This window comes from Sturnus vulgaris, chromosome 2 (genome assembly GCF_052056855.1).
Source record: "Sturnus vulgaris isolate bStuVul1 chromosome 2, bStuVul1.hap1, whole genome shotgun sequence".
NCBI classification, from domain to species: Eukaryota; Metazoa; Chordata; class Aves; order Passeriformes; family Sturnidae; genus Sturnus; species Sturnus vulgaris.
The window spans coordinates 54,212,710-54,317,499 of NC_142244.1; the positions used below are offsets into that span (position 1 = coordinate 54,212,710).

A 104,790-nucleotide genomic window follows, 5' to 3' on the forward strand; every position below is an offset into this window, starting at 1 on the left:
TGGAGGTGGATCTTAAACACCTATATTTCACCTAACATTGAAAACATGTTCTCCAGGGTTGGATTCAGAAATTACACTCTGTTTTGCTTGGTAGTGCCTGTACGTGGCTCTGGGTTCAAACTGGATACATGGAGTTTGTTATTTTCTTTGTTACCTTCCTGCAAAACATATGCTCCCAATCAATGCTATATTGCCTCCTCCATTCTTACAGATCTGTCTGCCATTAGGAGTTCTGGTTCTGGCTGATCCAATCCAACAAAGTCCTGCTCCAAAGAGCATAAAAAGGCAGCATAAAAAGGAATCTGTTCAATAATGTCAGACACCCCAAGTGAGCCTTTTTGTAGACTTCTGTTTGCACTTCTTACAGCAGCATCTTTAATAGAGGGCTAGATACAGCCTTTCATGTTGTCATTCAAAGAACATTTCCAGGAAAAGCAGAGATGAGCTAAACAAATAATGTCAGGGAAACAGCTCTCCACCCTCTAATGAGTCTTCTCCTCAACTCTGCTCTCATGAGACCCCCTATGGAGAACTGCATCCAGCTCTAGAAACCTCAGCATAGGAAAGACACGGACATGTCGGAAGGGATGCAGAGGAGGGACACAAAAATGCACATCTGTAAAGCCAGGCTGAGAGAGTTGGGGCTGCACAGCCTGGGGAACAGACAGCTCTGGGGTGAGTTTATTGCAGCCTTCCAGTAGCTAAAGAGGCTATGAAAAAGATGGGGATGGATATTTTAGTAGGGCCTGTTGTAACATGACAAGGAGTAAAGGTTTTAAACTAAAATAGATTAGATTTAGACTAGATATAAGTAATAAATTTTTCACAAGAAAGATGGTAGAATACTTGAACAAGTTGCACACGAAGTTGGGGAATGCTCCATCCCTGGAAACACTGACGGCCAGGATGGATGGAGTTCTGGTCAACCTGATCTAGCTGAAGATGTCCCTACTCATTGCAGGGGGTTTGGAATTATATGACCTTTTAAGTTCCCTTACAACCCAAACTGTTCTGATTTTACAACTGGCTCTGGCTACACCAACCTCAGCTGTGGTTGTCACCTTTCTCGTGGACCCAAGGGAAGGACCCAGACCAGAGACCAAATCAGGAGAAGTGGTCACATGCTTAATGTGGTTAATGAGACATGGCTATTTTATAAGGTATTTAAATACCTAATACTGCTGAAGCATTGAAAACATTTTTAAGGGTTCACAGGACTCTGCCTTGGGCATTGCATTATTTGCAGGTGTGCAGCCATGCTATGGCAATTTGGTGGATTATGATCACAAAATATGAAGGCATACTCAAGCCAAGGCAAATGTCTGGCTATAGGCTCCTAGGGACCCTGGGAATCCCATCAATGCCCACTTGAAGTGTATTAGCATTTTGTACAAACTATCAGATGGTCAATGCCTCATAGAAGAACCTTGAACCCTTTCTATTTGGGATGAATTTCAACTTGCCATCTCCAGACTGTCTCACAGATTTCACTCTCTTTTCTGGCCATTTGCTTTCTTCTCCTCTTCTCTACTGTTAAGACATAGAATGAAATTCATGTTTTCTGGCAGTATATTGAACCAGAGGGAACATTTTCATTAAACCCAGAATTGAAAATTGTATTATAAGCACTGAGATGCTGAAAAGTCAGGTTTTCAAATCCAGGAGATTTATATGGTTTTAAGAGTCTTTCACTGACTCTTCATGCTCTTGGAGAAAAGCTTTTAAAATCAACCAGAGATATAATTTCTGTGTATATTTATGCACATATATATGTGTGGTTTTGAGTTTGGCCCACGTCTCCAGTTACTGTCAGAAATGCTGGGTATAATCCAGCTTGGTTTTCTTTTTCAGCACTTCCAATCAAACAGAATAGCTGTGGCCTTAAGCTATTATCTATTAGAACACTTGCCAAACTAGTGGAGGACTTAAGTAAAATCTGTATCTGTATCAGATTTCTCACTGTGCTCTGAAGTGTTTCTGTATCTCTTCTTCCCCTCTTTCTAGGAGTTACAGACTCACAGTCCTTCTCTAATTGCTAAAAATTCACCTTCCTTCTCCCCACTTCTCTTGGTTCTGTGAGCTATCAATCAGCAAAGAGGAAATACAGTGATACACATTAGAGCTGACAAAAGCCAGGGGATTCTTGCTTTTCAGAAACAAAAATTTGTTTTTCTAATAAGACATATTTTGGATACTGCTTAATTGCTTCTGAAAAATAGATTGCTGTTGACACTGAATGCTTTGATAAAGACAAAATTACTCTGCTGAGTGCTCTGTTAGTCTGGTTCACTGACTCTATTGAAATGTTGTTCTTCACTTCTCCTGACACTCTGCTTTCTAGTTTTCTGTATTAATAATCCTCTGAACATTCTGATATACAGCCCTAAGTACTTCACAGAGAAACAGTCACTCACTGGGAACTGTTTTTTCTTTTTTCTTTGGCATCTGGGGGACACTAAACCTCAAATGAATCAATACATGCTACCAAAAAGCAAAAGACTTCATACTTGCAAAAGAAAATATTGTTTTATCCTTTACTTTGTCCATGAAGCGAGCATCTGGGCATCTTTGTGAGTCACATGCAGCTGTCTGTGGGAGGCCTAAAAAGACAACATAAAATACCTCACTCCAAAAAGCTTCTTCAGTTATACTTTCTTGGTGTCTCATTCACTTTCATTTCAGAAAAAAAAAATATAACGTCTTTGAACTGAAAACTTAGTTTCTCATCTCTGTATTCCATAAAAGTTGAATATCTTATGTGGAATGACAGAAAGAACCAGGGCACTAAATTATTCAGAGGCTTGCTGAGAAGATACGGGACTTATCATAATGCAGGTTAAATCCCTGTCCAGGTTGGTATTTGCTGAAAATTGTTTCTATGTTTCAGCAGCTGAGGTGAGTTGTGCTGGCATTCTCAGTGCAGAGCCCTTGTCTCCAGCTCTCTATCATATATATCTGCTTTGTGCAACATACACAGCGTTTTGTGGTACTCGCTGCAGTCTGAAATGAAGTTGTTTGAACATCAGCAATGTTGGGCATGGGTTCTTCCCAGGGCTTGCTGGCATAGCAAGACTTCCCAGCACCCCAGCTACCCTCAAAGGAGGAGGCTGCTCAGCACAGAAGTATTTCAGTGTGATGTCCATGCGTGTGGCTGGAAGAACAGAGGTGAGTGCTGAGCTGGAGTTTGCACAGGGAGCTTGCACATGTGCCCAGAGGTAATTCCAGCAGTCAAAGCTGTTTGAATAGCGAGGCAGGTCTGTATTGCAGCTCCCCACCTTGTGCCTGTCCTCCATGCAGTGGGTGTCTTTCCCATGAAGCTGGTAAAACATGTTTAAAAATTCTTGAGAAACAAAGAAGAAATTCTACCTTCCATTTTTTTGCTTTACTTTTCTGGAGAAGTATGGATAAAAAGTACATAGACTGCTTTCTAGGAATAATGTTCAGTGATCTCTGGAGGAAAGAGACTGCAAATGGAGGGGTTGTGAGGAATGTGCTGTCTTCTCCACAGGAACACTATTCCCTCACCATAACTGAACCTTTAAAAAGAAGTAGTGAACCTCAGTGTAATATTTGCTCTGCAATTTCTGCATGTAATTCCATTGTATTCTAACCCTGCTGACATAATGTCAGTGAGGTTTTACCCATTTTAATTTTGTTAAGGATATGTGAGAACTTCTTGCACAACAGAATTCTGCACTTATTTACTACAGGTATTTACTACAGGATGCCATTTTGGTGTCATAGGAAAGAGAGTCTGGAAATCTGGACTCTGGATCACAAAGCTTCTTGGTTTCACATGGGAAGAAAATGGCTGGTGTCACTTGCTGCCTCTTCCAGCTTGTGAATTTAGGGAAAGCTTTTATTTGTTTCAGGTAGGCCCACAAATAGGAAAGTAGGATAATCCCTGCTATTTTGGAGTGCAGTCTTGTGGAAACAGTGGCCAGTGGGTGGAGCTCACATGATGGCTCCTTTGTGGCAGTTCTAGGTTTCACAATCTGTGTCTACACTACCAAGTGGAAGGCAGCCAGAGAGGAAACATATGGTCTTGAGGCCAAGGAGCACCAGCTGGATCTTGCCTACATGGCTTAGGGCTCACTGCAGTGCACAGCAGAACAGAGCTGGCTCTATCTACAAGCCTTAGGCTTGAAGCATTTCCTAGGTCCTATGCAACGTCTCGTGGCTTTAATACCTGACTACACTCTTTTTTACATGTTTTTTCTGTTCATAGTACCTTGTATTGTTGTAGGTCACCAGAATACTGTTTCTATAAGCTGGATCTGAGGATGTGTTGCATAGATTTGCATGGGGCAGAAGGACAAATAAGAGTGCTTGAGGGAGTATAGGCAGCTGGGATGGCATCAGAGGACTGTGTGGGGCACAAGGAGCCCAACCTGCTGGAGTCTCATCTATAATGTTTTCAGGCTCTTCCTGGAGTAAACTACCCCCCTATTTTGCCCAGGAGAAAACTGGGTGAAGTGATGCAAAGCCCAGCAGGAAATGAACTATTACTTAAGCACTGTGGCCAGCCAAGGTGTGCTGCTCAAGCTTCATTCCTGGTTTGTTCTCATTAGCAGTGTTAATGTAATTATTGTCTCTTAGGTATTCAGGTCTCCTATGAGCTCCTGGTGATCTACAGAGTTTATGGAATTATCTGTTCCTCATCCTGCAAGGCAGCAACTACCATCACACAGAGAACCACAGCAGGAGATTTTCTTTTGCCTTCTTCCTTCTGTGAGATTTACGTCAGGAGATGCAAGACCAAGTGACCATGCAGGAGCCTTTTGGCTCCCAAGTGTCTTTTCTTCTTGGTGTTTAAGGTTGTGGTATGTGATGTCTCACAACACAACAGCTTCTTCCACTTCTAGTGACAGCCTTCCATCGTGGAGGATTGGCCTCCATACATTTGATGAGAAAAGGAAGTCAGCATTTGTTTTTGTTCTGCCCTATTTGGCTTTAGGAGAATTGAAGCCTTAAGCATGAAGCAGATTGTTAAACCCAGTCTGAGACATCAAAATCAGCAGCAGTCCTGAAAATAAGGCCATGTTAATGCAGTAACCAAACTCTTTTTCTAGGCTTGCTGTGTTTGAAAAATCAAGCTGTAGAGTTGAACTTCCTTCTGCATTTCGTTTTGCAGTAATACAGAGTAAGACTGAATTGGACTTCAGAATCTCAATGAAAAGTGCCTGAGAGAGCTCTGTACACTAATGGCTTCTTACACATCTACATGGAAAGGCCTTTAGGCTTCCTTAGAACCACTTTTCAAGTGCTTGCATCTTAAAATCCACAACAATCTTCTATAAATGCAACTTTATTGAACTATAGATGCTCTAAGGTGACAGATACTTTTCTTCTGTGAGAGAAGAAAAGACTCCTTCCCTGTCACGGCAGACTCCTGCCTTCAGTGATCACTGCACAGCCAAAAGCATTTCAAAGAACCTCAGGTGCTTTTGTTACTTTTCTTTTAGCACCTTAGTCCAATTAATGAACTTATTTTCTTATTTAACTGTCACAGTTTATTTTAAAATGAAACACTGTGAAGGGGAGAAAAGGAGGACGTGACCAAAATTTCAACTCTACTTGTGCTGGGTGAGGTTGTCAGTCTTCCAGTAAGTGCTGCCATTATGAGTAAAGGTAACAGAACTGGGATGAAATTTGGAGGCATTTTAATCAAATGACTCCCTGCTGGCACAAACTTTGAAGAAAAAAAATCCAGTCTATTATCACAGCTCTTGTCAAAGTTTCTGACCAAGCTCCTGCTCTTAGTTCTCTACTATTATACCAGCATTCACCTTCTATTGGGTTCCCAGAGTAAGGTTCAAGTAGTTGTTACAGCACATACTTTTAAAGAGGCTTTTTCTTAGCACCTCTCAAGGGAGAGAAAATTCGCTTTAAGGAAACAAACTGTGAGATGAGAATGTCAGTTTTAACCTTTGGTATTTTGCATTCAGACAACTGCAGCAATAGTCATTGCAGTTAGTGGTAGAAACAAAAACTGAGAACTTGAAGACCTCAACTCTTCAGGATGAAAGGCAGTGTAGTACCAGTGGGTTACTTTCCCTCAGCAGGAATTCAGTGAGGATGCAAACACCTAAACACCATTTCTAAACAATGGATTTAAGATGGAATAGAATTCTGATGAAAATACATCTTCCTTAATTGTTGCTGATGAGTATGATAAGAGAACTTGTAACAGAATTTAATAAAGGAAAGACAAAAAGTTGAGATACAAGCCAGCACTAATAGAGGTGCTACTGGAATAAGAAAGAATTTCTTGTACTCTGTGTGCAATCTTAATATACTGGGTGCAATTCTACTGTAGTAAATATAACGCTATTATAAAAAGATATACTTAAAAATGAAAAGTGCTATCTGATTGCTGAAAATGTAAATTAATTTTGTTAGTAGTAATTTGCTGAATATCGGTTGGAAAACAACCCAAGTTTCTAAACTAAAGTACCTATTGTAACTTTACTGGGTCAGCAGTAAACATCTCACTGAATAATTCAAGTTTGAAAGGATTTGAGTGCTCCTGAAGGCAAGAGAAACAGTAGGAGCTCAGATGTTTGCAATGCAGACTGCCTATTCAGGGGTCTAACTTGTGGCATCCATTTTTAAAGAACATTGGCTTATACAATGAACTCTGCAAAGTTGCCTCTCCTATGGGAAAGTCACAGAGGGTGAATGTGAAAATATTACAATATTGGAAGAACAACTTCTTAAATCTCTGGGTTTGTTTGCAGAGGAAGGGAGAGGAAGTAGAGTAGTCTCCTTTCACATCATTGTGGCATAAATCTGCCTAACCCTCACCTTTGCTAACAACCAAGAAGTAAGGAGAAGCTACAGGTATCTCACGTGTACTTGCAAGGGAATTTCAACTGGACTTAGTCTTGTAAATGTAACATTTGCCCAAGTGGTCCATTTAACCCTGTAGCTGCTCTCTCACACAGCTGTGTACCAAGTGCTTCAGAGATTGGTGCCACAGCTGGGATTTCTTCTTCCCCATGGGAGCTTCTCCCTGATATCTGTCAGTCAGTATCTAAATTATAGAAAATATCATTGAGGGTCATTTTGGGGAGGACAGTTTATGTATAACTACAGATGTTCTTACAGTCCACATAGGTGAGACCTTGGCCTCTCTTATCTTCTGTTTCAATGAATTCCACATGCTAATCATACTGTATGCTGAAGTTGGAAATACAAAAATTATGTTGTATTTTCCTGGAAAAAGTTCTTCAAAGGCCTTTACTCAGCTCTTCAGGCATACTCTGAGAAATGCATTCCAATGGGAAATGTCATGTCTTTTGAACTATCTGTTGGAAGTGAAAGCAAACAAACAACAAAAAAACCCCTGACAAAACAAAAACAACAAAAAAGCCCCAACAAAATGCACAACCCAAACAAACCCACTGCAACAAAAATATAGCTCCCATTGCATCTGGATTTGAATCCAAACTGCAAAGCTGAATTGTGCAAACTCTGTGAGACAGGCTGGAATCCAGCTGAATCTCAGAATCTAGCTCTGTTCCACAATTTCTGGGTCCTTGAAAACAAGCTTGCAAGTGTTCAGTATTTTTGAGAACCAAACTTGGAATCTCTTAATATGGTGATTCATTCTACAAAATTCTGCTCCTGGAGTATTGATACCACTGCTTTCATTTCTGGAGTACAGGATTTCACATAGTGAAACCAGGGATTTCTTGTCATTTTCTTCAGCTAATCTTAGCAAAAAAGGGATTTGACAAACTTGTACAGAGAAATATTAAGAAACAGATTCTTTTCTTTCCTCCTACTCTTATGCTTCTGTTTTCCCCCACAGTTTTATACTGCTAAATCTTTTGTTATCACAATTTTGGATCTAGTAAAAATCCCTAAAACCAGAAGTGAAAAAACAAACAAAAAAAACCCCAGTCATCAGGTAAAGCAAAGGAAAAAATTTGATTTACAATCTGGTTCTACAGAAGGCCTCACTCCTCCTATATGTGAAATCAGTTATTCAAATAACTTCTTGACAATTGATATAATTACTGCTAATTATTCTTGATTAGAGTCCTGGAATTATGTGATTACATCTAAACATATGCGTCATAAATGTAGGAGGTACAGCCTAGAGAAGGAGGAAATGTAATTTTATTTTTCAATTTATTCATTTTTACTATCTAAAAGGACTCAGAAAGTTTAATTTTCATGATGCTGAACAGAGGTTCACTGAACTCATCTTTATTACATGTCTTCTTGGTAAGTTAAGTAGTAGAACCTCTTCAGTCATGGAGGCAAAACTCACTGTGTTTTTTTAAGGTTTAGGAAGGCTAAAAAACACCTTAGAGTTGTGTGATTGACATGCAAGTAAGTGTGTGTGTGTGTGTGTGTGTATTCTTTCAACAAAATCAAGTCTGTAGTGCTAAGATAAGTAGGTTATTCCTAGGAGACTACAACCATTGAGGAAGCAGTAGTTAACTCAAAGTTAACTTCTTAATTCCTCCCATGAAAGAAATTTAAACTTAATGTTTCCTTCTAGTGTAAATTAATCTGTGTTCTTGAGATTTTTTTCGCATTTTACAATTACAATGGTGCTTTGAAGGTTTTAATATGTATCACATAAGCATCTGAATTTTATTTGAATTTTTTTAACATCTTTATTAAAAGCTGTGGCAAAGCTACTGGGTTGTATCCTGCTACATCAGAGAGTGGTGTAGGCTAGGATTAATTGCTGAAGTCAAATCATTCTGCAAGCAAAGGACAAAATTGACTGCAAAATCTTTGCTTAAGACCATTTTTATTAAAACTATGCATTGATTTTATGGGTGTTGTGTCTAAGATTGTGTTCTCTAATGTGAGAGAATGCTAGAGCAAAACAAAATAAATAGATCCAGCAGCTTGCACCATTGGATAAATTTCCATGGAGAAAGCAGAAACTCACTGCCAATTTAAGTCAAGATTGGAAGTATCTCACAACAAATTACTGTTGCAGAAAATTTCTACTGGCTAGATGAGCTTTAGTTAATACTTAAATGACTAATATATTTCTGTTTATTAATTTATTTTGAGCTAATGAAGAAAATCACTCTGTGCATTTACGAACCGGTAGTCACATTTTAATTTACATCCACTTTCTTTGTACACATCAGGCTGCACAAATCAAGCCCTTCAGGAAAGAGGTAAGAATGGATAAGACCTACTGAAACTCCTCTTGCATCCTCTTTCCTCCAGAAGCCTTTCCAATGTATACACCTGGCCCATCACAAAAGCTCATCTGTCTGAGCAGAATCTATTAAGTCAAACCATAACACTTGTCTGAACATGGATACCAGCACCACATGTCCTCTGGTGCTAGACGATCAGAAAATGAACAGCAAAGATTTCAACATGCTAGGAAACAGTGGCATGACCTCTGGTGGCAGAGGAAAGTTCTCAATAGATTTTAAGGCTCTGAGTAATGAAACCTCAGCTGGAAAGCACCCTCTGCAAAGAGGCTTCTCACTAACTTATGATAACCAAGAAGAAAAGCATCTGTTTCTAAAATCTCTGATCCTCTAAAGGTTACTGAAGAACCTCAGGTACAGAATTTAAAACCTGATCTGGAGATACCACAGCAGGCTTTCCTGTGAGCCATTGGACAGAGAGTTGATAACACCTGGCCAGCTAACACCTCCTTCCTCAGTGGAGGAAGCCTGAAGGTTGGCTTTGCTATTAGGTTAGGATCTGCAAGGCCGAGCCTTTCTGCTACAAGAGGGACAGTCTGGTTGATGCCATGCCAAAGGCATCACCTAAGGCCCATGCTCTTCTTCTGTGTCTCTGAAATGACTTGTCTGCCAGGATGGATTGCAGGGACTGCAGTTGTACCTGGACACTTTCAGCAGACCTGAAAACAAGACCTTGTTCTCATCCCCCTCCTTGACAGCTGCACCCTGCACCTCATGGTCAACAGCCAGAGAAGCACATTCATCTGCATGAAGGGCAGGAAGATACTGAAAGGTACAGAAAGACTTGTGCACATCCTTCCCACACACATTTCCAAGCTCTAGGGATTCACTAACCCTGCCACACAGCCTGCAAAGAGGCCCTGTCTGTATCTATCTACGCAGACAAGCTAGCACTGTCTGTGACCTTGCTCCTGATACATTAAACAAGCACTTCCATCACAGTCATTCTGCTGCTTCCAATTCAATTCACTGCTTGAGCATAAATTTTTCAGGACTAATTACATCTAATTACATCATCATGTGTGACTTCAGACACGTGAGCAAACTACAGGTTCAGCAGCAAGGCATGAGATGAATGAGAATTTGGTTGGTAAGGTGTCATGGCTTCACCCTGGCAGGCAGCTAAATATCACACAGCCACTCACTCACTCCCATCTCCAGTGGGATGGGGGAGTGAATTAGAAGGGTAGGAGTGTGAAAAACCTTACTTCAAGATAAAGATGGTATAATAGTTAAAAATCAAACAAACCAGCAAACCAACCAACCAGCCATAGCACACAACTTCCCTGCCTTCTCCCTCCAAAGAAATACCAACAACCCAACAAAAAAATAAAAGAGAGAAAACAAAACTAAACTAAGAAAAGCAAGTGATGAAAAAAACCCTCCCAATTGCTCACCACCAACCAACTGCTGCTCAGCTAGAACCCAGGAAATAGAGAAATAGCAGCTCTGAACAACTTCCCTCATGCCTCGTTTTACTGCTGAACATGACACTTTATGGTTTGGAATATCTCTTTGGTCAGCTGGGGTAATCTCTTCCAGCTGTTTCTTCTCTCAACCTTTTGTGCACCCCCAACCAACTCACTGGCAGGGCAGTGAGGGAAGCAGAAAAGACCTTTACACTGTGTAAGCACTGCTCAGCAATAACTAAAGCATCAGTGTGTCTGTTTTCATCACAAATTCAAAGCGTGGAATCCAGGAATAAAAACAACTCTATCCCAGCTAAAACCAGTATACAAGAACAAAAAATCATGAGCTGTGAGCTAAGAAAAAAAAGAATGTAACCAATCCCAAAGAGACTGAGTAAAGCACAGACTTTTTCCACGGAAGTAATAGAATATGCAGCACTTAGTTTTAATACAAAAGGTAGTCGTGGGAAGGGAGATTGACTTTGTTTTCAGCCAAGGAAAGGACGGGGGATGCAAAGGACAATAGCAGGATGGAATTGCCTCACTTCATGAGGGAGAGCAGCAAGATAAGATGGTCTTTGAAGAAGCAGATTTTGATAGACTCAGGCAACTGGTAGTAAGATCTCATGGGAGGCAATTAAACTGAAAATGGAGTAGATGGCTGTTTTCTTGAAGGAAATGCTCTTAAAAACAAAACTGCCAACTGTCCCAGAGAGTAAGAGGTATGCAAAATCTAGAAAGAGGTGATTGTTTCTGGTTACTGAGCTCTTCATTGACCCAAGATCAAGGGACACATAGACAAGAGAGAAAAGATTGCTGAGTGCAACTCTAAAACAGGGAAATTGGGAAGAGAAAGACATAATATGAGATGCCTCTGTCTCTGGTCATAGAATTTCTTGTTAGTTTCTGTAGGAACACCAATAATAAGGAGATAAACAGAAAATGTGTAATCCCTTATCAATAGAGGTGGAAAGCTAGGACTGTATTTAATGCCTTTTGCTTGCAACTGTTAAATTACTTTTTTGCATCCCTTAGTAAAAAGGTTAACTGCAGTCAATTGACTGATCATTTCATACCCATGACAAAGGGACAAGATGCACTTCAGGGTGTATCACAGCTGCTGCAAGGGCAGAGCTCTGTGAAGCCATGGAATAGATGAGCTCCTGAGGGGCTGGGAAAGGCAGGAACACTGCTGAGCCTGTGTGAGATGTCAGGGAAGAGACAGGTAAATCACAGCCTTTGGGTCTCAGAAAGATCCAGCAACAAAAATGCTTTCTGGAAGCACTTAGAAGAAAGCCAGATGTATCAAATGTTATGGGTTTACTGAGTTTACTTGGGAATAAATGTCCCAAGACAGTTAGGTAGAAGACAGGTTGAGCTACAACTACTCCTGAATATGAGGCAGGAATTGCATGGTTTTGAAAAGTAAAGCAGACAAACATCAGGCCTCAACAGGAAAATAGCCTACCAACAAGGAAAGGAGTTGTCTGCTTCTCTCAGCTATAGGATGATCAGTTTTGGACTTCTGAGACTGAGTTTTGGTGCTGGAAAGACCACATAAAATTATTGCAGAAGTGGAAAAGATATGGCTTGTGAGGAAAGAACAAATTAATTGGGGCTCTTTAGTCTGCAGAGAGGAGGCTAGTGTGCAAGAATGAGACCAAAGAGAGGTGACTGCCAAAAGGAAAAGAAGCTGATCTCTGCCTTGTGTGAGCTGATGTGAAGTCATGGGCTTGCAGTACCCCTAGGAAGCTGAGAGCCGTGAGGACCCTTACAGTCTGGGAAGATCCTGTCCAACTTTCAGCTCTGTATCCTACAGTTCTCTGCAAGAACTGCAGTCCAAAAGACCTTGCAGATAAACAGCCCCATGGACACAACATGAGTGGGTTGGGGTGGGCTGGATGAGAAAAAAATAGCATTTCACCTTCGAGGCTCCCTGATGGCATTGCAACCACTTGAGGATGAGCTGTATTTAATAACTTCAGTGACAAGCTGAAAAGTCTTGCAGGGGTTTTTTGGTACAGCTTCTTGGAAGCATTAGCAGACACCAATGTCATTGAGGCAATGCAACACAAGCAAGCAGCCCTGCATCTCTAGGTAAGGACCCTGTACCTCACAGCTCCTCTGCCTGGCAGAGGGGCTTGGAGCTGAGATGTTACTGAACTCCCCAGAGCTTTGCAGCTTTTTTTCCAATAGCAGCAGTGACTCTGAGCAGCTTCCAAATAAAAAACACACTTGCATAAATCTCTCTAAAGACCTTGCCACTGCTTTTCTCATTTGTCATGAATATGTGCTGATGCTAGACAGGAGATGGGAGAAGCAAATGGACGTTTAAAATTTGTCAGAAATATCTATGCAGCTGAACCAACTGCTTCACAAGGGTCCCCATGGAAATAGGCCCTTGTTGTGATGTGCTAGTGCCAAATTTTAACTATGATTATAATTGAATTTCAGCCTTGTCAAATCATCTCAGCCAGTGAAGCTGCATATCTAGCAGACAGCAAGATCAGTTCCCTGCATGAAAGGCTGGATCTCTGCACTGCAGATGGATGGAGCAGCCACAGAATGAGACCCTTCTGCAGCAGAGACATCAGTGCACAGAAACTGACATCCAGCTGTCATCCACGTGGATAAAGCCTCTGAAATGTTGAGATAAATAAAATGGGAAAGTTTTTTTTGGGCCAGCCAAAGGTAGCTCTGAGGAGTTTGTGACTCAATAAAAGTCTGCAGCAGCAGCCATACAGGATGAGTCCAGCTCAGGATATAGGTATGAAATAGATCTAAATTGAAAAGAAAGCTCAGGTCCTGGTGAAAAGCCAAGTGTACCATCCTGGCTCCAGGGTGGCTGGTTTCCAAAAATCCCATGTGCATTTTAGAGAAGTCATTGTCTTCTGTACTGTCCCCACAGAAGCTCTGAAAGGATTTTACTTATATAAAACGTAGTTTCTACATAGGTATGCTGTGCAGATAAGACCAGAATGCAGAGCAGGGTAATTGCAAATCAGGCATCATCTTTCCATGGGCCTTTGACACATGGAAGTACCTTTCCATTTCAGTATGCAAAGTTTGCTTTGGTCAAACTGCTGAGCTGAATAAAACACATATGCCACCCTCAAAGCCAAGAAGAAACATTGCCAATTTTAGAAGTGGTTAAACTAAGCCTGGAGGACTCTTGCTTTCAGAGACAGGGACTAACCATCTTTAATAGGTCCTCTCCAGCTCTGGCTTTTCTGAAGCTGTGAGTCTTTGAAGACTGTGACTGACAGGCTCATTAACACTGAACAGCCTCAAATGCACACTGAATAACTCAGAGAGCTAATTAGAGGAACACTGGGATAAAGAGAGCATGACAATAAAATATTTCTGACGTTAATTAGTGGAAGGAAAAATGAGAGGCTGAGCTTCCCAAAAGAAATGTGAATTGAGAATGAGTAATCCTGCAGGATGCCAAGTACTTGGGGCAGCTTCAATGCACACTCCCAGGGAGCCATTGCAGCAGGGCACCAAATGGGGATGTTGGGGCGTGCACATGGCAGAGGGATGTGTCCCAAGAAGATATCTGGTGCAAGAATGGGAGAATAGCTTGTGGAAAAGAATGTCTGAAAGGAGGAGTGATTCCTTTCTCCTGTCTCCAACCTGATATACAGGCTTTAACTCATGCAGACTCATGAGAAATCCAAAACAATGGGGAAGGAAGTGAATTTAGCCCCAAAATAAGCAAAACTTAGGCTAGGAGTAAGGAAGTACTGCTGAAAGAGAGCAGCTGTGGGGCTGAAGTGGTGTTGCTGTGCATCTAAAGTGTTTCCCACGTTGTCTAAAATGCACTAATGTTTTTTCCCTGTCTCTCTCTCATTGCTTCCAGTTTGCATATCTCCAGGACACACTTTTTTCCCAGGTGTGCTCCTACAGCTTCACATGCTCATCTTCCTTTCTGTGAATCTTGACAGCAGTGGCTCTGGCCCCTGCAAGGTTCAGGGTCAAGTGCAGCCCCCCAGGGGGAAAGCATCAGTGTCTGGCTCCTCCCCGGCCCTCATGCACTCCAGATTGTCTGTGCTGATCCTACCACTCTGTCCACACATAGAGAACCATTTCAAATAGGAAAAATGTTATCCAAAACTCCTAGCATCAGTTTGGGAGAAAGCAGCATGGGGTGATTGCTACTGCAAGGGTGTCCAAGAATCTCAATGTGGTGGGAGCACAACCCCAACACCCCAGAGCGTGCAGATTCTCCAAAGAGAAATGTAAACCTATGTCTTTCCTTTTTAATATAAAAGAGAAGGAAAGGTACTAGTAAGATTCAGAGACTAATCCTATGGATGGAAACAGGTGTTCAGTGGCAGATGTAATTGCCATAGAAAGGTGGTACAATTTCACCTCCCACATGTAACACAAAAGGGAAATTATGTGTTTTCCCAACTACTGCTTTCTTCCTCATATCCATTATCTCATTTGACCTCAGCATGATGTGTGTTTTCTTATATTGGGCTTACACTCAGGAAGTTTTAATCTTTATATAAAATTAATGTATGTATTTTTACTTCTGGTGGTATTAATATCTTCTTTGTGGTGTCCTCATATTTGCTCAAAGGACAAAGAACTGAATGTTACTCTAGTGTGTAAAACACCCAATTATTCTAAAATTCACAAAATTGCTATTCCCTATAACAACCGACTGCAGCATTTGTCATAATTTTTTAATACTTACTTCTAATTAAATAGCTTGGAAGAAGCCAGATAGAATGATTTGGATAGGGATTAGAACAGTATAAGTAACAGAAGAGTCATCCCAAAATGTCACCAGGGGATTGTGCTGGTTTTTTCTAAAGGCTTTTATCACCATCACATCCGAGCAGTGTTTTTATATTTAATGACCAAAGAAAAAGAGTCTTCTCCTTCAAGGTGCAGTATCTGTGTTGCATAAGACTTTCTGAAAGCACAGGAGATGGTCAGCCAGCTGTCAAGGTCTTATCAGGGAACCCTGTCCAAAGAAATATGGTCTGCATAAAGCTTAAAAGCTGGGGATGTGCCAGCCTTCTGATGAGAGTGGATTTCTGCAGGAAAAAACCTATCACCTCCCAGCAGCTGCAACGTGGTTCTTCCTGGCTGGGGTAGCCAGACCCCTCTTGGCAGCTCCAGTCACTGCCATGGAACATGACAGTTCTTCCTTTCAGAGATATAAGAAGTGAATAAAACTTTGCATTTTTGCTTCTGAAAACCAGAAAAAGTCGAGAGTTCAGATGGTAACAAAAAACTTGACTTGGGGAACCAGAAGAAGAGATTATAGTATTTTCATTCTTTTTCCTATATTACTTACCTGTTTTGCTTGCAAAGAAATGGGCTCTTGCTTTTAATCAGAATTAGGAGTGTGAAAGTTTTGGCACACTCTCTCCTGGGGTAGTCACTGCTTTGAAATGATAATAGAGATTGTTGATTTTAACAGCGGGCAGGAGATAAAATTCAAGAAAGAATTGTCTGTAAGTGTAATTAGTGCCTGTGAAATATCCTTTTGCTTCTTTGTTTTCATAGTTCCCCTGTGGGCAGTGCGTGTGGATGAAGAGCTGCATGAGGGTGGGGTCATGCTTGGAGCAGGAAGGAGAATGAGAGCCCCAGGCACCACTAAAGGCTCCTAGGGCAAATCGTGCCAGGAAACAAAAATAAGAACCACGTAGCATCCAACACTGAGTGCTGCAGAAGCCAAGCAGTTTTGCTTCTCTTAGCACTGGAAAACAGCACCTGTAGGTCAGCACAGCTGGCAAATTGCAAACCAGTTTGGTGCTCGACTGAGGAGGAGTCAAAAGGGAAAAGTGATAAAAAATCACTTGTTAATAGAGAACTTCGTGAAAGAATACACTCCAGGATTTTCAAGCACAAACATCTCCTGACTCCTGCCCAACTCCAGAAGGGACAAGAAGACAAACATTCTCAAGGAAGGCAAGCACAGCAATACTCATTTCTCAGGTACAGGAGGGCAGCAGCCTGACCACTGTGCACTGAGCAGTCAAAGACATTCCTGGACCTTCCCCCAGCAAAACACTAGCAGCCCAATTATTTACCTGCCTTGGCTTCTTCAGCTCCTATTATTCCTTTTCTCAAGGAGTGGTATTTCTGTTATTTTCCTTCATTTTTTAGGAAGTTTCCTATCTGATTTTTGACTACACTGCAATTTTTAAACATGTAAGGAGCCACAAATACCTGCTCTATTGCAAAATCACGTGGAAAAAAACAGATATCTTCAAATAGTCCTAGAACCAAATACTGAAGCATGAAATGCAGAAACATAAACGCAGGTTACCATGTCTCCCTCCAAATATGAAAACATGGTGTAAAAAAGGGAGACTAAAAGCTTTGATGTGGGAACTTTGAAACTCTTACCAGTCATTCTGGAATTTAATCTATCTAGGGAGAACAAACAATTTAACTAACAAACAAACAAAAAAGGAAACAGCCTAAGTGTTTAAGCACATAATTATTGGCTCAAATTATTTGGGGTCACTAACAGTTTCTCTGAAAGTCTCTACAAATAATGACTTTCTTTTTGCCATAGAAGACTACTCCTCTGTTTCTGGAAACCAGAAGAGCAGGACAGTAAAACAAAGGAAACTATTTCAAGGGACTTGACAACTGAACTGGAGAAATTTTGTTATACATGTGTTTCCAGAGACTTTCTGGTAACAAGAGGCAAAATGCTTTCAGGATAAAATACACACAGAAAAATGTCTGAGAAAATGTATTGGAAAATTACAGTCCTTCTACATCTTTTTAAGTATCTTATAAATACTTGTATGAGTCCTGTCCTGTTCAAGCCTGTAAGTTCTGCTAGAGCATGAAATGAATACTGGGGGAAGAAGATAAATCCCCTGTGCATGTTACTTAAAAACATCGATGCATAGATACAAAATATTGATTTAACAGCATAATAATCTAACGTTATAATAACCTAAGTCAATATCTACTGACTTCACCAGGCTTTTAGGATGTTTTCCATAGTCTTTCTAAAATGTGTCAAAAGTTTGACCTCGTGTGTTTCACTGAGACCTTTCCATGTAAGAAGCAGTCTAGATAGGTGTACATTTAAGATTTTCATTTTTTTCCCTGTTGTTCTTCCCAGTTATGGTAAGGACATTGGAGTTCATCCATACTAGAAAGGAAGCTCTAAGGCCTCTTGGCTGTGGTAATTCAGCTGTCAGCAGGCTCAATATTGACTGAGTAATGCTTAATGGCTTTCTAGCTATGTACGTGTAGGAGCAAAATTCTAGTTTTCAGCATATGTCAGATATACATAGATAAGGATAAGAGAAGCAAATAGTTACACAACCCTAAAGAAAAGAAAGCAAGCAATAGACATATGTATAAAATGGGATTTCTTTCAGCCACCTTAAGTTGTCAAAAGGTATCAGCAGGCTTCTTTCTCATTTAACTGAGCTTTTTAAGAGGTTGTTCCTGATTAAAGAAAAATGTCTGGGCTTTCTCAAGTTACAGGAGACAATCAAGTGCCTCCAAAACCTGGTTTGTCTGTTTAGCCAAGGGTGGAAGGACCTGAAGAGCCTTTCTCCAGCAGCACCACTGAAGCAGCTCCATGGTCTTTGGATGACTAAAGGTAAGAGAGATCCTCACTCACGGTGCTGCACCAGCTCCTTTCTGTCCACATCTGCTCTCTCCTCTGAAACGCATAATTTAATCTGAGAGTGCAAAAGGACACTTACTGTGGAAAGAAACAGGAGCATCTTGACCTTCTTCCACAAATAAATGCTGGTAGGTGAGTGGCAACCGCCTCTACATCCTCTAAATCTCTCCACCCATTTTTACATTTGCTAATTAGATAATTGGCAGCTGATTAAGTGCATTTATTGCACCACACTCTTCCCCGCTCTTCCCACACAGCATCCTTTGTCTTGTGCTAGACATTAAGAACTGTGTGATTCGTACAAAAATAAACATGATCTCCATGCTCAGGGACTTCTACAAGTATTTTATCTAAGAAAAAAACCTTGCGAAACAGATAGTAAAAAAACCCAAAAACGTGTTAGGATTTTAAATAAAGCCCAGACCACTTTGTCTGTCTGCCTCAGACTGGACTGAGATTATGGAAGTCAGTTATCCATTTGTTTTGCAAGGCTTCAAGTTTTGGCTATTAACTCTGAATTTACCACAAAATCCCAGGAGGTAAAAGTAGCACTCTTGATCACTGACATTTGAAACGATACTTTCATAAAGCAATCCTTAGGCGGCAGCTTGTCATCCCTTCCCAAATTGCAACTTTCTTGACCTAGCAGGGCAATATAGCTGTCATATTTTAAAGGTATTGTATTTGGGAAAATGCCAAATAATCGCTTCAGGCACTTATTCTTTTACAACATAGATGATGTAACTTAAATATATATTTCTCTGCTGTCATGTATTCCACAGTGCATTTGGGGAACCTCATTTCTCTGATTAAACATAGACTTATTTCTATTTTGGCATTTCTACGATGAAAAATTATTTGAGTCCTGGTGAACTCACAAATATGTAATGCACCACCCCAGCTCCCAAAGGACCATATTGCTCAGGCTAAGCACATCCTGTCCTAACAGTTATGATTTTATCACCCTCTCACCTGATTAGCAGAGACAAGTCAAGCAGAGGGAACAGAATTCTTCTCTGTTAAAAAAGCCTTTCTCCCATTCTGTTATGCAGTGTATTCCTAACCTACCCAGTGTCAGGGATCTGGGTCCTTTCTTCACACACTTTTACAGCTACCATTCATCTGCCCAGGGACAGGAGGGCCAGAGCTGACTCTCCTTGCTCTTAGACCTGTTACTACTCAGGGCTGATTTCTTCTTTGCTCTTCAGTTACAGATGTTGCCTTCCGGCATTCTAGAAATACCCGAGCATTTGTGATCTCTCACTTGCTTTGATAAAAGACATATTTAACTGTAGATATGGATAGTTAAAAGAGAAACAAGTTTAACCCAGTGCAGTGGCCATGAAATTACCTATTTGTGTGGTGAGCTCTTCCAATTACATTTTCCCTGTGTATCTATTATACATATTCTATAGTCAAAGTTGTGTTGAACCTAAACAGCCTCGTTGCCTCTCCTTTAATCTCAAATCCAGACATAAGTCTGGATGCATATGTATATCCTAGAAATAGAAAGGAGAATGACAATTTACTTATCTTCACCATGGTCTTGTGGACTTTGTGTTGGGATACAAGAATTGTTCTCTGGCTGAACAGCATCACCTGAGCCACAGTTCAGGAAATCATTCAAAATTACTTAATTTTCATAAGAGACACATAGATTGGTTTGGGTTGGAAGGCACCTTAAGGATCAACTTGTTCCAGCCCCCCTGACACGGGCAGGGATGACACCCACTATACCAAGTTGCTCAAAGCCCCATCCAACCTGGCCCTGAGCACACAGTTCTCATAGTTCATCATAATTTGGCTACTACCTGCCAGTTAGCTGTGTGTCTCCATAAAGCATAACATCCAGTGAATTTGTTCTGAATTCTCATTCACCAGCTCATCTCTTTGCCTTCCAATAACTGTATGGTGAAGAAAGATAGGTTTCTACCCTACTTTTCATTTCTCTACATTGATTGACATAAAAATGCTACAGGTAAACTTAGGACAATGCTCATCCTCTGATAACAACACCTGCCTTTGTCAGAGTAACTGGTCTGTCATGGCCTGTTTATAAACTAATTTCAAAAAAATACTCTAACAATCTACACAGAAGCTTGTATTATATATTGGTATTTGAAAACACCTTATTGGCTAGAAACTTCGTTTGGGAAAAAAAAAGATGATGGTTCCTGATTATGAGGTGGTAGGTGAAATTTGACACCTGGAAAAACAGCTTTTGTTGACAATTTCTTTTCTCAGTACAGCTCACATAAAGACCGTGCCCCAATGGATAAAAATCTAAAGCAGACATAAAGTAGTTGTGATTTTATAATTATATCTTGAGGAAGGAGCTGCTTCTTTGTTAGCACGATAACTTTTATCCCTGAATCAGAAACCAAATAACGTATACCACAATCTTCTTAGGCTGCAATGTATCACACATCAATCCATGAGTTATTTAATTAGTGTAGCAGTTAACACCTCGTGTGAGTCCTGTAGTGCACATCAGGATACCCTATTGTGTTAGCTAACCACTGTTTGGTTTACATTTACATCACATAGCTGTTGTCTCACCTCTGCTGCCTTTCAGGGAATGTCAGGAGAAATAACCAAACTCTTCTAACTCTCTTACCAGTTGTCACCAATTAAGTTGTTCTGGCATTAAACACATCAGCACATCAGAGGGTTTGTTACTGTATTCTCTAGCAAACAGAAAGAAGCTCCTTTTTATTTTTTTATCCTGAAGGTAAAATTACTCACGTTCCAATCTCTTCTATTACAACTATTAAAATCCCATTTCAGAAATTAAGTCCTTGTTAACTTACAGTACTAAAATCACTGGAATCTAAATGGAGAGGAAATAGACCGTGTATCTTAATGGATAATAGGGAAAGACAAGGCAATTCATTCGGCTTATATGTTTTTCTCCTCTTGTTAAAAATGGCAATAATACATAGAAACATTGCTTTTGGGAAGCGAGTGATGACATTCATTTAAATGCAAGTTTTGGTGTCTATTTCAGGACTTAGGATTTTAGTAGAATTATAGAAATGTCAAGCAGAAGGGCTATCATCCCACCAAATTGAGAATCAGGCATCCTTGGACTATACTAGAGAAACGTTTGTTTAAATTTCTTTAAAGTGTGCCAAATAAGAAAGATTTTCATCCATTCCTAAGCCATAGAAAGGATGCCAAGAGCAAAATTTGTTTAAATATTACTAGGTGGAGTCCATCTGACTTTAGGGATAGGTTTTCGTATTGGGCTGGATGATCTTACAGGTCTTTTCCAACCCGAGTGATTCTAAGCATGGGCCAAATGTCATTCTTCAGTCATCTCATACAAAACATGTACAGACTGTACAGTACACGGGGTAAGTTACCTAACCATGAACCTCCTCTCAGGATCATTTGTATTCATCCTAGGCTGTGGTGGGGAAAGCAGCTAGCAGCTGACTACTGTCATTTCTGGGTTTGCATGTGATCAGGTAGGAGACACATGTTCTGCTCTGGCTGATGAAGCACAGCAGAGCTGCACCTATGCAAGGTACAGTCAGTACAATGGTCTTTGAAAGCTTGTCAGCAACTGACTTCAAAACATCAAGTCAAGGCAGGCGTGGGAGACATCTGCAGCAGTGAAATTAAATGTTTCAAGTGCCATAAACAAACGGCATATAAATAGGAGCAATTCTTTTGGAAAAAGTGAGGATGTGAGTGCTGCAAGCACAATTCCCTTTAGGTAATGTATGGAGATTTAATGTTGATATTGAATATTAATGAGTAATAATTGATTTGACTTAGTTATTCAAGAGATAAACCCACTCATTTTTAGCTACGGGAGTTGGTAAACCAGCTAATATGATTATCACCTTTGAGAGCTCCTGTCTACCAAACTGCATAACAGGGATTGCAGCCTAATCCTAAAAGGTAGCAAGAGGACTCCTGCTGCGAGCCAACCTACACCACATACCTAACATAATCTGGCTGCCATGGACACTGGACAGCTAGGGAAAAATATTAACTGGAACAAAATGCTTTGATAACTAATTGCCTTAATATAGTTCTGTGTTAATGTATGGGTAAAATGCCACCCAACCTACGAAGAGCCAAGGAAGACAGAAGAGGGATAAGTGCTGGCTCTTCATTTTCTAATGTGGCCACAGGATACCAGCAGTCAGAACTGGGCACAGTTAGCAAAAATAACCTTGAAACCCATTTGGTCTTCCCAAACACTTCATTAAGCACAGTAAAATCAGAAACAAAAGAGAAAGTGGTGATTGGCTCAGGGATGTCTTTTGTGACTCTCTATACACAGAACACAGATAAAGAACAAGGACATGGAAGTGGCATGGAAGCTTGAATGAAGAGAAGAGGCAAACAATGAATAATAGAAATGAGCAATAAATGTAGCTCAAGTCCATACAAATCTTTGCACAACCATTGGGAAAATGAAAGAAAGAAAGAGGAATTTTCTCGAGTTATATGAGCTAGGATGAATGCAAAAGCCACAAAAACAGGACAAGGCAAAAAATGAGCACTTTGCTTATGTCCGTGTGTAGGTAAAACTGAGCGTGCAGTGTGAATACTCTCTTAGACTAATCAAAGCAGGACAGGGCAAGAGAGCTTCTTGCAAACAGAAGGCTTTTATTGAAATTTGGATGGGAAAAAAACTGTGAAAATAATAGAATGTATGCTCTAATTAATCCTACAAGCAGGAAAGTGGTGCTTTTTTGCATTTCATCAAACAACAGAACACAGTCTGCTCTGCCAGTTGGCTTAAGAGGACTTCAAATCACTTGCAACCAAGCTTAGTTCTGGTTAAAGAAAATCCTTCATATGAGAAAGCATACTCATAATTATTTGGATAAGTTGAAGCAGTGTTTAATTTAGGCAAATGGACAGAATTTCAACACACTTATAATCCAAACCAAAGTTTTAGAATGAATTTTAGGAGGTTTATAGGATTCATCTGCACCTCATGGTTCACCACTGCAACTGACAGAGCTAACTTGGGTGATAATAAGCTAAAATATGCCACATGTGATCCTTCCTTGCTGAAGTGTGAGAAAAGTCTGGACAGAGGAAACCTTACCCTCTGCAGATGGGCTTGCTTTTTCACAGAAATCTTAAGACAGTGTTGCAAGTGTTGGTTGAAGTATACTCTTTTTTCTATATAAAAACAAGTTGCCTCACATTTTTCATGTGGCAAAATAGGTCCAGGGGAGTTGATCTGTTGAAATGAAATTGAACCAGAGAACACATTTTTACAGGAAAACTGAAAATAGGTAATTCATGAAATAGAATGTTTCATATCTTTTTCTGTCCTCAATCATCACAGCAAGTAGAAAGGCTGATCTGCACCATCAGGTTTTTGTTGAAAGGATTGCTTATTATGAATGTGAAGGACTGGAAATGCGCAAGTCCCTGAAGCCTTCTGAGAATCAGAGCCATTCACTGTGACAAATAACACTTCCATCAAAGTGATAAGAGGCTGAAGAAACAAAAATTCTCCATCACCTGGGGGGAGGAAACCACCTGCTAAAGAGACATACGTGGAGGTTTTTATTAAAAAAAAAAAAAAAAAAAGTGTGTGTTTGCATTTTGTGCAGAACAATTTGAAATAGGAGACCAGCTCTTCACTAGTGCTCTGCATTGCAAACATAACTTCTGTAATAGAAAGGCTGAGTCCCCATTTTCTATTTTAGGCAAATTGCACTCTTTTTTTTTTTTTAGAAATGAGGGAATCAAAAGTAATAGTGACATTTAAGGAACTGGAGAAATATTTTTGTGAGACTGGAACAGATTTTTCAGAGAAGTTATGGATGCCCTGTCTCTGGAAATGTTCCAGGCCAGGCTGGATGGGGCTTTGAGTAACCTGGTCTAGTGGAAGGTGTCCCTGCCTGTGGCAGGAGAGTTGGAATTAGATGATCTTTACATTCCCTTCCAACCCAAGCCATGCTGTGATTCTGTGACTGAAGTCATGGGCTGTTTGATACCAAATGGAACCATCAGCAAACACCCGATCAGGATATCTCTTCATGCAATTAGTTATCTGGGAACAGGATTTTTGATAATGGAAAGATGGATGCAACTTTCACTGAGCAGGAGTAGATATTGGGATATGCATCTATAAAATTGGTTAAATTAGCTCTAGATGATACAGAGAATTGCAACACAAAAATATGCTTGGTGTTAGAGATAAAAAGAAAACTGTGATATTTACAAATAAATAACACATAAGCCACAGGGAACTCTAATTATTTAGAATTTATTCTTCATCCCTGCCGGTATTAGTGTTTTACTAAAGGGAAAGTAGCTTAGTAGCTGTTATTTTAGAAAATATGGGTCTTCTTTGTTATATTATCTTTACTCCAGATTTCATTTTCACTCTCTATATATGAGTCAGTGTGGGATGAACTATAATTATGCCTTTTCCATTTCTGAAGTGCAGCCATTATCCAAAGAGAATCCCACTGAGAATGAAGTTGACATGGTATATAAATAAGTAAGCTTTTGACATAATTTATGAACCTACTAGCTTTAAAATTTATAGTATTATTTGATTACAATGATGGTAAAATAGGCAATGCACAAAGAAGAAAAAAAAATCTATCTATTGTCTAATATCTATTTATTTGTATTTCTGCAATTTAATCCCAGGTAAGATTCTACATAAACCATGGTGCAAAACCACAGCTATACTTCATTGATTCCTGTCTTTTATGCTAAGCATTACACTACTGAAACTAATTAATAGTTTAATGTTGTGATCTCAATTCTTTGCACATGGAGGTCCAGTAGACCTCTAAAAGATGCAGCTTCCTGTGAAGCTTTGGCAGGCAGAGTTAACACAAGGGCCTTTGAAAGTTTGCTAAAATTTGAGGTGCTAGGAACAAAAAAAAAGATGACAAAAAGGTGGGTGAGATTTGTGAGACTGTGAAGGAATATCTGATGAAAACGAATGAACAAAACTGAGAGTTTAAGAAGTGAATTAATTCATAACAATGTGTAAATTATCTCTCCTGTTGGTAATATAGGGACCATTTTGCAGCTACTGAAAACCATTAAATGACAGTGATATCAATTTTCTGAATTATCAAACCCTTTTTGTTGCTGAACTGGAAATTCTTTGCATCAGACAATTCCTACCTGTATGTAGTTATAATCCTACTAGAAGTCTGCCCCATTATTTGACAAGGAATATAGTCCTGTTCCAGCCAAAAAATGGTTCTTTAATATTTACATTGGGAGTTATAGCAGCAATGTTTCTTGCATTACAAGAAGGCAAATTTTACAGAGTACATGCCTGATTTCCTGTGGAAGAAGAGCTGACACAATCTCATCTGTCTCATCTGTGTATCATTTCCTGCCTCTTTATACCTTTTCAATACTGGCAATTCACAATTTCAGTGGAAAAAAATCATCTTGAGATTAAAAAGTAACTAGAAAATTCTGATAGTCAGCAGAAGATATGAAAGAATACAATTTTTTACACATTAATAAAGGTAAACATTAATCTGTTTAACATAATTCAATATTAAGAATACTTTAGCCCTTCACAAATTTTCACTTGCTTTGTGTATGCGTGTACATACAAATGGAGCCATGCAAAAAATTCTCAGCTTGCAACCTCTTTTCCTGGTTGCAAATAATTAATTTCTGGATTCAAACAAACAAACAAAACCCCACTACAATATGTTAGTACAGGCTGGAATGGTATATTCACATGTGGAAAAATATTCATAATTCTCTCTATATAATGCTCTTTAAGCACAACACATGCACAAACATGAATGCACCTGTGATGTATGTACACTGGAACCCAGGAACTCATGCATTCATAAATCAGATGTTATTATACTAGCGTGGATAGCATGAAAAGTTCCCCTTTGCTAATTCCTTTCTCAGATCTATCAGATTTTTCAGATTCTTTTTGACTCTGAAGTTTTCCTTAACTACATCCAGAGAATGGCACAAACCATCCTAAGAAAACCCACAAAACAGAAGGGTGAGGAAAATGGCCCATGCAGAAAACTATTGCTTTTGCCACAATTGTTCAAATGGAACTGGAAACAGTGAAAACAGAGGATCTTTAACCTCAGTGGTACCCTATGGCACCACATAAAAACCTCAGCCTGATTCCCTGAGCTGAATCTAAAAGGGAAAAAGATGAAGTGTGGATCAGTCAGTCTGCTATATAGCAGCAAGAACAGGAGCCAATGTATATCTCAGTGTGTTAATTAGTGGAACATTGATTGCAAGCCCTGGGAAACGACAGAAGAAATAGTTCCTCTTTGAATTTATAAGCATTATAAACTTGTGCCTGAGGATTGTTTAACAACACTATTCTATCAGATAAGTAATAATTAAACACTTTTAAAAGCAGGAAAAATTCAAAATTTTAAGCATTAATATGTGATTTAACTGGGTTACTCTAAGGGTCTGTACATACCTTCAAATGAAAATACCTTGTTTTTAACGGCAGAAAAAAAGAACATCACTGGGAAGAAAGGGAAAGGTTCACTTTGGAATAGAAGGATCACCCTCTAGAAGGATTTAAAATTCAGGTCCCAAACAGTTGGAAGAAACATTTTCATATTTGTTCTCAATAGATTTTAGCTTGACTTTTAGTTACCTGCAATCTGAGGTTGCCAGCAATTCTGACTGACCCCCAAATGTGAAGCACAATGTTAAATGCCTGAGAGATGCCCTCTGGTTTCTCTGGGCATTTCCTCGTGTCTCGACACCACTCCAAGAATAATTTACCCAGAATGGCAACCCTCTGACCGTGCTCCCTCTGCTCCAGAGGTGAAAGCTACTCTCCCTCCTCGTGGCAAGGATGTATTTTTTCCTGGATGCCAAATATACCTGTACAGCTGATCTAACGGGGAAGGCTTGGTTCCTTCATGAAAATCAATGCCTGAAGAACTCTGCAGAAAAAAAAAAATTACGGTTTCCACTCAGGTTTGAGTGTATTCTAAACAGGAAGCTCGGACTCCTAAATCATGTCAGCCCCACCCCTTCCTATCAATACATCCTGAAAGGATTTATGGAAAATTCCACCTGCCCGCACTTGGCACCTTACCCACTCTTTTCTTTCCTTCTGAAACAACTCCACCTATCCCGCTGCATCAATGTTTTTTGTTTCCTTCCCCATGGCCCGAACTGCACAAGGAAAAACCCTAAAAATGAAGGTAAAGAGCTGACACCTTTACCTTTAACTACTCAAATATTCATAGTGGTGCTGATGCTCTTCAGCCTCTTTTTCCAGCTCTTCCCTTCTCCCTTCCCCTTGCTCTAATCTACCTCGCTCAGGCTTACAAAGAGCCACATATGTCTTGGGATAAAGAAGTAATAAATTAAGGAACAAATAGCACTACTCAAAGAAGCAGAAGCTCCCAGGAATGGATATCTAATAATTATTTCATACCATCAAACTAATAAGTGCTACTAGTCTTTCCAGTAGCACTAGAACTGTCTGCTACATGACTTTTATGAAAAAATTAAGACATCCATTACACTAACAACCCTTAGTATTTTCATATTCTGTTTTCAAAATACTTTGTAAGCATTATATCATATTAATTTTATTGTATACATTAAAGTCCTTGCAACAAAAAGATAAAACTATTGTTTTCTTTCAGCTGGAATATGGCATATAGAATAGGGATAATATGAAGATGAGCATCCACAGAGAAATGGCTTCAAAGAAGGCCACAAAGATGATCAGAGGGCTGGAGCACCTCTTCTGTGAAGACAGGCTGAGACAGCTGGGGCTGCCCAGCCTGGAGGAGAGAATGCTCCAGGAAGACCTTATAGCACCTCCCAGTACCTGAAGGGGGCTTTTGAGAAAGTTGGAGAGAGACTTTTTACAAGGATGTGTAGTGATAGGACAAGAGGGGATTTCTTTAATTAAGAGGTGGGTTTATATTAGATAATTAGGAAGAAATTCTTTACTCTGACCGTTGTGAGGCACTGGAACAGGTTGCCCAGAAAAGTTGTAGATGCCCCATTCCTGGAAAAGTTCCAGGCTAGGTTGGATGGAGCTTTGAGCAACCTGGTCTAGTGGAAGGTGTTCCCCACCCATGGCAGGGGGGTTGGAACTGTGTGATTTTTAAGGTCTCTTCCAATCCAAACCATTCTGTGACTGTGGTTCTAAGACTGTCACAGCACCTCTTTTATTTTTATTGTACATTCTGAATAAAATCTCTCAAAAGCCAACCTCAATCATAGCTTTTTTTGTTCCCCTCTTTCTCTCAAAGGTAGAATTAATGTGTGTGAGGCATCTGGACTCTAAAAGTGCAGATCCATACAGCATCTGGGGTTCACTTCCACATCCTTAGCTTCACTGCCATCCTCCCAGTCCCTCCTCCTGCATGCCATCATGGTGCTCACTCAGAAGAGGGGCTGCCACTTCTGTGTTTGGCAGATACCTGGGTCTTACACGGAGCACTTTGATCTACCAAGCTATTAAATCATATTTGCCTGTACTTACGTATGCAAAACACTGGGTGCAATTTAGCTTGAAGAATATATTAATGCTAATTAGACATCATATTATAAGAGATGAAGTTCTGTCACCAGTTCATGTTTAACCACTGCTGTTCCCATTGTCATTGCTGCTGACTCTTCCATTATCAGCATTTTTGAGAATCAAAAGTGACAATAACTCTGGCCCAAAAATCCTGAAGAAGTAAAAAAATCCAGTATGCTTTTGCATGAAATTTTTCACTGAAATGTGGAAACTGGACCACTTTAGTATAATTGAGTATCTTTGATTTGCTCTCAATGGGTGGGTATTTATTTATTCAACTCCCTTTAAATCCATGGCTGAGTGACTGCCATATAACCAGCAATTTCACCATCACCTACCATTCCACATAACTTTTAAGTAAAGTAACACTGAGTGACCCTACAATCAGGCTTTTTATTTTCTCCAAACTTGGAAATACTCACAAAAGCCCACAGCCAAAATAAGCTTTACTACTTTTTTTGCATCTTATGTTCCTTTCTGCCTACAGAGTGACACCTGAGATTAAAAACTCTATTAATTACTAATCTCTGTATAGCTTTCAGAGACTACTCTAACTAAAAGGAGACAAAATGTAGCTCAGAGAGGAACAATGCTCGATATTATAGTAAAACTAGAAGAGGACCATATGAGACTGCTTTGACAGCCCTTTCAATTTCAGACATAGCCTTGTTGTCCTGACACACACAGAGTACTACAGCATTAAGTCCCCCATCTTGTTCCTCCTTGCAGCAAATTTTGATCTCCAAGACTGTGGCTATAATTTTACTACAGTGATGAGTTTAGAAATAGTCTATGATCTTTAAAGCTGGTATCAGGGCATTTCCCTCCTCTGATCTGCATCTAGTAATTCAATTTTTCTACTTAGGTGTTCACGCTGTGCTTTTGTTTTCAGAAAAGCTAATGAAATTAAGTGACCTCTTAGAAATGCTTCAGTGTCTTCCAGAATAAGATTAAACGAATGAAAGAATATTCTTAACATATAAAATAGGACAGCTAGGAGGCATAAACGAAGAGCTGAAACATATTCACATAAGACTGCTGACATCCTATAGAAGCAAACACATGTGGACTCCAGGTTTTGACTGTCTTAGATGAAGATGGAAGTTTTAAGAACTATAATTATTTCCCAAATTCAGTGATCTATTACAGAAACTCCTATACCCTGGTAAGGCTTAAGGGATAAATTCTGGCCTTATAATCCTACCATGGGATATAGTGTCCAAAAAATTTCAGAGAATGGAAGCAGTTTTAATGCCTCTTGAAACCTCTAGCAATGTGCAGGCTCTCTATGCTGCAGTCACTATATGTCCACCTGTATCTCTGCAGCCCACAGAAGGGTAAGAAATAGAGGAAAATAAGAGACTTCCATAAGGCAGTGATAGAATTAATTTGAAATGCGTTTTTTACTAGCACAGCTAATTTTTTTGTACCTGGACCTTAGATTTCTTGTCCTGGTTTTAGACCTCTGTCCCTTCACCAAGCACAAAGGTGATATTTCAGAGATATATCAACATACAGAATTAGTGAGCACATTATTAAAGTAAAGAAAAAAATATTGTCCTCTATCAGCTTATAATTTAGTACACTTCAATAAATAGGAAGCCAGGAGGCATAATGACACAACTTGCATGATAGAAAACACAAACAATAGTTTGATAAGAATTTATTTTGGGGAAAAGTGTGATACCTTTGTTTTAATTCAAGTGACAATTTTGACTTTTTGTGTCCCTGGTACTTGTACAAAGAATATGTCAAAGCTATAAAACAAGAGCATAGGCTCCAAGTCTCCATGGGGTTTTTGATAAAACCTATTGAAAGTTTAGTGGTACAGTTTAGAACTATAATACACATTCAGTACTGTTCCCTTTGTGAGGTGATTTGACATGAAAAGAGCTATGTTAATCCATTCAGTTTGGCATGGGTGATGGTTTGAAACAATCAGTTTTCTTTCAGAGAGACTAGCAAATAACTAGAAAGGGGTAAAACTGAAGACTTTGGTCATTACTGACCTGGGCCTTAATGGAAATAAATTACCCTGGGAGAAAGGCTCGAATATATGCCTCACATTGAAAACGGGTGAATTTTTTAAACTAATTCTGATACTTTTCTATTTACTAGGTGGAAAAAAGGTAATAATGAAACTCTTATATTCAACTTGTTTTATGGGAATTTATTACTGCAGCATAGTAATAACTCATGTCTTATTGTTAACTATTTTGTACATATTAAAACCAGTTACTTCAGTTTAAGGGCAAAAGAGGTAGTAAATTAAATCCTTCTTTCCTTTGTGATGTTATTTGCTGATGACTTTGCACCCATTATGCTACAGCTTGTCCAAAACTTAAAAGGTTGACTAAATAGAACTCTTTGGTGGTTTTGTGCTTCCAAATGTCAAGGACTTCACAGTTCATGTGACCATAACCAGGGACGAGTTTACCTTTTCCTGACAATCAGAACTACAAACCAAGAAACCCAGCAATTTACTAAAATGCATGCACATATCTATGTGTAAATTATGAGAAAGTAACAATAGGTCATATCTGAAAAAGCTGGTTGAATTTTTCATTTGATTTCGTGAAAAATCACTTTTTAAGCAGTGATGAATTTATTGTAATGGCAGAGGGTGAAAAACTGGCACCAGCTGATCTCTTTTAATTAATTATGAAGGACAACTTGGAACAGAGATTATAAATAAACCAAATCAAAAATTCATTTTCCATAGCTCTTCTGCTAACAATCAAAAATAGCTGCCAAACAGAATACTTTCATGGATTTCAATATTAGAAACCTGGTTCAAGAAAGCTGTCTTCCATACTGAGCAATGGGAATAAATCAATCAGTTTGTGGCACACTTCTTATAGGGCCTTCTTCTGTCACTCATGTGAATCATTGCTGCCCATGGAATTGTACATGCATAAAATTATATAAGAAGTGAATCATCCCCAGCATGCAGCTATTAGCCCCCCATCCTGGAACTGCTAAACCATCTTTCTCAGTCATCCCTTGAGCCTTCACCACAGTGAGGTGTTCAGCCTTGCCCCATTTCATTGGGTAACAACAGATCATTAGGAAATAAAATCTTTTTATAGCATCTTTAATTGAAAGAGCTCTCACACAGCCTGCCACAGAAGAAAGGACATTGGGAAGTGCCATGAAGAAGGCTCATCAGACACACCAAGCCAGGTCCTGTTCTTCACATGCTGCCTGTCTCTCCCACTACAGAGCTGGCCCTCCATACACCTTGAATGGCTTTTGAAAAGAAAAGTAATGTTTTTCAAGCTAGCAAAAACTGAAAATCAGGAAAAGGAAAAAAATTAATGTTACGATTAATCAGACTGACAAAATACAGGACACTGTATTGATAACACGACCTGCATATGTCTAAGTGTTGCATTACCCTCTCTGTGTTGGCTGGTCCTGGGTTATAGTCTTGTTTGTAGTCAGCATGAGCCTTGGCTGGAGACCACAGTGCAAAAATCTAACATGACCTTGTTGATCTGCCTTTCACAAACAAACCCATCCCTCCAAATGGCTGGGTAAAGCTGGGTCAATCCAATGCCTGCTTACACTTCAGCTGAACTTTAAGCTTCCAAGCCTCAAAGGTGTAGCACAGGAAGACCTTTTCTGTTAGGTTTCCTCTGATCTGAAACATAGTAAAAAAGGAATAGCAAAAAATAATTGCATATTGATAGGTACACGTAAAATTGGATGAGAACATGTAACAACTCCAATCCTGAGTTTTCAGTTTAAAACTTGAGGAGAGACTATAAAAGAAAAAAATCTAAGGAAGAAGAAATAAAAAAATTGTAGTTTATAAGTGCCTGAAGCACAGCTGCATGCATAACATAGGATATAAAATATGCTTGCTTTAGGGTAAGAGTGTAGAAAACTGAAAAGCTCCACTTTCAACAAGGAGATAAGTATATCCAGAGAAGATTTATTTGCCTCTCTGTCTATCAGTGTTATGCTTTAGCATCCTTGACTGCTAGTCAAGAGATTCCAAAGGCAAATGATCTGATGTCAGTACCAAAAGAGGACTCTTCTTATATATTGCTATGCACATGTTTAGAACTGTTCAGAATCAGATCCAACTAATCGAAACACTGTCTCAATTGAAAAGCCTACGAAAATTGCACTTGCCATTAACATGGCTGGGTTTTGAGAAGTAAAAAAAATGAAGTCCCTTTTGTGTATCTTTGGCATTTCTGTCCACAGATAACCTGTGATTATTTGCCTTTGATATTATAAGACTCTAAACCAGCAGGGAATCCACTTCTTTTTTTCGCTAGCGCTTCAAATGTGAATAGATCACAGAGAGAGGCAGGAACAGCTGCTATTTTTTCACTCTTGGTTGGTGACAGAACTTGCATTTTATTATAGGGCTGGGATGAAAAGCTGATCTTCTCAGAGTATATGTTCCTGGGTTGGCATGTGCAGATTCACTCAGGAGCTGATACGTTATCAAAATTATTCTATCTCAGTGCTGATGTCACAGCACTTTGCTCTACCATTCCGAATAATTACCTAAGGTTATCACACAGTTCATAGATTTTCTCTGACTTTGATGAAAAAGAGACACTACAGAAAAAGGTAATGTTACCTCAGGGACAAAAAGAAGCAGCAGCAACTGACCTCTGAGATGTCAAAATTATCAAAAAATCTCCCATTTCTCAGAATTACAATAAACTTCCTTTCCGTACACAGCTTTTTTTTTCCTCAGCTCAGAATTTATTACTGTATTAAAAAAAAAAAAAAAAAAAAAAGTGCCTTCCAAAGAGAGACAGGACTCATTTGTAAATATTTCATGTGACATAAATAGATGGGGTGCAGTAGCTGTGCTTCATCCCCTGGGTAAAAGGCAGCCCCACATGAGCTCTGTCTTACACTTTGGGTTTGTTTTCCCTTCTTGCTCTGCAGAAGAAGTGGGCTTTGCAGCTGGATCTGTAGGCTTCAACCAGGAGGCCCCTGAAGAGATTCATCTCCACTGTTGTTGCTTCTACTATTTTGTGGAGATGAGATTGATCTTTTGGTGGGGTCATTTATCTTTGTGATGGAGGTCCTGATTTTCAATTATACTTAGGCCACTTTGAAGCACTCTGGCAATGTAATGGATCTTTAGAATAATCTCAGATCACATTTTTACCCCCTTTAAAGCACTTCTGCTCTGACAAAATGGTGTTAGATGATTGTTGAGTACATGGACATCAGTTTGTATTGGTTGATTAACTGACAGCTATGTAACTATCTTTTGAAACTGACATGAACATTAAGATGTTACAGGTAAGGATACCAGGGTAGTTCTGCCTTGAATACATCCAGTATTCATAAGTGGATCGTCTGATACAGGTGCAATAGCAGCCAAGAGTCTGCCTGTGAACAGCCTAAATACAAAATTATGCCTCAAATAGCTTATCAGCAAAAACAGTGGTTGTACTGACTGATGCAGTGACGTGCTTTTGGGAGAGCTTGTGGATTGCAGTGAGCGCAAAGGTACAGAATAACACTAGAATTTGGAAATACTGGCTTGGCACTTGAAGCTTTTCTGGCTCCACAGTGAGTTCTTTGTGAACAGAAAACCCTTTCCAGATGGCAGGCACTGCCCCCCCCCGCCGCCCCCATAATAAAATTACTTTTATTAAGTAATAAAATAAAGTGTATATATATATTTAAACAATTAAAAAGAGTGGGAGTTGGCTGCTTGGATTTTCCTTAAAATACTTAATTGTATGTGTATATTTGAAGATGAGTGCCCGAGATTCCAATAAAGATAGTGGAGAACTGAAGCTCAGCTCAGTGCCATTTGAGATGCCCTTAGGCATCCTGCCTGTATCCTAGTTACCAAATAAGATATCTGAATGATTCCTATGGGCCCTGTTCATATCTACCAGCACTCCACAATGTCTCAGGCACCCTATGACATCTAAAATGTCATGGATGGTAAATGTGGGCAAGATGCCCTGGTTTAATACGTTTAATCTGATGTTAACAGTACTTAAGTAAACCAGAATCAACTTCATTGAAATTGGGTAATTAGACCTTACGAACTTAGGGCAAGAAACGTCTTGGTCCTTCTCACAGAGACCATCAGTAAAACCACATGTACACACATGGCACCTTAAAACTGCTCTGCCTAGCAAAAATTCAAGTGGAGCTTGTGTCTTTGTGAAGACAAGTAATTAGCCACAAGACACAACTTTCCAAGAAAACAAATTTTTGCAGTTGCAATACTTGTAGAACTATTTATTCATCATAAGTTATGGATTAATTAATTGCCTTTAAAAATCAAGTGCAACTTTCTCATCTGGCTCTGCACAGGATTTGCTGTTGGCTGTTAATGAACCCTGATTCCCAGAAGTAGCAGCAGTCCCCAGACATGAGAAGACACCACCATTTGACCTTGGGCATTATCCATGTACTAAATGTACCTCACTGCACATATGTCCTAAACAAAGAGCCAACTTATAAAAATTTAAAAGATTCTGTGAAAAATGCTGACTACTAACAGACAGAGCTGATCCATGCCAAGGTTTAGTATCACAGATAAGCAGTTTATCTGTGGCACTTGTCCTCTTATTAGAATGTGAATCTATTAATATGATACAAGTGACATTTAGGGAAATGAATAGCCCATTATTCCATAGGGGTCTCATTAAAGATAGCCTCTCCTGAGGCTGCTCGATGGCAAAGTTTGTAAGTGGATTAGTAGGAAGAATGGAGAGAATGAATGAACTTCAGTGACTGCTCCTTATAATGACTCCAGGTAATTAAAAAGACCAGAAGTATCTGGTGAATTCTATGTCTAATAGAGGTCTATCAGTATTTTAAAAACATCTATCGATGGAGTTAATTGAGCTTTAGATTTCATTTAGCTGATCTTTGCATTAACAAATAGCTTTTATGTGATGGAGGAATTAGAAGTTAAATATTGTCTCAATAAGTCTTCAAAGATGTTTCCTATTTTCTGTGTTGGCCATTATTGAATAGTAATGTTTATGCAAATTATAGTGCCAAAGTCTTTTCAGTATCGGAAAATGTTACCCTGAGATCTCATTAGCTTTCAGCCACCATGTTCACAAAAAAGTACAAGATAAAATGGGTGCTGAAGGCAGTGCTACAAGCTGAGTACAAATCCAGGAACTAAGAGGACATGGTCAGGTTCAAGAAGGCATTACTACTCGGTGCCTTCTCCTGGGACCTTGGTGAAGAATGAGGGGAGAGACAGTATTCACTGGTTATCCAAATAGCAGAAGGTTTTATTTTTAACCTGGATCTCAGGAGAACTGCATTCTCTATATGCAAATTCTCTATATGTTTAAAGTGGAGAGCTCAGCTGAACAGATGAGGATCTGATTTTCTTGGGTGGGATTTAGTTCATTTAACTGCTATGTTCCTGTATCTTGGGAGTGTAATGAAGCAGACCTTTCTGGGAGGTCTTAGGAACTCAAGACGTTCCTAAGTTCCTTAGATAGTCAAAATGAGAAAGAGAAGTGGCTTTAAGGGCACCAGAGAAAGTCATGTACGTCTAACTCCTGTACTGAAACTTGGACAAGTAAGAACACCCTCTGGAACTTTTTTTATTCCACCACCTAATGACTCTGAGCAGGTACAGGAAATCATATCAAGAACCATCAAACCAGTAATAATAACAATAATAACATGCATTTTTCCATATTTTTATGTATTCTAAGAAAAGCTATGATAGCTATTAAAAGCTATCTCCTACAGCCATGCTGTCTCACAGACAGCCTAGTAGCAGCAGGAATGACACTGAGCTCTGGAGGCCCAATCACACTAGGCATCAGTCAAGCTACATCTCCGTGATGTGCTCTTTCCAGAACCTCAGAGGCAACCAGACCCACCCAGACCTTCTCATCCTGTTGCTCTGACTCCAAGGAAAAGTCAGTACTTATCTGCTGCAACTGTATTAAAAAAAAAAAAAAAAAAAAAAAAAAAAAAAAAAAAAAAGAAGAAAAAAAAGTGGCTCTATTTGTTACTTTTTAAAAATCTTCATCATTTCAAGACTCCATGCATTTTTTTTCTGCTTTACTGTCATCTTTCTTTCAAACCTTCTCTTAAAATATCTGTCTTCCCATTTCTCTGTTTAATACTCTTGGTACGTTTTATCATTGCAAAACATTTTGAAACACATTTTTGCATGAAAGACACTGTCCTGAGGAAGGGCCAGCTCACACTGTGCTGTTTGCATAGAGAGCGTGAAGGAGGAAGAGCAATAAAAGAGCAACTTAATTACTTTGGAGCTGTGGTGCTTCCTGCTGCCACGGCCTCTGCATGAGGTCCTGATGCAGCCACCACCGTTGGTGAGAGAGACCTGATCTTGCTGAAAACTCCTCTGGTGCAGCTTTACCCAATGTCACTGAGCAGCTCACAGCAAATGAACAAGCCACAAAGAGTGGCAGGACATCAGTGATGTAGCTCAGGCTAAAAATTTACAGAAACAGCAGTGACCTCTAAAAAGCACAAAAGCCTGTCTGCCCTGTTCCTCTTTCTGCCCTGTTCTCTCTCCTCTGCTGAACAAAGCATAACCTCTTCTAGCAGTGTTGTTCACCTCCCCTTGAGAGGTGCTTTATGCAAGAAAAGAATGAAAAATCAGAGCACAGTTGCAAAAACTAATTCTCGCTTGTTGCCTAAGTACTTGTATTTTTTGTACCTGAACAAGCTAGGATGATATGACCTAGCCTACATTTCTTATTTTGAGATTGTGAGACATAGTGGATAGGTCTGGATCTGACTTCTCAGTTTCTTCCAGAGCCAAGGATTAGTAGTGACTATGCCTGATGCTGTGCAGTAAGCACATTCGTCAGTGGGAAACACTTAGAAATTTTCTCATTCTTCAGTGGATTAAGCTTTGAGCAAAAATCCACAAAAGTAATACAAGTCCAAGGGATCATAGTTTGTTTCCTTTAGAAAGCATTTTTTTTCTAGTCAGTCCTAGCAACAACATGCCTGGCTTAGCAGGCACTTCAGCTCCGTTGCATTTGCCTTTTCTTCTGTTCTTCTCCCCGCTTGACCTTAGGAACATTCTTGCTGTCTGTCCTAGGTTGCAATTCCGCTGCTGGAATAATTGAGCTATAACAGAAACTTTTCCATTGACTTTTTTTTTTTTTTCCTGTTCCCCCAGGATTCATTTTGCTTTACCACTTTTGGTTCTCCTATATCCTTAGAATTTTGTACCTGGGAACTTATCTATATGCAAAATCAGTGTTGAGAACTTCAGTGCACCATCTCTTTTTATATCCAGTGATATCCCAGACACAGGGCTTGCACCAGAAAGTCTCTACCTCTAGTCTGAGTATACAAATAAGAAAGGATATAGCAAATTCTCTGTATTTTTAAGTGGTTCCAGCAGGATTATTCACCTCTAATCTAATCATTGCCAGTACTGTAGTAGATGTCTACAACATTTTTCCCCCAGTTTCAACAGGCTTTGTGTGCTATTTCCACAGAAGTTAATGAAATCAGCAAGTTCACTGTCAAATGTGCCCCTTTCTGCAGTGGCTGCAAGTTGAAGTGAGCCAGTGTATGCTTCCAGGTTAGGAATATCATAGCATTAACTGATATTATAGATATTTTTTTTTGTTCATATGCCATGCATGTGACTTTCCACTCTGAAAAGCCAAACTTAAGCCAAGAAAACCACTCCAAATCCACAAAAACATTGATTTCCTTTTTCATAGGCAAAATATGGAGCATTTTTACCACATGAAAGTCAAACCCATCTCTTGTATGTCACTGCACTCACTGGTTATTATCAAGGAGAAATATGGCTCATTCTTGGGAATGATTACTCTTTCAAGCTTTGTCTTTTTTCTATTTATTCGTATGTCTTGTTCCTCCAAGACTGACTGTTTCATGACATTCCAAGTTACTCTTCTACTGAAATTGTGTAGACTGTATCAAACAAAGCACATCTCACAGATGTGCCTCCGCAGCACATTATGGACTGCACAGCTCCCTAAGAGCAATTTAAAATGAAGAACAACCTTTTCCAACATCCTTTCAGAACTGCACATGGACATTAGCCAGACACAAGACTGAGCTGCAGAGGGTGCATTAAACTCCCCATCTGCTCTTCACAGTGCTCATCACTGATGTCTAACCCACAGTGAAGTCATTTGGCCAAAAAAAGCCATAGTGGATGAGACAACCGTACCAGAATCCAGATGAACCTTTCCTTCCTCAGTGGTCATGGAAGGAAATGTGTCTGATGCAGCCAAAATTTTCTCATTATTTCATTCCAGAGCATGTGACATCCGTAGCTAAGTCGTTCTCCAAATGAACTAGGGAAGCCAGGTTTGTTTTCATTTACACTACCTTATTATCTCAGTTGATCTTATCGCAACTATTAATTCACTACAGTGTACACCATGTCAGAGTACCTCTGAGGATACTCAGCAGCCAGTCGAAAACTTGGCAGAGTTTTCCAAAGTCATCTGCAAGTTCTCACTCTTCAGGAAACCTCTTTTCTAACCCATTCCTTCGCTAAGTCCAGTTCTCCTTATCCCGCAATCTGATCCCTCTGCTCCGAAGGAGTCCGCATTTGCCACAGGCAGCTCTGCCCAGTGGGATACGGACTTAATACGGGATTTTTTTTTATTTTTTTTTTAAAGGACCAGCCTCGGCTCGTTTCAGCGGTGTATGCTGTGGGCCAGCCGTGGGACGGTCAGAGCCAGGAGTTGGTGCGGGTTTGCACGATGCGGGGTGACTTCCATCCCCCGAAGCCGGTGAGGTGGGGGGCTCGCCGGGGCTCTGGCACCGCGGCTGCGCTCGGCCGGCCGCAGGCTCTGCCCCCCAGCACCGCCCGCCCTGTCCGGGTGCTGGGGCAGCGGCTGCCCCGCCCGGCGCGGCCCCGCAGCCCAGCCCGGGCGAGGGGCGGGGGGCGCGGGGCCGGGCGAGGGGCGGGCCGGGGGCGGGCCGGAGCGCAGCCGGGGCCGGGGCCGGAGCCGGAGCCGCGCCTGGAGCCGCGCCGGGCAGCGCGGAGCGAGGAGCGCGGCTGCCCCAGCGGGGCGGCTGCGGGCAGGAAGGTGCCGCGCTGCCGCTTGCGCCTGAGCATCCCGAGCCGGAGCATCCCGAGCCGGAGCATCCCGGCGGCGTCAGCCGTCTGCCTTTCGAGGGAGGTCGACACTCCAGGTGCGGGGTGTTTTTTTCTGCCCTGCCCCTCAGCCCGGTGCGCGTTGTTCGTGTCCCTGGTGCCAGCGGAGCCCCGGCGGGCAGGGCTGCCCGGCTGCCGGGCGCTGTTGCTCGCACATCCCCGCAGCGCCGGGGCCGCTCGCTCCCTCTGTCCGGCACCGAGCGGTGCCGCTCGGCTGAGGCGGGACCCGGCGGGTCCCCGGCGGGTTTGGGAAGCTGCTGTGCGCCCTGGAACAGCTCCCGCCGTGCCTCACCCGTGCTGCTGCTCCGAGGGAGCATCCTCAGCGCTTTGCCTGTCCTGTGCTGTAACCAAGGGCATTTGATGTTCACAAGCGTTTAACCGAGGTATGTGTTTTGTGGCCTGTGCTTGATCGTTCACAAACGTCTTTTGGAAAGAGCCTGCATTTAGCCTAACTCACTTCGAGGGTTGGCTGAGTGCTTGAATTGAACGAACGCTCCCTGGGTTTGGAGAAATTGCGTTCGGTGGAGGCAAAGAGGGGAACGCTCTGGGAGAGCGTGGGGACAGCACGGGGCTGCACAGCTTTTGGAAGGAGGGATGCGGAGAGAAGGGAGGCACGGGCTGGTTTCTTTTGCTGAAAGATGCTGCAGCCCTGGGGTGTGATAGCGCAGACCATTGGGTCATCACTGTGCAAGCAGATTCTTGGCTCGGCGGGCATAAGCACAGACTGCCACTGGTGTGCTCTTTCACATTGTTTGCGGAAAGATGACGGGGAAAGGATTGCTATCCAACGTAGTGGGAGAAGAGCCTGAGCTTAGACAGCACAGCATGGAAGAAAAACACAGGATGGATGCACAAAAAAATGTGCCCTTTGCAAGCACTTTATGTCTGCCTAAAAGCTTCAGGTTGTTTCAACATCATTTTGCTAGATGCAATAAAGTTTGGAACAGAAATCAAGTGAAGCAAGCTCTTCCTACCCTTGCAAATGCTGAACTGTTAGAGGAAGATTGTGAAAATAGTGGTAAAGGGCTGAGAATTTGCCACGCTGATGAACGTTTATAAAATCAAAGACAATTAGGAATGCATACTAGCTATTATTAAATTAATTCTTAGCTAATTATAGCAGAATGGGAGAAAGATGAACAGGAGAAACGTGTAAAATCTGGACCATATAAGATGCATATAGTGCTGGCAGTTTTATTATGATTAGGGATCCAGCTGGAGTGTCATGTCTGTTTCCTCGTGATTTTGCTTTTTACAATCATTTTGAGCCCACTCTAACTTTCCTGTGCCTGAACAGACTGAAACAAAAGGCAACCTGAAACCACCAGCTGCCTTCTCTCTGCTATTATGCCTAGAAGGGCTTGTTCTCCTTAGGGATGGTTTCTGGTTGTAGCTGCATACTGGCTGCCTGTCCTTCCCACCTCTTCCTCAGACTGGGTCCCCACTATCACCCAAGGCAGGGGAAAGAAACGGCAGGCATGTCCCCCCTGCCTCCCTCATGTTTCCCCAGCTTTCTTGTGCTCTGGCACACAGGCTGGCCTGCCTGCAGGCTGCTACTTGCTATATCCAGTGCGTGTGCTTTGGTGTCAACAGGATACAGGCTGCAGGTCCTGGAACCGCTGGGGAAGGGCTCTTGGGCTATTTCAGCGTCCAGGTCTAATCTACTACTATCACCATGTATTTCTGTGGATATATTTGGCTTAGGAAGTTATTGCCATGGTTTTGCTAAGCTTTTCAGATGTAAAAGGCTGAACTGGGATAACTCGCCTCTGCAAAGTGTCTTTGTTCATAATCGAGTCTTACTGGTGCAGTGCAAATTTTAAGTTGCATTCTGTAAATTCCCCATCAGAGGCAGGAAGCAACGTAACCTTTCCTCCTTGCACCTCATCTACACATAAGCAGAAAAGGAATTATCTCAATGATAGAGTACATTCAGAAGGTGCTGAGAAATCTGATGTTTCTGATAGGTCTGAGGCTTGAAAGCTAATACTAAAAAGTCAGTATATTTTCACCTCTACTTCCTGCACTCTTTTGCAAGGAGTCCTTCCCCTGTGTCTTCATGACTGCGGTTGCCTCCTTTTCCTGGCTTGTGCAGAGGAAATCCTGTTATGACACAGTCGATCCATGGTGCTGCTGCAAAACCCACCTCTTAGCCTGCCACTTTTTCTGCATCTCCCCTCTTTGCCAGTCCTGCTGCTGCTCCCTCTTTCCCCCTGCATCGGACATGTCAGTCTGAGGCTTTGCTTTCAAGTGTCATTGACAGTTGCCTGTTCATGATGTACCAAGTCTCATATATGATGTACCAAGTCTCCTGTTTTCCCAAGATATACCCCTGGGCTTTGATCAGCCTGTGATCTCAGCACCTTTCTCCCTCAAGCCATCGTCTTTGCATTTCTCCGAGCTCCACCTTGTGCTTACTTGTAGCTTCATTTAGGCACCCTGTCCATCATTCCTTTAATTTCCCTGAATTGTCCCAGCACATTCGCTTTGGTTTGATGCCTTCAGCAGCCGTTTGATGACATGCTAAGACAAGCCCTCACCCGTGCTGTCACCATCCCTGCCACTGGAATTACTCTTACTCTGGGTTGGAGCACAACAGTGTCCTCTAAAGCTAGGACATCTGAGAGGCAGTTGTTGAACAGATCGCTCTATCTAGCACCAGCAGAAACTCTCCTTCCATAGCCTACATCACTCACTTGCTCTTTTTTGGCATTTCAGGTGCAACCCTGCCCCCTTATGCTTGCACAGCACAGCGTGGCTCGCTGCAGCTCCCTTTGCAATCGTGTTGTCTCTTTGCCTAAGTTACTGCAGGCTGTTTTGCAAACAGGGACTATATGTGAATATTAGGCAAACAAATATGCCATGGTTTCTTTGTCAGGAGAGGGCATGCATGCAGCCTGTGTCTGTAAAATAAGGAATGGCATGAGGATAGGGATCTTTTATTACAGCAGTGAGGGAGAATCAAAGGAGAAGGGTGTTTTCTTACTTTTCTTGGTAAAGCACGCTGAGGTACCCAAGTCAGGAAGCAGAGTTACAGTGAATTACTGTGATAGCACATCTGTGCCTAAAACTCCCTTGACATTTAAGTGTACAGCATGGAGTTGATATTGAATCTGTGCTTTTTTGGAGAGAAAAAAAATCTGAAAATGATGCATTAACAGAAATTTCTGTTGAACCAAGTGTAAAAAATTGTATGCTAGCTTTATATTGTGGCTAGGCTCCTAAGAAGGAAATTGCATTAACAGAAATTTCTGTTGAACCAAGTGTAAAAAATTGTATGCTAGCTTTATATTGTGGCTAGGCTCCTAAGAAGGAAATCTGAAATGAAATCTGCTTGACATTTTTCAGTGTTATATGGATTTATAAAATTTGTGATTTATGAAATGTGTGATTTATACCTGGTTTTTTTTATAAAATATATTGAAATCGGTATATCAGCTGAATTTTGCAATAGAAAAGCGTTTTGTTACTGTTCAGGACTCTACTTCCTGGGTTACTGCTTCTTTAGCTAAGGACCAATAACCCCATTAACAAGCAAAGTTGAAGGGCACTTACTGTTCAGCAGAGCTCCTTGCTGTAGTCTGCCCAGAATTCCTGAGACAAGAGTGGACTCCTGCATGGAGTGTGGGAGATGAGGGCTCTCAGGTGGGTGCAGCCACGTCATAGGCATGGGGCAGGAGGATGTGCTGCAGCACTGGGAGAGACAATAGAGACCTTAAATCCATTCAGTTCCAGATTTAGCCACACTTTCTCCTAAAACTGCATTCCTTGTAGATGAAGGGGATGTGTATGATATTTTTGAGGGACTTTCCGCCGTCTACCTGGAGCTGAACCTGAAGGTCTAAGCACTTCAAGTTTTTAGTTTCACACATGAGTGTGATGGAAAATGAAAGCAAACTCTGATAACAAGGACTACTTGCCCTGGAGCTTGGTATTTATCTGGTAGGTTTTGGTCTGAGTAAACAATGTGCAGGAGCTGAAGCACTGCCCCATGAGAAATGTGGTGGCTTCTGGAAGGGCAAGCACAGTGCACAGCCCTCCACTGCACTGGCCACTTGGCCTCAGTTGTGGTGTCCAGTGCTGCTCTGCCTGTGTCAAATAAAAAAAGGGGGTTATTGGGATCCCTTGTGAAGAGTCAGGCATGAAGTAGCAAAACTTAATTAATTTTTTTTGTTCTGAGATTAATTAGATCACCGCTAATTAGATCACACATATGCTGGATGGAATCTCCTGAGAGGCTTATCACTTGGTGGGATGCTCCATGCAGCCTTCGGAAAGAATGGGTAGCAGGAATGGGATGGGATGACTCAACCATGAAAGAAGGCAAGAAGGCAGAAGCACTTGAAGCTTCCCTCACTTTCCACTGAGGAAAATGGGTTTTAATGGAATGTCATTTCTCATTAAGCAGCCATTCCACACTACACTAAATTTTCTGTTCAAACAAATCTTCCAAGTCGGATGTTACAAGAAATCAAACTAGAAATCATCACACAAAATACAGAAGTTAAGGATTCCTGACATCTGCTGGTTTCTCCTCTTCCTTGGCTAACCTTGCCCTGGACCTCCTTTCCAGCTGGGCACTTGGGATCTGTCACTTCGACAGTGACACCTTAGTGGCTGTTTTTGACTGTAGAAGTCAATTACCAAGATTTATAGCTGTTACAGGCAACCAAATGGCTGTGTGAACCTTCACGTCTTCTCTGCATGATCACCCGCTGTCATTAAACTTTAGGAGCTCAGATCTGTTTGAACTTTCTGCCTGGGTTGAATTTGGCTGAGAGTGGCAAATAACAAAATAACAAAAACAGCAAAAGTTATTCAGAGTGGCAATAAGAGGAATAAATTTGGGAGTAGATGCCGAGAAATCAAATACCCTTACTATGGATGGTCAGCAAAGAGGAGGCTGTTGAGTTTTGGGTGGGTTTTTTTCAGCAACCACTATTTTTTCACAGGAAATTAAAAACAAAAACAAAAACAAAATACAACAAACAAACAAACAAAAACACCCCATATTTTTAAACGAACCAGCAGAGGAGAGAGACTAATTTCCTTGGTGACTGTGTCCTTTGTGTGAGATCAGATTGATGGTTCCATAGGAGGCTAGACCAGGAGGGCCCCATTTCTTTATCTAAGGTCTCAGAGGCACAGCAGTGAGATTCCTTACCCCTCTCCACATCCTGAGAGATACAGAGAACAGATAGATCCCTACTCCTTGAATACCTTACTGGCACAGTGTATGAATGCACTGTTTGGGCCAAATCCTTGTGTAGGCTACTGCTGCAGTTGAAATGGTAAAAATAGCTGTGAGGGGCATTAGAGTGGTGCAAGAGGATGAAGGACTGGATGTAGGATGGAGGTACAAGATGATGTGGGATACAACTGTGTATGGCAAGGGGTCTTCTGAAGATAAGCTTGTTGATGTTCTGGTCCCAGTATTTCTCTGCTCTTCAAAGGTAATTAAAAGTTCTGCCCTCCCCACCTCACTGTGTACACTTGCCATTTGAATATCAATGCCTGCGCTTAGGAAGCCTCGAGGATGTCTTGTGTTTTTCACTTCGTGTTTAATCAGCCCAGGATTTGGTCGGCTCTGCTCCCCTTGCCTTGCTGGAGATTGTGGCACTGTTGTATTGAATGAAGGGCGAAATGGGCACAAGCATGCTCTGTGTATCTGGAGGGAGATGGACTAACAAGGATTCTACCAAGAAAAAAGAGCAAAATAATTTGTATTTGCCTTGGTTGGAGATACAGCCTTGTTGCAGAGATCTATGCCTCTTTCCCCCAGGAAAGAAATAAAGGGAGGAAAAGGTCTTTTCTACAAGCAGACAAAACTGAGGGGCATAGGGTAGAGCTCTTGGCTTTGTGAGGCATATTTGCCAGAGAAAACACATGCAGGGGCTGCTGTACCTCCCAAAATCCTGTACCACACCCTCGGAAGCAGTTCTGGGCAAGGTGGCAGGGGTGCCCTCACATCCACAGCATATGCTGGGTCCATCTCTGGGGCAGCTGACTTTGGGGTTCCCCTACAGCCTCCTACCTCTCCTTCACAAAGAGATGGTCAAGAAGCTGTCTGACTCCCTTTGGGTGGAACATTAGTATAGTCAGTGTTATCAAAACATTTGGATTTCAACAGTACTGTACTAGATAATTTTCTTTTGAACTTGGAGAGGCTTAAACCAGAAGTGACTGAAGGGATGAAAGCAGCACAACAATGCATCAAGATCCATTCCCAGAGATCTGCTTCTCTAATACAGTCAAACCAAATGTGATGAAGGGGCAGAGCTCTAAGATGTACAATGACTGTGAAAGTGTCTTTTCTCTCCCAGAGGGGAAAATTTGTTTGAGAGTGGCCCCTCTTTTGCTTTAATCTGCATCATCTAGGACTGTTTCTTCCTACATAAGAAATTTAATTTCCTTTATTAAAAACAATTCAGGGGCTATGTTTTAATTTTAGGTATTGAATGCACGTAGCACACAAAATTCTTCTACCTATTCTTGTGCATATAACATACTCAGTTTGGATATTTTAGGTATGTGAAAATTTAAACTGCAGATAGTCAGAAATAAAGAGAAGTAATAAATAATAGTGTGTAATCCAAAAGACCTGATTCCTGGGAGGAGTCTTTAGGGTATCATGTGAAATGTACTGGAGAGCAGATACAGTGCTCTAGTGCTTAAAAAGGTGCCAGGAGACCTTTGTCTGTCCTGGCCCTGGAGCACACTGCAGAACAAGAGAAAGGTGTTATCAAAGTCTGTCTGTAAAGCAGAGTTCAGGATCATGGTTTTGATACTGTACCTGCCGTGCTGTAACTGGGCAGCACAAGGATGTTGTTAACAGGAATAAAACACAAGCCAGGATCCAGTTGGTTTGTTTTTTCTTCTGAAATTTCTGCCAGCAAGAGCAGTCAAAATTCAGCACTTGTCATTCCTTTATTTTATTAATATAGTAGTTATTACTAAACTCTTCCACTTGTATTTGCTTTTTTATAGGGCCTTTTCTCAGCAGGTAGTCCCTTTAGATTTGGGCGTGATCACCAACCACATCCTCTGCATTCGGCTTCTATTTCCATATCTTCTTCCTGCTTGTAAGTATTTTATTTGTTCTCCTTGCTCATTTTTCTTTTACTTTTAAAGACCAGATTTAACTCATGCGTTCTGGGTCTGATCCCAGGTCACGATGTCTTTGATTTACATTGATATAAATGACTCTATAATCTGCAGATCCATGGGAAATGTAAATTAGAGAATCGTTGGAGCCTATCTGAATTAATCTAAGTATCCTTATGGCTCAGAGGGTTTCCTTTTTCCAGCCCCACACAAACCCCCGAACAAAATATAACCTGATTTTAATCTGCAACCAAGCTATCTGGGCACTTGTCTTCTTAGATTTTCAAAGACATAAATTTAAATAATAATAAAAAATGAAATTAGATCATAAATTAAAAGGAAAACTTTGCTTGTGGCAGGAAATAGTTTTTCTTTTCCTTCTGTGCTCTATTTTATTGAGTCAGTTGGCAATTGATCCCGTTTCCCAGGCAGAGTGGAAAAGGGATTCTCTGCTCCTGGAAGGTCTATCTGTAATGGGAAAAAGAACTATCCTACTTACTTGTGGTCTTTTAATTGCCAAGGCATGTATCCAAGAAGAAGTATTAAGGATCATATTCTCGGTAAACTCCAAGCTAGAAGTTATTCTTTGCCTTTCCTACCTACATTTTCAATGGAATAAAATGTTGCTCACATCTTTTATTTCTGTCTAGAGCTACTGTCTTATTTAGTTGCATGATGTTAAAACTGCTACATTTTTCCAGTCTAGAGCATATTGCCTTTCAAGGCTGAAGTGTTCCTGGTACGTAAAATTCATTCAGTCCTTAAGTATGAGCATGCAAACATATTTTTATTGGCATTAAATATTTAGTGTTACGTGTTTTCTGGAAGGGCAATATTGGAAATATAAGAAGGAAATAAATGAAGAAAACAAAGGCAGTTAGGGGAAAGATGAAAGAATTAAACCAGGAGCTCCCTGGCCTTCATACATATTGATGATAGATGTGATGATGATAGATACTAGATATCAATCTAGTGAAAACTTCTTGCCAACTTTTGGAACCACTCACTGTGACAGCAGAACTTGGGAAGGGGCCACACATCTTTAGGGATGAGTAAGTGTTATCTTAGAATTGGCATCACCATATTACCTGGGAACCTGCACAATCTTCCTCCTGCCCTGTTACAGCATATTGAAGTTTGGCCAGGCAAGGGACCTCTTTGTTGTAACTATACTAAAGGCAAATTAATAGCTCATCTGTTAGGAGATGTTTACAGTAAGGGCTTTCTAGGATACCTGCTACCTGTAAAGAAACAGTTCATAGGAGATTGTGACAAAAGGGTTAGTTTATGTAATATACAAGCGCTGATTTTCTTTGATGTCAATTTGTCTCTCTGCTTAAGCATCTTGAAGACACTGAAACAGACAAGGTATTTCTCAGCTTGCAGTCACAAAAATACAGGAAGAACCAAGAAAACAAAGTGCTTTTCTGTGGCTGATAAACTCACAAGAAATTGAGTCTTCCAGACTTATCTTTGCTTCCTGTTCCTCAATTTTTAGGGTTTCAGTGGTGTGAGTAGGCACCATTAAATTATATTTGACTGGAGAAGTAGAATCGTTGCATCAAGATATATGAGGAAATACAATATAGACAGTAAAGCATTTATAACATTGGGACTATGAAAAAGTTCTGTTCATGCCATCCTGGAGAGTGTTGCAGTCTCATTTAACATTCACTTTACTCTGAACTGGGAGATGGCTACTGTCTTAGCAATGCTAAAGATTAAATTACATATGTAACATATAATTTGGGACTCAGGGCATATGCTAATTGTGAAGGCTCTGCTCCTGACCACATTTGCATTTCCCTACGAAATGGATTTTCTAGCAGGTACCATCAGATATGCAAGAGTGAGCTAGCTTGAGCATGGCTGCAGCTGGCCTCTTACACAGATCACTGCCTTGCCTAATCCTTCACTTACTCAGTTTGCCCTTCTTCTGGTGGATGCAACCTTGCCCATCTCCTACATACCACAGGATAAAAGGAAATATGGAAAACTCCAACTGAGCCTGCCTGGAGTATCTGCCAAGTTGGCTTACCCCTGGAATAAGAATGGTTGTCCTCACCTGTTTATACAAAGGATATGAATGAAGAAACAATACACAGCTGGGAGAATATACCTAAATAGTGGCTCTGGTTGAAAAGCCAGGATCTAAAAATGGCACCATGTATCTAGGAAAGCCTTTCCTTTTGTGCCAATGCTCATATTTGGGGATGAGAATAGCAGAACAAGGTTTTTCCCTCTTGTATATCTAAAATCAGCAGAGTGTGGAAGTAGAGTCTGTACCTTCTTGGACCAGTGAATTGTTTTTACTAAAATATGTGAATTTTCTAGGTGGATTGTCCATCAGAGCAGCAAGGCTGTGTAACAATGGAGCAGCATGAAGACTCAGCCATAGTCAGAAAGGCCCAGTATGATCTGGGGCTCTCAGCAGTGAGGCTGGCCCAGAGGACTCAGGGAACCTCCTCAAGTCACACAGCCACAGCCCTAATCTGGCATTGCAGAGGTGCCTCTGGCAAAGTAATCCAGATCCAGATACACCACAAAATCTGAGTCCCCCAGCAGACAGGTGCCAGTTCTGCTGTCCCAGGAGTTTTCAAGAGCAGTTAAGTGGAAAGCTGCCTCCTGTCAGACAGTTTTCCATGTGCAGTCATTCAGGAACAACAGTTGGAATTCATTCTTTGCCTTAAACCAACTCAGCTTTCCAAAAATAGATGAGGTAAAGGCAGAGACCACCACAGAATGTGAAAACTTTGCCTCTGTGGTTCATTTCCTGGGTCAGTTTACAGCTCTCAGAAAGACAACAGGTTTAGTGCAGTTTACCAGCTTTGCCATTATACTTTGAAGCCAGTGGCAAAATTCCCAATAATTTTTTGGGACTAGATTTGGGCTAAATGTTGTGATGTTGCTGTATTTAGTTTCCAGAAATGCAAAAATACCCCAATGACATAACAAGAAGGTGAAACTGCCATCTGACTCTCCTCTGGGGGTTATTTCTTCAGGAGGATCAGGTAACAGAGACAAACAGTTCATGGCACTTGCCTTCTTCTCCCAGCAGAAGCAGGAACCTGAGCTGAAGTGGTGGCTGTGGTGCACTGAATGAAACTTACTCATGGCTCCATTCGGAATCAGACTTTACAGCGTCTCTGATCTCACTACAAAATACTTATTTAAAAATAGCCTGGGTGATGTTGTAAGACCTGTACAAGCTCTGATTTAGGAAAACACGTCTCTGCTTAACTGAGGTTCTGATTAGTCTTATTTAATACTATAAATTTTCCACTTAACTTCAGAAAAAGTCCCAAAAATGCCAAAGTTATTCCTTGTATCAGTGTCAAGTGCTAGTAGTAAAAGCAGAATGTAGTAGATTTCAAATTTGTGAAAATTTTAAAGGCTCTCAACTTCTTCTGTGTTAAAGAATTCATGTGAATTAATTCCTTAAGTTATTATAGAGCAATTCAATTAATAATGGATCTGATTTTCATTATGACAAGTAATTAAGAATAAACATCTTCTATATCAAAGCCTATCTTTTAAAAAGGATAAATTAGCTTAACTATTAACTATTTCCAGAACATGAAATGAACACGTATTGTTCCATTAGTTAATTTTATATCACTAAATTAAAGACAGTTCAAAAGGAGTATAATCTCATAAGGATCTCTCTTTGTTCAGTCTGTTGTGACTTATTTCATGAGGTACAACAAGTACGGTTTCCTGTGGGGCTAAATACTATTAGGGTTATAAAATGGTTTTAGTTTAGTATATTTTATGTATGACTATGAGTTATATACAACGGTAAGAATTTTTTTATCTGGTCTTTGCAGATGCAGTTTTGTACTCCTGCATATCTTGCAGGCTATTGGGATGCTTGATTAAGACCACTAAAAGCTCCACAGTAAAGCAAAAAACATAATAAATAAACAATAAAATAACATCTGGAATGTAACCTTTTTCCATGGCCCTTAGATAGTCCTCTCACATTTGCTGGGCTGGCAGGGCTGCCCATCCCTTGGGATTTTGCTTGTAGGTGTCAGAAGTTGCATCACTCCACTGAAACATGCCTGCCATTGAGATCTCCATGGCAGAATTACAGCAAGGTACATTTTGATATTTGAAACCATTCAAAACATTTCATAAATACACAGTAAGAAAGCAAGTCTGGCAGATTTTTCTAATTCTGGGTACCTCTGGCAAGACAATATGGAGTAAGTAGCTAATGGATTCATCACCAACTGTGATGTTGAGTGGCTTTGCTTATCTAGGTTGAGGAGCTGAAGTCTTGAGAGGGGATTTCATTACTTGACTGGAATTTTTATCACAAGATAAATTTGGATTCCAATACCATATAAAGTACATTTTTGATCGTGCTGTTCGGCAATAAACAAGTCATGGTTGGGAAGAGTCAATTTTAATCTATTAGGATTCAGTAGGATTTCTCCTAATCCCCGCATTTTGGAAAATTGAGATGTAGAGATAATTGCTAGCTAATTGTTTAAGAATTGCATCTTCGAGCTAAGAAATATAACTCTTAAGACCTAAATTCTATCAGGTGCACATTATCTGCTAGTAAATTAACCTTGCTTTTTTTTTTTTTTTTTCCCCGTTACAGTTCTGAAGGATAAAATCTTAAATTGTCCTGAGCTTGAGCAGTAAAGGATAAATTCATTCGCCGGCTGACTTGTAACCTCACCATTGTGATGGAAAAATGTTTGCTTAAAATAAACCCTTTTTATGCCACTAAAACTGCCTTTGAATACAAGATCTGTTGCAACTTTTAAAACACAAACCAAATAATGTCAGAACCCGACCCTTCATCTGGATTTTCAGGAAACATGGAAAATGGGACTTTCCTGGAGCTGTATCCCACATCCCTTTCAACTTCAGTGGATTCATCACCTGGCCGTTTATCCAATGTCTATGTCTATGTTTCTATATTCCTTAGCCTCTTGGCTTTTCTCCTTTTGCTACTGATCATTGCACTTCAGAGGCTGAAAAACATAATTTCTTCCAGTTCCTCCTACCCTGAATACAATAGTGATGCTGGAAGTTCATTCACTAATTTAGAGGTTTGCAGTATTTCTTCCCAGCGCTCTGCTCTCTCAAACCTTTCTTCGTGAAAATAAATGAAAGGAAACACACGGGGAATGGAAGAGCTTTGTCTAGTTTCTTGGGGAAGTAGTGCATGTAACATTTGCCTTAGAAGACTATTATCAAGAGGTGTTTTTAAACGTTTCCTTATTTTTTTTCCCCTTTCCTTTTCTAGTCTTCATTTCCCCTTTAACTAATTTTCATTTTGGACAATGGATAATGATACCTGATCATTGTTTCTTGCCTGTAATAGTGATGCTGTCTTTTTCTCACACATAGACGGTGTTCATCAAGAGTACTCCTGCCAAATTGTAATACAGTTCTAACTGGATGTGTCATTTTTCTGCTCTAATTGTGACCCCTTCCCTAGTCTTGTGTCAGCAATATGCTGACTATTTTTCTTTTCCTTTTTTAATTATATAAGGACTTCTGGATTTAATCCCTATTGCTAAAGTACAAAAAAAAAATGCTTAAATTATAAATACTGGGACAATTCAAAGTTGTGGATATTGTTTCCCTTTTTCTGTTTAATTTTCACATCTTATTCAGTATTTATTGATATAAAACACAACCAATTCTTGAAGAATGTTGCTTTTGTTTATTTGTACTCCCAACTGGTTCTGTATAAAGTCTGTATTTCAGTTTTTGAGTCTCTTTGGTTAACTTAGTAAAGCGACTACAATAACGATACTCACTGTTGAATGTGTGGAGGTATTTTTGGACCCCGTGGCATCTCATTATCTCATTTGCCTAATGACATGTTCCTCCAGGGGGCAGCTTTTGCTGCTGAATCATAAATACCACACTACTCCTTTTCATTCTTCACTGATACTGCAGCTTATTGTTACTGGATACCAGGACAAACCAGTGGTTTTTTGTAAAAGATCTGCATTCAACAAATAGAGGTAGCAAGTGAAGAGCTCCTAAACTCTCCTTTAGGCACGTGATGTTTGTACTCATGTGAGCAGGGCCAGCAGGGACAGAAATTGCTTGTGCTGGTGAGGACTTTCTGGGCCAGACTCTGTTCTGTGGTTTCAGAAATGTGCAGTGGGTGGAGGGGGACACACAGGGATCTGCGTAATGGCCAGGAAGACCTGTGCTCTGACCTGCAGGAAGTGCAAGGTGTACCTGAAAAGGGTATGAAGGGATGGGCAGGAAAAATGGCAGTGGCTCTCCCACTTTTCCCCATCAGCATAAAGTAAGGCCAGCAAGAGGGGAAGAGAAATGGATCCAAAGTCTCACTCCTCTTTGCCATCCCATTTTCTGGGCTATCATTTCCTGTGCTCAAAATGCAACATGTCACTCAATTTCTGCAGTAAAATAATGAGCAGCTTTGTGAACTGGATCCTATGGTCAGTTGGGCTTTAAATCAAGCCAAACATTCAAATTAGTGATTTGAAGTGCCAAGTGTGACCTACTAAAACTGCAGCCCCAGGCTGGTGTGTTGCCTTGTGTGTCCGTATTGCACGGTGCGAGAACAGCTCTGTCCTGACACCCAAGCCCATAAAAATTTTGCTCTCGTGGCTGGATCCAAGTCACTGGAGAGACCTAAGAAAGGCATGGCATTGCCACTGCCATTTCTGTTACTGACATAACACAGGTGTAACTCTGGGAGAATGAATGATCTCAGCAGGAGGAGCTGCTCTCCCCTCACATGGCACCACTGCCCAGCAGGCCGAGGGTTAGGGAACACTTCCCAAACACATTTGTACCTCTTGCTGAGCTGTCCATGCATTTGTAAACAAGACAGACTCTGCCATTAACTACACAGGCTTTAAAATACACATTTGGAAAGTCTGGTGTAAATATAATAATTAGAAATACTGCTGCTGTTGCCAAACAATACAGATGATTCTGGAGTTGGTGTTTTCAGTTTTTAAAAGTGGACGTGCAGTATGGTAAGTGGTAATGACTTATGGTGGTGATTAGTTCCTTACAGAGGCCAAAGAACTTGCTGACTAATAAAGAATGTAAGCCTGCAGACTCTCTGAGCCAAAATGGTTTGATTAATATATTTACAGCTTGGAATGTTTTATTCATCTAGACAAAAGTTTCTTGTATGTCACTTTTCACTGTATTTGACAACTGGCCTTGAAAAAAGAGGTAGCTGTTTAAAAGGGATCAGGAAACATTATTTCCCTTCTGAAAGCTCTTTAAAATCCCAAACCTGTAACAGAATATATTTGTATGTTGACTGTAGATAGAAATAAATGAGTCATAAATCAACACCGAACAACTGTTTGACTATCTTTCCTTACTGACAAAGTTGTAAATTTGTTGCTTCCTTTGCTGCAAATGGAGGAATTTAATCAAAACCAGAGATGAGACCACAGGTTGGGATGGGTGTTTGTTCCCAGCAATGTGTTTATACTTGCAGATATAGAGACATTTGATATTAAAATACAAACTGGTGAAACCTCATCAGCTGCGTTCGGTGAGCTGTTGTCAAACTGCACCAAAACAGAAAGTATTTTTCCAATGGCAGAAAATAACAAAGATAACTGAAGCCACACATTTGATTTTGCTTTGTAGTTTACTAGATACTATTACTTTTTTTCCACTCTGCAGCGACATACGGGATTGTATAGTCATCACGATTTCAGCTGAGTTGCATCTGTTCTCTTCAGGACAGATTTGAATAGAAACAAGTGTGTTCCAACAAAATAGCATCAGGAGAAGCTACAGGCAAAAGCACAATGGCATTTTTGAGGATTGCTAAGTACCAGTTTTTCAAGAAAAAAAGAGGAAAAAAAAATCCACCTGAGAATCTGAGCCTAAGTCAACCTGAAAACACTAAAACAGGCTTCCTAGAGTGGTGGTGGATACCCCAAGCCTGTCAGTGTTTAAAAGGCACCTGGACAATGCCCTTATCAACATGCTTTATCTTTTGGTCTGCCCCAGAGTGGTCAGAAAGTTGGACTAGATGATCGCTGTAGGTACCTTCCAGCTGCAAATATTCCACTATTCTATTCCAGCTAGAGTTGTGGGAATATTTTCTGCAGTGTCCAGTTCTGGGTTCCCCAGTAGAAGAGAGAGACATGTGGAGATACCTGTGAAGCCCAGCCCAGGGCTGCTAAGATGATTAAGGGATTGGAGCATCTCTCATATGGGGAGGCTGAGAGAGCTGGGACTGTTTAGCCTATAGAAGGCTCTGAAGGATCTCATCAATGTATATAAACACCCTGTGGGAAGAAGGAAGAAGAGGGAGCCAGGGCCTTCCCAGTGGTGCCCCCACCAGGACAAGAGGCCAAACTGAAACACATTAAATTCCACAAGAAAATGCATCGAGAGGGTAGTCAAACACTGGCACAGGTTGTCCAGAGAGGCTGCGGTGCTTGCATGTGTTAACTTGCCTGAAGCTGACCCTGCTTTGGGCAAGAGGACTGGATCAGACAATCCTCAGGCAGCCTGCTTCATGTCAGTGATGAAACTCAGAGGCTTCTGGCTCGCTGCCTCCTCCTGATGCGTTCTCTCATCCCTGGAGCTGAGTAAGCAATATCTTTACTGGGAGGTAATTAGTTCAATAATTTGTTGCTAAAGAGCTGCTCAGCTCCCCCTCCTCCCTGCAGCCACATACTTTTCCAGCTTTTCCACTGCCTTTTTGTGATGTGGATTCACATTTCACATTCAGCTTCTTTCCCGAGCAATTTTCGGTGGTTACTGAGCCCCCTAACTCAAACACTGCCATTAACTTTGTTAAGATATGACTCCAAGACTGCATGGCATCAGGTAGTTGCAAAGCATACCTGGAAATCCATAGAAAAAAGAATATGAATAAAACATGGATGAGGAAAGAACTGAAGGAATTTCTGGAACACATGGAAAATTTATTTTCCTTTAGTTCACCATTCAACCATATTTAATCAGATTATCTGCTGAAAGCTGTAGCAGCCTCTGTATCTACAACTCTTGCACTGTGGGTCACCTTAGCCCTACTGTCAAGTTAACCCATTATGTTTATCTATTTATTACCAAATTATTCCCACCCCGAAGTAGTGTTATGCTTTTCACTTAGCAGCTCTTCAGCTCCATGGAGAGTTTATTTCACTGAAACTATTTTCTGTGTTCAGCCCTTCTCTGCCAGCTCACCTGAAAGGTTTGTTTGTCTCTGTAAGATGAAAGTCATCTGGATTTCCAATAAAAGTCTTTTAACGGGGAAGCAAGTGTTACTCCTCTTCTGTGCAGCTTGTTTGCCTTCCCCTCACTGTCTAACCCCACGGTACTCTGGCAAGGCTGAATCCCAAAATGAACCTGTTCCACTGTACTTCTGAGCTTCTTTCCTTCTGCGCTTTTTTACTTTTTTTTTTGGTGAGAACCCTAGCAAAGACATCTGTGTGAGAAGATTTTTTACGAGGTCCATTCTTCTTGGTAAAAGAATCTATCTTCTATTTTCGCTGCATCTGCTAGGGCTGCCCAAGGAGGCTCTGTGAGCTCCAGCCCAGCTGCTCCCCGCCTGGGTGACCTTTTGGCATCCGCTGCCCTCCGCAGGCTCCCCAAGACAAGGGCCCCGCTCTGTGGCTACAGCCCAGGATTACATCCCCCGAATGCAAGGCATAAAACTAGCCTGAAGGAGCCCTTTTTTCCCCTCTCCAAGAAAAGGGGGCTTGCTCTTGCCTGGGGCAGCCTTCGAGCTGCGTTACAGCTCAGTGATGCCAGGCAGTTTGATGTGCCAGCGGGACGCGCCTGCGGCCACAGCGCAGCTCCACAGAGCTCCACAGAGCTCCTGGCTCGCTCACACCGCCCAAACCAGCAGCCCAAACTGTCCAAAGGGGCTCGGCCAAGGTCACTTTCCTGATGCCAGATGCAGGTGTTTGCCCGGCTCCTCCCAGCGCTGTGCTTTGGAGATGAAAGCAGCATCCTCCTCCTGTGTATCCGCTTCCAAGGGCAGGTAAGCCCACTGGTGTAATCCTGATAATCACCGTGCAGGTGACAGCGAGGACCAGGTGAGATGAGCTGTGTTTCACTTCTGTCTTCTTTGTTTTAGATCAGTGGGAGCTGCTCATCCTCTGTAAGTCTGAAAACGGCTGGTGGCTCGTAGGCTATGAATGTACAGAATCTCCAGGTGCTTTCTGAAAATGGGACTGGCTCCTTTGCATAGTTTCACTTCACCTTCTGCTCCTTATAGACAGCAGCACAGTGGCTGCATTTGTTTCAGCACCAAAAGATGCAGTTTTAATACCATAAATGTATTTCAATAGCTTCAGTTAAAAAATCAGAAGCAGAAAAGTAAATTTTAAAAATGTATAATAATTACTTTAAAAAGTAATGTATAGCTTTTTACAAATAAAATGTTTCCTTTTTAAATTTCTATTTTTTGCCAAAGTGTCCATTTCTAAATCGAAAATCTATGATTGAATTGTTAAAAATGGAGTATTTTATGCCAGCTGTGCTGACATAATTATTTTTGGCAAAAGATTTCTCTAGTTTCTACTATTTAAGGGGACAAAAAATTACACTATCCAATTTTTTCTCTCCTCAATAAACAAGCGTAGATGTCTGTCAGGGCATTTTGCCACACATATTTACTTATGAAGCTGCACTTCTAACACTGAATGCTGATCTGATCATATAGACCTGGTCCCAGAGTATAGTTACATCTCTCTTTTTTGTTCGTTTTTTATAGAGTATTATTGGTTAAATATAAGATGGACACTAAGCTTCTAGTTAACAAACTGTGCTTCACTGCTCCTTCAGCACAGGGATCAGCTTGTCATTTGTTTTAGTATATTAGTATTAATTATTATTATTAATATTATTAGTATTTAGTTTATTTAGCATAAATCATTTCCATGGCTTTTTCTTGAGCTTCGGCTCAGCAGTTGCTGACAGGTAAGAAATTAGTATAAAGGACATCTTTATAATGGAGACTCCCTGTGTAGTTTGTTCAGGGCAAATCCTGCTCCAGCTCCCTGGATGCTGCTACACAGCTGGAAGCTGTATTCTGGGGGATTTCTGCCAAGGTACCCTCCCTTTTCCATCAGCTTCACCAGGATGCAGAAGATGAAGCTTATTAAACTAGGACAAGCTAAAACACCTGCTAGGAAAAAGAAATGATAATACAAAGGCACCCTAGCAAGAACAGAAGCATGGCAGGGAGCAAAAGATGATGCAGTCTGAAAAACATACAAATGGATGTCTCATATGTCAGGGCATATGAGAGTCTTATTTTTTCCCACACGCTAGTGCTTTTTTTTTTTTGTTTGGTTTGTTTTTTGGTGGTTTTTTTGCATCCTAAGGCTCCAAAGGATTGTCAAATAATTTGCACTTCATCTGGGATATCACACAAGGCTCTCCCAGGCTGTCATGGTGCCTCTGCACAGCCTGGATTGCTGGGCAGGAGCTGGACAGGCACCTCCTCAGCTGGAGACACTGACTTGGTGCTACCTGTCCTCCCACCTGTCAGTGCCCCAGCTCTCCTGCTACACAGCACAGTTCAGAACATGTGGAACTAACTGCTCTTCAAAAACTGTTCTTTACATTTCCAGAGAGGGCTTTTCAATGAGAAACGCCTCTATCCTCACAGTAGTTTTGCATGATATTGTAACATCGCTGGAAAACCCATAGGAGTGTGCCTCATTTCCACAGTAAGAAGTCTGAAGAATGAGTAACACACATTTTCAGAAGTTTCTTTAAAACAGAGCTACTTCATGGTTTTCAGTTTTCATTCATGCTTTGAGGATGGTTTTATTCAGAAATTAACTCCTGAGTGAACATGTCACCACATCTCTGCAGGAATAATTTTCCTTCACTAACTTTTCAATATTTGAGAACCTCACAAATGCACTATTTCAGATTATGGTCCTATGTTATATTCCTGAAGAAATGTCTAAATTTGCCATTTCAGCCATCACTATGAAAACAAGTGCTTGTAGGGGAAAAGGCTAACCCTAATATCTGCTCCAAACAGTAAGTTTAAAGGCCAAGTTAGACCTGCCAGACAATTTTGTTAGACCAAGGTGGTCCAGATTTCACGGTGTTTGTTATAAGACACTGTCAGTCCTGCTGATGTCAAGTGAGGGGCAAATCTGTGCTTCACAGTGGGTGAAGTGAGATCCTGAGATCCTGCCCCAGAAAAGGTATTGAGTACACAGATTCCCTCTCACATTGCCACATTGTCCCTCATCATCTGCTCTTGCATGGGCTGGTGGTCCAGGGAGGATATGGAAGGACCATGCCCAGATAAATGTGTGCATTGAAAAGGGACCCTGCAGCCCTGTGCTACACATAAAGAACTTCCAGGAAAAAAACTCTTGATAAAAGTTTTAGAAATGCATTACAAAACATTGTAGTTAATTTTCAAAGTAAAGAAGGTTTTACTGACAGATTTAGATTTACTGAGAATTCAGAACAAGGCATGTTGTTTGACCAAAGGCACTTTCTAGTGTCTAACTCATCAGTATTCATTCAGTGGAAATAGAGCTTGCTGTGATGAAAAAAAATATTGGATACTGTAACTTGAACTTTCACAAGATCAAAAACAATTAGTTGAGTACTAGTGCTTTCAGCTGAAGTGAAAGAGAAGGCAGCAAAACGAGAAACAATTCTGCATGACTTTGCATTACAGAATGCTGGATTATAATGCTGTAATAAAAGGGTTGTTGCAGAGGGAAAAAGAAAGTGGAAAAATAAGGAAGACAGACAGACTGACCTTTGTTCAGTTTGGGTGCTCCTGTCCTTCGTCATCTGGATTTGTTCAGTTGTTATCAAAAAGGCAGAACTTTGCTCTTGCTCCCTCCTGTGCCCTAGTCCATCTGAGTAGGTGTCCTCTTAAAGTAATCTTGCTGGGATGGTCATCTGGTTTTCTTCCCCAAATATGGATCCCAGCAGAGGCAAAAGTGAAGAGCAAAAACCAAGAAAGTTTTAATGAGAGTAGAATTGGATATATAAATAAATAGGTACACAAATAAATAATCAGAGAATAAGCAAAAGGAATTGAAAATTGTGTAGATAGAACTGAACTGAATTTGCACCTCTTCTGCCTCTCTATCTTAAAAAAAAAAAGCTTGCAGAAAAACAAGAGAAAAAAAATAGTTATGCTTTGAGGCAAATCACCCACCAATTGCTTCCTATTTACAACAGAAACCCGCCATGCAAAATAGATAAATGGAAGGGTAATTAGGGAAATGGATATGATTACATGTTTGGGGAGCATGGTATCTTCTCTGCCCATGGGTGTTCAGCTGCTGCAGGAAATGTGCCAGAGAGGATGGAGAAACAGAGCCATGTCTGCAGACAAGGAATAATGGGCAGGTGGACTCTGCCTTCAGTAGCACTGGGATCCATGAGCTCTGAGGGCGATTTGAGCAAGCGGGATCTGCTCCTCATTTGTTTCTGCATACACCCCCTTCGCACAGCCTCAGGGACTGTCCTGGCATCCTGACACGCCCAGGGCTGGTGGGTACCATGCACTCGCTGCCTTCCCTCTCCCCAGCAGCCAGGATGCCGTAGGAGCTGCTGGGAGACAGTGTGACTCCTGTGAACATCTACATAGTGACCAGCTTTAGGGCAGCTTCGTGGTCACCTGAAGTAGTTATATAACCTTTCTCTTGCCTGGAAGGAAAAAAAAAAAAAGAGGTTTATATCACTCACCTGTATCTGAAGATGCTGACTTGTGTTAGACTGGAAATGTCTGCTGCTATGAGGACTGTGGCAAAGAGAATAAAGAAACAGAAGGCGAATGAGAGTAAGTACAGAAGTGAGGGACTGACTTTGCTGTACATCATCCTCAAGGATCAAAGGATTTACAGTAAAGTAACCCAGTTTTTCCCCCCAGTCCTTCCACTACTCCAATAAATATAAAGATAATTTAAAATTTCTATGCTTAAAACAGTGCAGCAGCTTGGAAAGCAGGGTAGGAGGTTTTCAGCAGAAAAAAAAGACTAGATACCTGTCCTGCTTCTGATGCAAATAATGTGCAGGCACTAGGCAGTGGAATTAGTCTCCAAGCAGCCAAATCTGCAGCACAGTCCTGTGCAGATATTTCCTGTCTTCTCTGTTCACTGGAAAATACAGGTCATAGTTTACTGTCATGAGCTTGATGCATTTCTGTCAAAATCATTTGAATTAAACAAACACCATTATTAGCTGAAATGTTTTATTACAATGTTTTGGAAACAAGCACTGTTCTGAGATTGTTTTGCACTATATTTAAAGGTGACTCAGAGATATCTATTTTAAAATGAAGTATTCAAAGCATGTCTATACATGCTTAACCTTTTTAAACAATCCTGTTTTAAAAGTAGATTTAATTTTTTTTTCAAAAACAGAATAATTTTTTGTGAAAAAAAATCTTTCAAATAGACCTGTGATGAATATTTTCAATTATTTAATCAATCAAGGAAAAAAAGTCATTTATTTATAAAACCTTAATCTAATTTTCCTTTATGACTAGATCCTAATGTATGTTTGCACACAGACCTTCTGTTGACCTCCTTGGAAGTTACGCATCTAAAGGGAATGCAGAACCAGACTCAGCAGACAAAAATTAGTGATTTTCTAATTGCTCTAATTGGTGTTTAATTTTTCCGCTGTTTAGAGACTAAGTTACTGACTTTTAAAAGGAAAAAAAAATATATGCTGGAATGAGAATGTAATCAGACAAGACAAATGGCTAACCTTATATTAGAGCTCCAGAAACAGAGCAATTGGTAAATGTGAATGTTTTCATTTGAGTTACAAATACCACCGATTGCCATTTCCGTTGCCACTTCTACTAATTTGTATTCAGAAAACCACATCCCTGAAAATGTGTAAAACATCTGCTTTGAGAAACTGAGTGTCAATAGCTGAACCATGTGCGCTGCCATGCAGAGACCTTCAGAAGGGTACAGAGGAAGAGTAGATAATTTCCATTATGGATAGAGATTTGTGGGTTGTCCACAGGATGGATCTAATCACATTATCCATTAATTCAGCCTACATGGGGGGAAAGAAGAGACTCAAAAACATCAGCAATGACATAAAGTATACTGGGTTTTATTCAGATGAAACATGACACTGACTTCAGCTGCCTCCTCTTGTACGGAGGTACTTCAGGAAACCCCCATTTTCCTATTTTCTTTGGGTTTTCCTAGTTTCTTTGTTTTTCCTGAAATTACTGCCTGTCCTATGTACATAACACTTTATGCTAAGCAATCAGAAGCTCTCTGGTGCAGTAATAAGGTGTGACTTAACCTTCCACTGATTTACTGAGCCTAGAAAACCTCTGCAATAAAAGCTGCAGTGGCACAGTTGGGTAGTTTGACAGCAGTAATATATGGCCTAGCCCCTCTCACCCTACCTTTACCAATACCCTTCACTGAGCAGTACTGACTTTGTTAGCATGCAACACAGGCTTTCTGCTGATAATCAGTAGCATCTGCTTTAGATCAAAGGAGTGGGGAAAAATATTCCTTGCAAGCAGACTCTGCTCATCTTGGTTGTCTGTAGCAAATTTCAACTGGAGCTGGCACATAACAAAAACCACAGTTGACGGGGATATTTTTAGCTACATACCTCTCATCTGGATATCAAAATAGAGAAGCTCATTTGGGTTTTGAATTTCTGTCAGTAATGATTCTCCGAGCAACTCCTGAGCCCTGGTAAATTCAGTGAGCCTACCTGATGAGCATGCAATGGGAAAAGTCTCTAATGGGAAAAGTGAAATCGGGAAATGCAGTAAATACCATTTTGGGCAGTATGTTTGATAAGCTAGGTAAAGATCAATTAGTTACAACCTTTAAAGGTGGTGCTGCCACAATTCTCAGCCCTTTGATGAAAATTCCCTTACCACTACTACATACTCTATTGCCATTCACTGGGACTATTTAATTTCTTCAGTTTGAGATTAATTCTTATTAAAGATAAGTAGGTAGATAGATAGACAGATAAATAGATAGCTAGACAGATAGACAGACATCCCAAGGTGGGTGCTGCAAATAAAACCAGTCATTGCTGAGTATACACAGTGAAGGAATTGTAAAGTGAACTTCTGGAAACCTAGGCTTTATGGGATGGGATCACCTCTGAAAGAATTCTTTCTTTCTCTTTCTTGCTTGTGTTACCCCAAAATATGCATTCGGAAAACATTATTTTCTAAGTTATTTCAGATATATTTTATCTTCTTTTCATACTCCCCCTGCCCCTCCCTCCCCCCCCCCCCCCAATCTGAGTAATTAGACATCTTCACCACTGCATCCTGGTTTTCTGGAAATGCCCAAAGATTTTTGGGTTTACAGGGTTGAATTACAGAATTTCAATTAACAAATCAAATTTATAATTTAGGGATTATTTTTCTGCCCTACAAAATCCAGTAGTAACGCCTGGATTAAAAGCATTAAAAAAAAACACTTTTAGTGCAGGTTTTTGGATTTGCCAAGGCTGTGATTTCACAAAGCTATGGACCAAAACAAGTTTCCCAGTGACAGTTTTCAGTACATACGGAAAAGCAGAGATTTATCTGACATCCTGCAAACGTTTGTTGACAATGTGAAATTAGTTCACTTTACTTTCTCTCCCTCTCACACACATCTATTTTTGCGTGCTTGTGTGCATGCCATCAAACTCCTCAATCTTCCCAGTCGCTTCTGTCATTCTTCTCTGAATTCTCCAGTCTTTTCTAGGAAGATGCTCAGCATCCCACTCAGTGTTGCAGCTCCTGGCACCCCAGAGGTATGGAGAGTATTTGCAGGATTCCTGCTTTGCAAGGGGATGTTTCTGCAGAAAGAGACCCAAATTGGCCATATCTTATAGTAACCTCACAATTAGTAATTTTTTAGCTCCAAATCACCTATGTGAGTCTAGAATCAATCAGCTTCGTTGAAAACCTGTGCAGAGGAATGTTGTGCATGATATAGTCAGAAAACTGGACCCTGGTCCACTCCAATAATCCCAAACCATCCTTTCTTCAAAGATTCTTTCATCAGTGCTTTGCCTCCTCCGTGCTCACCTTGTTCCAGTTCAGCTCACCCTGGGGATTTCTTTTAATGCTGTTAACATCTTCATTCAGACCATTAAAAAAGCCTGCATGTAATACCAGTCCCAGCAGCAAGTCACCGAGCTCCAACCTGACACATTCATGTTTATCATTGCCCTTTGTTTACAATTCAGGGAGGTTTTTATCTCAATTAAATTAACTATCAAGAAAATTATTTGAGTAATATTTCATAAACAACTCTATCTAGTGCATTACTGAAATGTAATTATATTGGTGTAAAGTGTCAGAGCTATCAACAGAATTAGGCATGTTACATTCAAAGAGGAATGATACATCCCCTGCCTTTCCTCTCCCTAATTTTGTTTGTTTGAGGCAGAACCAGGGCCTGGGAGCAAGAAGGGTGCTTGGGCAGCACAGGTATGGAGCCATGAGATACTGTGGAGCAGACACAGCTAGGAGAGCTACAGACTGCTGCTCTGGAGAGGAAATGTCTGTAGCACTGTCCTCAGCGACTCCTGCTTTCCTTTCACAGATATCTGGAGTTTTCTTTCCTCAGAATTCCCTCCATTGCATAAAGTAAGGTGGGAGTTTACCCTCCTCCAAATTTAACTGCCACGGTTGTTCCTCCCTTCCAGAGAAACCAAACTACATCTGATTTTCTCGTTCACACACAATGTAGGGCTTGAGTTACCTTACTGAGAAGTTTCCTGCACCCTAAGGTTGACACTACCAACTTGCAGGCAGTCTCTTTGTTCTTCTTCCTGATCCAGCCCTTAGACCACTGTTGGAAGTCTCTTGCAAGCTGTTCCTTTTTGCTGTGTCCCTGCAGACAGTCTTTGTCTGGGAAGCACATCCACGTCTGGGAGTGTCATTGAAGCTACTTGGGATTGATGGCTTCTCCCAGACACTACCTCAGCTGGCTCAGGCTCTGCAGGAACTGGCAATGTGGCTGCTCCCAATTAAACCTTACATTTGCTGCATAAATACCACAGTCCCCATAGGACCTGAACCAACTGTCTTTTTCATGTTTATATTTTCCGGGCGTCCATGTCTGGTTTGGCAATTAACAGGTCTTTTATTAGATCTCCTTTACTTCCTAAATGCTCCTATTTTCCTTTCTCATTATGACATAATCTTTTTATAGTCAGATAAAACTCTTCTTGTGCGAAATTTAGTCCCCTCACCAATTTCTGGATGTTTTTCTTTGTGGCAGCCTTTTTGTCAGGCAGGAAGTGGCCTTCATTAAAATGTGTTGTATTTTTAATTTGTCCTTCAACCTTTCCTGACAACATTTCTACTGGTTTTTCTCCTTATACCTTTTTTCTTAAAAACCCTACCCAGTTCTTTCTTTTTATTTTGTTCTATTGGTGTAGGTTTTCTTTAATCTCAGTTCTTTTGTTTAGGTCATTAGTCTCAACCTGAAGATGAGTGTGATAGAGAAGAAGCGAAATAGAAAACATTCCTGAGATCTCAGCATAAATCACAAAATTCAACATTTGATAAAAGCACGAGCACCTTCTGGTATGAATTGCTTAACCACGCTAAGAGAAAACATCACTCCTGGCCACTGAAGGCACTTGGCTTCCCAGCTAGGGGCACGCAACCTCTGAGCACACACCTCCACTTCTATTCAGAGAGACTTGCTTTTAAGCAGACGGAAAAAATGTGAAAATCACAGAAGGACTTTGTTTTCTACAGCATCACAAATCACAAATTCAACTAATCTCAGCCCTTTCAAGGTGTTAGAATTATTTGCTACACTAAATTCTGTCTTATCTAGGTCAGCACTGACAATAAATGCTTCAAGGTATTTTGTCATACCAGAGGCATTTGTCTTACCACAAGATGTCATACCCTATGAGGTGACCAGACTACAGCAATTTTGTGTTCTACTTTCCTTTGTTTTAAATACAAAGATTTTGACAGACTACCTAAAAAAGTGATTGTCTTTCCAAAGGGAAAGTTAATAGAGCATCAGATACCGCATTTCAAGCTTGACTGCATTATTCAAGGTGAAAAAAAAAACCCGCTTTAGTTTTATTTACACCATTCAAATCCCTGGCTTGTCTCAGTTGTCAACTACAGTATCTTCTGCAATGACTTGCAAAGCTGCCTCTTAAAGTAATAGATAATTTTTAATTGAAGCAAATTCTATGAGAGAGTAATAAAAGGAAAATCTTCTTGAAAGGATTTTTGGAATACTTTGCAATCCAGCCTAGGTCTCAGTGTGGATCTGAGGCATGAATATATTTGCATAAATAGAAAAGAAATGTGGGAAGATCATTGAACTTACAGAAGTGTTGGGCTTACTGCATGGGCTGAAAGCCTTTGCCAAAGCTTTACTTTTGCACTCTGTTGCTCATCCATTCCAGAAAGCAACAGTTGTTCAGTGTTGAAGGTCCTTCCTGCTGCAAAAAATAGGTCCTTGCTTACTGCCTGCAGAGTCCTTGTGTCAGGCTTTGGAAATCACTGACCTTCGGGTGTCACAGTTAGACCTCACTGTGAGATGTATTAGACCAGGATGCCTTTGCAATGTGTCACAGTGAAGACATCCTCACCTCAGTTTTTGTTGACCAGCACTGCTCCTGAAACAGACTTTTGGACTTGCTTTATTATACTTGCAGCCCCAAATGAAATTGCAACAGTGCATAGGGCAATCCCAAAGTATGCCCAATTTAAAGAAAATGAGAGGGAAAACAAAACTTCCATAGCTATTTTTTATTTTTTGCAGATAACTGATCGGGTCTTTCAAGTGGGATGTTAAATGTCTTTTCCAAGGTCATATTAGAGGTATATAGCAAACCTTAGATTGGACCTCATTATCTTGAATCCAGGATTGCAGGAGAAGGCTCTCCTTCTTTGAATATTCTTTTACAGCATAGATGTTCTTTGTGTCTCTAAGCCTCTGTCTAGAGCCCTCAAACCACTGTCCCCAAAGCAAACAAAAGCTACATACACTCAGTGCTAAGTAACCATCTCTTTTACACATCACCTGATAAAATGTGAAAAAGCTTTATCTTATCAAGCCGTGCAACTGTGCTGCTAAATCACTTTAAAGTATTTCCATTTTCTTTACCTCAGGGTGGGGTTCTTTTTCCTTGGTTGGTTTTGGGATTTGGGCTTCGGGGTTTTTTTTGTTACTAACTGCTAGTTAAGGGAGAATAAGCATCTCCTACTGAAAATGAAACATGCTGGCAGTCAAAGGAGTCCAGACTGACTAGCTCAGGTTTTCATTGCAGAGGTTTACCCTGGGGCAGGTGACTTCCACAAACCTCTGCTCTCTCGAGGCCTTGCTTGCAAAACTATCACAGAGCAGATGTAGTGCATTAGCTTTCTATCTCCCTTCTTTGCACTAATCAAGCCCTACCAAACAGGGATCGAAGACTTTGGTTTTTTGGTGTTTTTTGTGAAACAGCTGTAAACAGTAGTAAAGAAAAAATTGAGGTTTTTTTTAAACACTCTCTTTTCTCTTTTTTAACTTACAGTGCAGCTTCTTCATCAGTGTGTGATGAAGCAAGTTCCATTCATTTTATACGAAATTAGCCAGCAGATAGTTGAAAAGCTTCTTTAACAAAGAAGAAATGGAAATATCTCTCTGTTGCTATCATTCATTGTCCAAATAATGAAGCAGGGGAAAACTGCTCAGCTTTCATAACTTAAGCCAAATAAGGATTAAAGCAATGTATTGATTTATTAATGACATGCAACTCACCTGCAGTACATTCGGGATCAATACCAATAACGCCTTTATTGGTATAAATAAACCAGAGACAAACCATGTCTCCTACAGGCTAAGAAAAGTCCCTCCACAAGTCCCTTATGTGCACCTTGAGTGTGAGTCCCCACTTGTTGTGTCTCATCCAGTCATGCCACCTGTTGAGCACTGGCTCCATAAGGAATTCTATAAGGATGCTGACCTGTTCCATGTAAGTGGTGGTAGCAATGCTGACAGGGCAGATTCTGGCAGTGTCAAACCAGGTTTGATTACTGCTGGTTACCCTTCAAGGCATCTCCCCAAACCAATTTTCATCTTCTTTTATACTTCTTTTCAGGCTGACTCCTCCTTTGTTTCAAAGCTCTCTTGGAAGTTCCCTGGCTATTGTTTAATCCTTTGATGGCCTCTCTTCCTCTTTAACACCATCGGGTTGGGGCTTATGGTTGTCCTTATCTTTACCATGGTCAGCTAACATGGACAAATGTCCTCCAGCCAATTTTGTGTATTCAACACATACACACACTTTACCTCACACTGTTGTGCTACCAGGTGTTGTTATTCGGCCATTTGCCAAGCGTGGGCTGTGCAAGCACCTGCACAGTCAGTTTGAAAGGTGCTGTGAATATTAATCTCTTCCCTGGTAATTTTTTATTGTTTAATGTATTTTACAGTTTGGTATCTTGGGGAATGCTTGAAACTTTGCACTCACCTGCACATTTGTTTCTCATTTAAGTAAAATTAATGGCAGCCACTGAATTAAAGTTGCTATTTGTCACTCCTGTAATTATACAAAGATAAATACCTGTGGCCAAGCCCAGCACATTGAGTTGCTAAACTGTTGGTAAGACAGAAGGCACAGATGCCTATTACCATCTATCAGCTTGGCTGCATCCTAGTGGACTGCACAAAGAGAGGGAAGCTGAGGAATCCTTTGTTTCCACACTTACCCTTGTTTTCAGTGTACCGTGGCACATCAAGCACAGAGCCAGTGCAGGCTGTCAGACTCTACTGAAATCTCTTCAGCAGCTTGAACAGTCATTTACAGCAGTGGAGGATTGTGTTCCATCTTCAGGGAAACATCAGCAGCACCTGGCCTTTATAAACCTCTGTTTTAATGCTTCTTATCAAAAACCTGCAACTCCAGAACTAGCCCATGTCATGTGATTGTTGAACTCTGCTACCTTGTGATTCTCTGCCCTCCTAAGCTGGGCTTTGAGCTTCTTTTTACCACTACATGAACTAAGAGAAGGATATTTTCCTTTTTGCTGGCTGGCTTCTGAAGCATGCCAGCTGTGCAGATTTTGTCTCCTGGTCCAGTCCTGTTGGCTTCATGGCTGGAAAACCAGCACAGACTACTCAATCCACCTGAAGTTCATTTGCAGAGCTCCACTGTGGAACAGGTCTGAACCCAAGGAGAGTGCACAGGCAATATTGTGAATATATTCCTCAGTACTTACACAGTGTAGCTATGGCACAATGGAGCAATACTGACTTGCTTTGGTAACCAGGCCATTGCAGGTAAGAAGGACAGCAGTTCTCTGAATGAGAAACAGCCCAAAGGGGAGGGAAAAAAAAGAAACTGAGATAAAACAATTAGCTATTGTCTGCAAAATCAGAACACCAAAGCTTCAAACCAAGTGAAACAATGGTGTAGCCAAGACTGAAAGCTTGCTCTCCAAGGTCATTAAAGAGTTATACAGTTTCCTGAAGAAATCAAAAGAGGTGACTTGTCAGCAACTGGTTGCAGGAAGACCAGCAGAGACACTGACAAAATAAGTTATATGATGACTTGCTTGGGTAAGTCTTGAGGAATCTAAATTTTAAAATAAAATAACTGAGTTGGGAAGGAAGGGAAAGGATAAAGGCTCTGCTTGGTTCAATATTGTTCTCTCTGCTTGTTACATTTCTATGAATAAATAAATCACAGTAGTCTGGGAAGCAGTTGTGCTGGATTGTCTTCATACCAAAAACCTAGAGGGTGGTAAATTGGTGTGATGCCAATTTCGAAACCAACTCTGGAGGAGATTTGAGGAACTCTAGGTCTGTAATCTTGATGCTTCTATGAGCAAATTAAATGAAAGTATAATGAAGATTAGAATTAGTGAACACTTGAATAAAAATGATCTAATTGAGCAGAATAATCAAGGCTTTTATGAGGAGAAATACTGCCTTATGAACAAGGTCTCTGAGTGATTAAACAAGGTCTCTGAGTGATTGAACAAGAATATGGATGGAGATGATCAAGGTCATTCTAACTACTTGGACTTCCAAAAGACTTTTGACTAAGCCCATTGCCAAAGATCATTTAGGGAACTAAGCAAACATGGAACAGGAGGACAGTACTTTTATGGATGAGTAAATGGAAGAGATAGAAGACGAAAAAGGAGTAATTTTTTTTTTTTTTTCAGACTAGAGGGAGCTATGTGGGATCATTTTGATATTTGAAATAAAAAGGGAAAGAGTTGGAAGAGGAGGTGGGTAATAGGCTGGTATGATATTTCTGATGAAACTAAGTTACTTAGGATTGTAAGGATGAAGTCAACAATGAACAAAGATGGACATCCTACAATGTTAGGTTATGTGAATTAATATAGAAATTAAGCAACATGATTAAGAGAGTAGCCTCACTGAAACAAGGCTCTTGCACAATAAAATGTTACACTGGACAATTAGAGATTAATTCTACAGTGCTCTTTGAAAATGGAAGTAATTTAAAATGGCATTCTGGGGTTCCATATTTGTTACCGCTTAATTACTTTCAGATCAAACACATCGCCTCTATCAGTAAGAGACGTGCTCTGCTAGCCCTGGAAATTCTGCCTGCCTTCTAAAACTCAGACTAGATTATCTTCTCATTATGTCTGCTTTGATGCCTATAGAAAATCAAGCTGCGAATTCACTCAAGATTCATCAGCTCTAAGATCCTCCAGCTGTGTTTTTCTAAAACTTGTGCACAACTCCATGACCCCGGGTTTGATCACTGTGATGAGAATGCTCTTGGGGGATTCAACACATTCAGTGTTATTGATATTATGTAAACAAGGTGCTTACAGAACTGAAACACACAAAAGAGTATTTCTGTCATGAAATAGGCAGGTCTGACAGCATGCTCACAGGAACGATCTGTGTGTAAGAAGATGGCATTTTTACATATCTGCTTTCCAGAGTATGACTACATAATAATTATTTTTGACAATACATCAGACTAATGCACTCTGATATATTCTGTAAAATTAATGAAGCCATAGCAATGTCAGGTAGACCAACAGCATTTACTGTTAAATCCTCTGTGATTAGTTAATTATATACTTAAGATTAATAACTATAGAATTACAGAATTAAGGAATTTTTCCATTCTCCTGCTAGTGCAGATAAACTCTCAAAGGCTTTGGGAAAAAAGTTATTAGGGATCTAATGAATCATGAATTTATAAAATAGAATAAAACTAACTAGTGGAGTTCCATTGTAATACAAGATGGCAGATCTTTCATAGAAAGAGACAAATTATTCTGTTTAAAGAATCAATATGTGTACACCTGCTAAACTGATTTGTTTACTGTGAACAGTTTCTTTAAATGCCAGCTGTTGTGTTCTGTGTGATGGTAGTCACAAAGGATGCACAGTCATTTTAGCTCCCCCACAGAGCCTTAAGAGCATTTATTCAACCTGGTTTTCAACCCAAGAATGAGCTGTCTGCTGAGAAAGCATGTTCTGCTCACATTAGTAATTTTAAGTATGAGGATAAACCAAATTGCAAATTCCTTTTTGTTGGATGCCTTCAATTCAAGACACAATGTTCATTTTGTCTTCCTAAATCAATATATTTCTTTCTAAATGCAGGAGCACCAAATTTTGCCTTTTAAGTCCCTGGGGTTCTTTTAAGGAACAATTATTTCTGAAACTACAGGAAGGTAAACCATACATTGTCTCACTGAGAACCAAACTGACATCTATCCAGAGTGCTGGACAGTTGAAACACTAAGTGGGTGGCTCAGCAGATTGGCAGACTGTAGGTTCATACTCTGTCAGTCTAATTTTAACCCTATGCTAGTTCACACAAAATGACATAAAACTCATATACAGTGCTGTCATACCATCAATGTATTCTAGTAGTAGAACTACTTTGAATTTGGTATTTGACACTAATGGAAGATAAGTCATCCTAATACCTTCAGCATAGGCTGGTGAGCCAGAAATTCTTTATTTCTCTTGCAGTGTTGTTGTTCTCTATGTCCCTGCACAATTCTGCAGCTTTGTGTGATTAGGCCAACTTGACATGTGGCTTGACACAGGTTCACTGAGAGCACTTGACTAGACTAGAAAGCAACTTGTCCCCTCTGCATAGTATTCACTGCTCTTTCACAATATGTTGATGCTTTTCAGAGAAAGATGAAACCAAGTTAAAGGATGTCTCAGTCCTTATACACACAATTATTGAGAATTAAACCAATTTGTCCAGTTGAAATGCAGTTTTTGCTCATTACAAAGATTACAGACAAAAAAGTGCATCCATTTCAGGTTTTAAGTTAGTCCTCTCACTGATTTAAAAATGTTAAATGGTCTGAGGTACCCATTGTGTGAATGTCCTAGAATGAAAATAAGGTTAGATTCTTTCAAATTAGGTTTGCATCCAGTTCACGAGAGGTAAGTTCATTTAGTCATCAAAATCCAAAGTAAGTGTCATGGAGAGCTTCATTCCTCATTGACTGCTAAGCAAGTGTGGCTCATATTCCTTCTCGGGCAAACAGATGAATAAACATTTGAATGTGATGATCAGTAGCTGGCAATTTTTGTGAATTTGAAATTAGATGGTTTGGTTTCAAAGTGACAGCCATCAGAGGAGACAAATGCTTTTGTCTCTATAAAACTTCATAGCATGGTCTCCCACCATGGAGCTATCACTCTGAGGAAAAAAACCACCTAACTCAAGACACAAAAACACCTACCTCAAATCTAGGCAGATCTACACTACATTGTGGTCACTGCAGTAATTGTGGTTTATTCCCAAAAACATTACAGGCTGTATAGACAAAAAGGACAACAAGGATGTTATTGCCTCCTGCTATTATTCCTCAATTGAGGAAATGAAGGATTAATCCTAGACCACCAAAGCTGATTAATCATTAATTCAGTGGAAGTATGGGACTAATTATCTCCAAGGATTGGAGACAAAGCGGTTTGCTAAAGGTCATCAGGAAGTCTTTGACCAGTCTGCAGAAAAGAAACTTGGAATATGATAAATATGCATCCAAAAATATGACCAAACACTGTCTCTGATTTCTGTTTACAGCATTTAGGCATCCTGAGGAGACCACTTCGATGCTAACCTCTCTGATACTTCGAATGCAGCAATACAAACAACTGATAGGCAACACAAGCTGTGACTTTGCAACTGCAGCGACTGTTGTTTAACTTGTGGTTGAGTGTCAAGTTGTTCTGTACCTTGGTGAGTAGAGGCTAAGCTACCTCATGTTTGCTGTTCATTGAAAACGTTCTGACAGGCTCTCACAGCAGAATAGCAGCTGTGGTATAAACTTGCCCTGCAGTAACTTGTTCATGCACCCAGTCATTCCTTCTGCTAACTTCCAGGGATTAGCAGAAGACATGCCTTTTTATTTTATCCTATATTTTGTGATAAAGTATAGAAAGATATTTTTATGGGGTTTTTTTTGCTTGTCTAGTTTTGAATATAAAACAGGTGTAGTGCAATTCTCTGACAGTTTTTCTGTCATTGCTAAGCTGATTAGAAATTCAGGATAGCACAGCTGAGCTCTAGTATAAGCTATCAGTAAAAATCACCACTGAGAATTACTGTGTAGTTCTGAAGAACAAAATCCATTTTAAATCAGAATGAGAGATGCAGGACAGTCAAGAAAGCTTGGAAGGTGACTGGGTAGTGTTATCAGTTAAACGGATTTTATAAAATATCAATTTTTCAAAGCTTTACTTATTCACATGATATAAGACCAGGGCCTCGGGGATTCTGCATCTCATCAGAAGCAAAACATGGCAGCAAAGAGAGAGCTGGGCCATAAATCGCTCCTGATGGTTTGGTTTCTTGAAAGCCTGCAGCGGTGTAATCACTGAACTTCTCAGAGTACTTGATCACACAGCTGGCATGTCCTAAAAGAGGGTTCTAATAAAATGACTCTGACATGCATTATCAAGCAGCACAGAAAACTGCTGCACATGCAGAATTCTTGGCATGAATCAAAGCTTTGACAGTTGCATTCAGATGATGAGGAACTTTATGCATCTTTTTCTCTCTCCTCACTGTGGCATAACATCATTGTCACGATTCGGGTGGATGCGGGCCAGCTTTGTGCTGCTCCATGAGAGTGTGACCTGCCAGGGAACACACCAGCAGCTCTGTTACAGGAGCAACCCTGATGGCTCTGTTCATTGAATAGCACTGGGTGATCCTTTGACAGCACGTGGCAACAGCAGACAAGCAGAAAGCTGAGCACAGCTGTCTGCATCCATGTATTTGTTGTAGAACAGCGAGTCCAATAACTGTTGCTTCTCCTTATCTTCATCTGCCTCTGAAATGGACTGCTATTGTTACCTTGCTGCTGTTTAATCCTTACCATGATCTTGACCATCTCCCTGGGCCACTGTTCTGCCTCTTAATAAGAAAGTGTGGTCTTACGTAAGTAGCTGGGTTATCAGACATTAATGATACAATAAAATGATTGCAAGCTTACACAGACGTCTTTCTTGAGCTACTTCCTTCCTAATTTGGAAGAACCAGCTATGTTTAAGAGGGAATGAAAGACTCCTAATATATCCGTTATTTTCTTTGTTCAAACAGCTAGTACACACAGCAAGACAAGAGGTCCAGGGCTGAGGCAATTCGGTCTCCCCACAGACCACTAAAAACCCTTGAAATTCTCCATGGCAGCACTATTACAAATATTTTGGATCATATGCTTGCTTGCTTTTGAATCTAAAGGTGAATGACTTTGCAACTTATCATAGAATCATAGAATAGCTTGGATTGGAAGTGGCCTTTAAGATTATCCAGTTTAAACCCCTCTGCCTTGGGAAGGGACACCTTCTACTAGATCAGATTGCTCAAAGTCCAACCTGCCTTTGATCACTTCCAGGAGTGGGGCATCCACAGCTCCTCTGGGCAACTTGTTCTAGTGCCTCACCCCCCTAATAGGACAGATTTTCTTCCTAATATCTAATCTGAACCTCTCCTCTTTTATTTTAAAGTCATTCCCTCTTGTCCTATCACAAGGGTGGTCCCAAAGCCCCAACTCCATCAGCAACCTCAGCCCTGGCCCTCTCACTTGTACAACACTAAGGCCAACACACTATTGGAAGGAAGGCTAGATGGCTTGCCTCCTCTGAGATTGAGGAGGCTGTTAAATCTAATTTGCACACTTTCTGGATGATTTAGACTCATAGAAGTGGTGAGCTCTGCTCTGTGAAGTACTTGTATATAGCACTCAAGTTGATGGAGGCACTTAATGTGAGTTACTATCTCTAATGGTGGAGGAGGACTGGAGTTCAACCAATATTTCCCCATACACTAACTCCTGTGTTTTGTAGATAGCTCTTTGGAAACGACCCAGAACATGCCTATGCTTAATGCAGGAAACAGAACAAAGTGCTGGATGCTCTCCTGCATTTGTATTCCATCACATCACTCTAACAATGGTGTTAACAGATCCTGCACTGCTTCACATTCTCCATGTCTTAATTCTTCACACTGTCTGTCTTGGCTCCTAATTTACATGTTCTGACTTTGCTAAGGCTAGAGGCCTGCTTCTTATTGTAATACCTATCTGAGAGGCATATCAGGTCTTGTGCATCTTTCTCAAATTAACTTAAACCCAGAAGTCTCATCAGCTTCAGTCACAGCACTAATCACCTTCAGTCCAAACTCCCTGTAGTATTTAGATTCCTAATTTCCTAATTTCCAGAAATCTAAATATAGGACAGATACATAACTGCTATTGGGACCTGTATCACAGGGTCCTTCAAAATCCCTGTTCCCCACCTTTTGAATACACTACCAATACTATGATACCATCATGAGATTCTTACTTTCTCACCCTTAGTCAGCTCTCCTGGGGTTGGTGCCAGCTGCATCTGCAAGAGAATTATGAGTCAATCATGAGTCATGACAAACCAAATGTGTGCACAATTAATTGCCAACTTACAGTTTTAGAGACGCCGATCCTGTTAGGGTTGCAGTGACTTATGAGTAATTACCATTCCTGGGATAGATCTCATGTTTTCTGAATTGACAACAGATCATGAAATCACAGAATCAAGATTGGAAGAGACCTTCAAGATCATCTGAGTCCACCACAGTAATCTCTAAACCAGATCCCCAAGTGTCCCATCCAGACACATTCGCAATACTTCCAGAGATGGTGACTCCACCACCTCCCTGGCCAACTTATTCTTATTTCCACTCTTTCAGTGGAAAAAAATTTGTAATCTCTAATACGAACCTCCTCTGGTACAACTTAAGGCCATTTTCTCTCATCCTTTCATCCTGCCTTGATGGCTAAGTCTTACCAGCATAGGCCATTCAAAAATTCACATGTCTACATCCCCATGCAGGAAAATCAAGTGCTAGAAGCCAAACAGGAATCTGCAGTTTATAGTACACACTTGTAATTCCAATACCAGCAGTTGAACACAGAATGGTTATTCTGGAATTTTCGTATGTTCTGCTCTTTCTTACAAATGGCTCTTAGAGACTCAAGGCTCACCTATGCTTTAGACGCTGCTAATATTTACTGTAACTGATAATAACAGGTCAATGATATAGGACAGTGTTTATATAGAAATGCTCTTTTGGATGCTAGTATTATTTGCCATGTAGTTCTAGAGAAACATAGAAAGGCTTGTGCTGGAAGGGACTTTAAACATCACCAAGTTCCACCCTGCTCCCCATGGGCAGGGATGCCACTCACTAGATCAGGTTGCCCAAGGCCCAATCCAGCCTGACCTTGAACATTTCCAGGCTTGGGCCATCCACAACCTCTCTGAGCAACCTGTTCCAGTGCCTCACTATCCTCACAGTAAAAAATTTCTTCCTAACATCTGATGTCAATGTCTCCTCTTTTAGTTTAAAAATGTTCCCCCTCGTCCTACCAATCTGCCTGTGTAAAAAGTCACATTTCTCTTCTTTATAAGCTCCCATCAGGTACTGGAAGGCTGTGGTGAGCTCTCCCCAGAGCCTTCTTCAGACTAAACAGGCACAACTCTCTCAGCCTATTATGTTTCAAGTTTTTCAGGTGAGACAACAGCAACCATAAATGAAAATATTTTGCCTACTGTGAACACAGCTGCACCTTACTTCATTCAAGACCCTCAGGTCTTAAGGTACCCCATGTGGAATGTGACATTTGGGGAGGGATGTTTCCACCTCAAATTCCACTTAAACGTCTTTGCTTTTAAACTCTCTGTAGACTTTCCTGTAACAATGATAACCTCCTCTTCAAATTGTTTTAGTGAAAGAAAATCTTCTCATACTACAGTTTACAAACACAATAGACTTGAAGACCAAAAAACAACAGAGGCCCCATTTTCCTCTTCCAAAATATTTCTATATTAGATATGGCACCAAAACCTACAAATCCCATCAGGTCCACTTGTCCATCTTTTATTCCAAAACATTTCACAGACTGATTAATAGAGATCAAATGTGTTTCTGATGGCAAGAACAGTAACGTGCAAAAAGGGATGGCCAAGTATTAAAATTCTATGACAATGCATCCAGCATCTGCTACAGATACGATGCCAAGCATTCCTTATTGCATATAGAAATAAGCATGGCCTACTGCTTCAGTACTTTGTTAGTGTTTAGTTCTTGAAGTTATTTGCCTCAGAAATCTGTTACAAACAGTACCCTGAGATCTTTTATCTGATTCTATGAGCTATGAGAATAGATGGTCATATACTACTATTTTAATTTTTCTTTTGTTTTGCCACTGAATTTTTCTGAATCAGTTCTTCATGGGAAGATCAAGTCCAAGACTTATGTGGAGTTATGCCAACAGAGAATTTGGCCCCAGGCTTCTTTTTGTGTACGGTGAATTGACAGTCTTGTACCTGTAGCCAAAGGGAGCAGATGGAAGAATTTATAGTGACAATTTCGTTCTAGTTGTATGCTTCAAAAAACTGCAAAATATTGCAAGGAAGTTTTTTCTTGATATGATTTTATAAATCAGATGGAGGTATTAGGAGGCCAGAAGTACCCGTTTTAGCACAATTTCCCAGTACCACCTTCATAGCACCCAGGGCATTAGCTGTTTTGTTGTTCTTATTCCTCTCCAGTCACTGGGGAAAAAAAAAAAGGTATGAGTACTGATATTGTGTTATATTTTTTTTTAACTACAGTGAGCTCCACTGATTACTCTGATTGTGGCTAATTCAAGACCCCTGGGATTTAATCAAGTCTCCTGCTGTGGATCTGGAGCTGTGGACTCAAGCCTAGTTTACAGACACAAGTCTGGAGTCTATTCCTTGCTGATCCAGCTGTAAATAGATATGGAATCATGGCCAGACAGGCTGCAAGCTGCTGTCTACAATAACCACAATGCCCTTTCTGAACCAACACAGCAGCCTTTTCAAGGCACATGTCTCATAAGCCTCATATTCACTAGGATATTTAGCTATGAATCTGAATGAAATCTTCTACAAATGTTACTATGAAAGAGACAGCTTAAGAAGAAACTACAGTATCACCAGGAAGAATATTTTCCTCATGTTATTTAAGAATATGAAATTGGCCAGAAGAGTCAGAAGGATCCAATTAGTCCAGGATTTAGCCTTTCAAAGGTGTTACTGTACTGTTTGTCACAGGTAGCACTTGGTATGTGGCACATTTGGCCTCAGTGTAGCTATGTTCCTCTTGGCAATAACTGTCTTTTTCCCAGAAGCATTTCCCATAAGTAATTGCTAATATCCAACAACTGGTAATAAGACTGGTGCTTCTGGAAATCACAGAATCTGAATACAAGTGGTAGACAAAACCCTAGGAAACTCACTTCTTGATTCCCTTTCCTCCCATTTGCTGACAAAAACAACATCCAGTGGAGTGGAGCAACATTTTGGTCAATCCTGTGCCCATGACAGCAGCCAAACTTCAAAGGTGCCAGGAGCAGATGGTAATATCCCCTAGCTAAGGGATGTTTGGTGAAACACTTTATAGAGCAGATTGTGGCACTGAATTCAGTAAGGCTAGTTTTCTCTTCAGTGGAAAAAAAAAGGGAAGAAAACAACAGCAATCCCCAGGAGAAGAGTGGTTAGCATACTTGATGAAGGCAATAAGAACAGTACAGTCACAGTAGTGCTTCCTCCAAATGTTCTCATGGCAATCATCCAGCAAACAATCAGTTGAGGACTTCCTGAGCCAGGGATATTGTCACTATGTATATTAGTACAGTCTTATGCAATTGTTTAATACAATTGTGGTGTACACAATGGATATTTTAAACATATAAACATGTTCACCGTTATGTATAGTACCACTATACTATGGCTGAAGTTTTCTTTCATAAAATTGTCCAGTCGCTCTTTGAATTATGTAAACTTGTAGCAACCACAACTTTCTGCAGGGAAACTTTTCACAGCTTGACTGAATCTTGTATGAAAATTCACCTCTTTTGTTTGCTTTTATCTAGTCATCTGCTTGTGTCATTTGACGGTCTCTTGCTTTTATATTGGATGGAACAGTTTACAATAAAAATGTATAATTGTGTTTTCTAGCCACTTGTTTTCACAGACCATTCTACCCTCTCAGTTGTCTCTCAGCCAGTCTATTCAACTTATCTGTTTATTACACAACAGTTCCATACCTTTGATTTTCCTTATCCCTTATCTCTGTGCCTCTTCCAGTTTTGTCATCACCCTTGAGATAGAACGAGAACTGTACTGAGCACCTCCAAGAGGCACACCTATTATTCTCTTTTTTGTTTGCCATTGCTGTGCTAATGATTTTTAATACATTAGCTGCTTTTTTCTTGCAAACAGAAAAAAATAATAGAAAAATATTAGAAAAATAATAAGAAAATAGCCTAGATTATTCCTTAGCACCAATGAACTGATGCTGGGATAAAAAATGCAAGAGCAGCAAAGATGCTAGAGGTGCAAAGAAGTCATACATATGCTCATAACTCATGCCTCTTACTGACCCCTGAGGAACTGTCTTAAATGAGAGGTTTTATTAGAAATAAAGTTTTGATTAACCTTATGATTTCCTTGACAGCATTTACTGCTTTGTGGAAGGGCTATGACATTTCCAAGAGGCCAGCATTTGAGCAGTATTTCAAGACTCACTGGACCATAAGATTAAGATTCTACAGGTCTCAGAGAGGACAGCCTCCTAAGGATCATTAGCTTGGCTAATTGGCTTCTGAGGCTACTGCTCCCTGACAATGTCAACTACCACCCCAGAAGGAGATGCCTTCAGCAATTTCAAGTTTGGGAGGAGTTCCAATTCCATTATTTGGGAGGAAATGCTTTCATATTTTATAATTACAATTATCAAGATGGATTTAATTTTGATTCAGCAAAAGGTTTTGAATGCTAGAGTAATTCTCTGAGTTCAGTGTTTTCCATACAGATTTGGTTGGAGTCAACACAAACACAAGGCACTGTTTGGAGAACTGCACTGTGAGGAGACATCTTCTCAGAATTTGCATGGCTTTGACAAGTAATTAGGGTTTGACGTTTGAGCCATGACAGGCAGAATTTTAATCAGGGAAAACAAGAAAATGAATATGTAAAGAACAGAGACAGGTTAGCATCAACTGAACGACAGCAAAATCAGAAGTGCCATGGTCATGCTATCAGAGATTTAGAGAGACTTTTACGGCACACATAAGAAAACAGGGAAAAGATACATTTGAAAAAATGTGTCTGTTGTGAATGAACAAAAAAGGAAAAAGATGCTAAAGGAGAGAGGGCTGATGAAAAACTAGGTATGAGTGATCCATAACATTTTCAGTCTCAGGTTCAGCTTGATTTACTGAAGCCATTCAGAGATGCTGATGCCGAAGAGACACTTCTAGTTCTTGGGCCTTATCTATGGAACAGATCTGTTGCAGAGAAAATGGAAAAAACGTAAAACTTTTAAAAGTACATTCACTTGTTCACATATCATTCTACATTTAGACTCACCAAACTAATCTATCACAGCTCCACCAGCATCATGTGGCACTTGCTATGTCAAGCATCACTTTCTCAGGAAATTTGGAACATTTCAATTCACTAGAGAATCTCCTGAAGTTGTCTGAAGACAAATCCAAATCCTTTATCTTTGAATCAAGAAGATAAGTTAATTCCAAATCAAGACTAGAGTTTGGTATTTCAGTAACAGCTCTCCAGACTTTGTAAGAATGGGGGGAAAGAAAGAAAACTAATCCTACAGAATGGAATGATCCTTAGTGGAGTTTCTGGTCATATAGGGGTTGTGAATAGTCCTCCTTCCTTACTGCACTGTAGTTTACTTCCTGACACCATAGTCTCTGAGAGAAGCAAACTTTACTCATCAGGAGAGCAATGGTCCCTTCCTATTTTAACATTTTAATTTATCTAATTGATTATTTTATTATTTTGTTCCGAGAGCAGTGAGGAAGGTTGATTTCTTAGACTTTTTTTCATTCAGGCATTTAACAAAGAGGTTTTCGCCTGTATGTCTTTGGCTTTAACTAATTTAGCCTGTTAAACAGGCTTTTGGCTTATTTAGATAATTTTAGCTTATGCCATTTTCTTGTGATGATTCTTGGCAATGTCAGTTGATGATTCTGGGACTTTTGGTAGGTGCAGCACGGCAAATGGCAGAGACAATCTCCGTGTCACAGGAATTTCTGGGTAAGTACCAGACAGAACATGATCCAGTAGGTAAAACATACCTCACCCACATAAGAATAGGAACCTAACACATTTTCTTTTCAAGAAATTTTTCTTGATGGTTCATACCTCATCCCTCTCTTCTCCTCCCTCTCTCTTCTCTGTGAAGTACAGGTGTCTTTTCTGCAAATAACCTCAAACATTCACAGCTAGAGCTGCAAAAACAGTTTTCCTCAAGCTAGAAACTTTTAATCTTTAATTTTGGAACATATTAATTTCTTTAGATGGATGCCAGTATGGACTGTTATCAGATAGTGAGACTAGAAAATAATTAGCTTTCATACAAAATCTTTAATGGGAAAACCCAGGCCAAGAATATTCAGAAATAGAATTTTGTCTAATTCCTTTCCCATGGGCCAGAAGTCACAGAATAGCTCTGAAGAGTAGAAATGACACTCTGCATGGTACAGAGAATTATGTCAATGTACATGACACTTCCTGATTTCTGCCAGCTATAAATGCCTCAGCCAAGCCTTTCTGCTGGGAAGCCTGCCTATTGGCATACACATGGGAAGAGCAAGATGAAATGCTATTTTAGGAGGGAAAGGAACTTAAAGTATAAAAAGCTTCAGAAAGTGACCTTTGCTGTGAGATTGCTTTGTCCTTCCATGGTGAGGGCCACCAGAACCAGCAGCATCATGGGGTTGTCTAGGTCTTAGGAAGATAGAGGCAAAAAATGTTGCCTGTCTCTTCTATTGTTCCCACATAATCTGCAAACCTGTCCTTCACCCTGACTGTATTGCTGTGGTCTCAGCCTGATAAGCAGTCACTACAGCAGCAACTTCTCTATAAGAAAATGTTCCTCTTTGTAAGATCATCCAGGTTGGACGGTTTCAGATGCATAATTGGTTGTATATAAAGCTACCAGGCCTTTCTTTGCTGGGCTTCTTTTGAAATGTGAAGTAGCACCATTATCTGAATTGTAGTTTTGCATGAGCTATGCTTTGATCCATCTAATTCATACAAGAGCAGATACAAATTCCCAAACTGTTGTCCAGTGTGAAGAAATTATAAAACCTTTTGGAAAGCCCTAGTAGTTGCACAGAAGAGCATCACTGCTACAAAATCATGGAGCCTGTCTCCACAGCTAAGGAAATATCCAGCTGTCAACATCCCATCTCTGCTTTTCTCAATGCTCCAGGGACAAGCACATCACAGGTAGTGGTGCTGACCATTGTCCTGCAAAAGGGAATTCCTGTGAGTGAATACAGGCAGGGAAAGCTACAGGGGTAATATAAGGGAAGAGGTGGGAAGAGACAAGTTTCTCCTTTGTTACAGTGAGGAAAACACTTCACATAAGAGAGGAATGTTTCTTTCCAAAAATGGAGTGAAAGGAAAAGAAATCTCTGCAGAACGTCTTCCCACTAGATTTGGTTTGATCAGTATATTTACACAGCAGTTTTACAACCTGTTCTAGCTAGTAGGACTGAGATCTACAGTCTTTTGATATTAATAGCCTGAGTACTTTCAAAAGTAAATTTTATAGTCCCTTTAGTTGACTGAAGGAGGTTTACAGAGTTTACCATGAGAAGTGGGTATTAGATCATCCAATTTGAATCTCTAGTATTTCACAGGCCATTTCAGAGATGTATCACACAGTTCCCCTTTCATTGTGTTATCTTGTGGTTGGCTAAATACATTTTCCAGCAATTTAGCTAGACTTGAATCAAAAAACCAGAAAGTTGGAGAATCCAGCCCTTATCAGCTGTTATCAGCTGATCAGCTTGAATCCAGCCATTAATCAAATTCACTCTCAAAAATTTGAGCCTAATGTTCCATTTGAATCTGCATGACTTTAGTTTCCATAAAATAGTGGGGGTTTTTTGGTTGATTGGCTTTTGTTTGTTTTTTTGGTTTTTTTTCTCCTGAGGTTTTCCCTATTTAATTCAACTTAATTCACTTAATTAACAGTTAATTTAACTATTATTTTATCTTCAAAAACCTACTTATATTGATGTTATGTCATGGGTCAAGTTTTTTGGGGGTTTTTTTGGGGTTTTTTTTTGAGTGAACTTATATTTTACTCTTAAATCTTGGCTGTAAAGGGGTGGGGGGTGTTTGGTTTTATTTGTTTGATTGGTTTTTTACATATATTAAATTTCTATAAATTAATTTTAAAACAGAAAAGCTCGTGTGTTTTGTTAATCTTGTTTCATAATGTAGTTTCACCAGTGTTCTAAAGGAAAATGAGCTTGTCTCCCTAAGTGTGAGTACTGAAAGCAACATTTTTACCTGAACATGACAGTAAGAGTGTTTGGTGAAATGTTAGCATGTCATGACCTTTAAATAATTTTTTGAACAATGTTCTTGCAGTAAAACTTCACCCTTCTGTCAGCTTTGTCTGAATTTCATGTTCTTAGGTTTTTTTTACTGTGGCAAAGTACATGTTTTGAGGTTGGCAGGGACATAGCCACAGCCTCATTGTAATTTACCATACCATGTATCTTCATACAGTCTTAAAATTTCATCAGTTCCTTGTATTTACTTTCACATAATTAATTCAAATGTTGAAAAATATCAGGATTACTACTACTCTATGTAAAATTCTGCTAAAAAAGTTCATAATCAGTTATGATCCTGTGTAGACAATTCATGACTGGAATCTGTTTAAAAATCACTTTCCACACTATTTTCTTACTGTTCCTTTACTGTTTGTGTACAATACTGATATTAATCAGAATGCACTGATATATTGCCAAATTACTTGACAAAGCCTTAATAGCTTACATTTTGTACTTTTCTCAAACACACACTACCTTAACAATACAATTAAAAAACAAAACTAAAACCAGACTCAACTTTAAAAGTTGTATTTCCAATGAAAAAGAAACTTCATTGGCACTTACTCTGTATTTGATATCCAACTCTTTAATAGTTATGATTCATGTCAAGTCTTCACTACTGAAGATTTATATATATCTGTGACTTACATCAGGGTAACCAGTATATATTGCTTTGAGCCATCATCCTGGCCTTTGGAATACTGCTGCAGCATTGATAGTCTTCCTGCCTCCTGGAATAGCCATGGTAATCCAAGATTTATTGGAAGGGAATTTCAACCAGTTCCTCAGATCTCTGGGTACAAATTATATAGGACTGTAGACTTAAAAAATGTTTTCTTTTGCAGTTGTTCAATATGCCCATAAGTTGCTAGAGAACTGGAAAACACTTTTGATTTTCTTTTTTGACGGAAAAAAAGCATGGTATATTTTCAATGAATTGACAGAAATTTGTTAAGCCTCTATTTTTTTTCCTTCATAATAACTTTATCATCTCCATTTAACAGCAGGCCTAGGAAGAATACATTTTCTAAAAATCTTCAGATTCTCATTTTTTTCTATGTGATGATATCATTTTTCTACATTTCATGATCATATATGCCTCCTTATCTATTTTTCATTACATATAATTTAGTATTCACAAGGCCTACCCTGGCTTCATTACTGGGTCAAGATTGGCTCTAAGCTAAAGCTGTCCCTTCTGATAGGTTGGAGCTCTCTTTTTTAATCATCTAATAAAATCTTCTGATAGCTAAACTATTCTCTATTTCTTTTTCCTAAACTATTTTGCTCACATTTTTTTCCTGTTTTAAAGTTAACTCCTATACACGTGATGTGCATCATTATGTGTAGCATGTGTTTTGACAATTACTGTTAAGGGTAATTTTTTTCCCACAGTGACTGCAATAGTCTTGATTACTGGCTCCCTGATTTTCTGCTCTGTGATTAATTCTTCTTTATCATAATCTGGCATTTAGTATCCCCCATGTTAGTAAATTACTATCTCTAATTTTTAGAAGGTGTAATAATGTTCTAGCACTGGCAGTCTAAACCCTCCCTTGGTATTCTGTGCTTTAAATGTAATAGGATGATGTATTTGTTATAAACTGTTCAAAGATCAAAAGTTGTGTTGATTTGCCTGACTAGGACACGTCCAAAAGACCATTACTTTAAGTACAATCACTTTATTATGTGGGAGTAAAGAAGCAGATAAGGCCAACAAGGCTAGACATGGGTTAAAGAGCAATTCTCGTGGATTACATTAATACACAAAGTCGTGCAGGCTGTCTTGCCTGTCAGCAGGCTATCAAGAAATTAAGGACACTACATACAAGCTCAAGTCTGATGCTTGACTTGCTGGTGGAAATAGGCCAAACTCAGTTGCAATTGGTCATGCAATTGCAAACATCTGACATATTATTGTAACAAGAAATCCAGGTCATGAGGCAACTAGGAGGACTAAACACAGTGAAATAAGTTATTAGCCTTTGGGGATCCTACTGCAGTCAGGAGTCGTGACTTATTTTTGTTCAATGCTTCTTTTTTTTCCACAAGAAATATGGATCTTCCAGACATTGCCTGAGTAACAGCATTGTAACTTCCTTGAGAGTAAGGCTTGAGTTGTAGAAAAGACTGTCAACAATTAAACAGCTTGTAGGCCCAAATTCAGCTTTGAGTAGCATTTGTGCAACTGTGTGGAAATTGGAAGGGTTGACTTTGTTCTTACTGATTTCAGTGTGACTGTTAAGGCTTTAAATCAGAGCCAGATTTTTCAATCAGACATTCCTCACACTAGACAGTTAACAAGTATATGTAGACATATACTCACTTTGTTCATACTGTTTTGAAAACAATCAAATCAATAGTGCCTATTTAAAAGAGAAAAAAGGGTAGACTGTAACATCTAGATTCTCTACAAAAATCTTTTGTAATACAGGCAGTTTCAGAGGAGCACAATGATTTAAACTTCCACCTTGTGTTTGTTATATAAAGCACAGCATTGGCATTTTTCACCCCCACTGCTCAAATCCAAAATCTGCATCTGTAGATCTATACTCTGCACACTGCAGAATGTCAGTTAGTTTTATCCTCAGAGCACTGGTCCAAACCTACTGATCCTCCTCATTTCAGTATAAAAAAAAGAGAAAATTCTTGATCAAATGCAAGTGCCAAAGAGAAGCAAAGAGGAATAAATTTACAGTTTTCAGATTCTGACATGTTTCTAAACATGATTATAATTCTTTATTGATAAAAAGCAGTTGAGTGAGAAGTACCTGATCCTTAGTCAACTTTTAAAAATTACTTGGAATAAGACTGTCTGCACTAAAGCTGTTGTGTGAAGAATAATTTATAATAAGAAAATAATGCCATGGGAACAATTTTCTTTATTACAAAAAATTGTTTAAGAGTTGCAGTGCAAGGATCGTTCAAGAGTTGCAATATAAAGAGGAACATTTAGAAGTAGTGAGAATTTTTTATGTAAAATATTCTGTTGTAAAGAGGATAAGTCATAATTATCCTTAAGTCAATATATGGAGAACTAAACAAAATGTTTTAATAGTTTGAGAATATTCAAATTGCATTTTATGCTTCCTACTGTGCTTTCAAAACTTTAAATGCCTAGCTCTATATAGGATGCACAAGTCTAGGAAATGGAGAGCAGAGGACAGAAAGTCTAGGTTGCACATTTTTCCCTTCCAAACACTATTCAACAGTTTGTGTGGCACAGACCACTATGACACTATGTTTACAAAACACAAAAAAGGATGTTGAATGCTAACAATTCAATAAGCCTACAAGTTGCCATCTATTTTGAACAGAAAACCAACTTCACAATCACACACACCAACTCCTCATGGAGGATGCTTCTTAATATCTCTCAATATTTAATATGCCAAGAACCCTTAGCACTTTTCCCATGTTTCCCATACAGTTATCTATGAATTTCTCTGGTTTCTAAGGCAGGCTTGCAGACTCAACATTTTCTCCTCTAGGACATTACTTGTGGCCCTTGGGAAGTGAGGAATCCTACTTTTCTGCAAGTTACTCCGTATCATTCATAATGTTATCACCTATTGTCAATTCATAAAAAACATTACACAGAACTCCATCACTGCAGCCCCAACACTTTGATTTTCCTGTACTGAAGAGAGTTACAGAAAATCCACAGCATAGTTCAAAAGGGAAAATTGTGCCCTGCTTCTTTAATGAGATTGTCTCCTCTGAGTGTTATAACATAGTAACTCCTTTACAAAGCTCCATGAACATTGGTCTTTTCTTGCAAAAATTCTGTATCTGAAGGTGACTGTCTCCAATGTACAAAGGGACATAATCTTCACTAACATTCCTGTACCAGAATATGCAACCGGTAGCATTTCTCAGCATAACTATTAAGTCTGCAGTGACCAAACTAACTTCTCTTTTTCTGCATGCCAATAGCCACTTCTAAAACAATAACCAGTATCTGGACAAGGTCAGAATGTCTCCTGAATAATAAAAGCCATTGACCCCAACTGGGAGAATTTCAGCCTGAGGATTACAACATTAATCCTTCTGGCAGGAATGCATAAAAAATTATGAAGAAACAGATGTGCCTCAGCCAAATGGAGACACCAGGGACTTCTGGGTTCACAAAAACCTCCTGTAAAAATACATGGAAGAGCTCTTTTCCCTAGAAATTTTGATGCTTAAGTACAAGTGTGTGACGCCTCCAGAAATGCGTGCATCAAGTAGCTGCAATGCCAGAATGCTAAAATGACAGTAGATCAATACAAATGCTTGAGGTGATGTTGCATGATAGGACTAAGAAATTAAATGTTTAAGAAAAATGTTTCATGTGAAATAGCAGTCCCAGGGAATCTGGTAACTAACCAAGGAACTGTCCCTATATGTCTGAAAGAGAAATAGCATAAAGGCAATTGTAATTAGAAGATACAAGCTAATGACTAAGCCGTGTGCTAATGGCCCATTAATGAATCCCTTTTGAGCTTCCTGAAAGCTGGTTTGAGGCTCCTGTACTTGGAACCAGCTTGATGTAGTTGGAAGTCTGGGTCCTGACTCCTCCAAAATTAAACTGTTTAAACATCCAGCTTTAATAGAATGGCTTTGAAAACAGCTGGGTCCCCCAGGGCGTTCCAACAGGCTGTTGATCATGGATGCTTCAGGGCCAGCACTCAGATCCAAATTACACATGTTCTTGTTTGCCAAGAGGAAAGGCAGAATAGCTGTATGCACACAGTACAAAGACAGCACACTTGTCTAGAAAATGTTATTCCAGTACCTAAATAAAGTCTTTTAATGTCAGTCTGAGAAAGGAAAGAATAAATAGCTTCTTAGGCACAGATACATGATTTACTGAGGATCAAGCCATGCTTCAGCCCTGTAGAGGGATAACTCCTTCCCCTCTATCCTGCAAAAATCAATTCCTTTCAGTCTCTGATAATCTGATGAATCTGGTCATAATAGAGTCTCTACATATGAACTTCCTTTGTACCTGTATTTGCCAAGCATTTCAAAGAGAACAGGAATAAGTTATTGAGCAGAATATAACAAAACATTTGATATGCCATGAATTGGACTCCTTTCTCTCTGACTTTCTGTAAAGGAAAATAAGAGTTGTCTAGGAAAGCATATACATGAGGAGCCAACAAATCTTATTTACTGATAGTTCTTACTATGCAATTTCATAAACCAGGGCATCTTGACTTTCCTGTGCCAGGAACACTCTATGCCTCTGACCTTGCCTTTGTGGGTGCCCTCTACATCACTGCAGTACAAAGAAGAAAACGTGATTATGATTCTCTTGCTCTTTAAAGAATGGTGGCTTAAACAGAGCAAATCAAATAACATCTCCTCCCACACACACATTTGATATTGAAAAACAAAACGGAAAAGCCTCCATGACTGGGTAAATGACAAAGCTGCTATTTCACAGCTTCAACAAAATGCTAGAAAAGTGTGCAAAAATAGCTCTAGTTCAAAAAGGAATTCCTGTTAATAGGTTAGAGGCATCCTTTCCACTAAGGGGATTCTAAAGTGTGAAATACATCTTTCAGAAAAACTAGACACCTTTGATAACACTTATATGTGAGAAATGTGTGGCATTAAGCCACAATATTTAAATATAAAAGATAATAAAAATATAAATTTTTCTGTCCAGATAACTATGCCAGAAGTAAGTCTTCCAACTTTTGCTTGAAATGCCATGCATTCTCATATTTATGAGAACTATACAGAAGATACTTCACTGCTTGATTAAAGAGATAAATGATTACTCAGAACTCAACTTGTGAATACTTTGGTGAGTGACCCCAAGGTGTGACTCCCTCAGATCATGAAACAGACTCCCTGTGGAGAAGCTCAACAGGACCTGGCAGTGTTTGCTCACAGCCCAGAAAGTCAATCATATCCTGGGTTGCACCAAAAGGGAGTTGGCCATCAGGTCAAGGGAGGGAATTCTGCCTCTCTACTCCACTCTTGTAGGACTCCACCTAAAGTGCTGCATCCAGCTCTGGGGTTCCCACCATAAAGGTGGTGAGATACTGGTACAGGTTGCCCAGAGAACTTGTGGATGCCCCATCCCTGGAAATGTTCAAGGCCAAGATTGGATGGGGTTTTGAGCAATCTGGTCTAGAGGAACGTGTCTCTTTCCATGGCAGAGAAGATAGAACTAGATTATCTGTCAGGTCCCTTCCAACACAAACCGTTCTGTTATTCTATGAATGTCAGCATGAAGGCCAGAACACATGATCAATGTTATCAATTGTTATAAGATAGGAAGGAAAATATACTGACATTCAGACACAGGTATGAGTTGCTTGTATTTGGCAGCCACAGCTGTTGGCAATGGACAGAGTTAATCTGACATATTTCCCTGCCAGGAGAGGATTGCTTCCCTTACCTAGAGCTTTGCTTCCATCTAGTTTTAACTTTCTTAATAAGCAAAGCTCTCTCTACTTCTACTGAAAGAGGATGTTTCATAGTCTACAACTGAGCTCACTGCTTCTCTTTTTTCATTTTTACAAATTTATCCCATTTTTTATATTTACTGCTTCATTAAGCATAATGACTATACTTACATTTTCCACAGTAAGCAATTTTCTGTTATTCATGGTTTCTTGGCTCTAAGGAGGAAAACATTATTTTAAAGTAGGCCTGAATTCAATGATTTAGATTGAAAGGGAATCAACCTGTGAAACAGTAATAATTAGAATTAGCAATGCTGAACTCTGCCCAGGTGCTCACTGTTCCATACAACGAAGGCATATATAACAACTCACATAGACTAGGAGACAGCTCAGGACACATCCAAGGATATTGGCTCGCATGGTGAGACAACATCCAGAATTACATGGATCCTACCCAGAGTCTAAAAGCAATAAATACTATCCATTCACTGTGAATGGAAATCACCTAGACTAACAAAAGGGGCTGCAGTTAAGTTTTACTTCAGAAATTTAAAAGAACATCAAAGAAACACTGTTTTGAAATTTAGTAGTATTCCAGTAACTAAAGCTGTGGAGAGAACAGGGGCTAATAACTGCCCAGTGTGAGGTTCAAGGTATAGTCTAACATCTGTCCTGCACACTTTCATTCATGTCTACTTTTGATTGGTTTTACTATCGTGTGAATGTTAATTTTATTAAAAAGCTGATTTATTTATATCTAATTACATGTAAATACATGGAGGGGGAGATTTTCTTTCAGCATACCTATTTAATTTATCTATTGTCATGGGACAAAAGTAACCATGTAAAATGAGAGGGGCCTGGGGAAAGAAACCTATTTCTAATGGCCATTTTTGTCATATATATACTAAAACCAGAATACATATCATAATGCAAACCAAACTTCCATTTAGTTAGGTTTTTTATTTCTATGATTGCAAAAATAATTTTGTCTGTAATTCATAAAGCTTAATGAGTTTCTGATTACACTCATTTTGTATACTTGAACAGTGCAAAGAGAGATGATTATCAGATTTGATGAAATTGGCATCAAATTTTTTGTACACTTACCTGAAAACAAGCTTTAACAGACTGATTACAGTAGCTTAAACTCCTTTGCCCTGCTATTTGTGGTAAAACTTCAGCACTCATTGGCACCTGGGCATATCAATGAACACATTTGATCACTCTGCACTTCACCTTCCTTTGAAGGCAGATTTGTTTTCAGACTTTTGAGGTTTTGAATCTTTCCATGACTGTATCACTGTGCAATTTGGATTGAACATCAAGAGCAAGTAGGAAGAATAAATGGGGAGTTGGCTAACCAGTACAAGGTACAACAAAGCAGAAAAATCTCTCTTGACTATGTACTTGCATTTGGATTCCCTCATCAAACAATGTGTTTCTAAAGAGATGTATTTTTAAAACTATTAGTTCTCAACTTCCTGCAGCAGTCTTCATTCATTCCTGTTTATCTTTCAAGTACTACTAATTTCTGTTTTAAAAACCCAAATGCTCTCCTTGAATTGAGCTGTTAATTTTATGACAGATAACCAGTAGCAGTAAGGTTACAAGATACTCTGCATTTAAATTATGTTTGTAGGGATATCACAACACTGGATGTATGAATTTCAGAGTCCCTTGTCCCACAGCAGTTCTTAGTATGGCCTGTGCTCTTACAGCACATGATAAAGGCAAATGCATTTCTGTGTAAAAGATAGATTAAAAGATTAGATAGACAGACAGACAGACAGATAGATAGATAGATATACAGATATTAACTGAACAAAATTAATATAATCCCTTATAGGAGAGTGCTAAAGTAACTGTAACAACTTGAAAATATTACTTCAGCTATAATCATTAGCACTATCTTGGTTTGTAAGCAGGACAAATCAACTTCTTCAACGATTATTACCTTCCTGAATCTTAACCTGTATCTGTTTTTAAAACATGTTGTTTCTGAGATAATTAAAAACTAGTACAGAAATCTAGAACATTAAAATTAACTATTTCACCAACTCAAATGAAGAGACAGCAGAAAATCAGAGAATCTATTTAAATATTTATTTAGAGATGTCAGCCTAAGGACAAATGAACTTATATTTTAGTAAATTAAATTATTTCAATAATTTTATTTGTCCTCTCTTTTTAATTGCACCTGGGAATACAAAACATGATGCGACTGCACCTGGCTGGATAGTAATGACAGACAGACTGGTGATAAAATTTTCCAAGAATGACCTTCCTTCTCCAACAGCCAGATTTACAGAAGAGCAGCCCAAGGAAACAACTGCTTTTTTTGATTTCTTTTCTATCAGAGTGTATCTCTTTTCTGAGCAAACCAGGCAGAAAAGAGTAAGAGAACATAAGTGGCACCTTTTTAAGAAGGACTTGCTTTGTTAGATGTCAGTAATTTACTACCTTTGTATTTTTCTATGCTCTCAAGCAAGCAGATTACAAGGTTCTGGGGTAAAAAAATCTGGAGAATACTTCACATTCCAGTACAGTAATCGACTCAGTAAATATCAAATTGATTTGCTAATTAATTAATCCCTTCAATATCTTTGTAATGTACTGTTAATTTTCTGTGGCTTTTTGTTGCTCTTTGCTTTTCAGAAGAGGAAAATGAGAACCATGGAGCTGAAGTACGCTTCCAGGCATAGTCTCCAATGAAATCCCCATGTGTAACCAGAGTGTCTAAGGTAGAATTCAACTTATTCTACAAGAGAGGGAGTTTTCAGCAGAGCATTTGGTTGGAAACCTCAACACCATGAATAATTTTCTCATGTAGGCTTTGGTCTGCTGGTCAGACTGGCCCATGCCAAACCCTGCTGTCTCAGTGAGGCTTCACAGAAGTGGATGAAGGGCCCAAACAACTCTTCTTCCTAAAATTTAAAGGTTATCAGTTCCCTGTTTCTTTTTATTAGTTATCATATGTATATATGCAGGGAGTGTGGCTGGAGAAAAATGTGATTTATTTTGATTCATTATTACTTTGGATTTTTATTTTAATTAATGTCAGGAGAACTTAGAATTTTAGGAAGACATTCTTTCAAGATGCATTTAAAGCAAAAGAAATAAACTAAAATTACTTCAATGGACCTATAATGTGAAAAAAAACCACCCCAAACATTTTGTGATGGCATCAAAATAGTCAAGAAACAGGAGGGAAACAAGGCTACGTGTAATTTTTGTAGGTTTCACTACCGACATAGGTCAAGGATGAGTCCTAAAGAAAGCTTCTGGCAAGTTGTCCCAGCTTGACTGTAAGAGAGATGAAAGACATTGAAGCAGCTGTGGGGAAAGTAAGTCTTCACTGACAAAAATAGTCTGTAATTCCAGTTTAAACCCTGGAGCTGGAGGTCATCTCACCCTTGACTGTTTGGTCAAAGGCAATGAGGACAGTTACTCAGTTCACTGCGATTTTTCTAGGACCATACCCATCATTAACTATTTTGACAAATGAGAGAGAAGTGTGTTATGACAAGATCGAGGTGAAACAGAATGGCTACAACTGCCAACAGCATAATCATTTATCTTAGTGACAGGAAAAGGGAGCCGCTGTAATTGCCAGGGTGGAGTCAGCAGTGCCCTTTAATATGGGATGAGCTGCTGAGTGCAATGAAAGTAAGGAGGTAAGACAAATAAAGGGGGGGCAACAGCAGGTGATCAAGGAGATGGAAGTCAGTGTGACTTCTCTGCAGCCATGCAGAAGTAACCCAAGGAGAGAATTGATACCCAAAGGAAGAAGGGGCAAGGAGCAGCATGCTGACAGCACATGGGCTGTCACTAGAGGCAACAAAAAGGAGAAGTGGGAGAAGCCAAACTGCATCCCTTTATGTGCACTCTCAAGTGACAGTGGATGAAGAACAAGGATCCAAGTACAGCCTAGAGACAGCACTTGTGAAGATCAGTGGTAGGAAAGCTTGGGTCCGGACAGCCATCACACGACCACAGCAGGACAGGAGGCTGAGCAGGCTGACAGGGCGTAGAATCCCAGAAAATAACGGGAATAATGTGTGTGTCTCAAAAACCGATAGCTGGATAGGCATAGAGCCAACCAAGGATTCTTTGCACTAACAGACAAGGACTGCTGGTGTCAACACTCTGTGAGAAAGAACAAGATGTGGCTGGAGACAGGGGCCATGCGGAGGGAGGGCAGCACTTTTCCAGGACAAACAGCCTTCCTGTAGTTCCTGGAGTATCACACAAACACAGGAATGAGGGCAAGATGTGGGCATGGACTGTGGATAGAGATCAACAACATCCAAGTCCCTCGAAGCCCTCTGAGCTGTTTCCCAAAAGATGTGAAAGAACAGACTGCGCACGATGGTTAATTCGCATAGAAAGCTAGAAACCTGTCCATGAAAGGTACCGCCCTCCAAGCCTGGGCAGCACCTCTTTTTTCTCTACTCTTTTCTCTCCTTTTTAAATTTTCTTCTTTTCTTTTCCTCTCTCTGACCTCTCACCCCCTTCTTTAATTCATCTTTTCTCTCTTTCCCTTCACCGCCAACCCACTGCTGTGTCTCACACACTAGGTCAGGGACTAACAAACCAATTCCCACGCCAAGCGTGCAATATACTAATAAAACTTTCTGATCGCTTGCAGCCCCCCTGACTTTCATCGCTCCTTTCGACCACGAGCATCTGCCGTGCGTGCGCAAACGGCACCGGCGGCTCTAACACGGCCACAAAGGCTCCAGGACAGCGCTGCCGCAAATCCCCTCACGGCGCCCCAGGGGCGGGGCCGCCATTACCGGGGCCCCTCCCCCGAGCGCGGCCGGGGCGCGTGCGCGGCGCGGCGGAGGCGCGGGAGCGGCGCTCTCAGGGACCGGCCGGGCCTGGCCGGGCCGGGCCGGGCACGGCACGGCACCGCCGCCCTGCAGGGCAGCCCGACCGCCGCTCCCACCTCCTCCGCTTCTTCCTCCTCCTCGCCGCCACCGCAGCAGCAGCAGCAGCTGACGCTGTTTGTCATGCAGCCGGTCGGCGAGGAGGAGGGGGCGGGGGGGGTGGTGCTGCAGCCGAGCGCCGACCCGCAGCTGCCGCCCTCCGCTAGCGGCGGCCTGATGGTGTTCTACGAGCTGGGAACCTCCGGCGAGATCGAGGTGGTGGAGGAGGAGGCCGAGGCGGCGGGCGGCGAGAGCACGGCCAGCCTGGAGGAGCTGGAGGAGGAGGAGGCGGCGGCGCCGGGGGCTGCGAGCGGCGAGGCGGCGGCGGGCGGCGAGTGCAAGAGCTGCACGTACGAGGGCTGCAGCGAGACCACCACGCAGGTGGTGAAGCAGCGCAAGCCCTGGATGTGCAAGCGGCACCGCAACAAGATCTACAAGGACAAGTACAAGCGCAAGAAGAGCGACCAGGCCCTGGGGGCCGGCGGGGCGACGGCCGCGGGGGGCGGCCCGCGGGCCGAGGTGAGGCGGGGGGCGGCGAGGCCGCGGCCGGGCCACCCTCGGGTGCCGCCTGGTCCCTGCCAGTCGGGGCTTCCCTGGAAGGCCGGGCTCTGTCACACGGCCAGAGGAATGGGAAGAAATCTAGGGCCGGCCTGCAGCTCGCTCTTCCTCCTGTTTGCGAGGGCAAACTCCGTTTGTTTTCGGCTCTGACGTAAATTGTAGAAGCTTACAGTTATACCAAAAGATTCCGGGAAAAGAAATATCCCTAGGAGATGCTTCGCTTGCAGCATGGCTTTTTTTTTCCCGCGGTAGGCAAGTGTAGATCTGAGAGAGATGTCAGACTTGTTTCTCAGCTGGTGCTGAAGTGTGGGATTTTAAAGTCACAGAGGCCACTGAGTATCAAATGTATAAAAATCAGTAGTGTAGGTTCCTCAAGACGCTTTTTTGGTTATTACTCTTATATTAAATAACCGGTAAATATTTCGAGCGCTGCTAGTTCATACTTAACTTGCATAAGCTTATGTGTAGTGTTTAGATGGGGAATTCCTGTCAGTGGGAAAACTGATGGTAACGTTCAACTTGTATTTAGATGAGACAGAAAAAGCGAAATAGTTTTAAACTTGAAGGTGCTGATGGTTTGTGCTCAAAGGGACAGGTGTAAAACAGTGATTGCCAGAAAAAAAAAAAAAATCTTACCTGGCACTCCTGCTAAAAGCAGCCGTTTTATGTCATCACAGCTGTGTCTGGAGTCGTGTGACTGGGAACTGATCTAACTGCAAACGGACCAACAAAATCTTTTCCTGTTTCTATTTTTCTTCGTGTAAATATGATAGTAGCCATACTGGGTGTCACATGAAAGAATCTTCTTTTGCATGTCTAAAAGCCATGAGGCAGGTGCTTTAGAAAAGGGGAGCGTACTTGATGCTGCTAGGGAATATTCTGTCACGTTCTCTTTCAGTTCAAAGGACTTGCTGAGGTTTTCCTGATGTATTCTGTAACTATAAGTGATACGTGTTATCGTGTTTTGGATTTTTGTTAAACCCATGTAAGCTTTGAGCCTCTGTTGCATTCTGGTAGTTTCTTCAGTTCTGCTGCCTGGTGTGAATACTCACCTTGTTTTTGAATCTTGTTGGTGTCAACCTAATCTGCCAGGTAGTAGTTACATTAGAACAATTCCTCTTGTGTTTCTGATACTTGGAAGGCTCGCCTCTTAGTTTTTTCCTTCTGACATTGAAAAGGCATAGCATGTTCGTTTCCAAGGAAAAAGTTACACACTTTTTTCATCCTTGTTGTTTTGTGAGCATTTTTTAATTCTAGTAGCTACTTCTTTTTTCAATGAGGTAAGAGAATGCACACATTATTAAAGAGGAGAATGAATTCTAGATTTATAATACCAGCATGACATTCCCTCTTCTCACTTCCTTCCCTGATAATTCATCCCGCTTGATTCATGATGTGCCTACACAAATACTTGTGCTAGTTCTGAAAAAGGGACAGTATGGGAGAAAGGTAAAAATGCTTCTTTTAATGTAGTGGTGGGTTAAAACTTTTTGATTTGTAGCATGAAACAGTTATTCTTGCATGCTGGCAGAGGGTGAGTTTTCTTTTCCTGGTTTGTGCAAGTGCATGTTGCCTTGAATGTAAGGAAATTAGGGCCTGAACTTGCAAGAAAGCAGTGTGTTTACTATTGAAATTACTTTGTTTTTGCAGTGGTGTTTATTAAGGCCATTTTCAGTAGAAGTTCCTAGTAGAAGTTTCATTTTTCACTTCTGCTGACAGGGTAAAAGTGAAAGGTACTGGGGTAGTTTTTTGTTCTTCCTGCTTTTGCACCCTTTCAGGTAAATGGAAGCGTCAGTAAGGTTTGAGTGTAATACACACAGGATTCAACATTGGTTGAAATTCTCCAAACCTTTCATGTTTTCCTTAGAGTAGATTGTAGAGCCATGTAGTTTTAGTATATCTAATTCAGATGACTGTTGATTGTACAGGAATAAAGAATAAACTTGGTGGAAAAAAAAAAAAGCCTGTGGCCTTTCGCAAGTTCATCATAGTGTTCTCAAGTATGTTCTGTTTTGTTGCTACAAGGATTGTTGTCATTCCTGCCCAATTACAAATGGTAAATATAATTCGTTTTCAGAAGCTGGAGGCTGACCTGTTGTGAATTACTTCATTTTTAAGAAATGTAATCAAATAAACTGAAGCCATTAACTAGCCCTAGTTGCCTGTCTAATTTTGCAGTGTAGAAGACTAACCACCTGCATTGCTTCACTCTTGCTGGTGAAATAGTGAAAGGAGGTGGAAAGAAGAGGCCAGGTCTTGAATAGATAGATATCCATTCCTGTGCTGTTACTTTCTTCTGCATATTAAGGAGGCAAATGTTCTTTACTCTTGGGATTTTCTGTGTATCACTGTATCAGAGCTTATATTCTGACCTCCCGTTTTTTGGTTTTTTTTTTCTGCCATGTGCAGGATAGTGTTGAAGGTTCAGCGTCTGTTTCAAAGCAGAGAACAGGATCCATTGGAGATCGCCCAGCAAGACCTACTCTTTTAGAACAAGTATTGAATAAAAAGAGGCTGGTAAGTCTTGTGTTCCAGAGGTTTTGAACTCAAAGGCAGTATGACAGTGTTTACTTGTCACCATTGTGAAAAAAGAAAATCAGTCTAATAAGCATGCACTGCATGGGCATATTTTCAAATTTGAAACATGCTTCAGAGATGTGTGCTTCAGCTTCTCTGTGAAGAATACTGGGATAACTGAATTTAATCATCTGAAGTTTTGGTAATAACATATGGGGTGGTTTCTTTAGGGTAAATAGTGCCTACAGTATAACTGAGATGTTTTTAGCTTGTTAAACCAAAGCCTTAGGTAGAGCAATGCATGGACTTTAGGTCTGATGTAAGCTTTACTATGGTGCGTTTTAGAAGTTGCAGATATATTATATCAAACTTAAAGTTGTGTGTATGTGTGTTGATAAAGCAACCTCTAAGCAAACAGTGTGATTTATATTTGCAGACTGCGTGAATGGCTTGTCTCATAAGTTTTTTAAACACTAGTTTCTCCTTTAACAAGTTAAGCCCAGTGCAGGGAAATCATTCAGTACCTACAGTTTGTTCAGGCTTCTTCATTACTACTTTCTTTGTTGCATGTTTTTGCAGTCCCTGTTCTTCAAAAGCTTTTTTTCAACACAATATAACAATCCTTGTTATATAGTGCTGTAGTGCTTGTTCAGAAATTTGGAAAGCCTTAAAAGAAACATCAGGTCAGTCTTAAGTATACAACTACCTAGATGTATTACTTGAAAATTCTTTCATAATGACAGCACTTTTCTAGTGATTGTGTCTAAAACTCAGGGGAGTATTCATAGCTTTTCAGTTTTTATGAAAAAAAGTAATGAACTATGGAGTAGTTTTCATATTACCTCTTGTTCTTCATGCACCGCTTACTGGCTTGCTGTCCCCTTTTCTGGCTGTTTGTACTGATGTGGCTTTTAATTAAATTTGAAAGGTATCTTATGAATGAAACATTACTTTTTATAGAAGTACATCAACAAGAAGCTCTTTTAGTAGATGTTCAGAGTTTTTGCACTTATTATGTCAAGGCTCTTTAAGAACTCAGGATTCCTTTCAGCACTCCTAAAATTCAGATTCTCCTTGATCTGGTTCTTGCTTCTTTCTCCTCTGACTTGCAGTTGCAATACCTCTTTAGTTATATCACTGAAGTGACTATGGATAATGAGCAAGCATCTAGGAAATTCATTCCGCTGAAAAATAACCCTTTTTCTCTACTTATTTTTGGAAGGATCACTTCCCAGCCTGATTTGCCATTTGACCTTACAATCACTTGTGCTGCCACTGTACAGGAATAAGAGTGAAGAAGCAGAGTTGTTACAGACTGCAACTACTCAGGCCAGGAGCCAGATGCAAATACTTTTAGATACTTTTGTCTTTTGATTGAATGCAGAGGAGTTTTTTAACTCACTCCCTGTGGATGGACTGCTGTTTTGAAATGTTGGGAAATTCTGGACAGTCAGTGAAAATCACAGAGTATCTTGCATTGGAAGGGACCCACAAGGATCATTGAGTCCAACTCCCTGCTCCTCACAGGACTACCTAAAACTAAAATAATGTGCTATAGGCATAGTTCTGATGCTTGAACTCTGACCTCATGACTCATGACACATGAGCTTTGCTACAGGATTACAGTATTTTATTAATTTATTAAACTGTTTTTGAGCTATCTTCAGTGGGAAATGTAGAAATTAGCTCGATTAAAGCACAGCTGTAGAACTGAAGCACAATTGAAAGATGTTTTTGTTTTAGTATGTCAATAGATTACTCGTTTGCTATATTTACAGAGTTTTTGTGATAATAAGTAACAGCAGTAGGTAATGTGCAAATGCATGTAATGGAAAAATATTACTATGGTAGATACTTAACATATGTTCGTTTTGTAAAGTAAAGTTCACTTTCTCTCTCTTTCAGTCCCTACTCAGAAGCCCAGAAGTAGTGCAGTTTCTACAGAAACAACAGCAACTGTTAAGTCAACAAGCTTTGGAACAAAGGCAGCAACAGTTTCAAGGAGCACCTGGGTAATGAGGAAAGATCAATGATCTTCAGATGAGTCTGGTGCTGAAGGAGGGACAGAATCTGTATTTTGTATAAATACAAAGAATCTCAATGTTTAAACAAAAATGGAAGTTGCTGTTGTTACGTTTTTGTTTATTGTTTGCACTTTTGAGGTTTTGAGCTGTTTGGATGTCTGCAAACTTGTGAACAAATCATAGAATGGCCTGGGTTGTGTTATGACCATTCATGAGACTCTCTGACAGTCACTCTCCCAGTGCCAGAGACTAACTTCTGGGACCAAAGCTCCTTCAGTACGGGTAGCTGCAGTGATCTGGCAGGTGCCCCACTCGATTCCCTGCACATCCGGCTTGCAGTCAAACCCAGGTTCCCATACTGGTTTGACTGGTCTCAGACACCTTGTTCCATAAAGCAATTTATTAACAGTGTAATAACACAGAAACAACCCGGGCTGGTGCCTCCGAGGAGGGATCTCAGACAAAGGAAGTCCTGGGCTTTTATACCATCAGTGTAAGGCAATCCTCGCTCTTCTTCCTGAGTCTTCCATTCCTGCCGTGTCCCTGTGTCCATTCACCTGGCTAGCCACTCACCTTCATGCCTTTTATTTTACAAAGAGCTGGCAGTTCACTGCCTCCTGTCATGGATCCCACACAGAGCTCAATTTGCATCTCAGTCTGCGGCTTACAAATCAGCTATTTGCACCAGATGTATTCCTTAACAGTTGGAAGGGACCTTGAAAGATGATCAGATTCCAACTCCCCTGCTGTGAACAGGGACACCTTTCATAAGACCAGGTTGCTCAGAGCTCTGTCCACTCTGGCCTTGAACACTTCCCAGGGAAGGGGTATACGTACCCAGCTTTTCTGAGCAACCAGTTCCAGTGCCTGACTACCCTCACAGGAAAGAATTTCTTCCTAATATCTAAGCTAGATCTACTCTTTCAATTTGAACCCATTCCCCCTTATCCTGTCCCTACATGCCCTTGTAAAAAGTCCCTCTCCCATCTTTCCTGTTGGCTCCCTTCAGGTAATGGAAGGCTGCAATTAGGTCGTCATGAAGCCATCTCTTTTCCAAGCTGAACAACCCCAATTTTTTCAGCCTTTCCTCATAGGAGAGGTCTTCCACCCCTCTAATAAACTTGTCTCTGGATCTCTGGATTTGCTGTAACAGGTGGATGTCCTTTCTATGTTGTCAGTTCCAGAGCTGCATGCAGTCCACAAGATGGGGTTTTCACCAGAGCAGAGAAGAGGGACTGTGGTGGTTGATTTTGGCTGGACATGCAGATTTATAAATTTTAATTAACTGCTCTCCCCTGTCCTTTCTCAGATAGGTATTATTTTCCCATCTCGAGAGCATCCTCCATCCCTCCAGATGTCCAAAATCAAGCCATGACTTGGGCTGGACTCCATCAAGATGGCTGCTCAGGACAGGAGAAGCAGCACACTTTAATTATTGGACACCAACATTGACCCTGTGCCTCCCACTCCTTATTCCTCACAAAATTCTTGCTTCATCAGTTAATGTCATTTTTGCTACTTTACTTTTGCAACATACAGCTTACACCACAAATTATTTTCTCCCCAAGGTTAAATCTTGGAGCACACACCAAGTCTCCCCATCCTTCTGCATTACCTACCAAGTACACCCAGGTATTTGAGCAAAGACAATCCCCTAAATGGGTTTGCCTTTTCCTGTAGGGAGAGAAATCCACCCTGATTTTCCCAGCCACTTCCCTTTTATAGTAAGGGGACCTAATCTCCTTCCCCAGTGTGTAGGGGTTTTGTGTGGGTAGGACCAAGGGGGTTCATAGACCCTCTAGTGTTAATGAGCCAAATGGCTTCTGTTAAATTTACATCCCAATCCTTCCATGCCCCATTACGTAACACTCAACACAGTCTCAGCAGTCTGTTATACCACACAATCTTTCCAGAGGCTTATAGGTGATAAAGGATGTGATGTCCACTCAATGCCATGTTTCCTTGCCCAAGAGTTCATGAGGTTGTTTTGAAAGTGAGTCCATTGTCTGATTCTATTCTCTCTGAGGTACCAAGTTGCCAAAAAATGTGTTTCTCAGGACCTGAGATGGTGTCTTGAGCAGTGGCAATGGTTTACAGGGTATGTTGCCAGCCAGTTGTTACCTCTACCATGGTGAGTATGTAGCTCTTGCCTTGGTGTGTTCGTGGCAGTGGTCCTGTTTGCCAGACCTCACCATACTGGGAACCCACCTGCTGCCCTCTCTTCCACGGGGAGTTTACTTCAGTGGCTTGGTTGATTGCAGCACGTGCTTCTCATTCATGAATGATCTGTGCTGTGGCCTCTGTGGTCAGGTCCACCCGTTGATGAGCCCATCTGTCTGTTGCAGCTGATGTTTCATGGCCCCATCAGGTTATGAATAGCTCACCCTTCCACTCCCAGTCCAAGTGTACCTAAGTTAATTCAGTTTTGGCAGCCTTATATACCTGTTCATTGTTTTGATGTTCTTCAGTGGTGTGGTTTTTGGGCACATGAACATCTACCTGATGTACCTTTCCAGTCATGTTTTTGACCTGTACCCTATTGTCCTGCCCAAGTGCAGGTACAGTCCAGGCCAGATGGGTTTATCCCTGTGTTGTCAATTGGTTGTTTTCCATTTCTGCAGCCACCTCCACAGGACATTAGCCAGCATCCAGGAGTCAGAATAGAGACAGGTCACTTTTCTTGTTCAGCAGTATCTAAGGCTAGTTTGGATGGCTTTTGCCTCTGCAAACTGGCTTGACTTGCCTTCTCCTTCAGCAGCCTCAGTGACTTGTCCACCTCTGATGGTTTCCTGCCACACAGCTGGATCCGTCACTAAACAAACAGGGCATAGCCTCTTTCCTCTTCTGCTAACTGGTTATGTGGGGGTGCTTTTTGTGCACAAGTCTCTTTCTCTGGTAATGCTCTAAAATTCTTTGCCTTCTGGCCAGTCCATGATCTTTTCCAGAATTCCCAACTGAGCTCATGTAATCAATGCTACCCTTGTACTCCATGTAGCACTGGCTGCATGATCTCTTAAGGGGATGTTTTCTTTTGAAATCTGGAGAAGTCTTTTCCAATTATTTTTAAACCTTCATTTTAATATTTAGTTTGTTAATAAAAATTTGTTTTTGGTAGCAGTGTTTAGCTGTACACCCTTTTCCTACCAAAGTTATAATAAATTAACATTTTTCTATATAAACATTTACAGTTAAAACAAGTCAGTCTTTGATGACAATCATTGAAAGAAGTCAGTTACTTTCTGTGGACATTCTGATACAAAGTTCTGAAGTTGAGCCAGTCCAGTAGCATTACCTAACAGCAATTGCTCAGGGATATGAGAAATTTATGTCCTGTAGAATCTTGTACTAAACACAAAGACAGCATGAATCAAAAAGTCAATCCAGCAGTTCAGAAAAGTATGAGTAGGTGATCTGTTCATTACCTGCAAGTTGAGTAGGTTTGAAATGCTTCATTGTGCATACCATGTAAAAGAATTTGCATTTAAAAGTTCTTAAAGTGATAAATGGCAAAAAGCCTTAAAAAGTATTAGGTGAAAACTATGAAACTGGGAGTTAGACCTTGTTACATGGAGTTATTTGAAACTACTAACTTCTTATATGTGAAATACAACTTAAGTACAGATTAGAATACCACTAATCTTTAAGTGACTAAATTAAATTAAAATTTAAAGCTTTTAACTCATAATAGTAAGTAATTTAAAATCTAGTCTTTTTCTTCTCAAAAAGGTATAGTTAAAGTTCTTTCATTAAGTCAACAAATCTCTAATCAGCTGCAGTGCTAGACTTCACAGGTTTTCAGCCAATTAAAATGAACTTGCAATTGATTTGGTTAAGAATCCAAACACTATATTATGTAAGTGTTAAATCCCATGTTTTACTTATAAAAATAGTTTTGTATTAAGCCACACTTCTGAATAGAGGTTATCCAAATGGGTTAGGTGCTTATTATTAAGTACTACTTTTATATTGCAGCAGTTTGAGCCACTAAATAATATCTTTTCAGCAGTATTTGTTAGTCTTATGGATTTTTACAAGCTCTGCTTTTTGTATGTACAAAACTTGTTCTGTAGGGATTTACTGTATTTAGCATTGTGCAAGTTGTTCTTTAAAAAGAAACTTGAAAAACTTTGTATAAGTGAGTAAAATATTTGTTTTTCTTTAAAAAAAAGTCTGTTCTTCTTTGTTTTGTTAAATTTGTAAGGGTTTTTCTTCCTGTGCTAAAACAGCCAGTTCTGACTTGGTGGTATTTTGTTTTTCAAAGTTTTGTTATAGAAATTTATTTTAGATTTAAGCAAAATCAGGTTACTTTTCATATAAGAAATACTTTATATACTTTTATATAAGAATATACATGAAAACATAATTGGCAAAAACTGTAGAATAATGTATTTGATTTTGTTTTAAATGGTCAGCTTATAAAAGATGAACAGCTCATTTGTGAGGCGAGATCTGATTAAACTTTTAAAAAACCCAAACCATCAGGGCAGAAAATTGGCACAGGGCCTTTTTG

The 104,790-nt window shown here is 40.3% G+C and overlaps 2 protein-coding genes across 3 annotated transcripts; both read left to right on the forward strand.

Moving 5' to 3' along the window:
• Positions 1-39,756: 39,756 nt before the first annotated feature.
• Positions 39,757-54,287, forward strand: SERTM1 (serine rich and transmembrane domain containing 1). Of its 2 annotated transcripts, none has more exons than XM_088159571.1 (3): positions 39,757-39,897; positions 46,847-46,941; positions 51,576-54,287. In XM_088159571.1, exon 3 carries the CDS (start codon positions 51,760-51,762, stop codon positions 52,081-52,083), a length of 324 nt encoding a protein of 107 aa, XP_088015697.1. In that variant the 5' UTR covers positions 39,757-39,897; positions 46,847-46,941; positions 51,576-51,759; the 3' UTR covers positions 52,084-54,287. The 2 variants fall into 2 exon arrangements, with proteins under 2 accessions (XP_088015697.1, XP_014724396.1); XM_014868910.2 differs by lacking the exon at positions 39,757-39,897 and adding an exon at positions 40,089-40,242.
• Positions 53,135-100,376, forward strand: RFXAP (regulatory factor X associated protein). Its single transcript, XM_014895374.2, has 5 exons — positions 53,135-53,191; positions 92,909-92,937; positions 94,902-95,700; positions 98,149-98,256; positions 100,162-100,376. The coding sequence occupies exons 1-5, from the start codon at positions 53,135-53,137 to the stop codon at positions 100,270-100,272; spliced, it is 1,104 nt and encodes a 367-aa protein (XP_014750860.2). The 3' UTR covers positions 100,273-100,376.
• The last annotated feature ends 4,414 nt before the right edge of the window (positions 100,377-104,790 follow it).

Bases quoted from the DNA above. Each gene is read 5' to 3' on its own strand.
- SERTM1 (XM_088159571.1), top strand. From the start codon at position 51,760: ATGTCAGAACCCGACCCTTCATCTGGATTTTCAGGAAACATGGAAAAT.
- RFXAP (XM_014895374.2), top strand. From the start codon at position 53,135: ATGGCCAGGAAGACCTGTGCTCTGACCTGCAGGAAGTGCAAGGTGTAC. The intron at 53,192-92,908 runs GTATGAAGGGAT...TTTGCTTTTCAG, and splicing joins GCAAGGTGTACCTGAAAAGG to AAGAGGAAAATGAGAACCAT. The intron at 95,701-98,148 runs GTGAGGCGGGGG...TGCCATGTGCAG, and splicing joins GGGGCGGCCCGCGGGCCGAG to GATAGTGTTGAAGGTTCAGC.